The 144,179-nt window shown below is 43.6% G+C and overlaps 2 protein-coding genes across 10 annotated transcripts; one reads left to right on the top strand and one right to left on the bottom strand.

Annotated features, from left to right (window-relative positions):
* Positions 1 to 11,424: 11,424 nt before the first annotated feature.
* On the bottom strand, positions 11,425 to 66,411 carry KLHL24 (kelch like family member 24). Of its 7 annotated transcripts, XM_030575201.1 has the most exons (9): positions 66,249 to 66,411; positions 65,336 to 65,454; positions 64,644 to 64,801; positions 50,858 to 51,844; positions 43,606 to 43,790; positions 35,811 to 35,929; positions 14,643 to 14,831; positions 13,936 to 14,124; positions 11,425 to 12,143 (listed from the first exon to the last, which is right to left on the bottom strand). In XM_030575201.1, exons 4-9 carry the CDS (start codon positions 51,775 to 51,777, stop codon positions 11,943 to 11,945), a joined length of 1,803 nt encoding a protein of 600 aa, XP_030431061.1. In that variant the 5' UTR covers positions 51,778 to 51,844; positions 64,644 to 64,801; positions 65,336 to 65,454; positions 66,249 to 66,411; the 3' UTR covers positions 11,425 to 11,942. The 7 variants fall into 7 exon arrangements, with proteins under 7 accessions (XP_030431061.1, XP_030431059.1, XP_030431060.1 ...); XM_030575199.1 differs by lacking the exon at positions 65,336 to 65,454; XM_030575200.1 differs by lacking the exon at positions 65,336 to 65,454 and having other exon boundaries at positions 64,644 to 64,808.
* A 30,238-nt stretch (positions 66,412 to 96,649) lies between these two features.
* KLHL6 (kelch like family member 6) lies at positions 96,650 to 126,035 on the top strand. 3 transcript variants are annotated; one of them, XM_030575789.1, is made up of 7 exons: positions 96,650 to 96,970; positions 102,526 to 102,703; positions 108,751 to 109,200; positions 112,431 to 112,668; positions 117,996 to 118,198; positions 122,265 to 122,478; positions 124,961 to 126,035. In XM_030575789.1, the coding sequence occupies exons 1-7, from the start codon at positions 96,711 to 96,713 to the stop codon at positions 125,260 to 125,262; spliced, it is 1,845 nt and encodes a 614-aa protein (XP_030431649.1). In that variant the 5' UTR covers positions 96,650 to 96,710; the 3' UTR covers positions 125,263 to 126,035. The 3 variants fall into 3 exon arrangements, with proteins under 3 accessions (XP_030431649.1, XP_030431650.1, XP_030431652.1); XM_030575790.1 differs by having other exon boundaries at positions 102,538 to 102,703; XM_030575792.1 differs by having other exon boundaries at positions 122,265 to 122,447; positions 124,961 to 125,056.
* The last annotated feature ends 18,144 nt before the right edge of the window (positions 126,036 to 144,179 follow it).

Genomic DNA, 144,179 nt, shown 5'->3' on the forward strand with positions numbered 1-144,179 from the left:
CCAGTCCCAAAACAGACCCCTGCGGAACCCCACTTGTTATACTTTTCCAGCAGGATTGGGAGCCATTAATAACTACTCTCTGAGTACGGTTATCCAGCCAGTTATGAACCCACCTTATAGTAGCCCCATCTAAATTGTACTTTCCTAGTTTATCTATAAGAATATCATGTGAGACCGTATCAAATGCCTTACTAAAGTCTAGGTATATCACATCCACCGCTTCTCCCTTATCCACAAGGCTCGTTATCATATCAAAGAATGTTATCAGATTAGTTTGACACGATTTGTTCTTTACAAATCCATGCTGGCTATTCCCTCACCTTACCACCTTCCAAGTGTTTGCAGATGATTTCTTTAATTACCTGCTCCATTATCTTCCCTGGCACAGAAGTTAAACTAACTGGTCTGTAGTTTCCTGGGTTGTTTTTATTTCCCTTTTTATATATGGGCACTATATTTGCCCCCTTCCAGTCTTCTGGAATCTCCCCCGTCTCCCATGATTTCCCAAAGATAATAGCTAGAGGCTCAGATACCTCCTCTATTAACTCCTTGAGTATTCTAGGATGCATTTCATCAGGCCCTGGTGACTTGCAGGCATCTAACTTTTCTAAGTGATTTTTTACTTGCTCTTTTTTTATTTTATCTTCTAAACCTACCCTCTTCCCGTACACATTCACTATACTAGACATTCCTTCAGACTTCTCAGTGAAGACCGAAACAAGTCATTAAGCATCTCTGCCATTTCCAAGTCTCCCGTTACTGTTTCCCCCTCCTCACTGAGCAGTGGGCCTACCCTGTCCTTGGTCTTCCTCTTGCTTCTAATGTATTGATAAAAAGTCTTCTTCTTTCCCTTTATTCCCATAGCTAGTTTGAGCTCATTTTGTGCCTTTGCCTTTCTAATCTTGCCTATGCATTCCTGTGTTATTTGCTTATATTTGTCCTCTGTGATCTGACCTAGTTTCCATTTTTTATATGACGCCTTTTTATTTTGTAGGTCACGCAAGATCTCGTGGTTAAGCCAACAGTGATAAACGGTCACTTACACAAAAATCACAAAATACTGAGGTTGCTCCCAGTCTCAAGAGACCAGACACTTTCCCAGATCAATTTGTACCTTAGATCTCACACCAAAGACAATTCTGGTAGCCAATTCTATTGTAAACGATTTATTAACTAGGAAAAAGAAATGAGAGAGTTATTTACAGGTTAACGCAAACAACATATAAGCACAGATGAGTCACAGTCTTATGTTCCAAAAAGTGACAGAGATGTAGTAGTCTGTCCACTGAATGTCTTTTAGGGCTAACGCAGGCTGATCCTCAATAACTCTTCTTTTGTTTCTTAGCTCCAGCCCTTGTGAGTCCAAACAGCAAGAGAGAACCATTTGTTCTTGTGAGCATCTTTATATGCCCTTCCCCCAGAGTTCAAACCGATGGAACAAGAGCTCCTGCCCATAACTTCATGGGCGGGTGGGGCAATCAACAAAAGTTTTTGTTCTACAATTGCCATTTAGTCTTGATAGTCCTTCTTGATGGGTGGGATGGGACGAGGAGAACCACTCTTCCTGCCTAGGTTCACAAGCGCAGAGGAGGCATTTTTACAATTATAAAGCAAAATGTTCATATTACCTTATAGCATGGGATACAGACTTTACAAGTAAGATTAATGCATGTAGCAACTTACAAGCATTTTACAGAGTCTACACACATCTTTACAAGTTTAACGCCTATACTGAACAATATTAACACAGGTGAACTGGTCTGGTTTCCAGCTATGAATTTGTCAGTGCTCAGCTAACACCTACAGCCTTGGCAAGAACTGACACTTCATTTACCAGCATCACAATATAAATATCAAATTAAGTGCATTTAAATTTCCATTTTTGTTTCGGAATTGGGTTGGGTGTTTCTTTTTTAACCAGTGTTTGGAAAATAGAAAAAATACATACATAAAAAGATTCCTTTATAATTACAAAGGGTATTCAGGACCTATTATCGCAACTTAAAAGATACTAATTTTGCATAGTGTTCAGACTTAATTGTTTTAAGTCCTTCTTAGCATACATATTGTCCACCATTACTTGGGAAGGGAAGGTAAAGACTAGTAGTTCTGTAGCACAATAAATATCCTTCAAGACTAGAAAAAGAAAGGAAAAATAATAAAGGTATTTTACATATCAGTGTAATTTCAAAGCAACATTTTATTTTTTTTTAAACAGTAAATAGCGAAAGTGCATGATTATTAAAAAAACACGATTATTACAAAAAAGTACATAACAGGAAATAAAATATAAACAGATCAAGATGCAAGACAAAAAACAACTCAGGAAATGAAAGTAAAAACTTATTTCACACACGATAATTTGCACAAAAAATAGCACTCTTAGCTTGTCTGCAAAGCCTTATTAGCAGTGAGTTGCAGCAAACGCATATTACAAAGATTTCTTTTCCTTATAAAATATACTACACTCTGTTTACTGTTTATAGTATTTCACAATATACTAAATGAGAACTTGAATTGTCAAAATATCAGCAAGATTAATTTTGTGGTGTCCTCTTTCTTTCTTTCTTTCTTTCTTTCTTTCTTTCTTTCTTTCTTTCTTTCTTTCTTTCTTTCTTTCTTTCTTTCTTTCTTTCTTTCACTTATGGCCAGATTCAGATACCAATAATCGTGTCAAACAGTACCTTGCTCCACAAATACTCCCATTGACTCTGGAGTAAACTGTTACCCAACAGCATTAAAGGTATGAGAACTGGACCCTTATTTTCTAATTTGCAATGGGGATAGCAAAGACTCTGCTGTATTATATGATATTTAGGGCCAGATCCTGCAAACCCTGTGATCTCTACTTGGCTTCAGTACCAACAGTCAGGCAAAAAATGTTTTCAGGTTCTGCCCCTCAGGCCCTGATCCCACAATCATATCTGTGATTAGTGTCAATCAAGGACAATGGAACAACTCAAATGAACAAATGTTCCCAAGACAAGTTTTTTAGTTTATACCCTTTTCCTCAATAACGTTATGAATATGTTTTAGTTTGGTTTTATCTTCTTTCTATTCTCTGCTTAAAGGAAAAGGAGGTGGAAACATGGGGAGCTGTTGAAATGATTAATACTGTGAGCCTGCTGTTTTAAAGATTTAATGTGTTCTAAGAACAATTCCCAGATACCTACAAAAGTATTTATTTTCATTGCTTTGTAAACAGCAGGCTGCTCTTTTGTTACCCGGGGTTCTTTCAACCTAAAGCTCTTGGTAACTTTACTCTGTGCAAGGAGGTGTCAGGAAATAAATCAGGGGAGACACGGCCGTCCGACCAATAGATGGCTGGCACAAACAGGACAACACAAGAGTGCTTTCACTTAAAGCTAAATTTTACTTAGTCTCAAGCACTTACACACGTCTGCAACAAGTTAGTAAAACACCCCCAACCCTTGATAATTACCAAACCTGAGTGTGGCTCTCGAGTCAGCGGTAGGCTTCCGGTGGCCAAATCTTCTGTCTGCTGGTAGGGACTGCAAGATGTATCCAGAGGGAGAGTCCAAAGTGTCCCCAAATGAGTCCAACTATCTCAAGCTTTATCCCTTTATTTATACATTAGTAATAGAATGATATATCCCTTAAAGAAACCTTGTCAAGTAAAAGCAGCAAAGAATCCTGTGGCACCTTATAGACTAACAGACGTTTTGGAGCATGAGCTTTCGTGGGTGAATCTGAGGAAGTGGGTATTCACCCACGAAAGCTCATGCTCCAAAACGTCTGTTAGTCTATAAGGTGCCACAGGATTCTTTGCTGCTTTTACAGATCCAGACTAACATGGCTACCCCCCTGATACTTGTCAAGTAAGCAGTTTCAAGCAAGAGGTTCTTTCTGACTATTGATTAACCAGGTGTGGGTTTTCCAGAGTCTGCAGTTCTGAGACCCCAATAAACATTCCTACTTTTTTTAACATGCATGTATCAACAACTTCAACAGGAGTCTTATCAGGAAGGACATGGGGTCAAGCTGCCCTCTCCATGGCACCCTAAACCCCGTCCCCTCCAGCCTTGGTCAAGCTGAGTTTGCTGAATGATCAATTTACAGCTTGCCGACTAGGTTTCTTTTTAACAATAAGCCATAGTGGTTTTAGGCACTTTACTGGTTTGCCAAAGTCTCCTCGTACACTTTCATGTGAGATTACCTTCTGTCAGTGCGGAGATCACTCATTTTCTGAGAGTTTTAATTCATTTTTTAATGTCTGGGTAAGATTAATTTGGTTCTCACAAATGATGCTGGAAACACTCTGGTCCCATTGTGAAAGACTGAGGCGGCAAGTACATTGCTGGCACGACAAACTTGATGGTTCCCATTACAAAACATTTATTTAAAAATGCTATATACCTGATGGGTAAAATACTTAGTCTCACACATAACTAGCGGGCCTGATTCAGCTCCACAGAAACAAATGGGAATACTTAAATTTTCTGATGTAAGTTTGAATCAGGCCCTTCATCTTGTCAAGGTGTCACCCCACTCTGAACTTTGGGGTACAGATGTGGGGACCTGCATGAGATAACCCCTAAGCTTATTTACTAGCTTAGATCTAGTAGCTGCCACTACCAAATAGTTTAAACAAATGTTTATGGGAGAGTCATTTGGAAACTCTGCCTTCCCCCCAAATATTTCTCCAGTCTTTATCCCACTTTTCCTGGCAGGATTGAGACTGATTCACCTCCCACAGATCTCCTCTTACTCACATAGACACAGGGAGTGAGTTGCATTTGCACCATGGACTCTGAGGGGATGGAGTCTGTGCTGCATTAAGTGTTCTGTGCTCCTGTGCTCCTTCCCTTTGTGTGTGTGTGTGTGGTCTTAGGCTGCATTAAGTGTTCTGTGCTCCTTCCCTTTTACAGAAAGTGTGTATGTGCACACGTGCACATTGCAGGGAAAGCCATCCTGCCAGAGACACAGAGAGGAGGAGGATTCAGAGGTGCGGGGAACACACCATCAAACTAAACAATCTGGGAAAAACTCTGCAAGGGGGATCTGCAGTTTCCTCTCTCCCCAACCAAGCCTCCATCTGTGGATTCTTCCATGGGCTAAGCACAACACACAAAGCAATATTCAAAAGACAAATGTTTATTAGATACACTGAACTTAATTTTTTAAAAAAAGAATTATGCAAGAAATACATTTAAATATAACAAGTACATAACGTTATTGAAATTCTGTGCTACATTACAAAAAGGCATCTTTTTCCACTGCCAACATAAAGTGAAGATCTCTAAAATTGGCTTTGTGCAAGGTAATATTCAACTGATTCTGGTACATGTTAAGTGGTTTGCACTTTTGTTCAGATCTGATTTGTGCTGTACCAATTTGTTCCTGAAAATGACATTAGCTCCTGGTGGAACAAAATGTTTTAATGTTCTGTACAAAAGGAAACTGGCCAACACCCCCAAACAAAACCCAACAACAACAATGAACTGCTTCCAAAAAGGAAAACACAAAACATAACCCCAGGTAAGGAAAGAATATCTGTTGTTTAGTGGGTGTATTCTCTTTCGCTGGAGAGGTAACGCCTATTAATATGACTCAAAGTTATTATGTGGATGTGCACTGAAAGGAGAAGACACTTGTGTCATGTGCTCACTCATATGAAATGAATACCAATACATTGTATTCAAGTCTCTTAGTCTCACTTATTGCCAGGTTGCATTATACAGTTGCTTCATATTACATACTTTGGAGTGGGAGGGGGAGGGAAGGGGGTGGAGCGGGAAATGTGTTGTCCTAAACAAGATATTTCTGACAGAAATTTCAGCCAAGTCCTGAACTAAGATACTAACAAAAAATGCACTGTACACATTAAGGACAGTTGGCTAAAAACAGCAACATTACTCTCCTTTGTCACAGTGGGAGTTGTGGAAACAGAAAATAGAGAATGGAAAACGCACACTAGTACATCCCCCCAACAATTAAATCCTCCATCACTTTAAACCCCCCCCCAAAATGTACATATTCTGCATAAATTGATTTAGTTGTGCTTTAAATTAATGAATGTAAAGATTACTGTCATTGACAAGGACATTACTGTTCTGGGCAGTAAAACTGACCTTCACAAAATATTCGGGAGGAACAATACAAGCTCATACTGAAAGTAGATGAAATATTGGTGAGTTCAAGGCACACATATTTTGGCAACTTTCAACACATTCTTTTCTTTGGAACCAGTGGTACAAAAGAAGCTGCAATTACACATCTGCCATCATCACTTAAGTACAGCTACATACATGCAGCACAGAGTGGCTTTACCTATTTATCATTTTTGTAAAAGATCATCATAAGCACTATCACAAAATGATCAGAAAATCTAATCACACACACATAATACATACACACAAATAATTAAAAATATTGACTGAAGCATTATGATATGATAAAGAGGAGAATTTCCTGTAAATAAAACTCTCAGGCAATGTTATCTATGGATACACACTACTAAGTTACCTGGACTCTTGTACATAACATCAGTTATGAAAAACTGCTGCCATGTGTTGTCAGTGCCTTGAGAACTCGTGACTGACAGATCTGGCCTGGAGGGACAGTGGAAGGCTGGCTTCTATTTTTGCAATAGTATTGTATTGATTGAATCGAGACATTCAGAAAAAGCTAAGATTGCAGTGGATTTTTACTGAGGCTACCTGAAGGCTAGACTATGTAAAAACAACAACAACAAAAAACTTGTATGCAAGATATGTGAATATAATTATTTGGCTCCATGCCAGATATCACACTTCTACCTGAAATTATACCTTGCCTAACAGATTCTCTTTCAGTACTTAGGACAGAGACTTTTTAATCAGATACACTAACAAATTTAATTTGTACCTTCTCATGTGCAAAAGAATAAGTTCAAATGAAAACATCTGCCTTGCTTCTGAGTGACAAAGGGTATGTCCACACTTACCTGCCGGATCAGTGGGTAGCAATCAATCTATCGGGGATCGATTTATCGCGTCTCATCTAGACTCGATAAATCAATCCCCGAAGGTGCTCCCCGTCAACTCCAGAACTCCATCAGGGCGAGAGGCGGAAGCAGAGTCGATGGGTGAGCCGTGGCCATAGATCCCACACTGTGAGGACGGGAGGTAAGTCGAAATAAGATACGTCAACTTCAGCTACGCTATTCTCATAGCTGAAGTTGCGTATCTTACATTAACTCCCACCCCCACAACCCAGTGTAGACCAGACCAAAGTCGAGCAAGTTTTAAAATTTGCTTGAATTGGTGATTGCCTCCTTCAACTGTAAAGAAAACGTTGTCCAAATAGAGCAAGTAAGAAAACTGAATCCTCCTGAGCTTCATCACTAGAAGGACCACAAGCATATCAACATGTGCATCTTTTTCTCTGAAGCTGAAGATAATGAGTTGCCAAACATGATGTTGTTTGTTAAATGAGTCAATATCTGAGATCATGAACTGTAAGAGTGTCTAGAAAGTCCTGGTTACAGCAACCTCAACCATCAAATGAATGCACTGGAATTTATCTGTTACCTCTCCCACCTATCTATTCAGATTCTTTCTATAAATTTTCTTCTGAACTGGAATGAGAATTAGTTTATAACTCCATCACCTCCCCTTTATGGTAGGGAACAATGAAGGTCCAGTGCACTATCAACACATTGTGGAGGAGAAGAAGAGTCTTAAATGGTAAGGAATTGATTATTTCTCATCTTGTGTCCTGGCACCTTATCAATTTAAACAGGATAACCTGACTAATCACACAAGATAAGGCAGTGAACTCAGTCTGTCTTCTAGACAATAGCTAACAATCACCAGTGCTTTAAAGCACAGATGTCCAAAGTTTCCTCTTTGAACTTCTCCTCTGTGAAGATGAACACTTCCTTTTCCTCCATCAGCCTTTTCCTGAAGCTTACAGAGTGTTGAAAATCCTATAAAAATTCTGGGTGAACTATACAGGAGGAGTCCATATCAACATCTCCTGAATTAAAGGTATCTTACCATGGAGTAAGAATATCAAAACAATTTTTAATGCTGCTGTATTAGTGCATGAGGCAAAAATCAGTAATATGTTGAACTTCCACTGTTAGGAGAGAAAACACAGTGCTTAATCCTTGGGTCATATAGGATGCACACAATGCAAGATGAACTATCCAATGGTACATATGGAAGAGGTCCCACAAGTTCAGCCTACTCTGAAGGCATACGGGGTATGAGCGAACTGACCAGAAAATGAGCAACTACTAGACTCTAGGAAACACAACGTGCTGATGACTATAAAACTGATGTCATGCATGCTGTGTTTAAAAGCAAAAGGTTGTAGACCTCTCTAGAATGAACTACTTAAATTAAATCAAGTTGCAATTAAGTACCAATGTTCTTTTCAGTCAATGCCAAGATTCCGAAAAGTGGAGTGACAAAGCTCATGAACATCAAAACTCAGAAGGAAAACTTTTAATCTAGCTTCTTTTAAAGCTATGAGATTTAAGGAAATTACTTTTCTCTGTTAGCCAAACATTAAATAAACACTTAACAGTGAGTTTTTAAATGGGTGGAACAGCTAGAAAAGATTTTGCCCTGCTTCCCAAACATAGCTATTTTGAAATGATATCCTTGAGAAGATCTCATTCCCTGGGAGCTAGCACAAGTTGTGACTTTTCATCATGAAGATCTTTTGATTAGACTGAAAGGTACTTCCGTATTTTCTCTCAAGGAATGCAAGTAGATTTTTTTTTTGTCCATCAGGGCACGTAAGATCCAATCAAATGGGTCTGAATGATGGTGAATCTTTGAATCCATCTGTCCCTAACTGAAACGTCTTGGAGAACAAGTGACCCAAGAAAGTGGCTCCATATATAATAGATCCCTCTAGACCATGTTAGATTTTCAATAACAAGTAGTTTTCTTTTACATTTTAAAAATTATTACTTTGACAGAATGGGTGATAACGTCAACTATATATGTACTGAGTCAAAAATATTAAATATTGACTGTTCACTTAAAAAGGAATTACTGCATAAATTACTTCTGCTATTTTAGCTATACTCAACACATTAACTCTTCCATTACTGGTACAGGGTCTAAAAAGCTGCATGCAAAAAAGTTTCTTCTACATCTAAATGTCTGTATTTACTGGTGTAGTAAACAGCTACTTTCAAAATTAGTATGTAACAGTAATAAGATACATGTAAACAGTTAACATAGAAAAGACAACATTCTAGACTATAAACTGAATCTTCAGACACAAGGAAAGCAATGTGTTTGTATTTACAGTCTTATGAACACAAATAAAAAGTAATCACCACACAAATAACATTATAATATATCTACTAAATAAAAAACAGTTCAGAACAGATTACTATAACAATCAACAGTCAGTATCTTAATACAAAAAGGAAGGAAGTTGGGGGAAATGGAAATCTATCTTAATATCTTATTTCTAATCAGGTGTTCCTTCCATAATTATGTTTTCACTTACAATGATGGCACAAACTATTTACCATGTTACTACAAAACAGTTACTGTGTAACTACCATTGCTGTCAATGGACCTTATTCACAGGTGCTGGAATTATATTTTCAAAGACTGGCTTGGTGAACAGGGACCCAAGAAATCCAGAAAACGATTAATTTATCTGATTCATTTTTCTTACACTACTCCATTTCTTCCAATTTAGGTCCACCTGAGTGTATACCACTCAGGGACTGATTCACTAGTTACCTCTGTATCTGCATACGTTCCTGAGGTTACAAATGAAATGGCACAATGCGCAGTTAATGCTCAGTGTTCCTTTATAATGTCACCAGTAACTCAGTACTGAAAATGATGATTCTCTAAATGAGTCATTTCCATGCCAAGAGCTAAAATACCTATTTCATGGGAAAACTTGTGGGAAGGAGATGGAGAAGAAATTCCAAGGAGAACAGATTATGCTCCGGACATGTGGTTTGTTCCTATTTCCTACAGACTGAACAAAGAGTTCAGAACCCATAAATCTCCTGGGTCTGCTAGAAATTGGGGTTGTCCTTGAAGAGGCCCTTTGCATTCATCTGCTCCAGTACTATCTGCTTTCCTGGCTGGCTGCTATCCTCAGAATTCCTCATAAAGGGAGTTCAAAGGGAATGGTGTCCCTAGTCTCCGTTTGTCAGAGGGTGGAGATGGATGGCAGGAAAGAGATCACTTGATCATTGCCTGTTAGGTTCACTCCCTCTGGGGCACCTGGCTTTGGCCAGTGTCGGCAGACAGGATGCTGGGCTGGATGGACCCTTGTTCTGACCCAGTATGGCCATTCTTATGTTCTTAAAGTAAGGAGAGGCTTCATGGGGATAGATGATATGGTGTCACTCTCTGCCTTCTGATGGGAAATTGGTGCAAGGACGAGCGTCCCTTCCACATGCAAACTCCAAAGCACTATGTCCAGTTTCATGAATTTGTGCCCCAACTATACAAACATATAGTTCTGTTATAGAGATCTAAGCAGGAATGGGAGGAATATCTTCAGCAAGATTTTCAGTTTCATTGAAAAGCAATGGGCCAAAATTTCAGAGGATACTTTGGAAGTCTCTAAGCCTTCAAAACTAAACAAGTTAAAATATACTCCTCACACAGTCACATGGTTAAATGGACGGGTCCCTGGGTAGTGTTCTGGTGATGTGGGGAAATTTTCAGGTCTACACATGCCTCCTATAGGGTTTATGGGAGCTCAATAGCACTGGGAAAGGTGATTGTCTGAAGAAATCGGTAGAAACAGAGTAGGCAGATATCCTGGAACTTCGCATAACGAGGTACCACAAAGATCAATTTACAAAACAGCAGAGTTAGGCCTGTAGTTTCTAGCTCTTTCTATCAACACAGAGTTTACACCGTGGAATTCATGAAGTTAGAATATCCCCTTGACTAGGGGTCTATTCATGCAGTAGAATGATGAAAGGTACCTTGCAGTTAGCAAAGAATGATACCAGGAACTAGCAGACTTCAGCTTTACAACTCAAGGAGGTCAGAACTGGGATACAAAACTGCTTCACAGAAGTGTGCCTATGCTGCAAGGGTCATTATTTTTCCATATGCATGTAGTCCAGTATTTGTATGACTTATAATAAATTATTAGCAACACTAAGGTCTGTTACTATGAAAACAATAGTTACTGCAACTTTTTGCAGTAGCTCAGAGAACAACCATGATGCCACTCTATTCCCTATCCATTTACAGATCTATAGTAGTGGGTGATCATGAAAAAAAAATCTATTTGGTAAGCCAAGCAATTTTCTGATAAAAGAACATCATTCTGACAAGGTGAGTGAGATAATATTTTCTATTGGACCAACTTCTTCTGGCGAGAGAGACAAGCTTTTGAACTTACACAGAACTCTTCTTCAGCTCTATATAATCTTAAAAGCTTGTCTCTCTCACCAACAGAAGTTGGCCCAATAAAAGATATTGCCCTAACCCACTCTGTCTCTCTAATATCCTGGGACTAGCATGGCTACAACAACACTGCATCATTCCTGTTGATCAGAATGATATACACTCTTTTAAACCAACACATTTTTTTGTAGGTCAATTTGGTTAAATATTTTCAATTAACAGACTCTGAAATAACTGAAAAAATAATACAGACATCAGTCCTTAAGATATAGGCACAGCTATTTGTGAAGGCACATTCCCTACACAACATCCTAAATTTTAATTACTGATCACAAAGAAGGGGAAAACTATGTAAATATTAGTTCACCGCTATCAAGCCAGAAATGTCTGAACGGGTCCTGGATATGTTTGTAGATATTTTTTTTTACCTTTTAATTAACTGAAAACATTTTGTTTTAAAAGGCACATGGATATTTAGTTTCATATGACACTGAAGGAAAAGTCAGTTTCCCATTTTATGAATCTTTGAAATTCTGTCCTGTACCAAGGCACTACATTCTTTCGTAAGATTTCCTTTCTTTACAGTTTAAAGCCTTTTTCATTGTATCTATGAATAGTCACACAGCCATGATACGATACCGGCCTGGGCATGGCTGCTACTCCCGTGATGATGCCTGTTGCAGGATCATAACAAAGAATGGTGTCTGTGGCTTCTCCATTTTCTCGTCTTCCACCAAGGATATAGATTTTGCCATTACACACAGACATGCCACAGTTTTCCTGTTTATCAAATACACAAACAAATACATGACTACTTACAAAACCAAACCCTATTCAAGGTTGGAGAGATAGTACAGCATTTTGACTACCAAAAGGAGATAGCTTGGTGCTATATTATTTATTTCCTTCTGGTGCTGCCCACTGGAGAAAGCAGGATACTGCTCCTCTGGTCAACCCGGGGAAGTAGCTGCATAAGATAATCCTGAAGACTTGGGCTATTCAGGCATCAGGCTATGAGGGGTTGAAGCAGCTAAGCATCGCTGATTCAGACTTCTGTACACGAGATATCCAGTGTCTGGGGATAGTACAATTAAGCAGCTAACATAAGAAAACGGTGGAGAATGGAGGGATTGAAAGAAGAGAGAAAAGTGGAAAGACTAAATGTAACAAATGTGGACTGGGAACAGGGAGCGCGGTTAAGGGGACAGAAGTATGTAACAATTAGTGAAAAGGAAAGGAAGACAGAGCCAGGGATAGAATAAATAAGAGACAAAGAAAGGAGATGCTGGGTTCTAGAGAAAAAAAGGAAGGCTAGGAGTTATTTTGTCTTAAAGGGGAGACAGAAAGAGGGAGTCAAAGCGAAAACATTATGTAGAAAATGGTAAAAGGAAGAGATGGAAAATGAGGAGAAGGGCAGAAGCAGATCTCTTTGAGGGCATTTTCCCCTCCATTTTACAGTGTTTCATTACCAGATTTTCAAAAAACATGGTGAAATTTATTGCTATAGGATGACATACAAATAGTATCCCAAGGGGAAAGGCACACACAGAAATTCTGTTCAGAAGGCTCATTCACACATTGCTGTGACACTGCTCTCTGCTGCTTTTAGTTCTACACAGACCAGTTTCATGCTCTGTTTAAAACATTTTCCTACAACATTTTGTAGTTCTAATCAATTTCAAGGCAACAATACTTTGACTAAACAAAAGGATCCAATTGAATTTAGTATAAATCCATGTTCGGATGTGTTAAATTGGGGCAGTGGTTTCCAATAAGTAGACTGCCCATTTTAACATATTGACCCTCATCTGAAGTGTTACTTTTAGATGTTTCATGGTTTTTTTTTAAGTGTCTAGACTATAAAGAGTAAGGATACGATTTTGTCATGGAGGTCATGAATTCTGTGACTTTAACAGAACTCCATGACTTCTTTGGCTTTAGCCCCCACCGGAGCAGCAGGGCTGAAGCAGCTATTTGGCCCTGCTGCAGGCACAGCGCCAGAGCTGGAGCAGCGGCCAGGGGGGACTTCTGGGCTGGAGCAGCCACAGGGGCTGGAGCAGTGGCTGGGTGTGAAACAGAGGCCAGGACTGGGTCCTGGGCTGGAGCAATCGCCTGGGCTGGAGTAGCAGCTAGGGCTGGGGCAGCCGCCCAGGTTAGAGCAGTGGCCAGGGCTGGTTCAGCCCCCAGGGGCTGAAGCAGTGGCAATGGCTGGGGCTGGAGTAGCTGCCGGAGGGCTGGAAAAGCCACCTGGACTAGAGCTGTGGCCAGGGCTGGGTCAGCCTCCAGAGGCCAGAGCAGTGGCCAGGGCTGGAGCTGTGGCCGGTGTTGGAAAGTCAAGGACAGGTTGTGGGCTTCCATGACTTTTTGTTTATTGCCCGCGACCTGTCCATGACTTTTACTAAAAATACCCATGACAAAATCTTAACCTTAATAAATGAAAAGCTAAAACTAGCGAATCTGAGAGATGTAATTTAACAGAGTTTCATATCAAACTCATTTCATATCAAATTATTCATATAAGGAAAATAAAATACATTTTTAGATGTTTCCAAGTATTTTTAGTGTTTATTACCTGTCTGCTGAATGTATTCTGTACATGCATCCAATAATCCTCAACTGGATCATAGCAGTAAATTGCCTTGGTGAGCCCTCCCGCGACATAGATTAGATTGTTTAGAGATACAGCTGTTATGCATCTCTTTGCAATAGGGATAGTTGCACGGAGCAACCAAGAATTAGTATCAGGATCATATGATTGAACCTGAAAACAAGTAAACACATTTTAGGTTTAACACCAGAAATGAACAAAAAGCAAACTTATTTTTTGAGGTACATACAGAAGTTTTGATTCAAAGAGATTAAAGATAACAGTATCTATTTGGAATACCCAAAGTAACTCAAGATATTGCTACATCAAAACATACACCTTGTTCCTACTCTACATCTGTAACAATAAAAACAAAAAATATTAAACAGCAGCAACTTACATAATATATTATATAGTTTATTACATTCTTTACTTAAATATGCTATTTCATTAAGAACTTGTATGGCTCTTAATACACAAAGCGAAAGATGATGTAACTATGACAAAGATTATTAATGGCACAACTGTGCTTTATTTAGTTAGCTTTTTCTACTGTGAGATATATACTTTGCATTCAGGCAGTAAGCTGGACCAGGAGAATTGTAATTCAGTTGAAATATCTCTCCGTATAATTTATATTTTTAGCAGTATTATTAAGATACATAGAAAGGAAATAAATATAGTTAACTAACCTTGTCAGAGCACGTGTTGTCATCAGGACCTCCACCAATCACAAACAATTTGCCTACACAGCTGGTTATTGCTGGAGAACTCACTGCTTCTTTAAGTGGAGCTACCTCTGTCCATCGATTGGAAAATGAATCGTAACATTCTACACTGCTGAGTCGACTTTGCCCATCATACCCTCCAACTACATACACCTATGCAAAACAAAGAGAAAATAGCATCTTTTTTATCTTTATCTCCAGTTTTAATAAAGCAAGTATAGGATTAAACTCATTCAAAGCTTCAGTACCTCAGTTCTGATTTGCTATATTTTTGAATGCATAGGTTTTCCCCCCAGAAAGCTTCTTTGCAGAAGAACAGGAATGTTGTCTTTTAAGATTCTGAGCTAAAGAATCTCAAGAGAGCAGCCATACACTGGTATGTGGGGATACTGGAATCAATGGACACCAGAACATATATTACAAATGGACAGTAGACTTCCTTCTTACTTGAACATGCTCTATAAGAAATCTCTATGATTATCTTCACTGATATTACAAATTATATTCAGAAATAAAAAGGAACTCTATTTAACTTCACTCTTTTCTCCTCAACTTTTTACTTCTCTCTTTCCTGTCTAAAATGACATTCTTTACTCTGATTTACCTTTTGGTCACGTATTTTCTTACCTGGCTGCCTATCACATAAGTTACAGTTTAAGAAAGAGACTGACAAATATATTACCATTAGCATATTGACAGATATAGCATCTCTGCTCAATTTGTTCACCTCAGGTCAATCCCAACTTGAAGCAGATGCTGTTATCGCTAAGAAGCTACATACTACAGTTCCCTGATGAGTGTATATATCGCCACTCACACTCATGAATGAAACCTGTGGGGATTGCTGATCTCATTTATTGTATTTGTATAGAATAATAAAATAGGCCTGTCATAAATAGATGGTTAAGGGTTAATGTCTCTTTTACGTGGAAAGGGTTAAGAAGCTCAGTAAACCTGGCTGACACCTGACCAGAGGACCAATAGGGGGACAAAATACTTTCAGATCTTGGTGGAGGGAAGTCTTTGTTTGTGCTTTTTGTTTGGTTCGTTGTTTGCTCTCGGGACTGAGAGAGACTGGACATCATTCCAGGCTCTCCAAATCTTTCTGAATCAGTCTTTCATGTTTCAAGATTGTAAGTAGTAGCCAGGCAAGGCGGATTAGTCTTATGTTTGTTTTCTTGTTGTCTTATATTATGTATATATGTCTTATATTATGTATGTTGTCTTATGTTAAATGTGTCTTTGGACAAAGAGGCTGACCGCTGGAAGGATTTTTACCTCTGTTTGCTGTAACTTTGAATCTAAGGCTGGGGGGGGGGTCCCTCTGGTCTATATGAATCTGAGTACCCTGTAAAGCATTTTCCATCCTGATTTTACAGAGATAACTTTTACTTTTTTCTTTCTTTAATTAAAAGTTTTCTTTTTATGAACCTGATTGATTTTTTCCTTGTTTTAAAATCCAAGGGACTGAGTCTCAACTCACCAGGGACTGGTGGGGGGAGAGGAGGAGGGATGGTTAATTCCTCCTTGTTTTAAGATCCAAGGAGTTTGGATCGGTGTGAAGCCCTCAAGGCAACCCAGGGAGGGGAAAGTCTGGGGGGAAAAGGAGGGGGATGGTTAATTTCTCCTTGTTTTAAGACCCAAGGGGTTTGGGTCTGGGTTCCCCAGGGAAGGTTTTGGGGGAACAGAAAGTGTGTCAGACACTAAATTCTGGCTGGTGGCAGCGTACCAGACCTAAGCTGGTAATTAAGCTTAGAAGTGTTCATGCAGGTCCCCATTTCTTGTACTCTAAAGTTCAAAGTGGGGGAAAAAACCTTGACATGGTGAGCAGCAGTTGGGATTTTTAGGAACCAAAAGCCAGTAGGATTTTTTTTTCTCTCTTTTCTAGCTGCTTGGAAAGCAGCCTGAGGGCAGAGGTGTTAAGTTTTAACAAGGGTCTTTGTTAAGAGGAGGCTTCAAGTTGTGAGCCAGCGGACAGCCAGCAAAAGGCATTTACAAGTTGAATTGTTTTCTTTCTTTCTACTTCTCTGGTATAGCTAGTTAGAAAATCTCTGTTAACCAAGCAGCCCTGAGTTGCAGCATCCCAGTCAGTAAGCTGCAGGGGGGTGCGGCCAGAACAAGAAAGCAGAAAAATGAGTGCCAAGAAAGCAGTTAAACAGGAAATGGCTATGCTGGAAGCAGAAGAGAAAGCCAAAGAGGCTGACCACAGGAGAAAGCTAGAGATAAAAGAAAAAGAGATGGAGATGAAAGAAAGAGAAGAAAGAGCCAAAGAGGCTGACCACAGGAGAACTATGGAGATGAAACAAAAAGAGCAAGAGATGAAAGAAAGAGAAGAAAAAGCCAAAGAGGCTGACCACCAGAGGGCTTTGGAGCTCCAGAGGGAGGCACTGGAATTAAAAAAGGTTAAGCAGGATGGAACAGCCAACCCTAACAACCCTTCTCCAGGTACCATTCCCACCCCAGGAAATTCCCCATCTACAAGGCAGGTGATGATACTGAGGCCTTCTTAGAAAATTTTGAAAGGACCTCCCATGGGTACAACATCTCTACAGACCAGTACATGATAGATCTGAGGCCACAGCTCAGTGGACCCTTAGCAGAGGTGGCGGCTGAAATACCTAAGGAACACATGAACGATTATGAACTTTTTCAAACCAAGGCCAGAATCAGAATGGGGCTAACACCTGAGCATGCCCGTCGGCAGTTCAGAGCCCTGAGGTGGAAACCAGATGTGTCATTTACCCGACATGCCTATCACATTGGAAAGAATTGGAATGCCTGGATATCAGGAGCAAATGTTAACTCTCTGGAAGAGCTGTCCCTCGTAATGCAAATGGAACAGTTCTTAGGCAGTGTTCCTGAGGAAACAGAAAGATACATCCTAGATGGGAAGCCCAAAACTGTAATCGAGGCAGGGGAGACTGGAGCCAGATGGGTGGAAGTGGCAGAAAAGAAAAAAGCTACTAGCAAGGGGAGCAAATATCACAGGGGGCAAACCGAAAATAAACCCCATACCCAAGGGCAACCCAAGACCCCACCTACAACCCAAGGAAAGCCCCAGACATCCTATTGTCCCACCTCACCAGTCTCCAGCAACCCACCTCGGCCCAGTGACCAGTCAGCTGGGAGATGTTTTAAATGTAATGAACTGGGACATATAAAGGCCAACTGCCCCAAGAACCCCAACCAAGTGCAGTTCATTACACCACCATCACACCAAAGATCCCCAGGCCCAGATGCCTCTCAAATACCCTCGGAGCGAAGGGAAACCTTGAGAGTGGGCGGAAAAAAGGGTATCGCGTGGAGAGACACAAGGGCACAAGTGTCAGCTATCCACCAATCCTTAGAGGACCCCAAATTCATCAACCTAGAGCCCCAAGTGACAATTTACCCATTCATCTCAAAATCTGTAAACTTGCCTACAGCTGAACTGCCTGTCCAGTACAAGGGCTGGTCAGGAATGTGGACTTTTGCAGTCTATGGGCTTGGCTACACTCACGCTTTACAGTGCTGCAACTAGGGTGTGAAAAAACACCCCCCTGAGCGCTGCAAGATACAGAGCTGTAAAGCGTCAGTGTAATCAGGGCAGCAGCGCTGGGAGCGCGGCTCCCAGCGCTGCACGCTACACCCGTAAGGTATGTGGTTTACATGCAGCGCTGGGAGAGCTCTCTCCCAGCGCTGCCGCTCTGACTACACTCACACTTCAAAGTGCTGCCGCGGCAGCGCTCCCGCAGCGCTGCCGCGGCAGCGCTTTGAAATTCCAAATGTAGCCATACCGTATGACAATTATACCATCCCCATGCTACTGGGGGAAGATTTGGCCAACCAAGTGAAGCGAGCCAAGAGGGTGGGAATGGTTACACGCAGTCAGGCCAGGCAAGCTTCCAGACCCATCCCTGTTCCTGAGCCGTCCACAAGGGCCCCGTCTGTGTTACCAGAGACCCAGACAGAGGTGGTGGACCCGGATCCCCTGCCAACGACTGCAACAGCCATAGTGCATCCAGTCCCAGAACGGGAACTGGAAAAGCAACCAGCACCAGAACCGTTGCCAGAACTGATGCCAGCGCTTGCAAACCCATCTCCAACCCCAACGCCAGAGGGCACCAGCGGGCCTGAACTGGCAGAAGCAGCAGACAACCCTACCCAAGAGGCTCAGCCAGAGCTCGAAATATCGCATAGTGCACCAGCGGAAAGTGGTTCACCATTAACGAAAACAACCCTATCACCTACATCACTTCCAGAGGGACCAAGCCCAAGTCCACAGTCTAAGGAGGAACTGGTGTCTCCAGCCTCAAGGGAACAGTTCCAGACTGAGCAGGAAGCAGATGACATCCTTCAGAAAGCTTGGGCAGCGACACGGAGCACCCCACCACCTCTCAGCTCTTCTAACCGATCCCGGTTTGTTGTAGAACAAGGACTTTTATACAAGGAGACTCTTTCTGGTGGACATCAGGGAGATTGGCATCCTCAAAAACAGTTGGCAGTTCCAACTAAGTACCGGGGAAAGCTTTTAAGCTTAGCCCATGATCATCCCAGTGGCCATTCTGGGGTGAACAGAACCAAAGACAAGTTGGGGAAGTCCTTCCACTGGGAGGGAATGGGCAAGGACGTTGCTAATTATGTCCGGTCTTGTGAGGTGTGCCAAAGACTGGGAAAGCCCCAAGACTAGGTCAAAGCCCCTCTCCAGCCACTCCCCATAATTGAGGTCCCATTTCAGCGAGTAGCTGTGGATATTCTGGGTCCTTTCCCAAAAAAGACCCCCAGAGGAAAGCAGTACATACTGACTTTTGTGGACTTTGCTACCCGATGGCCAGAAGCAGTAGCTCTAAGCAACACCAGGGCTAAAACTGTGTGCCAGGCCTTAACAGACATTTTTGCCAGGGCAGGTTGGCCCTCCAACATCCTTACAGATTCAGGAACTAATTTCCTGGCAGAGACCACGAAAAATCTGTGGAAAGCTCATGGGGTGAATCACTTGGTTGCCACCCCTTACTGCCATCAAACCAATGGCCTGGTGGTGAGGTTTAATGGAACTTTAGGGGCCATGATATGTAAATTCATAAATGAACACTCCAATGATTGGGACCTTGTGTTGCAGCAGTTGCTTTTTGCCTACAGGGCTGTACCACATCCCAGTTTAGGGTCTTCACCATTCGAACTTGTGTATGGCCATGAGGTTAAGGGGCCATTACAGTTGGTGAAGCAGCAATGGGAGGGGTTTTACGCCTTCTCCAGGAACTAACATTCTGGACTTTGTAAGCAACCTACAAAGCACCCTCCAACACTCTTTAGCCCTTGCTAAAGAAAACCTAAAGGATGCTCAGGAAGAGCAAAAGGCCTGGTATGATAAACATACCAGAGAGGGTTCCTTCAAAGTAGGAGACCAGGTTATGTTCTTGAAGGCGCAACAGGCCCATAAGATGAAAGCGTCATGGGAAGGGCCATTCACGGTTCAAGAATGCCTGGGAGCTGTTAACTATCTCATAGCATTCCCCACCTCAACCCTAAAGCCTAAAGTGTACCATGTTAATTCTCTCAAGCCCTTTTATTCCAGAGACTTAAAGGTTTGTCAGTTTACAGCCCAGAGAGGAGATGATGCTGAGTGGCCTGAAGGTGTCTACTACGAAGGAAAAAGTGACAGTGGCATGAAAGAGGTGAACCTCTCCACAACCTTGGAACGTCTGCAGCAGCAACAGATCAAAAAGCTGTGCACAAGCTTCGCCCCATTGTTCTCAGCCACCCCAGGTCGGACTGAACGGGCATACCACTCCATTGACAGAGGTAATGCTCACCCAATTAGAACCCTATCTTACCGGGTGTCTCCTCATGCCCAAGCTGCTATAGAACGGGAGATCCAAAACATGCTACAGATGGGTATAATCCGCCCCTCTACCAGTGCATGGGCATCTCCAGTGGTTCTGGTACCCAAACCAGATGGGGAAATACGCTTTTGCATGGACTACCATAAGCTAAATGCTGTCACTCATCCCAACAACTATCGAAAGCCATGCACTGATGAGCTATTGGAGAAATTGGGACGTGTCCAGTTCATCTCTACAATAGACTTACCTTGGACACCAGGTGGGTCAAGGAACAATAAATCCCCTACAGGCCAAGGTGGATGCTATCCAAAAGTGGCCTGTCCCAAAATCAAAGAAACAGGTCCAATCCTTCTTAGGTTTGGCTTGGTATTACAGGCGATTTGTACCACACTACAGCCAAATCGCTGCCCCACTAACTAACTTTACCAAAAAGACCCAGCCAAATGCAGTTAAGTGGACTGATGAGTGTCAGAAGGCCTTTATCCAGCTTAAGGCAACACTCATGTCTGACCCTGTGCTAAGGGCCCCAGACTTTGACAAACCATTCCTAGTAACCACAGATGCATCTGAGCGTGGTGTAGGAGCAGTTTTAATGCAGGAAGGACCGGATCAAAACTTCCATCCTGTCATGTTTCTCAGCAAAAAACTGTCTAAGAGGGAAAGCCACTGGTCAATCAGTGAAAAAGAATGCTATGCCATTGTGTATGCCCTGGAAAAGCTACGCTCATATGTTTGGGGACGGCAGTTCCAGCTACAAACCGACCATGCTGCGCTAAAATGGCTTCATACTGCCAAGGGAAACAACAAAAAATTGCTTCGATGGAGTTTAGCTCTCCAAGATTTTGATTTTGAAATTCAACACATTTCAGGAACTTCTAACAAAGTAGCTGATGCACTCTCCCGTGAAAGTTTTAACCAGTTGATTCTGGGAAAATTGTCCTTAAAATGTAAAAAGTATTGTAGTTTACATAATTAGTAGTATATGTAAAGGTGCATGTGTTTTATTAATCTGTTTACTCTAAAGTTCTAGGAAGAAATCACCGACAGTGTGGTTCCACACTGTCTGAGATTTGGGGGGCGTGTCATAAACAGATGGTTAAGGGTTAATGTCTCTTTTACGTGGAAAAGGTTAAGAAGCTCAGTAAACCTGGCTGACACCTGACCAGAGGACCAACAGGGGGACAAGATACTTTCAAATCTTGGTAGAGGGAAGTCTTTGTTTGTGCTTTCTGTTTGGTTCGTTGTTCGCTCTCGGGACTGAGAGAGACGGGACATCATTCCAGGTTCTCCAAATCTTTCCGAATCAGTCTTTCATGTTTCAAGATTGTAAGTAGTAGCCAGGCAAGGCGGATTAGTCTTATGTTTGTTTTCTCAACATGTAAATATGTCTTTTTGCTGGAAGGATTTTTATCTCTGTTTGCTGTAACTTTGAATCTAAGGCTGGGGGGGGGGATCCCTCTGGTCTATATGAATCTGAGTACCCTGTAAAGCATTTTCCATCCTGATTTTACAGAGATAACTTTTACTTTTTTCTTTCTTTAATTAAAAGTTTTCTTTTTATGAACCTGATTGATTTTTTCCTTGTTTTAAAATCCAAGGGACTGAGTCTCAACTCACCAGGGACTGGTGGGGGGAGAGGAGGAGGGATGGTTAATTCCTCCTTGTTTTAAGATCCAAGGAGTTTGGATCGGTGTGAAGCCCTCAAGGCAACCCAGGGAGGGGAAAGTCTGGGGGGAAAAGGAGGGGGATGGTTAATTTCTCCTTGTTTTAAGACCCAAGGGGTTTGGGTCTGGGTTCCCCAGGGAAGGTTTTGGGGGAACAGAAAGTGTGTCAGACACTAAATTCTGGCTGGTGGCAGCGTACCAGACCTAAGCTGGTAATTAAGCTTAGAAGTGTTCATGCAGGTCCCCATTTCTTGTACTCTAAAGTTCAAAGTGGGGGAAAAAACCTTGACATGGTGAGCAGCAGTTGGGATTTTTAGGAACCAAAAGCCAGTAGGATTTTTTTTTCTCTCTTTTCTAGCTGCTTGGAAAGCAGCCTGAGGGCAGAGGTGTTAAGTTTTAACAAGGGTCTTTGTTAAGAGGAGGCTTCAAGTTGTGAGCCAGCGGACAGCCAGCAAAAGGCATTTACAAGTTGAATTGTTTTCTTTCTTTCTACTTCTCTGGTATAGCTAGTTAGAAAATCTCTGTTAACCAAGCAGCCCTGAGTTGCAGCATCCCAGTCAGTAAGCTGCAGGGGGGTGCGGCCAGAACAAGAAAGCAGAAAAATGAGTGCCAAGAAAGCAGTTAAACAGGAAATGGCTATGCTGGAAGCAGAAGAGAAAGCCAAAGAGGCTGACCACAGGAGAAAGCTAGAGATAAAGAAAAAGAGATGGAGATGAAAGAAAGAGAAGAAAGAGCCAAAGAGGCTGACCACAGGAGAACTATGGAGATGAAACAAAAAGAGCAAGAGATGAAAGAAAGAGAAGAAAAAGCCAAAGAGGCTGACCACCAGAGGGCTTTGGAGCTCCAGAGGGAGGCACTGGAATTAAAAAAGGTTAAGCAGGATGGAACAGCCAACCCTAACAACCCTTCTCCAGGTACCATTCCCACCCCAGGAAATTCCCCATCTACAAGGCAGGTGATGATACTGAGGCCTTCTTAGAAAATTTTGAAAGGACCTCCCATGGGTACAACATCTCTACAGACCAGTACATGATAGATCTGAGGCCACAGCTCAGTGGACCCTTAGCAGAGGTGGCGGCTGAAATACCTAAGGAACACATGAACGATTATGAACTTTTTCAAACCAAGGCCAGAATCAGAATGGGGCTAACACCTGAGCATGCCCGTCGGCAGTTCAGAGCCCTGAGGTGGAAACCAGATGTGTCATTTACCCGACATGCCTATCACATTGGAAAGAATTGGAATGCCTGGATATCAGGAGCAAATGTTAACTCTCTGGAAGAGCTGTCCCTCGTAATGCAAATGGAACAGTTCTTAGGCAGTGTTCCTGAGGAAACAGAAAGATACATCCTAGATGGGAAGCCCAAAACTGTAATCGAGGCAGGGGAGACTGGAGCCAGATGGGTGGAAGTGGCAGAAAAGAAAAAAGCTACTAGCAAGGGGAGCAAATATCACAGGGGGCAAACCGAAAATAAACCCCATACCCAAGGGCAACCCAAGACCCCACCTACAACCCAAGGAAAGCCCCAGACATCCTATTGTCCCACCTCACCAGTCTCCAGCAACCCACCTCGGCCCAGTGACCAGTCAGCTGGGAGATGTTTTAAATGTAATGAACTGGGACATATAAAGGCCAACTGCCCCAAGAACCCCAACCAAGTGCAGTTCATTACACCACCATCACACCAAAGATCCCCAGGCCCAGATGCCTCTCAAATACCCTCGGAGCGAAGGGAAACCTTGAGAGTGGGCGGAAAAAAGGGTATCGCGTGGAGAGACACAAGGGCACAAGTGTCAGCTATCCACCAATCCTTAGAGGACCCCAAATTCATCAACCTAGAGCCCCAAGTGACAATTTACCCATTCATCTCAAAATCTGTAAACTTGCCTACAGCTGAACTGCCTGTCCAGTACAAGGGCTGGTCAGGAATGTGGACTTTTGCAGTCTATGGGCTTGGCTACACTCACGCTTTACAGTGCTGCAACTAGGGTGTGAAAAAACACCCCCCTGAGCGCTGCAAGATACAGAGCTGTAAAGCGTCAGTGTAATCAGGGCAGCAGCGCTGGGAGCGCGGCTCCCAGCGCTGCACGCTACACCCGTATGGTATGTGGTTTACATGCAGCGCTGGGAGAGCTCTCTCCCAGCGCTGCCGCTCTGACTACACTCACACTTCAAAGTGCTGCCGCGGCAGCGCTGCGGGAGTGCTGCCGCGGCAGCGCTTTGAAATTCCAAATGTAGCCATACCGTATGACAATTATACCATCCCCATGCTACTGGGGGAAGATTTGGCCAACCAAGTGAAGCGAGCCAAGAGGGTGGGAATGGTTACACGCAGTCAGGCCAGGCAAGCTTCCAGACCCATCCCTGTTCCTGAGCCGTCCACAAGGGCCCCGTCTGTGTTACCAGAGACCCAGACAGAGGTGGTGGACCCGGATCCCCTGCCAACGACTGCAACAGCCATAGTGCATCCAGTCCCAGAACGGGAACTGGAAAAGCAACCAGCACCAGAACCGTTGCCAGAACTGATGCCAGCGCTTGCAAACCCATCTCCAACCCCAACGCCAGAGGGCACCAGCGGGCCTGAACTGGCAGAAGCAGCAGACAACCCTACCCAAGAGGCTCAGCCAGAGCTCGAAATATCGCATAGTGCACCAGCGGAAAGTGGTTCACCATTAACGAAAACAACCCTATCACCTACATCACTTCCAGAGGGACCAAGCCCAAGTCCACAGTCTAAGGAGGAACTGGTGTCTCCAGCCTCAAGGGAACAGTTCCAGACTGAGCAGGAAGCAGATGACATCCTTCAGAAAGCTTGGGCAGCGACACGGAGCACCCCACCACCTCTCAGCTCTTCTAACCGATCCCGGTTTGTTGTAGAACAAGGACTTTTATACAAGGAGACTCTTTCTGGTGGACATCAGGGAGATTGGCATCCTCAAAAACAGTTGGCAGTTCCAACTAAGTACCGGGGAAAGCTTTTAAGCTTAGCCCATGATCATCCCAGTGGCCATTCTGGGGTGAACAGAACCAAAGACAAGTTGGGGAAGTCCTTCCACTGGGAGGGAATGGGCAAGGACGTTGCTAATTATGTCCGGTCTTGTGAGGTGTGCCAAAGACTGGGAAAGCCCCAAGACTAGGTCAAAGCCCCTCTCCAGCCACTCCCCATAATTGAGGTCCCATTTCAGCGAGTAGCTGTGGATATTCTGGGTCCTTTCCCAAAAAAGACCCCCAGAGGAAAGCAGTACATACTGACTTTTGTGGACTTTGCTACCCGATGGCCAGAAGCAGTAGCTCTAAGCAACACCAGGGCTAAAACTGTGTGCCAGGCCTTAACAGACATTTTTGCCAGGGCAGGTTGGCCCTCCAACATCCTTACAGATTCAGGAACTAATTTCCTGGCAGAGACCACGAAAAATCTGTGGAAAGCTCATGGGGTGAATCACTTGGTTGCCACCCCTTACTGCCATCAAACCAATGGCCTGGTGGTGAGGTTTAATGGAACTTTAGGGGCCATGATATGTAAATTCATAAATGAACACTCCAATGATTGGGACCTTGTGTTGCAGCAGTTGCTTTTTGCCTACAGGGCTGTACCACATCCCAGTTTAGGGTCTTCACCATTCGAACTTGTGTATGGCCATGAGGTTAAGGGGCCATTACAGTTGGTGAAGCAGCAATGGGAGGGGTTTTACGCCTTCTCCAGGAACTAACATTCTGGACTTTGTAAGCAACCTACAAAGCACCCTCCAACACTCTTTAGCCCTTGCTAAAGAAAACCTAAAGGATGCTCAGGAAGAGCAAAAGGCCTGGTATGATAAACATACCAGAGAGGGTTCCTTCAAAGTAGGAGACCAGGTTATGTTCTTGAAGGCGCAACAGGCCCATAAGATGAAAGCGTCATGGGAAGGGCCATTCACGGTTCAAGAATGCCTGGGAGCTGTTAACTATCTCATAGCATTCCCCACCTCAACCCTAAAGCCTAAAGTGTACCATGTTAATTCTCTCAAGCCCTTTTATTCCAGAGACTTAAAGGTTTGTCAGTTTACAGCCCAGAGAGGAGATGATGCTGAGTGGCCTGAAGGTGTCTACTACGAAGGAAAAAGTGACAGTGGCATGAAAGAGGTGAACCTCTCCACAACCTTGGAACGTCTGCAGCAGCAACAGATCAAAAAGCTGTGCACAAGCTTCGCCCCATTGTTCTCAGCCACCCCAGGTCGGACTGAACGGGCATACCACTCCATTGACAGAGGTAATGCTCACCCAATTAGAACCCTATCTTACCGGGTGTCTCCTCATGCCCAAGCTGCTATAGAACGGGAGATCCAAAACATGCTACAGATGGGTATAATCCGCCCCTCTACCAGTGCATGGGCATCTCCAGTGGTTCTGGTACCCAAACCAGATGGGGAAATACGCTTTTGCATGGACTACCATAAGCTAAATGCTGTCACTCATCCCAACAACTATCGAAAGCCATGCACTGATGAGCTATTGGAGAAATTGGGACGTGTCCAGTTCATCTCTACAATAGACTTACCTTGGACACCAGGTGGGTCAAGGAACAATAAATCCCCTACAGGCCAAGGTGGATGCTATCCAAAAGTGGCCTGTCCCAAAATCAAAGAAACAGGTCCAATCCTTCTTAGGTTTGGCTTGGTATTACAGGCGATTTGTACCACACTACAGCCAAATCGCTGCCCCACTAACTAACTTTACCAAAAAGACCCAGCCAAATGCAGTTAAGTGGACTGATGAGTGTCAGAAGGCCTTTATCCAGCTTAAGGCGACACTCATGTCTGACCCTGTGCTAAGGGCCCCAGACTTTGACAAACCATTCCTAGTAACCACAGATGCATCTGAGCGTGGTGTAGGAACAGTTTTAATGCAGGAAGGACCGGATCAAAACTTCCATCCTGTCATGTTTCTCAGCAAAAAACTGTCTAAGAGGGAAAGCCACTGGTCAATCAGTGAAAAAGAATGCTATGCCATTGTGTATGCCCTGGAAAAGCTACGCTCATACGTTTGGGGACGGCAGTTCCAGCTACAAACCGACCATGCTGCGCTAAAATGGCTTCATACTGCCAAGGGAAACAACAAAAAATTGCTTCGATGGAGTTTAGCTCTCCAAGATTTTGATTTTGAAATTCAACACATTTCAGGAACTTCTAACAAAGTAGCTGATGCACTCTCCCGTGAAAGTTTTAACCAGTTGATTCTGGGAAAATTGTCCTTAAAATGTAAAAAGTATTGTAGTTTACATAATTAGTAGTATATGTAAAGGTGCATGTGTTTTATTAATCTGTTTACTCTAAAGTTCTAGGAAGAAATCACCGACAGTGTGGTTCCACACTGTCTGAGATTTGGGGGGCGTGTCATAAACAGATGGTTAAGGGTTAATGTCTCTTTTACGTGGAAAAGGTTAAGAAGCTCAGTAAACCTGGCTGACACCTGACCAGAGGACCAACAGGGGGACAAGATACTTTCAAATCTTGGTAGAGGGAAGTCTTTGTTTGTGCTTTCTGTTTGGTTCGTTGTTCGCTCTCGGGACTGAGAGAGACGGGACATCATTCCAGGTTCTCCAAATCTTTCCGAATCAGTCTTTCATGTTTCAAGATTGTAAGTAGTAGCCAGGCAAGGCGGATTAGTCTTATGTTTGTTTTCTCAACATGTAAATATGTCTTTTTGCTGGAAGGATTTTTATCTCTGTTTGCTGTAACTTTGAATCTAAGGCTGGGGGGGGGGGATCCCTCTGGTCTATATGAATCTGAGTACCCTGTAAAGCATTTTCCATCCTGATTTTACAGAGATAACTTTTACTTTTTTCTTTCTTTAATTAAAAGTTTTCTTTTTATGAACCTGATTGATTTTTTCCTTGTTTTAAAATCCAAGGGACTGAGTCTCAACTCACCAGGGACTGGTGGGAGGAGAGGAGGAGGGATGGTTAATTCCTCCTTGTTTTAAGATCCAAGGAGTTTGGATCGGTGTGAAGCCCTCAAGGCAACCCAGGGAGGGGAAAGTCTGGGGGGAAAAGGAGGGGGATGGTTAATTTCTCCTTGTTTTAAGACCCAAGGGGTTTGGGTCTGGGTTCCCCAGGGAAGGTTTTGGGGGAACAGAAAGTGTGCCAGACACTAAATTCTGGCTAGTGGCAGCGTACCAGACCTAAGCTGGTAATTAAGCTTAGAAGTGTTCATGCAGGTCCCCACTTCTTGTACTCTAAAGTTCAAAGTGGGGGAAAAAACCTTGACATGAGACTGATTCAGAAAGATAGGGAAAGCCTGGAATGATGTCCCATCTCTCTCAGTCCCGAGAACGAACAATGAACCAAACAAAAAGCACAAACAAAGACTTCCCTCCACCAAGATTTGAAAGTATCTTGTCCCTCTATTGGTCCTCTGGTCAGGTGTCAGCCAGGTTTACTGAGCTTCTTAACCCTTTACAGGTAAAAGAAACATTAACCCTTAACCATCTGTTTATGACAAGGCCTTTGGAATTGCAGCAAGAATAAGAGTTTCTTTACTGATTTATATTTTGATTTAAATGTTCAATATACATGCAGATTATTAAATAAAAAGGCCCAGATATTCTGCTAAAGTCACAATCAATTTGAGTTAGTGACTGCATAAGTGAAGGATTTGCAGATAAAAGATGTCAAAGGCCCAGTTTTATTTTATGTACCAAATCATTGTTGGACACATGCTTAACCTGTGTGTTTATGAAGAGGTGTAATTGGCTGCTCAGTTGTACCCATAACAATTATCTTCTTTTAGATCTTCCACAATGTACCAGAACAGCGCTCCATTTGTTGTTCATGTCCATTCCAATCAGGTGTATGTGCGTCACATGCTCAGTTGTCAGAAAGTTTTTTCCCTTTTCCCCTGGAGTGGCACCTTCACAGCACTCAGTATATGACCCTGCTAACCCAGCCCCTGCTTGGTTCCTTCTTGCCGGCTACTCCGACAGAGGGGTAGGAGAGTGGGCATTGGAATGGACATGAACAACACATCTTGAAGAACAACAGTTACGAGAAGGTAAGTAGCCATTTTTTCTCCTTCGAGTGCCTGTTTATGTCAATTCCAATCAGGTGACTCCCAAGCTCCACCCCAGAGGTGGAGTCGGAGTTAAGGGAACACTGATTGGAGCACTGCTCTGCCGAATGCTGCATCAACTCTGGCATGCTGGATAACAGCATAATGAGTGGTGAACATATGCACCGAGGACCACATTGCTTCCCTGCAAATTTCTTGTATCTGGACCTGGGCCAGGAACACTGTTGACGAGGCCTGTGCCCTCGTCGAATATGTCGTAAGTGCCAGGGCTGGGACCTTGGCCAGCTTGTAGCATGTGCGGCTGTAAGATGTGATCCAGGAAGATATTCTTTGAGATAAGACCGGGAGTCCTTTCATCCTGTCTGCTCCCGCTATAAAGAGCTGGTTCGATTTCCTGAACGGCTTAGTGCGCTCGATGTAGAATGATAGTGCTTGCCGAACGTCCAATGAGTATAGTCTCTGCTCCTGACTACTAGCATGAGGCTTAGGATAGATGACAGGTAGAAAAATGTCTTGGCTAGTATGAAAGAGTGACACTACCTTGGGAAGAAAGGCTGGGTGAGGCCTGAGTTGCACCTTATCCTTGTGAAAGATCGTGTAGGATGGATCGGAGGTAAGAGTCTTTAGCTCTGACACTCCCCTAGCTGATGTGATGGCCACCAGGAAGTCTACCTAACACGATAGATAGAAACGGGAGAAAGTCATTATTGGCTCAAAAGGGGGCCCCATTAATTTGGAGAGAACAAGACTGAGGTTCCACACTGGGACAGGCTGTCTGCTGAGGATGCAGGCGTTCCAAACACTTGAGAAAATGGCCTACCATGGGGTTAGCACATACCAATCGGCCAGATGCTCCCAGATCGAAGGCTGAGATAGCAGTGAGATGTACTTTGATGAATGACGCTGTCATGGTATGAACCCTCACTCTGAACCTTAGCATCCAAAAAATGGGGTAGCAGCATGAATTCCTCTAAGCTTAATTACTAGCTTAGATATGATAGGGCTGCCACCAACCAGGACTAGCAGTGCCTGGTACACTCTGGTCCCCCCAAAACCTTCCCAGGGGACCCCAAGACCCAGACTCCCTGGATCTTAAAACAAGGAGGAACTGACTATTCCCACCCCCCCCTTCCCCTTCTTAGACTTTCCTTCCCTGGGTCGTCTGGAGAGGCTTCACCAACTCACTGATGAAACAAGATCCAAATTCCTTGAATCTTAACACAAGGGAAAATAAACCCTTCCCTCACTGTGTCCTCTCCCAGGCCTTCCCTCCCTGGGCTATCCTGGAGAGATAGATAGATTTAAGCTTCGTGAATCTAAAACAAAGGGAAATTCGCCTTCCCCCTCCTCCTTTCCCCTCACCACTCCCTGGTGGGTTTAGACTCAATTCCCTTGATCCTTAACAAGGGGAAAAAAATTAATCAGGTCTTTTAAAAAGAAAAGCTTTTAATAAAAGAAAGAAAAAGTAAAAATTGGCTCTGTAAAATCAAGTTGGAAAATGTTACAGGGTCTTTCAGCTTATAGACACTAGGGAGAGTCCTCCCCCCAGCATAAATACAATCCTTCCAGCAAAATACACATTTGCAAATAAAGAAAACAAACAAAAAGACTAAACCGCCTTTCTAACTGGTACTTACTAATTTGAACAGAAGAGACTTTTTTCAGAAAGATTGGAGGAAACTGCTTACATGTCTGGACCCTCTCAGAACCCAGGGAGAACACACAGAAAAAAAAACCCAAGAAGCACAAACAAAGTCTTCCCTCCACTGAGATTTGAAAGTATCTTGTCTCCTGATTGGTCTTCTGGTCAGGTGTTCCAGGTTTACTGCTAGTTAACCCTTTATAGGTAAAAGAGACATTAATCCTTAACCATCTGTTTATGACAGACGCTGCCAGTCCTTGATGTTTCAGGTACAGAAGTTTACTCCAGAATGAGTGGTATAGACGCCTGTAGTGGAGGTGTATGCTACTGGGGACACCAGCAAGTGAACCTTTTCCACTTAGCTAGATGTGGCTTTAGTAGATGGTTTCCTACTGCCAAGTAGGACCTCCCTTACTGGTTCTGAACACAGAAGCTCCATGGGGTTTAACCATGAAGCTTCAGGCTGTGAGATGGAGGGACTGGAAGTCCAAGTGGTGAAAGCGACCGTGGTCCTGAGTGATCAGATCAGGATGCAGTGGTAACTCGATTGGAGTGTCCACATACAGTTCCAGGAGTGTGGTGTACCATTGTTTTCAGGGCCACGTTAGGGCCACCAGAATTATGTCCGCTCTGTCCCTGCGGATCTTGAGAAGTACCTTGTGCATGAGAGGGATCGGGCGAAAGGCTTACAACAGGTGGCCTCTCCAGGGAAGCAGAAACGTGTCCGTGATTGAGCCAGGACAATGATGCTGGAAGGCGCAGAACATTGGACACCTCATGTTGTTCCTGGTGGTGAACAGATCAATCAAGGGAAACCCCTACCCTTGGAAGATGGAGTGTATGACATCCAGACAGATGGACTACTCGTGATTTCGGAACGATCTGCTGAGGTAATCTGCTAGTTTGTTCTCCACTCCTGGGAGATAGGATGCCTCGAGGTAAATGGAATGGACTATGCAGAACTCCCATAGTTGGAGGGCTTCTCGACATAGGGGAGAGGAACAGGATCCACCCTGCTAGTTGATGTAAAACATAGCAGTGGTGTTGTCCATCATCACTGCCATGCACTGACTTTGTAGCTAGGGCCACAAGGTTTGGCATGCTAAACATACTGCCCTGAGCTTCTTGTTGCTGATAAGAAGGGGAAGCTCCTCCTGTGACCAAAGACCCTGTGTTTGTAGGTCTCCCAAATGCGCAACCCATCTCAGAGCTGACGCATCTGTTACAGGGGCTAAGGAGGCTAGGGGCTGTAGAATGGAACTCCCTCGCAGACTGCCCTGGGGTTAAGCCACCACTGGAGGGACTCAAGTACTTGCCCAGGCACCATGACCACTACATCCAGACTGTTGTGTCCCGGCGGCAGGCCGAAGTGAGCCACGCCTGGAGTGGCCTGAGCCTCAATTTGGCATGGAGGACCATGTAAGTGCAGGCTACCATGTAGCTGAGGACTCAGGCATCTCCATGCTGTGGTGGTCGGGAATTGCCTGAGGCCTTGAATAATGTCTGTCATGACCTGGAATCAGTTCTCTGACAAAAACACTCTTGCCCGTACCGAGTCCAGCAGCGCCCCGATGAACTCTACTCTTTGGGTCAGTGACAAGGTTGACTTGTTCACATTGAGGAGGAGACCCATTCTGTTGAAAGTATATCTGACTAATTCGACTTGAGACTCCATGTTTTTCCTGGTGAGGTCCCTGAACAGCCAGTCGTCGAGGTATGGGTATACCTGCACCTGCCTCTTTCGAAGGAAGGCTGCTATGTTGGACATGCACTTGGTGAACACTTGGGGGCTGTTGACAGGCCGAAGGGGAGGACTGCAAACTGACAATGTTTTTGGTCGACTGCAAACCAGAGAAATCGTCTGTGTGCTGGTCGAATGGCTATGTGAAAATACGCATCTTTCATGTTGAGGACAGTGTACTAGTCCCTCGGGGACTATGTGGAACTTCAACTTTATCATTAATTTGTTGAGTCCTCGCAGGTCTAGGATGGGTCTGAGACATACCTTGGCTTTGGGGATCAGGAAATAATGGGAACAGAATCCCTTGCCCCTTAGCTCCTGAGGAATCTCCACTGCCCCTGTTGCAATGAGCACTTGCACCTCCTGGATAAGGAGTTGCTCATGTAAAGGGTCCCTGAAGAGAGACAGGGAAGGGAGGTGGGAGGGAGGGGAGCAGCAGAATTGGAGAGAATATCCCACTTCTAACATGCAAAGAACCTAGCAGTCTGATGTTATTTGAGACCATGCACAGTAAAAGTGGGATAGGCGATTCATAAGAAGAGGGGGAAGGATCCAATGTCATAGTGGATGTGCAGTCCTCGGGCATCCCTTCAAAAGGCCTTTTTAGAGCCAGATGAAGGTTTGCTTATAGCCATGAGTTCCTCCTCATGGCTACTCCTGAGGAAAGGATGGAGGCAGCTGAGCCTGCCAAGTCCAATGAAGCCTGGAGAGGGCTTCACACCACTGCCTTCCCTTCAGCAGTGATAGCCCAGAACTCATCTATGGAGTCTGGTGGAATCAGCTCCTTATGCTTCAATATGGAGGCCCACGAGTTGAAGTTGTGCTTGCTGGTTAACTATCCTCAGCAGCAGGCCCCCAGTTCTGCAGATTTTCTTGCCAAAAAGGTCCATCCTTTTTGACGCCTTGGATTTAGGGGCCAATTCTTGCTGCTCCTGTCTCTCTTTCTCATTCACCACCGATACTACGAGAGAGCATGGTTGCAGGTGAGAGAACAGGTATTCGTATCCCTTGGAGAGAACGGAGTACTTGTGCTCTAGCCCCTGGCGGTGGGCAGGATTGAGGCAGGGATCTGCCACAGAGTCTTAATATTGCTCTGGATAGTTTTTATTAGTGACAGAGCAACCCTGGATGGTCCCTCTGGTGCAAGGAGGTTGACCTTGGGGACTTCGGGTTTGACCATCTCCTCAGCCTGTAATCCATGTTACAGGCAGTCCTTTGTAGAAAGTCCTGGTAGGCCCTGTGGTCAAATGGGAAAGGGTCCAAGGTTGAAGCTCCCGCCATCACTTCATCTGAATATGAAGATGAGGAGATCAGAGGTGGCACAGGATCCTCCTGACCCTTTTACTCCCTGATCTCCTCCTGTTCAGCCTCTGGGGCCTTTGTGGCAACCGCAGCCTGGCCTTGCAATGGGTTGTGCCTCAGAGTTGCCTTGGTTGTGACCTGCGTTGTCTGTGGGGCTTGTGCCAAGGTCGCCTCGGAACCATGGGGCGTAGGCTGATCTTTGGCTGGGGTGGTCAGTGCTCCAAGGCCACCGAACGGGAGCCCTGGGCCTGATGGTAAGCCCAGGGGGTCCAAAAAGGCCATTGCGCCGGAGGCTGACACTGGGGTTGCCATGCCTTTGGTGCCTCCCTCCGTTGCTTGTTGGATCTATGCCCGCTGCGACTGGAATAGTATGAGTCACCATCTGAGTTTGAAGACACGGATTTCGACAGAGATGACCATGGTGGTGCCGCATGGTACTGCGCCACGGACTTGTGCCGATGATGCAGGGGACCGGTGTCGAGATGCCCGGGCCAGGGACCAAAACTGGGAATCCGGCATTGGGAACCGATGTCGAGGGTCCAGTGCCAAGGGATTGGTGCCGAGAGTCGGTGTCGGTTATCTCTTGGAGCCGGAGTTCACTGCTGCTCTCTTGTCGGTGCCGGGCAGGAGAGGGAGACAGCCGCATCATGGCCAGCTTGCCTCTACATGGCGATAGTTGCGGCGACACCGGGGGCTTATCTCTGATCACCAGGGGCTGAGGAGTCATCATTGCTGTTAAGTCTCTGGTGGATTCAAACATGTCCAGGGTGGAGGGTAATTCCAACTCCTCCACTTGGCACTGCCCATCCCGGGAGTTGATGTGCACCAGACTCAACAGTCTCCTTGTGGGAAATGAAGTTGATGGAACCCATTCTTGCTGCCTGGACGCCGAGAGCTCCTTCATGGGACGCCCTGGTATCGTGCCTGCAGATCCCATTGTTTTCTGCACAGGGAACGTGCTCTGTTGGCTTTTCTTTGCAGCCTGTATGGCACTGGTGAATGCGAGTGGTGCCGGGTTGTCTGTGCATCCTGCAGTGCCGGAGAGCGCTGGTGCCGAAGGTCTCTTAGACTAGAGTCCTTCCTGGGCACTGTGTCACGTACCGATGCCGGGGCGGTCCACAGTAGACTGGGGATGAAAGGCGGATTTCATAAGCAACTGCCTCAATCGGAAATCCTTTTTAGTTCTGGAGTGGAAAGCCCTGCAGATCTTGCACCCTTCTGTCTGGTGTGCCTCCCCTAGACACTTCAGACATGAGTTGTGGGGGTCACTCACTGGCATAGGCTTGCTGCAGGTTCCACAGGGTTTAAAGCCTTGGGCTCGTGGCATGCCTTGGAGCCCAAAGAGGGGTGGGGGGGAAGGAGAGGTTTGGGGATTATGGAAACCCTGCTCCCAAACCTCACTATATACAATATATACACTAACAACTAAGACTAACTACAATTAAACTAGGCTAAGCTACCTATATGAAAGAACGCTAAGGGAAGCACTTGCTAAGCAAGCGACTGCAGTTCCAACGACTGTCACTGGTGGTAAGAAGGAACTGAGGAGACGCCTGGTCGGCAGGGTCATATATTGAGCGCTATGAAGGTGTCACTCCAGGGGGCTCCACAGCCAACCCAACGGGAGCTTCTAAGGGAAAACTTTCCGATGACTGTGCATGCTGCGTGCACACACCTGATTGGAATTGACATGAACAAGCACCCGAAGAAGAATCAAAGGTTAGGAAACATCAGTTTAACTTCTATGGACATTGCCAACCTGACTGAGCCCATCATTAATTGGTTATTAAAAGCAATACGAGTTGATGGGGAATGCAGTCTAACTCTAAATAGTTACACCTGGTTTTACATTTAAGTTTTGCTTATAGTTGGGAAATGTATTAGCTATAATAAGTAATGAATTATTTCTCTTACTTTACCAAGAAGGACAGCCATTTTATGACGCCATCTGCCTTTGTTTAGGGAAGCAACTCTGATCCAAATGTTAAGCTGAGAGTTATAAATCCACACATCACGGCTGTTAATTCTTCCACCTTTAAAATATGAAAAAAGACAGAAAAACACCAATGTATCTTTGACTAAGGAAGTTATTAAATAAGAGATGCTGGATACTGACATATGCCTCTGCAGACGACCACGGAAAATGTCACATCCTATACATCTGATGTAGACTCATCTGTGATTATACAAATTTAAGTAGATAGAGGTTTTCAGATGTTCTTGGTCACTGTGTAGAGGACGTACATCTCTTATGAAGTGTAGTCTCCCTAAACAATAATCTCTTCCAAACGCTCCCCCAAAATACCATGTACCATAATGATCTACACCAGTCTTCTCCCAACCCTCTACAAAGTACAGTCTTCCATGATCTATCTCAGATAAGGCACCTATTACTGTGGTATCTTCATGCTATACAAAAATTGGAGAGATCTGTTTCCTAGATGACAATTTTCAAAGCCTCCTGTTTCTGATGTGCATGTTTGTTTGCTCTTGCCTTCTATTTGCTAGTTGTAGGTTGTTCCTTAGAAGATGTCACTGCTGGAGAAAAGTCTAATCAAAGAGGCAAGGCTTGCATTTTAATCTAAATAACCACTTTCCTACACTTTAAGACAACAGATCCTTTGTTAATTATAACTTAGACTGAAAGAATTCTAATAAATCTCTCCAAGATAATTAATACTAAAAAGTAAAGTTTTTCTCTAAATTGTTAAGTCAGTATTGAGAAGGATATTATCAGCTATTTTTGACACTGGATCTCATTCTGTTGTCTCATAAAACATTACATTTCAACAAGGCAGTCTGACAGGTGTTTATCTAACCTGCTCTTAAAAATCTACAGTGATGGAGATTCTACAACCTCCCTTGCTGCAACTTAAGCCCATTGCTTCTTGTCCTATCCTCAGAGGTTAAGAAGAGCAATTCTTCTCCCTCCTCCTTGTAACAACCTTTTGTGTACTTGAAAACTGTTTTCATGTCCCCTCTCAGTCTTCTCTTTTCCAGACTAAACAAACCCAATTTTTTCAATCTTCCCTCATAGATCATGTTTCTAGACCTTTAATCATTTTTGTTCCTCTTCTCTGAACTTTCTCCAATTTGTCCTCATCTTTCCTGAAATGTGTCTCCGAGAACTGGACTCTATACTCCATTTGAGGTCTAATGAGCATGGAGTAGAGTAGAAGAATTACTTCTTGTGTCTTGCTTACAGTACTCCTGCTAATACATCCGATAATGATGTTTGCTGAGTCTACCTCTCAGTCTACTTCTGAAATGGTCTAGATAATATTTAGTCCTGCCATGAGTTCAGGGGACTGGACTAGATGACCTCTTGAGGTCCTTCCAGTTCTATGATTCTAAGAATTGCTAATATTAATTAATATTTTCAAACATGAAAATACACGAGAAATACATCCCATTGTGCAAACCTTTCAGAATAATATGCTGAGCAAATGGTTTTTTAATGTTGGGAAATATTTCAATGACTTTTCCTACACTCTTTAGACTTCTTTGAGCACCACTGCATGGATGGGCCATTGGAAAGGAAATCTCTAAGATTTATATGCTATGAGGCATGTACACAACACTGGCTATTTTCCTCTACATGGTTCATGCATATGTCCCCCTCTCGGTTCCACTGTCTGATTGCTGAAATGAGAAAGATATTTTACATTTGGGAAGATAGTCATTTTGAGATAGGATGGATAAAAATCAATGATTTAAAAAAATGGATTTTTTTATTTAAATCGGATTTTTTTGATAAAATGCTTTTTGAGGAAAAAAACTATCTAAAGATAGTTTTAATTAAGATGCATTATAGCTCAAAGATATCTCATCATGGAACAGGGATTATAAATTCTAATTCTATAATATGAGACAATATAGTCATGTAATGTTTAAGAAATACTTTGTAAATGAGTTCCAATAGTTCATGGATTAGGGACCCAATCTTATGGGGTTCCATGGGCTTCTGTATAGATTATTTAGGTTAATCTTTCTATCTACCCAATGGGACTTAATGCTCAGTCTAGAAGATACCATCAGAGATGCTTAGTTTTGCAGTTCTCAAACTGTGGATTTGTGTCTCCAGAGATAACATGCTTGTTAACAGCAAAAATGTTTTTAAATAAAAATAAATAACCTATAGAGGTCAGAAATAACAGACCTCAACCCTATTGTCCCTCTGCAAATTTGTATACACAGAGTCAATCCCTTACCTCTCTCTAAAAGTGAAAAGTTTCAAAAAGTTCGATGAATAGAAGATTGTTGGGTGCAGAACAGATCTGGACAAGAAGAAGTCTGGAGATATATGTGAAAAGGGAGGGACAGGCAGTAAAAACAAAAGTGAAACTGTTTAAGCAGCATATTCCAGAAGTATTGAGTTCTTTCTGAGTGTAGCCTTCACTGATTTGAGATCTACCATACCATTCTCTCATGAGAAGGAAAAACCTATAATGGAAGCAGGCCGTAAAAGAGACCCAGTTTGGGAATTCATAGATTCATAGATTCTAGGACTGGAAGGGACCTCGAGAGGTCATCGAGTCCAGTCCCCTGCCCTCATGGCAGGACCAAATACTGTCTAGACCATCCCTGATAGACATTTATCTAACCTACTCTTAAATATCTCCAGAGATGGAGATTCCACAACTTCCCTAGGCAATTTATTCCAGTGTTTAACTACCCTGACAGTTAGGAACTTTTTCCTAATGTCCAACCTAAATCTCCCTTGCTGCAGTTTAAGCCCATTGCTTCTTGTTCTATCATTAGAGGCTAAGGTGAACAAGTTTTCTCCCTCCTCCTGATGACACCCTTTTAGATACCTGAAAACTGCTATCATGTCCCCTCTCAGTCTTCTCTTTTCCAAACTAAATAAACCCAATTCTTTCAGCCTTCCTTCATAGGTCATGTTCTCAAGACCTTTAATCATTCTTGTTGCTCTTCTCTGGACCCTCCCCAATTTCTCCACATCTTTCTTGAAATGCGGTGCCCAGAATTGGACACAATACTCCAGTTGAGGCCTAACCAGCGCAGAGTAGAGCGGAAGAATGACTTCTCGTGTCTTGTTTACAGCACACCTGTTAATGCATCCCAGAATCAAGTTTGCTTTTTTTGCAATAGTATCACACTGTTGACTCATATTAAGCTTGTGGTCCACTATGACCCCTAGATCTCTTTCTGCCATACTCCTTCCTAGACAGTCTCTTCCCATTCTGTATGTGTGAAACTGATTGTTCCTTCCTAAGTGGAGCACTTTGCATTTGTCTTTATTGAACTTCATCCGGTTTACCTCAGACCATTTCTCCAATTTGTCCAGATCATTTTGAATTTTGACCCTGTCCTCCAAAGCAGTTGCAATCCCTCCCAGTCTGGTATCGTCTGCAAACTTAATAAGCGTACTTTCTATGCCAACATCTAAGTCGTTGATGAAGATATTGAACAGAGCCAGTCCCAAAACAGACCCCTGCGGAACCCCACTTGTTATACCTTTCCAGCAGGATTGGGAGCCATTAATAACTACTCTCCGAGTACGGTTATCCAGCCAGTTATGCACCCACCTTATAGTAGCCCTATCTAAATTGTATTTGCCTAGTTTATCGAGAAGGATATCATGCGAGACTGTATCAAACGCCTTACTAAAGTCTAGGTATACCACATCCACCACTTCTCCCTTATCCACAAGACTCGTTATCCTATCAAAGAAAGCTATCAGATTGGTTTGACATGATTTGTTCTTTACAAATCCATGCTGGCTATTCCCTATCACCTTACCACCTTCCAAGTGTTTGCAGATGATTTCTTTAATTACTTGCTCCATTATCTTCCCTGGCACAGAAGTTAAACTAACTGATCTGCAGTTTCCTGGGTTGTTTTTATTTCCCTTTTTATAGATGGGCACTATATTTGCCCTTTTCCAGTCTTCTGGAATCTCTCCTGTCTCCCATGACTTTCCAAAGATAATAGCTAGAGGCTCAGATACCTCCTCTATTAACTCCTTGAGTATTCTAGAATGCATTTCATCAGGCCCTGGTGACTTGCAGGCATCTAACTTTTCTAAGTGATTTTTAACTTGCTCTTTTTTTATTTTAGCTTCTAAACCTACCCCCTTCCATAAGCATTCACTATGTTAGACATTCCTTCAGACTTCTCAGTGAAGACCGAAACAAAGAAGTCATTAAGCATCTCTGCCATTTCCAAGTTTCCTGTTACTGTTTCTCCCTCCTCACTGAGCAATGGGCCTACCCTGTCCTTGGTCTTCCTCTTGCTTCTAATGTATTAATTAAAAGTCTTTTAATGAAGTTCCTCTACCTGTGGGTAAGACAGACACGTGTGCAAAATGCAAACAGCGCAACAAAGAAATGCAACGCCTGGTTGCCCGAATGAAACAACATCATGAGAAGTGTTCCTTCTCAGGAGGAAGCTGAGTTGAAGATGATGAAAGCAACATGTCTGAACCCGCAGGATCTTCAGGTTGGTAAACTTTTTTGTTTCATACTTCTTTCTTAAGGACTGCCTGTCTTCCTTCTGGACTATTCTTGAATTCTCATGTTTGAGCAAAAAATATAGTTGTTACTCTATGGTGCTATCATTTTAGATTCAGTTGTGATAAAAAAATAAATAACTGAAATAGGCAGATCTTCCTTTTATAATTTTACCTTTAAAGTAGTACTGAGTGTCAGTGAATGCAATGAGTAATACTAAACGAGCAGCATGGTAATAATAATTAAATAACTGCATTGACTTATTTTGTTAGGAGAATCCATCCTCAAAACACAGGATTCTGAAGACTATCCATCTTCAAGATCACCATCATTTTCTATAGTTTCTGAGTTATCTGCCACTGATAATGTTTCAGTCACATCATGTATGTCACATAGCCACAGTATATCACCTGTAGCAAAAAGGAAAAAAAAACACTCCATCATGCAGAAACAACCATACATAAGTTTGTGATAAGAACCAGCAGATTACAAAAAGAGGTAATTGATGAAAAAATTGCCTGGTTTGTTTATGCAACAAACTCTCCTTTCCGTATGATTGAGAACCTGCACTTCATTAACATGGTTCAGTCATTAAGACCAAGATACAGTCCACTCAATAGAGCAGATGTTGCAAGCAAATTGCTGAATAAAGTGTATGAAAGAGAAATTGAACAGTGTGCAAAAGGTCTAGAGGGTGAAATTGTTAACCTGAGTCTTGATGGGTGGAACAATGTCCACAATGATCCTGTTGTATGTGCTTGTGTGACAACAGAAGAAGGGAATGTTTTCCTTTCAGAAACAATTGATATATCAGGAAATGCACACACAGCAGAATACTTACAAGAAGGAGCAGTAAAAGCTAAAACAAGTTGAAAAAAAAATTCAAATGTCTAGTACACAGCTTTGGTCACAGACAATGCTGCAAATGTATCCAAGATGAGAAGAAATTTAGAAGAGACTGAAGAGAGTCCCAAGATAATAACATACGGTTGCAGTGCTCATTTGATGCATCTCCTAGCCAAAGACTTCAGTGTTCCAGAAATAAGGGCTAATGTTGAAACTACAAAATACTTCCCAAACAACCACTTTGCAGCAGCTGCTCTGAAAAAGGTGGGAGGAAGCAAGCTAACTTTCCCACAAGACATGTGATGGAACTCAGTAGTGGACTGTTTTGAGCACTGTATCAAGAACTGGCCTAATCTGATCACAGTTTGTGAACAAAACAATGAAAAAATAGATGGCACCGTCACAGCCAAAGTTCTCAACATTGGGCTTAAGAAAGAAATGTTGAACACATACTGAATACCCTGAAGCCTATATCTGTAGCCTTGAACAAAATGCAGAGAATTAGCTGTTTTATTGCTGGCGCTGTTGAAATTTGGAAGGAACTGAGTGAGATCTTAAAAAGAGAAATATGCAATGACAGAGTTAAATTACAAGCATTCAAAAAAAAAATGGGACAAGCACTATCTCCAGCTCATTTTCTTGCGAATACTCTCAATACTCAGTAGCACAGTCAAACCTTAACAACTGAAGAAGAGGAGTTGGCTATGACAGACATCCAGCAATCATAATGCCATAATGCCAACTATAATAAACTTCAGAGCTAAGAGTGAATCATTCAAGAAATATGTTTGTTGATGATTTTTTAAAGAAAGTCACATCAGTGAACTGGTGGAAGTCACTAAAGCACTTGGATTCACAGACTGTTGAAGTGATAATCTCACTTTCAACAGCAGTAGCTTCTTCTGCTGGAGTACAAAGAATATTTTCTTCCTTTGGACTAATTCATTCCAAACTGATAAATCGTTTGGGACCTGAAAAAGCAGGAAAACTTGTTTTTCTTTTCCAGATAATGAACAAACAAGAAAATGAAGGTGAAGATGACTGAGTTAGCTGCAGAAGTCAATATTTTAAGTTGCTGACCTGGCTGATATATTTTTTTAAAAAAAATTGAAATAGACTATTTCATTTAACTATTTCAGTTAAACAATTTTAACAAAAACAAACCTGATCTTAAAAAACTTGAATATTTAACTGAATTCAAAAATTCATATGCTTGTTTTGTTAAACTATTATATGTTTGCTGTTGAAGAAAAAAAATCCAGAATACATAACATTGTTGTTTTAGTTAAATGAAACAATTTAAATGTCTGTCTGGGGATGTTCCCCTCCTAACAAGCATGGAAAGAAAATCCTCCAAATATTAATGATTAACCTGTTGAATTGGAGATAGTTCACCTCCCAGTGACTTCATAAATATCTGCTTCAATTACCTTTGGTAAATGAAATAACCAATCATTTTCTGATATAGCTGTAAAACTAATCTGAAAAGTTTTCAAAGTCACCTTAAAAATGTATAGTGTGTACCTTCTAAAAATGAAATCTACATCTATCTCTGAGTTGTGAAGAATATGTATTAAAGTTATAAGAACCAACAAGAATGCACTTTTATGTAGAAATCCATGATTAAATCGAGTCTTCCTGACTAGTGATTTAAATCATGATTTAAATCAAATTGATTTAAATCAAATCCACTCTGCTTTGTGGTAACAAACAAATGTAATGGGGGAGATAGATAGTTCCAGGACAGGAGTTAGTATCCAGCTGATTCTGTCACCATTGGTCCAGATGACAGACATGGACCCAAACAACTATTTTTTTTGGTCTAAACTTGAGAGGTGCTGAGCATCTACAACTGCCACTGACTTCAGTGGGAGATGAAGGTGCTCAGCACCTCCAGGTCAGGATTTAAGAAGGGTGAGGTATTTGCCTCTACTCTACATTTCTATGCTGAAAAAAGGTTTGATGTGTTTTCACTGCAGAACCTGAGCACTAATATTTAAAAGCTGCATACTTAACCAGTATGGAGGAGGACATATTGGATTGTGGGTCAGTTCATACAGTCATTTAGCTCTAAGCTCTACTCATATCGATATTATATCCCCAGACTCCTTGATGAAACTTCAGCCATGGCTGTAATTACTAATGATTAAAAACCAAACAATAAGAAAAATATTTGTGGCTATCAAATATAGGCATAGGGTTTATGCTCAACACATACTAAGGGAGATGATTTAGTAAGCAACACATAGGCTAGAGGGGGTGAAATTCGTGAAATTTTCATTCCAGCAGCTTCTGGAAGTTCAAAGAGCAACAATCTCCTAAAGAACTGTAAATTATCCAAGGATGTTCCCTCTGTCATCACGATGCTTAAGCTTCCTGGAATTATTTACCTGAAACAAGAATATCATTCCGTAAAGCACACACTGCATATTCAGACTTGGTAAATTCTGGGAGCTTAGCCAGTGACTTCCATTCTCCTGTCACAGGATCGTAGCATTCAGTGTATGGCAGATTAAACCCCCCAACTCGTTCACAGCCTCCGACAATGACTATCACCTCAGAATAACCAGTTGATCTAATAGAATGAAAACAGAAAGACAAAATAGATCTTTATTAAAGCATATGTAGCAAACAGCTTGAAAAAACAAGGTCATACAGTTTTAAAATTTGAAAATCTATTATTTAATGTTATTCTGACTTCTACAGCAATAATTATTTCCTTACAAAATGGTTAAGGGTTTCACTGTATTTCCAGCTGTCCCATCGTGTGCCAGGTAACCAGGCCAATAAGTAACCTTTTTTCAAATAAAGGGTGGAGTTATATTGCATGATTGCTCCATGAAAAAATCAAACTTTTAAAAAGCTCTTAAAGTTTAAGATTGTTTTCCTCCTCTGACTGAAAATGGAGAAATATCAGAGGTAAAGCTGAAGCCGTGTGTAAGAAATTTATATATGCAGTTTTGGAAGTTTCAGATAAAATCCATCATATTGAAAACAGTCTTCTGCAAAGTTACAAATCTCACAAAGACTCCTGTGACAGTTTGCATCTCATTAATATTTCACAAATTTAGAACCAAATCTCTTCCAAGTGTTACAGAAAATTTCTTTTTTAAAAAGTTTAAGACTTATGGATCAGACAAAAACTTTGTTAGACAGGACATATGACTGCAAATATGTATCAGTAACATGAAAGAGGGTATGGTGATAGAAGAAAACTTCAAAGAAGATTGAAATAATAAAACCAAATACCAAAGCCAGCAAATTCAAAGTTAATGTTACACTTAACCAAAAAAACAAAATAAAATCCAGTATCAAATCCAAACATTTGAAAATATGGAAACCAGAGTTAAAGAAACTTAGACATTAACTCTTCTCCATATTCCTGCTCACTTTCCACTCAAATTCAGAAGAAAACCTGATATCTTCAGATTATACTTCTATAGTTATAATATAAGCTACATACCTCACTACAGTATCTCATTCAATATATGAATGTATAGAAAGGACCAACCAGCTACTATATATGAGCCTACCAAATCATTAGTCCCTCCCTCAAATTCACTTTTGCTCATAAGCCACCTATAAAAACCTCTCTCCATTTAAGCGTCTCTAGTTTAGGGAAATTTGCACCTATGTAATTACATCAATGCACTGGTGTAACTAACCATATCAAATCAGATATCAAATGCACTCTATCTTTCAAAGAGCATGTCGATACACTGTACACCAGTGGTTCTCAAACTGGGGCCACTGCTTGTTCAGGGAAAGCCCCTGGCGGGCCGGGCCGGTTTGTTTACCTGCCCCGTCCGTAGGTTTGGCTGATCGCGGCTCCGACTGGCCGTGGTTCGCAGCTCCAGGCCAATGGGGGCTGCAGGAAGCGATGCAGGCCAAGGGATGTGCTGATAGCCCTTCTCACAGCCTCCATTGGCCTGGAGTGGCGAACTGTGGCCAGTGGGATCCATGATCAGCCGAACCTGCAGATGCGGCAGGTAAACAAACCAGCCTGGCCAGCCAGGGGCTTTCCCTGAACAAGCGGCGGCCCTAGTTTGAGAACCACTGGTATACACTATTTTAACTACAGATAATTCCATAAGAGCAGGTATCTTATTTACTACGACCCAATCCTGCAAAAAATCACATTACCTTGTGTCTATAACAACTGCCTGATTTGTCATCAACTTTGTTTATAAATGATAAAAGTGCTGTACGCCTTTATTTAAAACCATACTTTTTTCAAGAGTATGGTTTTTACTTTTTACACCACAAGTAAAAACTAGCTGATTATTACTGTTCTCTCGCTAAACAAGTAAGTCTTTTTTTCTCTAAATATTTTAGAAAAAGCAAAGTCAATGATAAATGTGAATGTGCTAGGAAATATCACAATATAAATACTTGTCTTAAGAACTATGTTCACACACTTAGGTCATTTGATAAAATGTTCTCAGTTACTCTCTCATAGAAAACTTCCCTTCAGCTGCTCCAACCTTGAAGTGATGTCAGGTCCTGCTTTTTATCTATTTAATGTTTAGCTATCTCATCTTTTTTTTTTTTTTTGAGGAACTAATCTTGGAACGATATCTCTCAAGGGAGAGAAGGAAGGAACCCTATGAGTCGAGGAAGCACTGATCAGAAAAATAAATTGCTTTCTTTCAACAGCAAGTAATTTGTCTCTCTTACTTTTTCCCTTACAGGCATCCCAAATGTATGTACCAAAGACACCTACAAAGGACAAGGTTTGGCTATTGATATTTTTAAAGACTACAATCAAGGTCTTCTGCCAAATGAGGAGCTTGTTGTGCATGATTAAGGCTACATTTTAGTCACTGATATTTTTAGTAAAAGTCATGGACAGGTCACGGGCAGTAAACAAAAATTCACAGCACATGACCTGTCCATGACTTCTACTATATACCCCTGATTAAACCTGGGGGGGGGTGGCCTTGGGGTGCCATGGATGCTTGAGGAGGGAAGGGGGCGGTCTGGGGGCACTGAAGGTGCTGTGGGGGGGTGCAGGCAGCAGTGTGCGGCCCAGGACCCTTGTGGGTGCTGGGGAGGGCGTGAGCAGCGGTGTGTGGCCCGGGACCCCACTGGTGCTGGGGGGGCACGGGCAACGGTACACAGCCCAAGACTCCCGCTGGTGCTGATGAGGGGGGTGTTGGCGAGGTCAGCAGGCTCCCTACCTGGCTCCACACCTCCCAGAGCCCGCCCGCCTCACCCTGTCCCATGCCCCGACCCCCTGCTCCCCTCCCAAACCCAAACTCCTGTTGCTGCTGGGGGATGGGGGTGTGGTGGCCTGAGACTGCCCCAGCAGCAGCCAGTGCAACTGGCGCTGGGGCACCAACCACTGCAGAAGTCACGGAAGGTCACGGAATCAGTGACTTCTGTGACAAACTCGCAGCCTTCTGCATGATTGCCAATCTTATTTAAATTAAGAAATAAATGAGCCAATATCCGTGGATCAAAAGTACTGCCTGAGAGTGATGATGCATAGTTTTGCTCTCTCTGAAAGAGAATTAATTTACTAAAATATTTTAAATCCAGTTCTGGATTTAAAAATAAATAAACCACACCTCTGGATGGTCACGTATGTGGAGATTAAGGCGTGCTGTACACTAGAAAATTAGGTCAACATAACTACGTCACTTAGGGGTATGAAAAATCCACACCCGTGGGTGGCACAGCTAAGCCAACCTAAGACCCAGGACTTTTGTGTACTTGAAACGCTACAGTGGCACAGCTGTACCACTGCAGCTTTGCTGCTGCATCATGCTGATGAAAGAACCCCTTCCGTTGGCATAGGTAATCCATCTCCCTGAGAGGCAGGACCTAGGTTGATAGAAGAATTCTTCCATCGACCTAGCACTATCTACACTGGGGGTTAGTTTGGTGTAATGGTGCTGCTCAGGAGTGTGGATTTTTCACACTCCCAAGCAACGTAGTTAAGCAGTCTTAATTATCTAGTGCAGCTTAGGCTAGATCAATGGAAGAATTCTTCCGTCGACCTAGCTACCACCTCTCAAAGAGGTGGATTACCTACATCAAAAGGACAATGCCTCCCATTGGCATATACAGTCTCAACACTGAAGTGCTGCAGCTGTGCCACTGTAGCATTTCAAGTGCAGACAAGCCCCAAGAGGCAATACCTAGGTCGATAGAAAAATCTGTTCATTGACCTAGCGCTGTCTACACTAGGTGTTAAGTCAGTTTAACCACACTACACACAGGGGTGGAATTTTTCACACCCAAATCCACTCCTGAGCTACATAGTTAAGACAACCTAATTTTCTAGTGTAGACCAGACCTTAGAGTTTTTTGCACTTGGGACAGTGTGCCGTCAATAAAGATAATAGGGATCAAGTTAAAAAATAAATAGGCAGGCACAAAATACAAGTAGGCATAGGCTGTTAACAGCAACAGTTAACCATTGAAATAAAATGCAAATTGAGGTCAGTAGAGCTGTGGTTCTCAAACTGTGGCCTATGGAGATGACATGGAAGGTGGTCCATGAGATCCCTCTGTCATTACACGGTCCCCAAAACAGAAAAAAACGGAAAATCACATTACTAAAGTAATATTAAACCCAGTACTTTCACAAAAGAAATTAAAAATCAGATTTCTGATGTACTTCACACAGGAAACTATACAGCTCTCATGACATTATTTGAGGAAGCTGAATGAAACAATATAGACCAACAAATGGCTGCCTGGGTAGAAGTCCTTTAATCAGTTCAAAGAAAATCTGTTAAAAAAAAATTAAAAATTTCCAGAGACAGAAATTCTGAGGGCTTTTGAAAAAAATCAATAATTTTGTCTGTAAAAGCATCCACCATATTTGAATGCTGCATAAATAAATAATAGCCAGCAGTGCAATAGTTAAATAAAAAGTAAATCACTTAAGAGGAAAAAATTAGTGAACACTTACATTTAAAAAAAAAGTAGTTGAGAAGAACTGGTTGAAATGGATAAACATAATAATAACCAATTAAAAGTACATCTTGATGTATTTTCATTAGACAGGTCTAGTGGGTCTGTGCACTGAAGTAAGCAACAACTGTAATCCAGTCTGAAGATATTCAAAGCTTATGGTACGCAATTCATATTTTGTTTTAAATACACAGGAGTCCATCCACTAGAACGGGGAATGGCAAACTTCTTTGGCCTGAGGGCCGCATCTGGTTATGGAAATTGTATGGCAGGCCATGAATACCTGGTGGGGGAGGGGTCCTCTATGGGGTGTAGCATGGGTGGGGGGGCTCTATAAGGGATGTTACCAAGATGAAGGAGAAGGGACTCATGGGATATGGTTTGTGGGGGAGGCTCTACAGGGGCGGTACTGGGGACTCCTAGGGGCCCTGCCAGCAGCGGCACCAAGGCGGCCATACCAGGCACCGCCATGGGCAAAAGCACTCTAGCTGGGACAGGTGGGGCTGTAGGAGACTGGGAGGGAATTTGGCATTCTGCCACCTGGGGTGGGGTTCCAATCCCGGAAACAGCACAGTGAAGTTGTGCCTGTGCAGTGTGGCTCTGCGTGCTGGAAGATGGTGCTCATCAAGGGACTTGTGAGCTCCTGGCGGGAGCCTGGGGGATGGATAAAAATGTCTGATGGGCCGGAAGCAACCCGAGGGTTGTAGTTTGCCCACCCATGCACTAGAACAACATGACCACTAGATGTCACTGTGAAGTTTAATGGAGATATGAGAGATGACCTCAAGATGTCAGTGCAACTGTATTCAGTTATCTGGCTCCCACATCCACACTTTGTTCTACAATGAAAACTTAGGGCGGGAACAGTCAATAGACAGACCACAGGCCAAATCCTGACCATGAGAGGTGTTTGAATGGAATCCAAAATCTTTATTTACTTATTATTATCATTACTGTAGTTATTTTTATTATTTTTCTTCCCTGGAGTCTGGACCTTGACTATACCTTCACAAAGAAATTTGGGCCCTGACAAAAAATAATTGACCACCCCTGGCATAGGGTCATAAGGGACAAGAAGGGAGGATCAACAACTGTCAACCCAAGTTTTAAACGTGCAGTGACATCAGACAATTTTTACTTGCTTCAAATGAACTCAGACCAGAATCCCATTGTTTTTGAACAGCTAGTCAGAAACCAGTTTAAGTACAGAAACATACTGACACATATGCACACACAATCCCAAGAAAAGTTTCAGTAGAAACATTAATTTTGGTATACAGAACTTTCAGTCGGTTCTATGCTTTTTCTTCACTAACAAAGCTTACATAAAAGCAAAGCAGGAGAAAGAAGAGGCAGCAATAAATGGCACACAGGGAGGGAATGGGTAAAGGAGCTACCAAACTCCCATTTTAGAAGAAATGAAAGGGGAAAGCATAGAGGAGGCAGGGAGGAATCTGGTAACTGTTACAAAACTTTATTAATTTTTGCAACAGAATCAAATGACAAGGAACTATCCCTTGAATTTAAAAATAGATACAGGGAAAAATCATCTCTGGGAGACCAGCCAGCTTCTCTCTTTATAAATTATTCTTGTTGCTGCATTCATGATTCAGTGTTTAGTTTCTTCTTAAGTTTACTAACAAAAACTCTAGAAAATGTCTCTGTTAAACATAAGCAGAGGGGTGGAGGTGGGTGTCTCCTTTTTCAGCTAATTCTCTAGTGCAGCATTACAGCTAGCCAACTAATCTTCACAAGTACCTATGTTATGTTTGGCAGAATTTCCAGGGTTAAACATCTTAGCTTTCCTTCTTTACCATTCTTTCAAGAATGTAATGTTTTTAGCAATTACCTGGGAAGGAAGGTATACGGCAGAATCCAAGAGAAATCTCCATAACCAACAGTTACCAAAATACCACCCTTGGCATATTTTCTCATTTCCCACTGTAGCTTACAGTAGCAATTTCCAGTTGTATTATGAGACAATAAGAAGTCATGTTTTAGGATTTTAAAAAACGGGTTACAATATTTAAACCTAAAATATTTTCTGTAGCTACTATGTAATTCTGTAAATATATACATTTGTTTTGTTATTTCATTTCTAAATCTGTTATACAATTCTAGACCTGTTTTTCTTGTCCTGTAAAGTGTTTTATTAAACCTGTAAAATGTTTTGTGGTGTAACAGTGGGATTTTCAAAAGCAGTCGCTGTTACCCTGCTGAAAAATGGCATCCAACTCCTTGATAAGTGTACAATACATTATTATTTTGCACTGTAAAAATTAAATAATTATGAAATGTAGTGGATTAATGGCTACATTGTAATGAGCTGGAATGAAAGCTGCTGCAAGTGGCTTAACTGGGCAACTAGTGGAAAGGGCTGAGGATCTCATCCTGCCAAAATCTACACCTCTGAGTAACTTACTGACACCAGTGTCCTTCCTATTGAATTCTAGGGGACTATTCATATCAGTAAAGTTATATATATGTGTGAATAAGATTACTCAAAGGCCTACTTAAAGTTAAGCATGTGAGGTGACCAGGCTTTTGTGTGTGGATAAGGCAGTAAAAATGCAGAACTCAATAACACAAAATAAAAGACACTTTCAAATTTTTCTTCACTATGATGCAATCTTGGTTACAGTTCATATCTACTAGATAAACAGGTAAAAAAAATGTTCTTCTAGGGCATATCAGAAAAACAGTAAAAAATCCTCTCACCTGCGTGGTCTAGTTCTTGGGGACATCATTTCATTTCCAAGTATGTGGTATCTTCTTGCTTCATGCAGCAGCTGATAACACTCTGGAGAATTCTGAATCAGTTGTTCCACTTCCACTGTCTGTACAAAATAGTTAGGATGTAATAAAGGGAGTCTCACATGTGTTAGAAGTTCCTGTAACACTGGCCTTCTCAGATCAACAGCACGGTAAACCCAGCGCATAACTGCTTCAAAAACCATCTCTTCTTTACTGATCACCAGCTCATCACTACAAATATAATCAATGAGCTCATCTTTCCCAAGCTCGAGAAATTCTTCGTGCTGAGAAACATCCTCAAATGTCTGCAGTGCAAAATTTCTGCATTTGGTGAAGAGTGTCTTCAGTGAGTGTGTATCAGCAAAACGCTGGATTCCCAGGCAGTTACAAGGATCCAGCTGCTCTTCCAGGAACTTGGCACAAGCATCACGCAGAACACTAATTTGAAAGAGACTTGAGGTTTCAAAGATATATTGCACATTCTCTGTAGTGATTTTCACCTTGCCAGTATACACGTACTGTAAAAAGCAATCCATAGCTTCAGCAAAAATGCCATTGATCTCCACCAACATTTCTCTGCTTTCTCTGTGATCATTGCAAAACATAGCTCTGAAGTAGCTACTGCAGGCTGAGAGAACAGCTCGATGACAGGGAAACTCTCTTCCTTCCACACAGATAATTACATCTGTGAACAAGCGGCTGTCTCTAAACTCATTGAAGATCTGGAGTATGCTTTCAGCATGGGATGATCCTGACGAGAAGTCAAAAAACTCATGACCTGATAAGGACTTTGGGTCCATTTCAAAAACTTTACGTTTGGTTGCAGGGGAATCACGGACCCCGCTATCCTCTCTATTCAGTCTGCGGCCCAGTATTAGTACCATTGTTACATCCGTTGACTATAGAATCATTGAGAAAAGATTTCTGAGTGTCTTCTTTACAGTGCTATGGCTAGAAGAATTAAAACATTTTAGTACCCAACCAATCAATTCTGACAGTTAATGCAATGAAACAATTATGAAATTTATGAAACTTACATAATACAAAACAAATAGCCTGATCAGTCTAAAATCAGTGTAACTTACACTATTCTAGTAAAGGTCAAAAGTTATTATTTGGCAAATGAAATGTGACATCATGCAATGCAATGAAATATATCCTACTGTTATGCATACACACAAAGGACTGAATTAAAGTTGCTGTGAGAACCATAATTATGAATACCATAGCCTTTGTTTAATTGAAGTATCACCTTTATATCAAGCTTAAAAATGTCAAAAGGCTAAATCCTAAAATCCTTACTCAAGCAAATCTCTCGGCTGATATCAGCAAGAGTTTGCTCTAGGAAAGACCTCAGGATTTAGCTATACAGATTTTTAAACTGCTTCTTACTATGTGTTTGCCCAGCCCCTAGCACAATGTAAGTCTGATCTCAGGGCCTCCAGGTGCTCCTGTAATACCACTAATAAAAGTAATATTAAATAAGACTGAAAATTTTACACTAGAACAATTGTAGAGGGAGGCTACAAACCACATCTCAGTCTTCATTATACATCAGTACCCTAATGCAATCTATGGAGTTTAATGATTTTGTTCATCCCAGTGACCATTCCTGATGTGCAAAAGCAAATATCTTAGCTCTTTCTCCTTATCAGCAAAACAATCAGTTAATCAATATGCTATGGTGGAATTAAAAATTAATACAGGTTACTAATATGCATTTGGAAAAAATACTTAAAATTCATGTTGAAGCATAATGTAGATACTACAGAAAAAAGGCAGCCGCATGAATAAGTATCAAATAAAAATTATGTATATTTGTGAGAAAACCATTATGCAAGCAAATGAATAAGGAGTCTTTGCATCTGGAAGTAAGAAGTGGGGGCTACCTAGTGAGTTAAAGGAGAATTTCTGTTTTCTGACAGTAGTTAACTCCTATCTAAAATTTAAAAGCAAAGACTATAGTCGAAGGCATTATATCATCATCAATATATACAGCTCTCTCACTCAGACACAAACTATGTTAAAAGAACATTTTTAAGATTGCAAAGTCAAACAGTGAAAGGAGTCAAAGGTTAGGAAATGAATTAAGGTTGCCTGTGAATATAATACAGTTAATTTCCCTAGACATAGCCTGGTGAAGGTATATATGATGATCATCCCTATAAGCATAGTTCAGTTGGTATATCTTTTGATTCCTGATTTTTAAAACCCACTGAATCAAAACCCTACAAAAAAAAACCTGGGAAGCACTCCTGCACTAACTTCCATAAATCTAAGTGCATGGATTCATTTTTAAACTTCAAGGAGGATGTGTCTCAAATTATTTTAAAACTTGTGCAAAAGATTCTTTTTTAAAAAAGATTCTAAGAGATTACGTCCATTTCCTCTCATTCCCCATGTACAGAGAGACAGTAAATGCTGTTTCTAACACTAATTTTATTTCCTGACTACCCAGCATCTTCAGAGCTGCATATCACTGGACCAAAGTCTGGCTACACCATCTCTTAACATAGAACAAAATGAACCATATTTTTTTTAAACAGGCTTTTTATAGAGCCTCTTTAGAAGGCTCTATTCTTGACTGTATTCTATAGTACGGTTTCCTCACTCTGACAATTTTAAAAAGGAACACTATAAATATACCAAACGGCATATTGTTGCTTTTTACATAGGGCTCAATTCTATCTCAGACAGAATTTAATGAAAACATTTAGAAATTATTTACAAGGTAGAAAACACTTTTTATAAAGTCATATGAAGGCTACAAAATAATTATCCTTAATTTGGATTAACACATGGATTACATGTCAATGTATTACTTAAAGAATACTGTTGCATTCGATGTAACATTTTCAATAAAGCCTGCTAAAGCACCCAGTTAATATTGTGTCACTTGATATTCTAATCTGTATCTCTATACTCTATCCAATTTATTTTGCAACAGTTTTACCCAGTAGTGACATCTCCTGGGCCAGATGAGAATATTAAACACCAGTTATACTACTTTCTAAGAAACTCAAATATCAAATTGCAGAGCTACTAACTGTGATATGTAACCTATTGCTTAAATCAGCATCTGTACCAGTTGACTGTGGACAGCTAATGTAACACTGATTTTTTTAAAAGGTTCTAGAGACAATCCTGGCAATTACAGTCCAATAAGCCTAACTTCAGTACCAGGCAAACTGGTTGAAACTATACCAAAAAACAGAATTATCAGATGCATAGATGAAAGTGATTTGTTGGGGAAGAATCAATATGACTTTTGTAAAGGGAAATCAAGGCCCACCAATTTACTAGGATTCTTTGAGGGGGGTCAACAAACATGTAGACAAGGATGATCCAGTTGATATAGTGTACCTCAACTTTCAGAAAGCCTTTGACAAGAGCCCTCTCTGAAGGCTCTTAAGCAAAGTAAGCAGTTAAGGGATAAGAGGGAGGCTTCTCATATATTAGTAATAGGTTAAAAGATAGGTAACAAAGGGTTGCAATAAATGGTCAGTTTTCACAGTGGAGAGAGGTAAAAAGTGGGGTCCCCCAATGATCTGTACTGGGACCAGTGCTTTTCAACATATTCATAAAACAGGGGGTGGCCAGCCTGAGCCTGAGAAGGTGCCAGCATTTATCAATGTACATTGCCAAAGAGCCACAGTAATATGTCAGCAGCACCCTACCAGCCCCCCGACCCTGCTCCCAGCGCCTCCCACCCACAGGTAGCCAGCCAATCAGCACCTCCACCTTCCTTCCCACACTTCCCGATAAGCTGTATCATGGTGTGCACGAGTGAAAGGCGTGGCAGGCTCAGGGGAGGGGGAAGGAAGGGGTGGAGTGGGGGCAGGGTCTGTGGCAGAGCCAGGGGTTGAGCAGTGAGCACCTCTTGGCACACTGGAAAGTTGGCGGCTGTAGCTCCAGCCCTGGAGTTGGTGCCTATACAAGGAGCCGCATATTAACTTCTGAAGAGCTGCATGTGGCTCCGAAGCCATAGGTTGGCCACTCCTGTTCACAAATGATCCGGACAATTGGGTAAACATTGCGGTGGCAAAGTTTGCAGACAATGCAAAATTATTCAAGATAGTTAAATCCAAAGCTGACTGCGAAGAGTTACAAAGGGATCTCAAAAAACTGGATGACTGGGTAACTGGACACTGGATTTATGGCTAAGGTTGCAAGTTTGTCCCGGAAGTCACGGATTCCGTGACCTCCATGACTTCTGCAGTGGCCAGTGCACCTGGCTCAGGGGCAGCTCAGGCAGCCTCTGTGCCAGTCGTACCAGCTGCTGCTGGGGCATTCTTGGGCCACTGTGCCCTCCTTCCCCCTCCACAGTAGCAGAGTTTAAGTGTGGGAGGGAGCAGAGGGTTGGAATATGGGACGGGGTGAAGTGGACTCTGGGTGGGACTTATCTGGGGGGCTCCCCAGAAGTGGCAACATCCCCCTCACTCAAGTGGTAGGCAGAGGCATGGCCAGGCAGCTCTGCACGCTGCCTCTGCCTGCAGGCACCGCCCCCACAGCTCCCATTGGCCACGGTTCCCAGCCAATGGGAGCTGCAAAGCCAGCGCTCTGGGTGGAGGCAGTGTGCAAACGCCCCCTCCCGAACCAGCGGAGGTCACAGGCCGCGTGCCGCCAACTGCCCTTCCCCAGAACACAGGCCGCCCTCCTTCAGCACTTGCCACGTCCTCAGGCAGCCCCTCTCCTCATTTTAGTCACGGGTATTTTTAGTAAAAGTCATGGACAAGTTACGGACTGCAAATTTTTGCTTACTGCCTGTGACCTGTCGTGACTTTTACTAAAAATACCCGTGACTAAAACGTAGCCTTATTTAGGGCTTATTACAACAATCTGTAACCCACTAGCCTCCTTTTGGTCCTATGACAGTGTTTTAACAGGCCACTGTACCTTGAATGGTCCCTTACAGTATGTGCTAACTACTTATGCTAAACAATCTTTTCCACCTTACATTTAGTTTGGACACTCAGAGTACCATACATGGGTAACCAAATGTCAGATGAAATTGAATGTTGATAAAGTACTGTGAATTGGAAAACATAATCCCAACTATACTTACAAAACGATGGGGTCTAAATAGCTTCTAGCACTCAAGAAAGATCTTGGAATCACTGTGGATAGTTCTCCGAAAAAATCTGCTCAAAGGGCAACAGCAGTCAAAAAAGCTAAGAGAATATTAGGAACCATTAGGAAATGTATAGATAATAAGATAGAAAATACCATAATGCCGCTATATAAATCCATGGTATGCCCACACCTGGAATACTGCATGCAGTTCTGGTTGCCCTAGCTCAAAAAAGATATATTAGAACTGTAAAAATTACAGAGAAGGGCAATAAAAATGATTAGGGATAATGGAACAGCTTTCAGATGAGGAGAAATTAAAAAGACAGTGTTCATCTGACAAAGGAGATGACTAAAGGGAGAGAACATGATACAAGTCTATAAAATCATGAACAGTGTGCAGAAAGTGAGTAAGGAAATATTATTTACTTCCTCACATAACACAAGAATCAGGGTCACCTGATGAAATTACTAGGCAGCAGGTTTATAACAAACAAAAAGGAAGGACTTCTACACACATCACACAGTCAACTTCTGGAATGCTGTGAACGTTAAAAGGATAAATAGGTTAAAAAAAATTAGGTAAGTTCATGGAAGGTCAATGGCTATTAGCCAAGATAGTCAGGGATACTACTCTGCAGTTTGAGTGTCCTTAAATCTCTGACTGCCAGAAGCTGGAACTGGATGACAGGGATGGATCACTTGCTAATCTGCCCTGTTCTGTTCATTGCCTCTGAAGCATCTGACACCAGCCACTGTCAGATGACAGGATACTGGGCTAAAAGGACCATTGGTCTGATCCAGTATGGTTATTCTTATGTTCTTATATTGAGGGCCTACCCCTGCCATGTTTACTCATATTGACTAATTGTACAGTAAATTCAAGCTACTCAGCATGAGAAAGTGTGGCAGAATTGGGATTTACATACATCAGCAGTAAAAAAAGCAAGTGCAACTGTGAGAATATATCTATAACCCTAAAGGCCTGATTTTGATCTAACTGATGTAAATCGGAAGTAAATTCAGTGAAGCTGGTGGAGTTATACCCAGGTAAAACTAGCATGTAAACAGAATCATGGCCTTAGTATATAGCATAACAGGGCAAAATTCTGTTCATCTTATTCCCATAAGCAATCTTATTCACATAAGTAAAGAAAGCAGGATTTGGTTCTTATTAAACTTACAGATTTAAATAGAATGCAACATACACTGCAATTCATAATACTTGTTAATTGCTTAATAAAGGTCATTGTGTTTTCAAGCCATAACGTAAACCAATAGTTCTCAAACTTCATTGCACGGCAACCCCCTTCTGACACGAAAAATTACTACACAACCCCAGGAATGGGGACCGAAGCAACCCACTTTGGGGTCCCAAGCCACAGTTTGAGAACCTCTGACCTAAACTGTAAGATCCTTGAGGAAGAGAATGTGTGTCTTTTATACTTTGTACAGCGATGAGGACAAAAGTCAGCAATCAATCAGTAAAATAATAATGTAATTAATAATAAAATACAGCTTCATAAAAGTGCATGATAATTTAAATAAATGCTCTCAAGAGCTACCAGTCTTCTTTCATTTCTTTAAAGTACCATGCACTTTTATGAAGCTTTAGTTTATTATTTATCACATTATTATTACTAACAAAGTATATCACACAAATGATACCAAAGGGGGAAAGAAATTAGGGAGAAAAGCAAATTACAACAAACCAACAGTAGAATTCACTGCTTTTAAACGTATTAGATTGCAATCCTTGTCCTTCTGAATTAAAAGGCTATATTTCCACTAACTGCAATGGGAACAGGAATTAGTTCCTAGAATTTATATGTACTGTCCTTTCTATTGCCTTGCGTATCAAATGTTATTCCGCTCGCCGAGGTGGAGTACCAGCGGCACTCTAGCCGCGGTGTCAGAGCGCTCGACATGCCTTGCCAGTGTGGATGCGTCGCGAGTTAGAGCGCACTGGGCTGCTTTAATGCACTCTAACCCACAAGTATAGCCATGCCCTTAGATCGCCCTAGCTACATCGCTCAGGGGTGTGAAAAATTCCCACATCTGAGTGCTGAAGTTAAGATGACCTAACTCCCAATTTTTATGCAGCCAGGTCCACTGACCTAGCTATGCTGCTCAGAGAAGTGGACTAACTGCAGTGACAGTAAAAACGCCCTTCCATCACTGTAGCACCAGTAGTGTAGACATGGCTTCTGAGTGACCACACTATGCCTGAATATCTCCATGTGTACACAAACCCTAAGAGTTCAGTTTCAGGTTTTTTGCCACAAATTTAACTAAAGCTAAAGAGAGAGAAATGAAAAATCCTGCAAAGAGTAAAGTTTCTAAGCAACTCCTACATCTCTAAAATGACATAATATATAGAAGAAAAATAATGGCAAGACATTGTGTAAATCTTTATTTACATGGAGAGTCACAGGTAACTGGACTACTTGTGAGAGTAAGGAAGACTTGCACGCGGAAGGTTTGGCGAGGCTGGTCCTTAAATCAGCACAAAGAAGGTATGTTCATTTATTGAGTCAGAAAGAACAATCCATTTTTTCCATTGACAAGCTTTGAGGTCACTTTAATATTTAGGCCCTGATCATGCAATGAGCTATGTGTAGGCAAACCCCTGAGCCAGACAGAGCTCACTAGAGAACCAAGATCATAAATTTTCACTGTTCCAGAACAGCAGTCTTTCATGTCACTTTTATAATCCTGTGTTATGAAGCGCACTATATATCAACTGTAAAACACTGCTTTGGTGTATAAGATTCGTGTAGTGAGCTAATTTTTTTTAAACCAACATTTTTACCCATAATTTGGATACACTTAAAATTATATGAAAGGAAAAGTTTGACAGATGTGACATACCTTTTGTGCTTCTGTAATTAAAATTGGCAAGAAAGTTGCTCCCTAACATAATCTTAATTTCTTGTATTGCACAAGGGGATCTAAACCCTTGAAAAACCCAGCTACCTCATAATAAAAAAAGTTTTAATTAAGCTGAGCCAAAGGTTAACTGAAAAAGGCAAAAAGCTGTTCCAACTTCTTTTTATCTGTTATTCTTTAGTATTCATATAGTACCAATCACTGCTGTAGCTGGCATTTTTCTGGTGGCCCTACCATTTTCTGTAAAAAATAAACACTGGAAATGTTTAGCCTTACAGCTGTGAAGAAAACTTTGGAAAGTAACCACTGTGCTTCTCTTTTCCTGAGTTTGCAGACAACCTGAAACAATACAGTGGAGAGATGTGAATTTCCCCATCCTTTTAAACTCTTTGGGGCAGGGACCATCTCAAATTCTCCCCCATAAGCTTCAATTTCATCACATTAGCACATGTTAAAGTCTATGCTGTCTAAGGGCTATGCAACACATGGCCTGGTTTAGGAACAACTGTTCCTGAATAACTCCATGGGGTAGGCCTGATCTATACTACAAATTTACTCCAGCATAATTATATTGGCTAGGAGTGTAAAAAATCATAACCCTTAGCCAATATAGCTATGCTGGGAAAAAAACCAGTCCAGTATAAACCCAATTATTCCGACCTAAGAGTACTTCTGTCAGCCCAGCTAATGTTGTTAGGGGAGGTGGTATTAGGGCTAGACTCATAGACTCATAGACTCATAGGTCAGAAGGGACCAATCTGATCATCTAGTCTGACCTCCTGCACAAGGCAGGCTACAGAACCCCACCCATCCAATTTTATAACAACCCCTAACCCAGGACAGAGTTATTGAAATCCTCAAAATTGGTTTGAAGACCTCAAGCTGCAGAGAAACCACCAGCAAGCGACCCGTGCCCCACGCTGCAGGGGAAGGCGAAAAACCTCCAAGGCCCCTGCCAATCCGCCCTGGAGGAAAATTCCTTCCCGACCCCAAATATGGCGATCAGCTAAACCCTGAGCATGTGGGCAAGAGTCACCAGCCAGCACCCAAGAAGGAATTCTCTGCAGTAACTCAGTTCCCATTCCATCCAACATCTCCCCGCAAACCACTGAGCAGACCTATCTGGTGGTAATCAAAGATCAATTGCCCAAATTAACAATCCTATCATAGCATCCCCTCCATATACTTATCAAGCTTTGTCTTAAAGCCAGGAAAGTCTTTTGCCCCCACTACTTCCCTGGGAAGGCTGTTCCAGAACTTCACTCCCCTAATGGTTAGAAACCTTCGTCTAATTTCAAGTCTAAACTTCCTAATATCCAGTTTATACCCATTCGTCCTCGTGCCTACATTAGTACTAAACTTAAATAATTCCTCTCCCTCCCTAACGTTAAGCCCCCTGATATATTTATCACTAGAAACAGGTTGACTAGCTACATTCATCAGGGTTATGAAAAATCCACACCCTCAGAGATGTAGTTAAGACTACCTAAACCCCACTGTAGACAGTGTAGGTCAACAGAAGAACCTGTTTGTTGCTCTAGTAAGTGTCTATAGCTATATATACCCTTCCTAAATGACATAAGCTACACCATATGAAGAATCTTTTGCAGGATAAACTGCATCTACACAGGGTTTTTTTTGCCAGCATGTTGGCTAGAGGGATAATTTTTTCATATTCTAACTGACATAAGTTGTGTAGGCAAAACTTTGTAGTGTAGACTTGGCCCAAGTGTAGACAAGCCCTAAGGCCAGGTCTACTTTATAAAAGGTTTGCCAGATTGACCACTGAAGCCCGAACTGACCTTGGAAACCCTTGTTTAGGAGTTTCTGTATTATTAATTCATATTTTAAAATAAACTAAGCTGCTTAAGAACAGCTGTTATAAAAGTAGGGGAAACACACTATAAAGAATTCTTTCAAATAGGCTTTGCTATGAGCAGTAGACCTAGTGGGGCCTAGCAGTTTGCATAAACAGTTGACATAAGTTAGCTTGAGTGTTTGGTTTAGGGTATAAGGACTTTTGCAATATAGATATTGAAATAAATAAGTAAACCGCAAAAGAAAAAAAACCAGGGGGACTTTTAGTATGTGTAATCATGAAGTTAACTGCATTGATACATTAGAAATATTAGGAAATGTATTGAGGCGCGTGGCTTGTGTCAACATTCAGAACTCCCGTTATGGTTTTCTGGATAGCCCTACATGAACCTTAGGCTGGAAAACAATCTAAATATGGTGCCTCGGTGTGTGGGTGCTCAAGGAAAAGGAGTATAAAAGAAGATGTATGCCCAACCTCTGGTGTGTGCATCGGGGTGATCAGATGGTGGAAGCTGGGAGCATTACATCCCACTTATGATGTTCTGCACTGACTCTTTCTTCTACGTTCACTAGTGTCTATTATATTGTGAGTATGTCAGCAGAGACTGCTTTATTCTTTATGCGTTTTCCGTGTATTAATGCTTATTAGGGCTGTCGACTGATCGCAGTTAACTCGAGCAATTAACTCAAAATTTTGTATTAATCATAATTAATAGCAGTTTTAATCACACTGTTAAACAACATAATATCAACTGAAAATAAAGTATTTTGGATGTTTTTCTACATTTTCAAATATTTGATTTCAATTTGCAACACAGAATACAAAGTATACCATGCTCCCTTTATATTTTTTACATCACCTGAAAATGAGAATGGATGTTCGCATGGCGCTGTGGTAGTCGGCATTGCTAGGTATTTACGTGCCAGATATGCTAAACATTAGTAAACGCCTTCATGCTTTGGCCACCATCCAGAGGACATGCTTCCATGTCGATGACCTTTGTTAAAAAAATACTTTAAGTTTGTGACTGAACTCCTTGGGGGTAGAACTGTATGTCTCCTGCTCTGTTTTACCTGCATTCTATCATATATTTCATGTTATGGCAGTCTCGCATGATGACCCAGCACATGTTGTTCGATTTAAGAACACTTTCACTGCAGATTTGACAAAATGCAAAGAAGGTACCAACGTGAGAGTTGTAAAGATAGCTACAGCACTTGACATAAGGTTTAAGACTCTGAAGTGCCTTCCAAAATCTGAGAGGAATGAGGTGTGCAGCTTGCTTTCAGAAGTCTTAAAAGAGCAACACTCTGATGAGGAAACTACAGAACCTGAACTACCAAAAAAGAAAATCAACCTTTTGTGGTTGGCATCTGACTCAGATGATGAAAATGAACATGCGTCAGTCCACACTGCTTTGGATTGTTATTGAGCAGAACCCTTCATCAGCATGGAAGCATGTATTCTGGAACGGTGGCTTTAGTATGAAGGGACATATACATCTTTTCCACATCTGACCGATAAATATCTTTTGACACCGGCTACAACAGTGCCATGCGAATGACTGTTCTCACTTTCAGGTGACACTGTAAACAAGAAGCGGGCAGCATTATCTCTTGCAAATGTGTTTGTCTGTAGCGATCGGCTGAACAAGAAGTAGGACTGAGTGGACTTGTAGGATGTAAGTTTTACATTGTTTCATTTTTGAGTGCAGGTTTTTTTTGTACATAATTCTACATTTGTAAGTTCAACTTTCCTGATAAAGAGATTTCAATCTCATAATAATTTCAAGTAGTCACCTGATTAAAGAACGTGTCATTAGTGACTTGTGTAATCCGCACCCCAAATTAATGAAAGACTATGGTCAGTATACCTCTACTGGCAAACCCATCTAGTGTACATGCAGCTTGCCCTGGCAAAAATTGCTTTTGTCAGAATAGCTTGTACTGGTTCCCTGAGCAAAATAAGACACATGGGCAAAAGCACTTTTATGCCAGTATAACTGCATCTACACTAGGGCTTTTGCCAGCATAGAAATGTCATAAGAAAAACATCACACCCTTACCAACATTAATACGATAGCAAAAGTTGCTAATATAAACCTGACCCGGAGCATTGGCTTTACCAGGAAAACAGGTGTTTTTTTAATCACATTACTAACACATGGTAAAAACAAACAAAATCCAAATCCATAGCTGGCTTCACCCTAGGAGTTTTGGAATATGTGTAGTACTAGGTGTTATTTAACCTCTTCTAACAACACACCTTTAATCATAGTCAAGACAAAGCTATGCATTTGTACAGCACTGTCCTAGTGCAACAAACTTGGGTGGGGTTCTACTGTAATACAAATAAATAAATACCCATGTTTATGCTGAAGCCTAATAACTGCATTTTAATTCTCATTCTAATTATTTTAATGATTATTTTAACAAACATATTCAATGAATGTGCTTTATTCCACATTGTTGGACATCATAAATCAAATACAGAAAAGACTGTTCATCTAGTCCATCCTTCTGACCAAAACAGGATAGTTCCCTAGAGTATATTCTCTAACTTTTGTTCAGTCTACTTTTAAAAAGTGATGTATAAAGGGGGGGAAATGTTTCTTTTTTTGTTTGTTTCTGTGTGACATAAGAAAGATCTAAAAAGTTTCAGGGATTTTTAAGATTTTTTTTCTGCTTGGTATTTTACACTAGAAATTCAGGTCTTGCATGTTCTTGAAATCTGTGACTGAAGAACTGATGTGCAGTACACTAAAACAACTCCTAATGCCTTAATTCAAGGGGATTTCCTTATGTCACATTTAATTTAAATCAGTGGGAGTTTTGAGCGTGTAACAATGGCAAGATTAGTTTTATACTTACGTTTATACACCTGCATATTTCTTTGTTAAAAAAAATCCCATAGAAACAAAGAAATAGAAAAAAGATGCATTGCACCATCAGGGCGGTAAAAATAATGGACAAAAGCCAGGAAATTGAAGGCTGATATTGTCCTCAATTTACACTGTTGACTTTTTCCTGTTTACAGCCACTTCAATAAATGGCATAGCGTGGGTTACTGGCTTTTGTCTGATTGCATCACAGCCCTAACATTATTCAAATAGAGATTTTGCATACGTTATAAATGTATGTCCTGAAACTTGTGTGCTATTTCACCAGGAAGGATTCTATTTATACTTTGTGCCGTGAGGGCTAACTGCATATTAGCACAGTTATAATCGAAGAGTGTTTCAAAGTTGTTGTTCCCCACCCCCTCTCCCCATACACACATAAGAGTGAAATAGTAAAAAATGCTACAAAAGGTTGCAACATAAAGGCTTACTGAGGTCAATGGGAGTTTTGCCTAAGCGAGTTGTGAGGCCCATATGGCAATATTCTCAGGCTGAGGCAACGTACTCATAATGTGTTTACTCTATGTACTGTCATTCTGAATAGTACTAGAAAAATAGAAGCCTGGTACCACTAGGGTGACCAGATGTCCTGATTTTATAGGGACAGTCCTGATTTTGGGATCTTTTTCTTATATAGGCTCCTATTTTCCCCCATCCCAATTTTTCACACTTGCTGTCTGGTCACCCTAGGTACCACTCTTCCCAGTGCATGATTTACCAGACTCTAGATTATTTGCAAGAAACAATGTATGCTAAAGAGACACAATTGTGTTGTGGTGTCACTGTCAACTAAGTGACCCCTCTGTTTCTAATCTCTGTGATTTGGAATTATTTAGGATAATCAGTGTGGGACAGAAAACACTTAACTGCTTTGAGAAGCACTGCCAAATATCTCACTTTAATACTCATTTTATCCCACTTTGGACTTGTCTAGACTCAAAATTTAAAAAACAACCCTTTTTAAATAGGCACAGTTGCTTAAGTTTTTAAAGAAGTTTAAATGGCAGTTCAGACCTAACAAATGCATTTCAAAACTAGTTCAGACTAACATGCAATTCAGGGTCTGTCTATACCGTGGAGAGAGGGTCAAGGCTTTACTATGGGCACGTCTTCATTGGCAGCCTCTAACGTGGCTTGTGTAGTCGCGGCACAGCGCTGGTAGCTATTCCCCTCCTGGAGGTGGTTTTTTATAGCGCGGGGAGAACTTTAACGTTGCTAGTGAAGACGGAGCCTAGATCCTCGACAAACAGTTGTTCCAGGTACAAAAAAAAGAAGAAAAAAGGCCATGTTTGCAGAGTTTCTAGCATGTACAAGGAAATCGTTAACTTGCGGCCTGCTACCTGGAATCACAACACAGGGGCGCTTGCAGGGCCACGGGGGAGACACAGCAGGGACAGCAGCCCCGGCCCCTATACTTGAGACGGTCTCCACACCTGGCACTTCCCAGCATGGCCCGCACCGCGCTGAGCCGGGTCGGTCCCTCCCGGGGCCCGGGTTACACAACTACTCTAGGCGGGGTGCGGAAGCTGGACGACATCCCCCTACAGCTTCGCCCGCCCGCCCGTCCCCTTCCGCCGGCGAGCCAAGGGGATGCGGGGGGGGGGGGAGCGTGAACGCCTCAGACTGGCGCCACAGAAGATAACCATCCCGACCTCCACCGGCCACCCCAAGGTGTGCGCATGCGTGTTACTACAACGGGCTCCCTCAAGACACCACCAGCATCCTAGGCTGCATTGTGTGCGCACGCGCGCGCCCTCCAGCTCACCTTCACCCGAGGCAGCCTTAGAGACAAGCCATCTCCCCGTCCGAATATTTCTGCCCAATCAGACCGAGGCAGCACCAAAATCACGCCTCCTGCTCCCTTTTTATCCAATCGTCAGTACCCTTAATCCCCCCGCCCCCCCCCACAATCCGTTGTTATTAAGAGGAGGCGGAGGAGGAGGAGGAGGAGAACAAGGAAGGAAAGATCCAAATTACTAAATACCGAGGGGGGAAGCACCACCCCTTCCCTGCGTTGTGGTTTGCCCCAGTCCACATACACCAAGGGGAGGGGAAGAAAGAACGTTACTGCAGTCGCCGGGCCCGGAGGGGTTAATGTGATAGGGGGACAGCGCCCCCCCGCCCCGGGATCGGCTCAACCACAACGAACTCGCCCACCGTTACCGGCCACTGTCCCGCTGCCACCGACACATCCAGCACAGGGGGGCCACCGGCACGGAGCCCGGTTCTCTGAGGCCCCGCGCCTGGGGCCAGGCCTGGCTGAGCCCCGCGCCCCCTCAGCAAGCCCAGCCTGCGCCCCGTCCCCGCCAGGCTGGGGACCGCTCCGCAGGCGGAGATCGGATGCTCCGGGAGGGGAACTTGACACTCACCTGTGGAGAAGCGGGGCGGGCGGGGAACGTTACTAGGCGCCCAGGGAACGGCAGGCTCAGCCTCCGGCTCCCTTGGCCATGAGCCCTGGGGCTAGGGGGCTGTTACAGCCGCGGGCGGGTGAGGCTCTGTGGCCTGCCATGGGCAGCAGGTCAGACAAGATGAGCACGATGGTCCCTGCCCCGGGCTGCTTTACACCCGTCCCCGCTGGCAGCAGGCAGCCTGGTGTGCTGAGACACCGCTCCTAGCCCCATCCCCTGGAGCCTCCCTGCCGCTGTGATTCCTGACAACTACACACAGACACCCGTTACCTCTGAGTCCTGCCTCCCGCAGATTCGCTGCTGCTGCGAACTGGGGTTGCTGCTTGTGCTCTTGCTCTGCCTTTTTTGTTTTAGGTCTGTCTGTCTAGCTCCAGCTCAACTCAAAACAAAGGAGACCCTGAGAAACATGTGACCTGCCAAAGCCAAAACACATGATGTCAGTGACACGCCAGCCAGTGGGAGCACAGCGGCAGAAGTACTTGGGAGATGTAGTTTAGTTCAAAGAGACCACAGCGATGCAAACATCCGTGTCACGTAGTTTGCCTGCCCGTTTTAATCCATGGTCAGAGTTGAAGTTGGTATTTTAAACCATTAGCAACTATCAAGAGCCAACTTCCCCAAAATAATTGCACCACCCATCTAAAATATAGATACACCCAGGCATTTGTTGGCGTGTATAATTTACACATGGATTTCCTGAATGGAACCAGAACTGAATAGTCTTAACTGCAGTGAAAATTAAGTCCTTAGCTATAACTTGAGGTAATATGTTCAGAAGACCACTTCCAAAAATGAGCCCATAATCTCTGTGAGTGCAACCATCAGTGCTCACAGAAGTTCTGATTTATGTCCTTGGGCCCTTTTTCATTTATTTCAATTTTTAACATCTAGAGGAAACAAGAGCTTCAGTAATTTGGCTTTTTCTGTCCGTTAAAAGGCAACTGACTGTTTAGGACATTATATATTGGGAAATGATACATATGTGAAATTTTTAAACTAGATATCTTGTTTGATAGTCAATGTTTCAATACTGATTTTGTTGAAAGAAATAAAAACTAGTGAAGAGGAAATTGGAAGCAGAACAGGCAAAAAGAAAATGAGAGGCTCAGTGAAAAATATTCTTCAACACCCACTGATATACAGTATAGCAGCCTTACAAATTATCATGTAATTTTAGCGGCCTAAATCCAAAATCTACTCAACTCCCTTTATCAAGAAGAGTATAATGAAAAAAACCAACTTATATTTTACTCCTCTTACCAAAAAAATGAACCTTCACCCTGAGTGAGTATAATTTTGCAATCTGACAGTACCATATCTTTCAAATTAAAGCACTGTTTTCTCTTCAGCTGTTGCATTTTGTATCTGGTGCTTCTGTGTCCCCCCAAAATCTACTAATGTATTTTTGCGGCCCACCCAATATATATTAGGAAAGTACACAACAGACTAATGAATATGACAATGTCTGTGCAACACTCCTTTCATAAATAGGCCCCAAACTGGAAATAGTTAGAAAGGAAAAAAGAGAGGATCCTTACTTCATCTACTCCAGCTACAATCTCCCCCAATTAATTTCTGTTCTCCAATATACATAGTGTTGTCAGTAGGTGCTATTTAATTGTGTTTAACACAAATGTCAGGATTTTTCCTACTTGCTCACTTCAGGAAAAGCTGTAATTTTGGCAAGATTGGCTCCAAGGACTGTATGAGAACAACACTGCTCTGATACCACTGGATTTCTAAGGCCCCTGAGTGCACAGCTAGTTCACTGCATAAGGAAAACAGGGGCCAAGATGTCACTCAGACTCTCTCTCCTACTCTGTAGAGATGGAGAGAAGAGGAAATAGTCTAATTCCTGGTCATATTTAGGTAGTAGTTTCTCTGCATGCCTAGCTCTTCACAATCTGCCATGTCCTCACCTGCTACCAGTGCTAGTGAACCAGTAACAGAGAAGGAGGCAGCAGTACAAGGAAATTTAGACCTATGAACAGCTCTCTTCTCTGCAGGTTGAAGAAAGCAGTAATGACTTAGGGTGTTATAATAATTGGGCCTACAAATTTGCTTTAATTATGAGCTCAACTGTAAAAGTATTTAAAAGTTCATGAAATGTCACAATAACTTACGATCATAAATGTTGATGGGAAAAGGTGCAAAAAGGAGACAGAAAAACTGAGTAAGTCTAAACTGAAAGGCCTGCTGATCGGTTCAAAGACTTAAAATCATGCTTGATGCAAACAGAAGATGTGGAACCAGAAATCAGTGAACCAAAACTGGTGGGTCAGAAACAAGGCTTAATTGATGGACAAAATATTGAGGGAATGGGCTATCCACCAATCATTCCCTTTTTGTGTTCTTAAACAAAAAGACTTGGGTGTGTGTGTGTGGGAAGTATAAGAAGAACAGACAGATTACTGGAGTGAGCTTCCCCATCATGGTTTCCATCCTCACTGTCTCCTGGGACCCTGGACCTTCATCATAATCCTGAGGGATGTTCTGACCAGGCCAAGCCAGAGAGAGGTATCCAGAGGACAACAGCAGCCCTGGCAGCTCCAGCTGAATCCCAACCATCACCTGAGATGAAATGGTATTAGACTTTAAAAACAGCAGTAACAAACAGATCCATCTTATCTCAATTAACTTCTCTCTTCCTGAAAGGACAGTTATTACCATATTTGACACCATCTAAGATACTGTCAAACAAGGATGTTTTTTCTTCTAAAAACTCTCTCTAGCTAAAGGAAAAGGGAATAAGAAATTTTGTGAAAATTAAAGCCTTACTTAATGCTTTATATTTCAACAGCTTTAATTCCTTTTACTTCTCCATATCTTTAATAATAGGTTAAAAGGATTTTGAATGGTGTTTGAGCCATGGTACAAAGCAGACTGAAGTCTCTGTATACCAAACCTTGTTTAACACTGTTTAATGTTGGACAGTGAATAGATTATCTTAACATCTTTGGCCCATTTATTCCATCTAAATGAATACAACAGGGGAAAGCTTTTTTATTCAGCATGTGGGAATAGTGTGTGACAAGAAAGTAGTGTTAACCCTGCAACATTAACTATGTTGGTGAGGATGGTATAGGCTAGCTATACCTTGCAGCTAATTAGCAAGATCTTGGACCCTTATCTAGTATTTTATCACCATGGGATTAGAAGGTTAAGATAGTGTGCCTCCCTATCCTGAGATGCAAATGGATAAAGAAGCAAGAAGAATAAAGTAAACAGATAACAGCTTTATTTCAAACAAATAACTTAATAAGAGACTACAGTGAGATGTTTGACAGTTTGGGTCTAAAACCCAGGCCCAACCAAATAGGTACCTTGGCAATAAACAAATAAACCTAAAACAAAATACCCCAGATACTGCACTGTTTCTAGGTGTCGATAAGCAGTAGATGGTATGACACTGTTGTCACAGGTGACTGATGGACCCTGGGTCTCAACCACTTCTTAGTGGGAGATCAAAAGGATCTGCTGATGCTGAAGAGAGACCTGGTTCTGCGATCACCCGAGCATGAGCGATCAACAGGACCTCTGTACCTTTCTCTGAAACTGATGTAGAGTTCAGAGATTGGTAAAAACAGTCACAGTTCTTAATGCTGATGTCTTCAGATGCTGATCTTCTGGTCCACGTTGCTGCGTAAATACAACGGTACCATGGCTGCCTCTAGGCAGTGGATGCTGAGAGTTTATATAGGCACAAACACACCAAAGTTTTGAGGTAAAACTGGTAGCTCTCCTGCTGGAACCTGTTTGAACCAGTTCTATGCTGACCATTGGCTGCCTTTCCCTCCAAAGTTGCAAAAGGGTACAAAACTTCAACAAGAAGCTAAACAAAGATGGAGTCAAGCTGTTGTTTGGCAGGCACGCCATTTTTAATTTTAGGCTCCATATCTAATACATTAACCAAATGTAAAGGCATAAAGTATAACTTATTCTAAAGCACAAACAACTTATTATCTCTATTTCACATACAAAAACGTTACAGTAGGGAGGGTATCTGGACTGTGGCAAGAGGGCAGGCTGACATCTTTCTCTTGCCCTGTTCTCCTGGGGAGAGTGAGAAGCAAAGTGGATTCTCCTTCTCAACAGGAATAAAAGGGGATTGAATTCAACCTGAATCACACACATGGCAGCAGGGCCGGCCCTACCCATATGCAAACTATGCAGCTGCGTAGGCCAGTAGTGTAGCTAGGGAGGGAGCAGGGGGAGCAGCCGCTCCCCTGAGCACTCACTCGGCGTTTCCCAGCACGTCTGGGTCTTCGGCAGCACTCACTTCAGGCTCCACTGTGTGCCTCTTGCAGCGGCGGCTCCTGCTCCCCCCACCCTCACCTTGTGGCAGCCGGGTGACGCTCCTCCCTGTGCCCGCTGGGGGGTGCCTGCTATCTTGTGGCTCCAGCCTAGGTTTCCCACAGGCAGCTCTAGGTCTTCAGCGGCAATTCGGCGGTGGGTGGTTCAGTCGCTCCGGGTCTTCGGCGGCAATTTGGCGGTGGGTAATTCAGCGCAGCGGGTTCTTTGGCAAGACTTGGGTTTTTCTTTTTTTTTTCTTTTTTTTTCTTTGCTGCTTTGCAGAGGGTGGCACCTTTTTTTCTGTGTTTGTTCCCTCTGCTTTTAGAACCTGGCTACACCATTGCACAGGGCACCAGGAAATTTGGGACACCCTACGCAGCTGCATGCTGCATCCAGCTCCAGTGGCCAGCCCGATCCCCGACTGGCTGAGCTGGCCCCTCGTGGGCTGTGCACAACAGGGCCCAGGAAAGCTGCCTCTGCCCCTGCCCCACCCCTTCCCCTCAGCCCCTGTCCCTGCTCTGCCCCTACCTCACCTCTTCCCGCCCCTGCTCTGCCTCAGCCCTGCCACCCCTCTGCCCCAACCCCCCAAAACCCCATCCCCTAAGCTATGCATCCTGGGGGACTACAGCAGGGGTTGGGCCCACCTCCACACTTACCTGGCAGCAGGTAGTGGAGCGACCTAGCCCCAACCTGCTCTGCTATGCCAGCTCTCAGCTGAGCTGCCGGTGAGTGCTGGGGGGTAGTGGTTCCCCCCTCTTCCTCTAATCTGGGGAGAAGAGTGGAGCAGGCAGGGGCCAGGTCGCTCCACTTCCTGCCTGACCCCTACTGCCTTTCTGCACTGCTTCTGCCTCCCAAAGCCCTTGGGCGCAGCCCCGCTCCCCACACAGAGGCCTGGGACAGCCCCTACCCTCTGCAGAGGCCTGGGACGCCACCTGCAGGGGGGCTGTGTAAGGCACCACAATGTCTAGGGACAGCCCTGCATGGCAGATCAAGTGATGCTTCTCCCTAATTTCAGAAATCACAGGTCCCACAAGCAATGGGTTTGATGTGTGCCTGCTGTCTCCTGCACAGTGATGGAAGTGTTGCTGAGTGTAGGTAAGGCTATTGGCTGTCCTAATATAAAATCTGCCTCTTGAATGAGTAAATCTATAGTGATTTTCCTGGTCCAAGAGCAGTGTGTGAATAATTTAGAACAGAAGGGATTCTGGATCAAGGAGTCTTTTTGTTCCAGTTTTCCTCTTGTTTCCTCCTGCTACTAAAGTAGCCTTTCCAGTGTCCACCCTTCCTCCCTTCCTTCACAGTGACTCTAGTGTCTGATCTTTCCCATTATAGGAATGTAGTTTCTGCTGTCAGGATGGTTCCGCTGGGCTGCAAGAACCCAAATGGCAGGCATGGTATGTCACTCCAGTGCCAGGATTATGTGGTTCTAAGTAACCGTGAACAGCCCTTGAACCTGGACCACATAGATGGGACAGATTATACTGTGTTTGCTACCTCTGCAAATATGACTTTTTTCCTGCATGGAGACCCTGGTCATTTGAGAGGTTTCTGCCCATGCACTGCTGCTTGGGCGCCCCTAGTAAGAATATGGGATCCCAGGATAGTGGGGAGGGGGTTGGGACATCAAGGAACCAGCAGGAGACAGAGCCTGCATCTGTACCGCCAGATTCTATCCTCCCACTCGCCATGTGTTGTCTGCTGTTGTCTAGGGAGCAGCCTCCTCAGAAGAAGCTTCTGTTGTGATCCCATCACTTGTGCTTGGAAAGAAGCAAGTCCTGGAGGTTGAGGAGCACCTCCCTGCAAGGAAGCAAAGAGAGGTTCTAGAGATGGGAGTGAAGAATATTCTGATGATATGGATTTATATGGGACTGTTTCTAAAGGGGCTAAGACTTTGGAGGCACATGAGATTCTGGAAGTGGTTGAGGATGGAGCTGTGTGTCCTGAGAAGGAGGACAGCATTGTGCTGGGGGGTAGCTCCATGCCTAGAGTTCTCAGTGGTGTGCTGTCTTCCCCTTGGATGGTAAATCCTCAAGTCCACGATCCTGCATACTGCAATGATGACACTATGTCCCAGCCTGGGACTATATACTGTCTTCCACTCTTGGGAAAATAGATATGACAGCTGCTCCTACTGAATCTCTCTCCTTCGCAAATTAGAATGTTACAATAGTAGCTCAATGTTCTTCAGAGCTGGCAGAGTCTGAGGGAGCTAGAAGAGATTGTTGATGATGTCACTGACTCTTCACTGGTTCCTGATGCTCCAGCCAGTCATCTATCTAGGAAGAGTAGGTACAGTATGCAAGAGATTAGTGACTTTTTGGATAGCACTAAAGGAAAGTGGGGATTTGAGGTTGAGGCCTATTTCCCTGATGTCCCTAGCCTCTGTTTGCCAGAAGCTAGGAATGGGCAACAGGGGATGTATCACTTAATGATTACCTGTTCTGTTCATTTCCTCTGGGGAACCTGGCACTGGCCACTGTCAGAAGACAGAATACTGGGCTAGATGGACCTCTGGTCTGACCCAGTATGGCCATTCTTATATTCTTATGATTTACAGTGCTTTGTTCACTTAGCTGCGCTTCTCTTGAAAGATACCTTGGTTGATCGTAGGAAATGTTTCCTTCTCAAAAAGTTGTTGATCAAGGTGAGGAAGTATGTGGGGATTGTTCAAGATATACTGACCTCCAAATGGCTCTTTTTTTCCCCAGATACTTCCACTTTCCATTGTTTCTCTCTGCTCTTTGACTCTCTCCTTCTAGTCTCCATGGTGCTGCTCAGCTTTGCTTCTTTAAATATTAATGGTTGCTGGGGCCATAAAAGGGCACAACTCTTTGAACTTCTCGGACAAAAATGGGCTGATCTGGTCCTTTTGCAAGAGACCTTCTCAGATCCTGATAGTCAGGGAAACTGGTTGAAGGAATGGAAAGGGGACATTTTCCTGAGCCATGACTCTAATGTCACTGCTGTGGTAGCTGTTCTTTTTTCCTGGGGTGCAGGGGCGTAGATCCTGTTTGTAAAGAAGTTTGTGCAGGGCCAGTTCCTCTAGCTGGGGAGACATACTGGAATTGTTGTTTTTAATCTTTTTACTGTGTATTTCTCTCCTGTGGGGTGAGATTGTCTCTCCTTTCTGCAGACACTTGCCCATTCCATGCTTGGCTGTGAACCAGTACTATTATTGTCCTGGGAGGTGATTTCAGTTGCACCGTAGATTATGTTTTAGATAGGAACCATGAGAAGCCATAGCCTCAGGCAGCCAGGGAAGTGTATTGTCTCCTGCAGACCTTTGGGTTAGATGATGTTTGGAGGTTCTCTCACATCACTGCTAGGCAGTACTCTGGGCTGAAGGCTACTCCCAAACACATCTCAGATGCTAGATCGGATCACTTTTATACCACGAAGGACAGTGTGAATATGTTTGTTTGGTCCTCGGTGTCTCCCACTCACTTGTCTGATCAGTGTGTTTCTCCCTCTTCCTGCCTGTGCGTCTCAATGGTGCTTTAACAGTAAATTATTAAAGGACTTGAATTTCACCCAGATATTCACTATGGTATGGGAGCTTGGTGGCAGCAAAAGCCCCTATATGAATCCTTAAGATAGCAGTGGGGTGTTGAGATGGTCCAGATCCAATTGTTCTGACAGCAGCATATCCAGGCCTCCACATGGTCCTTGCATCAGGCCACAAGTGCCCTGGAATGAGATATCTTGGACCTTCATGGCAACCTTGCAGATGGCAACCATGGCGACCTTGGTACAGATTCACCAAACTCTAAATGAGATGTACTTATTCCTGAGATAATTGTTGGAAGAGAAGATGCAGGGGGCCCTGAGATGGGCCCTTTTTATCCAGCTATAGGGATCTCATGTTCCCAGACGGTTTATTTTTCAGGAGAAAAAAGACAACGGACCATCAGCAGATCTCTTGTCTTTGGCTGCTGAATGGTCATTTGATGACTGACCCTGCTGAGGTCCAGAAAGCAACTGTTTCTTTTTACAGTACTCTGTAATCGCCTGAAACCTATGACATGCTGGCACCAGCAGAGCTGCATCGGGGTTACCAATCTAACTGGTGAGATGCAGTGGTGCCTTGATTCCCACTGTCACTACAGGAGCTCTCTGTTGCAGTCCAACAGTTCTCTACAGGCAAGGCCCCAGGTATTGATGGGCTGCTATCTGAATTATACAAACATTTCTGACATCTTATTGGTCCTGACTTTTTTCCACTGGTGCTGGAGTGTATCCAGGAGAAAGAGCTCCCTTTCAGTTGCCCCAGAGCAGTGATTTCCCTGTTGCACAGAAAAGAGAACCTCTGTGATTTACAGAATTGGAGACCTATTTTCCCTTCTCCTCTCTGACAATAAGATTATATCCAGGGCTGTAGCCAATTGGCTGAAGGACTACCTGGACTCTTTGGTACCCTGATCAAATATATCGTATTGCTAATAGCTGTATTTTTGATAATTTGTTCTTAATTAATGATGTTTTTATTGTTAGCAAACTTTCTAATCTGGATGTAGGGTTTGTTTCAGAGGACCAGGAGAAGGACTTTTATAGAGTTAACCATAGTTATTTTTAAAAAAATGTTAGAAGTTAATGTTCATGTCAAATTTTTTTATTTTACCATAACTTTTTTAGTGTCTTAAGGATTAATGGGGGTCTTAGTTGCTGCTCCCCAGTCTGCAGGGGCATACATAAAGGGTGCCCTCTGTCTGGGAAGTTATATGCCCGGTGTCTGGAGCCATTCCTGCACCTTCTTAGAAGCTGTTGTACTGGCTTGATCTATGCCAGGGATGCCGATGATTTCCTGGTTTATCTGTTGCCCTTTGTAGACGACGTCTCAGTTTTCATCATGTCCGAAGGTGACATGCAGGCGCTTTGTGCTTGTTCACAAATATACGAACAAGTATCCTCTGCTCGAATTACCTGGAGTAAGAATAATTTGGTTTTATGGGGTTCTTGGCAATGCAGCAGTCCCCAACTGCTGCCCCAGCAATTACAATGGAGCACCTCTGGGATTAAGGTGTTGGGGATTTTGTTTTGATCTGAACAATACATGGGAAGGGGCTAAGGAGAAGATGCAGGGCTACCTGGAGAAATAGCTCCTTCCTGGACTCTCTTTTCGGGGATGTGTTTTGGTTGCTAACAGCCATGAGACCTCCCCCAAGTTTCCTGGACCAGATTCAGAAGCACATGAATCACTTTTTTTGGAATGGTTACCACTGCTTTCACCCTGCTTTGCTGTTCCTGCCACTAGATGAGGGTAGCCAGGGGCTCATTGCCCTAGTCAGCAGGGTGGTGGCTTTTCACCTGTGGTATGTTCAACGGCTTCTGTACTCTGATTTCCTTGCCCTCTCTCTCCTCCACTGTGCTAGGGGGATGGGTTTTGACCTTTATTTGCCTTTGTTGGCACTTGGTCAAGTACAGAGTCTAGATTTGCCTCCATTCTTTTTTTAGCTTGTGGATCTTGGAAGAGACACTGTTTTTAATCCACTTTTCCCCCTCTGAAGCTCTTTCCTCCAGAAGCCTGCTTTTTCTGCCTTTACTCCAGGTGGCTTGACAAAGCTGTCCCACCTGATTGTTCCATGTGGGTCATGCTGGAAATTGGCAGCAGCTTTTGCTTCTCAGACCAGAATCCAGTCTGTGTGTTTTTTGGATAAGGTTCACTGAATTCCAGGCGGTGCTCCCTCAATGGGCTGCTCTGGTATTTGCACGGAGTTTTTGCAAGGACTGTCCTTTTGTGGGGAATCCTCTGTTCCCCTCACTGATTGTTTCCCCTTCCATAGAGGAGATCCTCGTGCAGCCAGGCAGATTGTTGTCCTGGAAGTATCTGGTAAATGTTCCTTTTGTAGCCATGACCAAGCAGCAGCTCTATTGTGTGCGTGCAAGGTGCAGCATTATGCCATCATCTGTGATCTCCCTGATACAACCTGGAGGATGGCTCTGTCCCTGTGTGATTCTATGGCCCTGGCTTGAAGGATGCTGTAATAAACCTCCTTTATCTAAGCACTCCGGTGAGTTGCAGTGGAGGGTCCTGCACAGCACTGTAGCAACCAATCGTTTTGTGAACCATGTCACCCTCAGTGTCTGCACAGCACCCTTTCTGTTCAGTTTCAGACACAGTGTTTCATTTTTTCCTTCATTGCCCACATTTAATTCCTCTTGTTGATTTTTTGCAGCAGCTTTTCAGCAGTCTCTTTGTTCTGGGAGCAAGATACAGTGCTCACATTTGGCCGGTTTCCTGCCTGGCTAATTTCCTGATGGATCAGGCAAAACTAGTTGTTCTGAAATCTCACCAGAACAGAGTGACTGAGGTAGAGGGGTGCGACGTGCTAAGGCTGTTCCACAACACTGATGATGGCCCGGCTATGAATTCATTACACCTTTTATAAATTGACCTATAACCTGGACACTTTTCAGTTGATTTGACATCTTAACAATATTTTGAGTAAGCTGAGTGATGATAGTGCTTTAATGACCCATGTTCAATGTTTGCTTAGGATGTGTTTTGTTTTATTTCATTCATATCTTTCTTTACACACACACACCTCTCTCCCTGTCAGAAATTACTGCTTGTCCTGCAGTAAATATCTTGTTGGGTTGCTATTAGCTGCTGCTGGCCTTTATTATTGCATTAACAAGCTTGTTTGGCATTTCTCAAGCTGTCCAATAGCATTTCTCTCAAAGTAAGTATTCGTATGTTGCCTAAGAAGTTGAAGTCAATGATTAATAATTACTCATTCTATAATGCTTTAATAATTATTATTTTTCAAAGATCTAAGTAGGTGCTAAGCATGTAGGCCAACATTTTCAGAAGGGACCACTGATTTTGTGGCTGGCCAACTTGAGACATCTGGACATGACAACAACAAAAATCAAAGCACATTAATGATACTTTAGCAATTTTTTTGGTTAATTATTGAAACCAATACTTACTTGCTTTTGCACAACTGTATAATTGGTTGACTTATACAATCATAATAAATAGGTAATTCCAAATCAAACAAAATTCCCAACCTGACCCAGTTTGAGGGTATAGTTAGGGTATAGAAATGCATTGAAGTAATGGGATTTAAGCACCTGCTTTGCTGAATTGGGGCCTTGATCTGAATGATTTCTGGGTCCAAAATATTTCCAAATAAAATAATGCTCTGCTACCCTCAGCTCCCTTCAAAATACAGGGCCAGATCCTAGTCACTTCTGGACTTTACTCTTGAATAAAGCTTTGTAATATGAAGAAAGGAAAGAAAATAGCAGCTACACTGATCCTAGAAAAACACATTTAACAAAAATGGGAATTTTGCAGGCTCAAATGCTGTAGTTAAGTCAATGCACCTTGCTGCTTTTAATATACAGAATTTGTGTTTTACTGTCTAATTCTACTCCTTCCTCAGATCTATCCAATACAAAAACAGCCTCATTAGGCAGAAAAGTGTAAAAATAGGATTAGTGAGACAGTATGGATTTCTGACAGAAACCACTACTTTGTGCTAGCACATTGTTCACTGCATGACTTTTCTACTATAAATCTGATCACTATGATGCTGAATCTTTAGAAGGAAATGGAAAATAAAATATTATCACTAGGTTTCATAGAACTCCTTGACTGTTTAAGCTATAGAATATTAACTTTTGTGTACAGGTGAGAGAGGAGTTTTTAGTAGTTTTAGAAGGATAGCGGAAGTGAAATCAGGAGCCGGTCGTTACTGTAGACAGGAAGCAATAAAAAGGCAAATAAATGGCTGTGTTATGTCTTCTTTCTTTAGATGGCTGTAGTTATATTTTTGTTATTTCTACAAACTTTTTTTGAACAAACAAAATATAAAAAAATCTAATAGTGTCCACCTCTTCTTCAATGAGGAAGGGTTAAACAGGGTGGGAATCTGTCAGCTTAGATAAAATTCTCAGGCTTTTCAATCTCTCATTGTAGACAGCTATCATGGAAACAGAACATCCCGTAGAAGACTTATTATTTTTTAAAAAAAGCTCACTCTTACTTTTCAATGGGAAAAAAAGGGTGATATTACTTTTTTAAAAATCACTTTAAGTTAGGAGGAGCATTTGTACAGCATTTTTTAAGTATGGGGGACACAGATTAGAAGTGATGAGCCCTCAGAAATTACAAGCCTTTTCAAGCCTATCATGATTTTTCTGTCACCATTCTTTCTGGAATGAAACTCCTCCAAATCACTCCTAGTCAGAAACACCTCTAATTGCTTCAGAGCATCAGCAACACTCAACATAGCCAGCTGGCCCTGGTGACTCCTGTACTCCTGGAGAGATCTTAAATTTAAAAGTTCATAGTACTTGCAGACCTCCTAAACTCCATAGTCTTTCCTCGACTTCTGCAGCCATCCTAGTGTTCCTGTTTACCTCCCTACGGGCTTCTTAAATCCACAAGATCTGGTATAGTCTTTAGTGGAGTCCCCATCAGAACCATAGCTCCTACTGACCTACTAAGGTTCTGCTGAGAACGTGTGGACTTCTGAAGGGAAGCCAAGGTGGGAGGGAGGCAGAACAGGAATTAAGTTGTGCACTTATGGGAAGGCATTCTTATATATTGTATGAAATCCTATAGCTTGTGTTATGCAGGAGGTCAGACTAGATGATCTTGGTCTCTCCTGACCTTGGAATCTATGAATCTATAATATCCATAGAATAAAAGCCTACATTTATGCTCAATTTAGGTTACTCTAATTAAATTAAAACATATAAATAATGCCTTGCAATCTGAGAAATATAAAGTTAAGGAATTCTCAAATAATTTTCTTTCTATGTCCAGAAATATTTCAACCTTTTTCAGGAATTCTACCTTTATTTTTTGTATCAGTACATGTCCTTTAATGATATTAACTACTGAATTACAATATATTTCCAACCATGATCAACAATAAGTCAGAATTAGTATATCATCAAGATAGAAATATTTCTATTATTTTGATAATTGGTAAGATTTACATTTCCACAGTGTATCCCCCACATATATTCATATAAAAATGAGTGTGTGTACATATATTAGAGCTGTCAATTAATCACAGTTAACTCATACGATTAACTAAAAAAAATTAACTGTGATTAATCACACTGTTAAACAATAGAATACCAACTGAAATTTATTAAATGTTTTTGGATGTTTTCTACATTTTCAAATATAGTAATTTCAATTACAATACAGAATACAAAGTGTACAGTGTTTGCTTTATATTAATTTTTCGTACAAATATTTGCACTGAAAAAACAAAAAAGAAATACTATTTTTAATTCAACTAATACAAGTACTGTAGTGCAATCTCTTTATCATAAAAGTTGAACTTACAAATGTAGAATTATGTACAAAAAATAACTGCATTCAAAAATAAAACAACATAAAACGTTAGTGCCTACAAGTCCACTCAGTCCTACTTCAGCCAGTTGCTCAGATAAACAAGTTTGGTTACAATTTGCAGGATATAATGCTGCCTGCTTCTTGTTTACATTGTCACCTGAAAGTGAGAACAGGCATTCGCATGGCACTTTTGTAGCCTGCATTGCAAGGTATTTATATGTCAGATATGCTAAACATTCATATGCCCCTTCATTCTTTGGCCACCATTCCAGAGGACATGCTTCCATGCTGATGATGCTAGTTAAAAAAATAACATGTTAATTACATTTGTGACTGAACTCCTTGGGGGAGAACTGTATGTTTCCTGTTCTGTTTTACCTGCCTTCTGTCATATATTTCATGTCATAGCAGTCTCAGATGATGACCCAGTCAGCACATGTTCGTTTTAAGAACACTTTCACAGCAGATTTGACAAAATGCAAAGATGGTACCAATGTGAGATTTCTAAAAATAGCTACAGTACTCAACTCATGATTTAAGAATCTTAAGTCCCATTCAAAAATCTGAGAGGGATGAGATGTGGAGCTTGCTTTCAGAAGACTTAAAAGAGCAACACTCCAATGTGGAAATTACAGAACCCGAACCACCAAAAAAGAAAATCAACCTTCTGCTGATGGCATCTGACTCAGATGAGGAAAATGAACATGCGTTGGTTTGCTCTGCTTTGGATCGTTCACAAGCAGAACCCATCATCAGCATTGATGATTGTCCTGTGGAATGGTGGTTGAAGCATGAAGGGACATATGAATCTTTAGCGCATCTGGCATGTAAATATCTTGCAACGCCGACTACAAAGGTGCCATGCGAAAGCCTGTTCTCACTTTCAGGTGACACTGTAAACAAGAAGTGGGCAGCATTATCTCCTGCAAATTGTAGACAAACTTGTTTGTCTGTAGTGATCAGCTGAACAAGGAGGAGGACTGAGTGGACTTGTAAGCTGTAAGTTTTACATTGTTTTATTTTTGAGTGCAGGGGTTTTTTTGTACATAATGCTACATTTGTAAGTTCAGCTTTCCTGATAAAGAGATTGCATTACAGTACTTGTATGAGGTGAATTGAAAAATACTATTCTTTTATCATTTTTACAGTGCAAATATTTGTACTAAAAAATAAAGTGAGCACTGTCCACTTTGTATTCTGCATTTGAATTGAAATTAATATATTTGAAAATGTAGAAAACATCCAAAAATATCCAAATAAATGGTATTCTATTATTGTTTTAACAGTGCGATTAGTTGCAATTAATTTTTTTAATCACTTGACAGCCCTAATATATATATACATATACATATGCGTATACTGTAGTTTAATTATGGTACTTAAAAACTTTAGGTATATGGAAGTTGTGAAATACTGCATTTACTCCATCCTTTGTCACACTGTTTTCTTAGTGTAGAGTCAGAGTTAGGGTTATAGGCTCAAACCCACACAGGTGTTTCAGGATTTAATGGAAATTAGGAGCCATAGATACTATGGATGCATGATGATATTCCAGTAATGAGCTCATGAGGAGCAACAATGTAACCCAAGGTCAAGTCCCAAAGTGTGATAGATTCCTTGCAAAGGGGGGACAAAAACAAAGGAGACACTCTTCAGCAAAAACACTTGTTTTGCAACAGGTTATTATAAAGTTTCTAGAACTTGTTTCTTTTTGGCAGTTGTATAACCAAAACACCCCAAATCCACAATTATCCAAGAATGATAATCTGTTTTCATTGTATTAAGTTATGATTATTTGTATTTTCATAGTGCCTAGGAGACCCTGTCACTGGACCATTCTGTTCACTGTCAAGTTGAAGGTCTTTAATGCATAATGTAATGCTTAATAAAATAGCTCTACAGGTAAAAATAAAATGAAATAAGCCATCAGTAGAGAATCAGACACACACTAATTAAAAACAGCAGTTCTACCAAGAATTATCTGCTTATTGTTTTAAATATCTTAGGCTTCATGGCTGGACACGCACCCCTTCCCCTCTTTGATCCTGTACTTTCCCCCAGTAATGATGCTGCTGCAGCTTTCAACAGCCAGTCACCACAGTTACACAGCTTGCAGTTTTCACTCTTTATTAAATCAAAAAGGGAATCCAGAAGCATTAAACAGCCAAAGATTTGATTGTCCAAATAAAAAAAAAAGCTGGCCAAGCGTGTTAATATCTGGAGAGCTGGTCTTCTTGTTTCTCAGAGAATGAGGCTGGAACGATGTATGTGTTAACTAGCACCTCAAGTTAACTTCACTCCTACTGGGGACAGCAATTAAATATAATTAATTATGATAAAATTGTAAGTTATCATTACAAGGGGCTCATGGGCCTGTTGCTATTCTTGTTGAATAGGAAAACTTCCATCTGGCTTCAGTCGTGTAGGATTGGGTTCCATGTGACCTTTCTCTTTGGTTTTGGTCCATGTGTGTTTGCACCAAGGCAGATTCAAGCATACAAAACAGAGAAGCCTGAGGTGAGTCAGTCAGTCACTGGTGTGCAGGCCTGGATATTGGTAAGTGTGATGTTCTGATAGCAAATGGAGCATCGCATTGGCCTCCCCTCTTCTTGCCTCCTCAGCAAATCAAGGTAATTGTAAATGTGTCTTAATAGCCTGTCTGAGTTGGAAACTTTTATGATAAACTAATGAAATTCTATCAGCAGGCAACGACAGATCCAGCATTTCTGTGACACCATTTGAGCCTGTGGTCACATCTCTGGGCCAAATGAACCCCCCAAATCAAAGCAACATACAGGCAAAGCTTCTGAGTTTCACTTTTGATGTGAACTCATCTGTCAGGTAGGTTTGCTCAGAACTACCTGAGGTTTACAAACAGTAATGAAACTTAAAACTCAGCACAGGATTGATCTACAGGTCTGCCATGAAATCTGAAACTGGGTGTGTTTCCTGTGGTTTGGGGTTCCATTACCAACACTTCACACAGCTGTTTATCACACAGTAGAAAAGATTCACAGATTCAAGTTTCAGTTTTATTAGTGTAACCCTTCTGCCAGGCCGAATTGATAGTAGCAAGTGCCAGGTTCAGTACATAGGGGTCCCTTCCCTACAGTGTAATGCAAAACCAGCTCGAGCCCCCACCCAGTGACCTGGGAAAATATTACACACACCCCTGGGCGCCTCGAAGAGGCAATACTTCCCCTCTCACAAGCACAGAGTCTCGGTGTAGCAGAAAATGTTTAATAATATGAGATAAATGACATCAGCATTAAATTGGGAAAACACCCCAACTAGAGTTCATAGACCAAACCATGAGCAAAGACCCACCCCACGAAATTGGGCCGTGTCCTTTCCCTTGAGTTCTTGAGTCTAGCAATCCAAAAATCACCCAAAGACCCCAAAGTCCAACACCCCAAATGTCTCTTGAGTCCAGCATCCCAAGAATCACCCACAGTCCCAAAAGTCGAACAACCCAAAAGTCTCAATCCTGGGTCAGTGCAGCCCCAGAGTTCAAGAGTCTATCTGCAGGGTTTTAACCCCCCAGCCTGGGTGGAAAGGGGGGCCCAGGGTATTAAGGGGCACCTTACGTGGTCCAGGGCCGACTGCCCTGCCTCTCCGTGGGGTTCTGCTTCCACCTTCACCACGAACTGCTCCGCTCTACCAACCACTCCACTCTGCTCCTCCAGCTGTCCCCACAAACTGCTCAGCTCCGCTCTGGCAGCTGCTCTGCTCCACCAGCCATCCCATGAGCTGCCCCAGCCATCCCCGCAAACTGCTCAGCTCCGCTCACTCCGTGGGCCGCTCCAACCGTCCCACAAACTGCTCTGCTCTGCCTGCTGCTCTGCTCCACCAGCTGTCCCATGATCTGCTCCAGCTGTCCCCACAAACTGCTCCGCTCTGCAATATAGTTTCAGGCTGCCCCACTAGTTAGCACAGCACTCAGTGATCTCAGCCCTTAGTAACTTTAGCTCTTTAGTGATTTCAGCTCACAGTAGGGGAGCCCCAGTGCTGGTGCACCATTAGCCCAAAGTGAATTCAGCACAGTAGCCTATAACTAGATTCTTAATAGAATCAAAATTAGCTCTGACATTCAACAGTGGAGAGAGGAGAAAGTGCAATTGGTGTTTCAGATTCACACAAGAGGCCCACACCTACAGATACCTGTCTCCAGCCTCTCCCAATTCACTGGGTTTTGGAATCCATGTTCCTTTCTAGCGAGTGCTGCTTAGTTGATGATGAGACCCTCTGCCATAAAACAGTTTCATAGTCCCTCATTCACATAATCAGGATAACACCACTTTATTCCTCCTGCCCCAATAACAGAGAAATTGGGGATCCCACAGCTGTCAAAGTGGCCATTTTGGGCTGCTGTGGGCTCATGCTAGGTGGAGTGGGTGTGCCTATGCAAACAAGATCAGCTCCTGAAATTCTTTTTCACACTTGCCATAATTCACCACCAGATGTCAGGGTACAGCTCATCCTGACACTACTTACATTAGTATCCCTTCCCCTCATTTACATCATACTCCCTCTTGAAATGTCAAACCTTCAGTCTGGAACTATGGTACTGCTGTGCCCTTTTAACTCTCCAGCCTGGGCTCTCTCTCACAATGCTTTGCTAGTGACAAACAGCAAACCCCTCCAGGTGCTGTTATCACTCAGCACAACTGCATGTGAAGCCCCACACCTGGCTAGATTGTACAAATGCTCCCTGAGCCACTAACATATACAGAGAAAGGCACTAGCAAATCTCCCAAGCCACAAGCCTTGCACGCCTGGAATATTCCATTTTGCTCTGCTCAGAAACCTGACCAGTGTAAATTTATTACTCCGTCCGCCCATCCCTCAATGTAGAAAGGAGGCACACTAGCCTTTGTAAACTTAGCTGAGATTTCCCTGCACTTCAGGCAAAACACATGGTTTTAGATAAAATATAAAACATTTACTAACTACAGAAAGATAGATTTTAAGTGATTTTAAGTCGTAGGCACAAAAGGTTAGAGGTAGTTACCAAAGAAAATAAAAGGTAAGTGCACAATCTAAATCTTAAACCTTATTACTTTAGGAAGTATTTAGATCAAGCAGTTTTTCTCACCCCACTGGATGTTGCAGGTAGGTTATAGTTCTTAATACACAGGCTTCCCCTTTAAGCCTGGGACCAGCCTCCTCAGTTTGTCTTTGTCTTCCCACTGTTCTTGGTGCTTCCAGGATACGTATGGCAGGAGGGGGAGAAAGGCCAAAGCATGATGTGACTGTCCCCTATTTTAGATCCTCAGCCTATGTGCCTGGAAAACACTAGCCCAGACATGTCTTGGTTGGCTTTGCTTAGGGTGACCATCCATCCCATTTTTAATGGGACAGTCCCATATTTAAGCCCTATTGCAGGTGCCCTGCCTTTTTTTATAAAACAGGCGAACTCTCCTGTATTTCTGCTCCTCCTGCTGGTCAGCCAGTGGTCAGTCAGTGCAGCCCCAGCTATGACTTATTTGTGGCTGGCACCCACCATGGGGCTGAAGCTGGAGATGTGGGACTGTAGCCCCAATCCCTGTCACCCGCCAGGGGGCTGTATTCAGAGCTGCAGGGAGGCTGTCCACAGCTGAAGCCTTGATTCTCGACACCCACTCCAGAGCTGAAGCCCCGATTCCTAGTGCCTGCCGCAGAACTGAAGCCGGAAGCACAGGGGGGCGGGGAGGGGCTGAAGCCCCGATTCCCAGGACCTGCTACAGGGTTGAAGCTAGAGCCAGGGCAGGGACGGGGACTAAAGCCCTGATTCCTAGTGCCCACCACAGGCTGAATGCCTGAGCCCTGGAAACCTCCATGAGGCTGAAGGCAGAAGCCGTAGGGCTGAATCTTGGATTTCCAGTGCTCTTCATAGGGCAGAAGCACCCTGAGCCTATTGCAGAGTTGTGGGGCACCGGGCATATTGCCACCCCAAACTGCAGTGCACATGAAGGCGTATCCCGGGGGCAGCTCCATACTTCTCACACCTCTTTCTCTCTTCCCTCTAGCCAGTTCGGAGGCAGGAAGCTGGAGCTGGGCAGTGTGGGGCAACTGCTCCTCTGGCTTGTGCCATGGAGCAGGCAGCCATGGTGTTCCCTCCTCTCCTCCTCAGCTCCCAGCCCCCTTTTCTCACGCAGCCGGTAAGAGCTGTAGGGGTGGGGCTGGCACAGCCCTCACGGAACAGGGACTGCTCCCTGCACCCTGAGCTACCCTCTGCTCACACACAGCCCCTAGCTATCCCCTGACTTCACCCTGAGCTACCCCCTGCCCATACACAGCCCTAGCTACCCCGCTCCCAGCACCCTGAGGTACCCCCATGCCTGCACACAGCCCCCAGCTACCCCCTCCCTGCACCCAGAGCTACCTCCTGCCCCCACACAGCTCCCAGCTTACCCCTCTCCATGCACCCTGACCTGTTTTCAAACTTTTTGAGCTGAACCCCCCACTACCTTTGAGTTTTAATTTTTGGTTGTGCCTCCCTCCTTCCACAACCAAGACAGGCTGGGTGGCCTCCTGAGGTGAGTCAGGGGGTGAAGGTGGCACTGCCTCAGCGGATCTGCCATGTGGAGCTGGCTTGAGCCCTGCTGGCCCCTCGCCCCCTAAAATAGAAGTCATACTACATCTATGCCTGAGGCCACCCCCCTAGACCCCTGAGACCCCTTCCCTTTCCCTGCTGGGCTCTGGAGTTTTAATAGCCTGTTGGGGGGCGGGTACTACATAGTTCTGATTAATTGCTGTTGAATACGAGCAATTTTACAAGGTGTCCCGTATTCAGCATAGGGAAATATGGTCACCCAGCTTTGCTGAGTCACAGGGTTGAGCAATCCTCCATTGTGTTATGCTTGGGCAGCCCTATTACAGTATTTTAAATCTCTTGTTTACAACTCCCCTGTTGATTAATGGTCACTTAGCATCCTCCTGGGAGTGGATCACCACCTAGCAGTGGAGACTCTCAAACTTACAACATATTTTAGTAACAACCATACAGCAAAATCTCATAACCTCATACACACTAACGATATAGATATTTGGACAGAACAATGGGTGTCAACAGATCATGACCTTCCATATGATATCTTACATAGCATGCTTTGTATGAAATATTATTATATGACGGGGTGAATATGGAGGTTCCAGGGTGCTGCTACGAGGTACAGAGTGGCACACAGGTAAGTTTGCTCAGAACTGGCTGAGGTTTACAAACAGTAATTAAACTTAAAACTCAGCACAGGATTGATCTGCAGCTCTGCCATAAAATCTGAAACTGGGTGCATTTCCTGTGGTTTGGGGTTCAATTGTATCAGCATCCCTTCCCCTCATTTACATCACACTCCCTCTTGAAATGTCAAATCTTCATATACTTCATTACAAACTTCAAGCATCTCCATTTACAACTTTTTACACATACCGTCTTTTATTCATCTGAATAGGGTGACCAAACATCCCGTTTTTAAAGGGACAGTCCTGTATTTAAGCTCTCCTGCAGGTGTTCTGACTTCTTCTTAAAAAGAGGCCAATTGTCCCGTACTTTCTGTCTCCCCTGCCATCAGGACTGGTGGGTACTGCTTCTGGCTGGATTCCTGCTTGCCAGCCGCCCTACCACTAGCAGTGAGTGAGGGTGTCCAGGGGCCTATGATGGGGGTAGGTGTAGAAGGCTGATGATGGGGCGGAGATAGGTGACCAGACATCCTGATAAAATCAGGACCATCCCTGTGGGCTGGGGCGCTGGCCAAGAGAAGCCAAGCCCTGCATGTACCAAAGCCCTGCACAGTAGAGGCACAGGACAGGGCAACCTCTCTGCCCCTCAGCTAAGCTCTGGAGTGGCGGTGGGGGGAGGTATCTTGGGGGTGGGGGGACAGGAGAAGCTGAGCCACATCCCTGGCCAAGTTTTCTGAAGCCCCTGCAGTCAGGTTCCCTGGGCCCTGGTGCACATTGCATCCATAGGGTTTCATCCCTTCCTGCCCGTGATGTAGCCAGGGGACAGGAGGTGGCTGGGTTATGTCGGTGGTCAGCAGCAGCCTGGAGGTGTTAGCTGCCTTTCGACATGTTTGGGCAGGAAGGGACAAGCTACTTTCAGCCACAGGGGACAGGGGGGAAGTGGGGGAAGAGATGAGCTCTGCAAAGACATGGGCCAGGTCATCCCTTCCCCCTCCTACTCCCCTGCTGCTGGAAGCAGCTCCCATCCTTCCTCTCCTGCACACTGATGAAAGGCTGCTGCTGGCCACATTCTGGTGTGAACCCTGGAAGAAATCTGGAGAGGGGAGTATGTGACCCTGCATGCTCCCCTCAACATGTTGTCTCAGGAAGACGTGGCGCCAGATACCAGGAGAGGCGGGTCTGTCCCAGGGGCCCAGCCAGACATGGAGGATGGAGAGCGCCGGGTTGGGGTGGGGGTTGTGTGTGTTACCCCTCCCTGTGTAAAACCTAAAACCTTAAAGATAAGAAGGAAAATAAAAAAAATCCAACTAAGTCGTATTTATTTTTAACAGGCGCTCAGCCAGCTTGATGTTAATTTGAACATTTGCACTACATAGAATCAGAAGATTGATTGCAATTGAACTCACATGAATATGAGTAATTTTACCAGGTGTCCTGTATTCAGCATAGGGAAATATGGTCATCCTACATCCGAAGAGCTGCAATCCTTGTTCTGGGGAGCATGGTCAACTCAGTCACTAAACAGGTGGCAAAGCTGTCCTTACTTTCCTTATTGGAGCTGTCTTTCTGACATTTCACTCTTGGGGCCAGAACTAGACTTCAATGAAAGTTTGAGGTGCACAAGGAATACAAAATCAAATCATTCTTGAGGACAACAGTCTTCTTTTTTCCCCAGTGTGGCCTCAAGGTTTTTAAGGTCAGGCTTGACAAAGCCCTGGCTGGGATGATTTAGTTGGGGATTGGTCCTGCTCTGAGCAGAGGGTTGGACTAGATGACCTCCTGAGGTCCCTTCCAACCTTGATATTCTATGATCCTATGAACTCTTCCTGTCCACTTACAGAGATCAGAGATGTCATTTATTTGGAGGAAGAACTATTCACCTATAAGTGGCTATGCTCCAGCAACTGGGAAAGAAACAGCTGCTTTCACATCCAAATAGATGCCATGGCAGCTGGCACTAGACCAGCACCTAGGGTTGCCAGTTTTGGTTGGATGGATTCCTGGAGGTTTCATCACATAACATAATCTTTAATTAAAGATTAATCTTTAATTCCTGGACCCTTCAAGACAATCCTGGAGAGCTGACAACCTTACAAGTGTCCGGGACAGCTTGTTATTTATGTATTTAAATAAATTAAAGCAGGAGGGAGCCTGATGTTAAAAAGAGAGCCTGTTTGTGACTCACATAATGCAGAAATTGTTTGAAGAGCCACCTTTATGTTGAGGACTAGTTTAAAACAAAAGATGGCTGCACTCTTTTTAAAAAAGTAGCCCTCACTTTAAGGGTCTCATTTCTCTTCCTGTTTGCAAGTAGAAGGCCCACACAATTAGCCTCTCATATCACAGGGGATGGGGACTGCACAGCTGCTCCTTCTCTTTTAAAGACCCACTGCCCTGAAAGACCCAGGGAAGGGGAGAATCTATGTCTCCTCCTCAAGAATCTGTAGCAAGTCAAAGGAATAGAGAAAAGAACCTCCTCCTCTCAGGAGAAGGGACAGACCACTCTGTGGTGAAGGCTGGTAGGTAGGGACATCTGCTATCATATATTTGGCCTACATTTCTTATTACTGTTTCCCTGATCTACTGCTGCATACCCATGTTCTTTCCACCCACTTGTTGCATCTTCTCATAGATGGTAAACTCTTCAAACACTGAGTAAAAGACTTTGACTGTACAGAACTCAACACAATGGTCCTGATTCTGAATGTGGCTTCTGGGAGCTATGTGCTACAAGTAAAGCAATTAATAATGCTCTTCTGCTTCTTTAAATGTGAAAACAATATATTTTATTTCTATAGCAGCATTTCTCCCCACCCAAATTGCTCTGATTGCCATACAACTGAATAAAACATTGTGCAATAAGAACCTCTTAAAATACAAGCATAAACAAACAGATGGGAAAGAGAGGGACTATAGGTAGGGCTGGCAATGCTAATTTATACGTTTAAAAAAATATTGTGTCCTTTTGAAAAGTGAGGAGGAGAGGCCAAAATGAAGTGCAATTTGAGGCAGAGCGAGTTAGGGCCCACACCAACAAAAGCACAATTGCCTAACAACTTCAGACAATGACCAGAGGAATGGTGCAGATAGTATCTCAATATAAGGCTCAAAGATTGGGTCATAAAATGGACAGTGACTCCAGGCTAGAAAGAGTAAACTCTGAAAGGACACCAAGATGACTCAGACAAGCCAATTTACTAGTAGTTTGTATAAAACTAGGTCCACAAGTTTCAGGTGTAATTTTAAAAAACAATTCCTCTACAAAAATCGCATCAGTTTCCCCCTGGTTAAAATGGAGACTTCCTATTTTCAGTTAGTGAATGTTGGGTCAAACCTACGAAAACACAGGCAAGGAACTCAGCAGTTCTCCAGTACTGATCTCAGTTTCCACCAAATTAACAGGTTCATTTAAATGGCAATTAGTTAATTCACGAGAAAAGGAGGACTGCAGCCAGAGCAAGTTATGAAGGCAAAAAAGGATAGCTCTTTTTGGAAGCCATTACTAAAAAGTTAGCACAGAAAGAATGGGCAGGATTAAGGAATACATCACTGTAGTAGTCTAGGATCACATAACAGGGTTTCATTCATTGAAATTACTGGTGGTCTGTTAAACGATTAATAACCAGCCTGCTTTAAAGAGATCAAAGCAAAACCAAGTATCTTGATGGCTTCAGATATCTTAAAAATGGTTCTTTGATTATTTTGTTCCGTTAATCTACAGTCATCTGAAAACACAGCATTTGCCTCTCAGCTCTGTATTACTGGCTGATGATACTAGTGCCCATGCAAGTAATGACAAAGCATGAACAACCAATCACTTAATTTGGTGTGAGTCTTTCCTTGTGGACCAAGGGATTCTGGCACTATTAAGCACTTCTATAAAGGCAGACTCCTACTGTGATGAGGAAATAGAGGAGAGCTGCTTGGTAGAAAAGATAAGATTTGTAACTGTTAAGAAACAGCACACATGTTGGCAATGGCACAGACAGAGATAAGAATGGTATGGAGATACCAATCAATGTTAGTGCAATTCAACATGGCCGAAGCTGCTAGGGCTTTCCCTGTGTCACCCATAATGGCTGGTGAGCTAGTAACATCACTGTTCTCCACTGACATAGCTATGGCATGGTTTTATTTTGTAGTGTTAATGGGACCCTAATCCAAAGGTTGTATTCACTATTGCTCATCCTGGCAATTTAATGACAAGTCTTGCAATGTTTGTTTTTATTCTTAAAGCTCCAGCTCCTGGGCTCAGGTGCTTACATGAGAATCTCAGCTTTCATTTTAAAAGAAAATAAAGTTTCTAGCCCTCATGGTATAGTGAAAAGCATGACAATGGGAATCCTAAAGAGAAATAAAAAGAATCTAACATTTATTATGGTTAAAATATCATGATTTTTAAACATGATTTTTATGGGACTGACTCATGATTTTTGAACACGTGGAGCTGGCAATACTGCATATTAGTGACATGGATGGGGCCTAAGAGGAGAGGAATTCACAGCCACAAGAAGTAGCAACAGCAACAGCTGCATTTCTGCTCTGAGATCATGAAGTAGCAATTAAAGAATGAGTAGAATTATGCAGAAATGACAGATAATGAATGCAGCAGATAGGGGAGAAGAGGACGGAGATTTCTTGCATTCTTTCTCTCCACCCTTGCAGCCTGCACAAGGGCCACCCAGAGTCTAGCCCTGTCTCAGCACTATTGTTCATTTCTCTCCATTTGTAAAGTCAGGCTCCTTTAATACCATGGGTCCAATTCTACAGACCTTGTTGGCAGGAGAGAAAAAAACAACCAATGCGTTTTGGAAACCTAAAAATGCTCTAAAATGCCATTTCTGTAAATAACATTGTCACAGATTCAAGGTGCGCTTATCAAGGTTAGAAACAAGTGTCATATACCATTGAAATGGAGGATTTCCCAGTTCCCCATGGCTATAAAGTTCCTATTTAAGATTTTTCAAAGCCAATGACAGGATTTAGCCACCCAGCTCCCATTAGTTTCAATAAGGTTTTGTGGCTAAATCCTCCAGCTAGCTTTCAAAATCTTTCACTCTGTTCCTAGTCCTTGGATCTTAAACCCGTGAAAGTCTAAGGCCTAATATTGCCTGTCCTGCATCTCAGAGCAGTAATTTTGGGGGGCATCTATTCCACATTGGAGAGGAAAGAACGAAACATCTCTTTGGAGTTTGCTTAAAGAGACTCAGAGGTTTGGAACTTTAGTGGTAACTCTGGCAGAGATGGATTGGTGGACAGAGTGCAGGTCAGGCAATCAAAGCAATGCAGTTCAGTTTCAATTAAAAGCACAGAATGTTTCAAAAGCAGATTTTTAATAGCAGAAGTCTTACAAACAAAATAGGTTTCTCAATGTATCACCCTTACCAGTCTTCATTTCCTTGTTCATGAAGGCCTCCAAAGAGAAATGGCATTCTGAAAGTTCTTCCCATTAGGGATTCTAATGTCTAAGCATCTTCAGGCCTTCTCTTTAGAACTGAACAAAAAAGTGGGGGGAAAAATCCAAACATTTTTGAAATAGTTTCCATTTTGCAGGGTTCAAAACTACATATTTTTTCCCCCAAAAATTTTCAAAAAACTTTCCCATTTTAATTCTCCCCCTTTCTAGCACCAATACAATGAATTATGCAAAAGGTTGGGTTTTTCATTTTCTGAGTTTGCTACTGTTTGTGACACTTCCTCAACTTTGGAAAAGCTTAAGTAGCAGAAGGAAAAATGGAAGAAAGAAAAAACAACCAAAAAACCCTGGACATCACTCACTTTATTGTATTCAGTGGCAAAAAGGGAAAGTTTTCCCTTTCCCAACCAACTATATCTTTGACCTTAGCACAAACTTTGGATAGAAGGACAAGTGAAGAACTCAGAGGGGATCTATGTAGCAGTGAGTCTTCTGACTCTTTTCTTCCTCAGCTTGCTCCTATACTGCCTCAAAACCCTTGTGCCCTGTGGGGCACAGAGTTACACACAGTTCAGCTCCTGGTGTGCACCCCATAATCCTCTCCTCTCCTGAGGGGAAGCCACACCCATGTTGCTGTCAGGTACTACAGAGGCAGGAAGATAATTTGTCTCTTGGTAAATTAAAATAAAAATAAAATAAATGAAGAATAAAATTAAAATTAAAATAAAATAAAATAATTCTCAGTGAGACTCTCCTATTGCTAGAGGAAATTAGTGAACTTCTGGTGTATTTACTGAATCAGAGAATGTATTAAATGATGATGACGCTTCAAAAGAGCATCTGGAAAAAGGAAACTAACTCTGGTACGGGGTAACTTTTCAAACCTTCCTCCACTTTGGAAAAGCTACCGTGGCAAAAGAGAAAAGGAAGTAGAAAAAACCCTAGACATCATTCATCCTATTGCATTCAGTGACAGAAAGGAATAAAGGAAAAAAAGGAAACAAGGAGGAGGAAGGTGAAGAAACAAAACACTACAATTTCAAAATTTAGAAATTTCAAAATTCAAAATTTAAAATTCTAAAATATTTTGGTTTTGCCAAAAGAATTAAAAAAGTAAAAACAAAACAAAACTCCCAACAACAAAGCTTTTCAGAAAAGTTTTCAGTTTTGGAAAAAAGTCTTTTTTCATCAAAAAATACTGTAAATGAAACAATTCAGCCAACTTTACTTATTTGGTTCTTGTTCCCTCTTGGCTGGACTTCTGGGCTCCTCTGGTGTCCCTGATATGCTAAAGCAAGAAGACACACTGAATGTATTAATCTGCTCCATCAGTTGCCTGACAGCTTGACTAAGATTGGGACTCTAGGATGTAGTGATTTAATCCTCAACTAGTTCCATGCTCAAAATGCATCCAAGTATCTATCATTCCTGCATTATCCTAGGAGCGGATTTAGCCTCTCAGTTCAGTGGGCGCACATCTCCACTTTCTTGCCTTGCCGAGGGGCAATCAATCACCTGCAGCAGTAGCCTATGCCGTGACGCAGCATCCCTAATCCCAGCCCAGTCAGGAGGGGAGGCCCTGGGGAAGGAAAGATGCTGGAGACTGAACTTGCCCTGCACTCACTCCACAGCTATGCCTCTTGTCCTGTGGGGCTGGACCCAGCTCCTCACTCCAGGTGTTGTGTCTGGTGCACAGGGCCAAAACACCACTCACTCAAATTTGGTCCAGCCAGCCGTCTGTCATAGTGGAGGGGCAGCTGGGCCAAGCCTGGGATGGGAACCTCATGAAAGTGCACCCTCTGCACATTGGTTAAACAGGGCCTGATTTCTGTGGGTGCAATTGTACCTATGGACCCCCAGTAAAGTTGCCACTGTATTATCTCCTGTGTGAATCTGAAAAAATACTTTGGGTGTCTATGTACCTAGAAGATAGTGTAGTGTGAATACTTCCTTTTGGAGGGATTGAGGGGCAGTTCTTTTGGCAGTCCTTTAATGAATGATGATTTGAAACCAATAGCTCTATTTATAGTGAAATAACAACACTCTGTGTGTGTATTTATACATACAGTTATTGGTATTACCGTAGCACCTGTGAGCCCCAGTCATGGACCAAGACCCCCTTGCGCTAGCTGCTGTACTAACACAGAACCAAAAGACGGTCTCTGCCCCAAGGAGCTTGCAATCTGGGTATAAGCCAGGAGATAATAGGTGCGTATAGGCAGATGAGGGAACACAATGAAACAACAATGTGTTGGTGTGTGAGCTCTCCAAGTACTTTACAAAATATTAAGCCTCAATAGCTAGATATTATACCCATGTTACAGATGGACAAATGGAGGCACAGACAGGTTAACTAACTTGCTCAAGATCTAATGGCATGTTAGTGGTAGGGTTGGGAACAGAATCTACAAGTCTCAAGTTTCAATTCTTTTCTTTACTTCCTTTTGTAGATTTATCATCATTATTCAGAGATTTGACTTAAGTGTCTCTTATTCAAGGGTATGAGTCTACAGTGAAGGAGGACAGCTGAATAACAATTTAAAGGTTAAAAGGATAAATGGACACAAATCAGACATTAGGAATGGCAATATAGAAAAACCTGTAGGAGAGCACTTCAACCTCCCTGGCCACACTATAACAGACCTTAAGGTGGCCATCCTGCAGCAAAAAAACTTCAGGACCAGACTTCAAAGAGAAACTGCTGAGCTTCAGTTCATCTGCAAATTTGACACCATCAGCTCAGGATTGAACAAAGACTGTGAATGGCTTGCCAACTACAGAACCAGTTTCTCCTCTCTTGGTTTTCACACCTCAACAGAGGCTAGAACAGGGCCTCATCCTCCCTGATTGAACTGACCTCGTTATCTCTAGCTTGCTTGCTAGCATATATATACCTGCCCCTGGAAATTTCCACTACATGCATCTGAGGAAGTGGGTATTCACCCACGAAAGCTCATGCTCCAAAACGTCTGTTAATCTATAAGGTGCCACAGGATTCTTTGCTGCTTTTACAGATCCAGACTAACACGGCTACCCCTCTGATACTAATTTAAAGGTTGTATCACAAAGAAACTAATCAGCTATTCCATGGCCCAGCCCCACAGCTTCATAACAGCAAAATATAAAATGAGGAATTTACAAAGTGAAAAAACATTGGGTAACCCTTTATTGAGATTTTCTTGTGTTTTATGGCCAGCTCTTCAGTCAGCTCAGTTCCATTGATTTATTTACATTGATAAAAATGCTAAAAAAAGCAGGGATTGGGGAGGGAGCACCACACAGTTCCACTCCGCTCCCAGCTCTGCTCCGGCTCTGCCCCCAGCTGCGGCCCTAGCTCCCAACCGTGTGCCCGGCCCACCCCCAGCCACGGCCCCCGACTGGTCAGGCCATGGCCCTGCACCCGGCCCCGCACCTAGCCCTGGCCTCAGCCTGGGGCGCGGCTCTGTTCCCAGGCTCAGACCCACTCCCAGCTGAGGCCCCAACCTCAGCCGCCTAACCCCTGTCCATGCTCCTCCCCCCCGAAGCAGCAGCCCCACTTCCAGTCCTGGTTCGGGGAGGGTGGGTGCGTGGACAAGGGTAAGAGGGGGTGCGACCCTGCAAAGTGTGGGGACCACTACTTTAGACACTCTAGATATAGTTTAAAAATCCATCCTGAGTGCAACCATTTAAGATAATCTACCATAGCGCTATCTCAGAGAGTTCCTTACCCCTGCAACTACAGTTCTCCCCTTCAGCCCCCATTTTGAGATAGCTGAAGGGGAAAAAAAGAGATAAGACACAATTTACCTTAAAGATCATCAGATATGGGCTATTTGACACTGTCCATTGACTTTGAGAGACCTATGCCAATGTATGGGCTATTTGACACTGTCCATTGACTTTGAGAGAGTTATGCCAATTTACACCGACTGAGGATCTAGCCCCATATATCTCTTGTTTATTCAAATACTTCTTCACATAGAAACTAAAAATGAAATATTGCTGATGTACAGCATCTATTACCTAACGAGGGGCAGCAGTACCCATCAGTTGATATTTTTGAATATGTGAGTATAAACACGTTATAGATGGCAGCTCAGGTATTAGTATTTAAAATGATAAACTGTATAATTGTAAAAGTGAGAATTTATGTCTGACAACAGAAGTTTCACACTGGCAGCACTCACTGCCAGTGGATGGGACCTGGTATCCATAAATTGCACCTTTCATTTTGGATAAGTAGATCTGGATAATAATAATAAAGGGCCAATTTCAGGATGGGAGAGAGGTCTTCCCAATCACCTGTAATCTTCTCACATTCAGAAGCATCTTAAGTCTTTTCTAAGTATGTTGATACTGCCTGAAATTCACAGACACCCCCCCAGCCTTTGTTTGTGTTAACAGGATGAGAAAGTACAAGGCTTCCTGTTATGTGTGTGTGACAGCTGTAGATAAGCGGAGAGCCCTGGACAGGAAATCCGCTTAACTTCGGCAGTGTAACTCATCTGAAGCTTAGGAACTCTTTTAGAGAGAAGCCCCAACGGAATGACACGGTGCTGGTTTAAACATGGAGGACATGGTAGAGAAAAGTTCTGAAGAACCTCTGGTCTCTTTGGACAATGAGTGCTCCAGGAAGATGGGGGAACTTGTGGAAGTCTCAAGCGGTGACAAGGTTAAGTTTGATGACACTGGGCTCTCTATGGTGCTTCAGAATGGCCTGGAGAACCTCAGGCTGGAAAACTCTCTCACGGACGTCATCCTGTGTGTGGACAGCATGGAATTCTCTTGCCATCGTGTGGTCCTTGCTGCAGCAAGCAATTATTTCAGGTAAGACAGTTTTAAAAACAAAAGCCTTTTTCACTCAGTACATTTAGTCTGGGAATTTCTAAGGAGCCTAACGTTGGGTGCCTAGCTCCTACTGACTTTCACTGGGTTTTGGACCCCTAACTCCTTTACCTCCTTTGATAGTTTAAATTAGGAAAGCAACAGTGTCAAACACTGGATTTTTATGTATCAACATTTGTCACGTCTACTTGAGACAGACAAACGGAAGGAAAACAGTTGGCGGGTGAAGCAATGGAAGAATAAAATCTTAGCCAAATATTCTGAGCATTGTTGTAGCTTACCCCTCATTGAATGCATCTGTGTATTAGGCAAAGAGGAAGATTCATTGCAATCATGGGATAGTTTTATTTTAGTGTGACTTCATTTCTGGAAGTTGTCTTTTTTTCCCCCACTGCTACTATGAGGTGGAGCACACATTCTATAAACCCGTTGAGAAGGAAAGAAGATGTGTGTCCTATTTCCTGTCTTTCCTAGGATTACTGTAAAATCAGTTGAGAGATAGGAACCCCCTGTGTGGAAGAATTTTTAAAAGACCCAAAGACTCCACCTTCAGTTCTTTTAAAACCACAGAGAACTGCCCACTTTATGCTACTCACTGGAAGGAACAAAATTGAGACTTGTGGAGAAACACAGTATTGGTTATCACACATTTTCCATCATCATTTAGATCTTTACATTTGCATGGCTGGGAACTTTTTCTTTTTTTTTAACTGTTGAGATGGCCTCTTGACTGACTGCAATGGAAACTGGAGGGAAACAAATCTGCGATCATTTGTGATATGAGTAGGAAGTGTCAGTTTCATGGATGCTTAGTAAATTTTACTCACAGAGATCACAAGAGAAGTGCTATTTTAGGCATCTGATTCTAAAGATAATACAAAATAATATTTACATGTGAAACTCATGCAGCTAAAAGCAGTGCCCCAGTGTTTCTCAAAGTAGTGCCATGTGGAAAAGGGAAAAGAAACAAACAATTAAAATATGAATTAAAATAACGTAACTGAAGAAATGGTTAACTGTTAAAAAAGTATTATGTATTATCAGGGGATTACAGGTCCCTCCAGCCAGAGTGAGCCCCAATGCAACACGAGTGGCTGTCAGCATAGCACACAGCTGATTGCTGTCAGCCAGTCACCTGCTGTTGAAAGAGGACTTTGGGAGGATGAAACGCCCCTTGGGCCTGTGATGCCCCATCAGCCCTTTGGGACATGTCACAAAGATGACTCAGTAAAAAGAGGGTGGATACTGGCTGGGTGCTGTCATGTTAACAGCAATGACAAATACCCCAAGAAACTAAAAGCCTATGAGGCCTTTGTTGATGTATCTCACAAGGGTTCATTGGATGCTGCATGTATGTAGGGAGCAAATAGATTCAAGAATTATTCCTGTGCTGGGATTTCACTGATTTGTCATACTGAATTGGGGTCTTTAGGTCTGTACAGGGCCTAGCACATTTTGAGTGCTAACATAATATAAATAATTAATAGTAAATTCACACTTTAAACAGGGGTTGAGCAGAGGCCAGGCAGATGTATCAACTTTTAGTCCTTCCTCAGTTATTATTGAAGAACATACAAAACATAATGCTTCTGATGGAGTCCTGTATCCTGAAACATGCCTTAATTCTTCACTTCTGCTAAGCAAAGTTAATGATGCAAAGAGGGCACCAAATCAGCAGAGCAGCATTTTACACCTGATTTGCACATGGCAGTGAAGAAACAGGTCCACAGAGGTTAAGGTCAACATTTTCAGAAGCACCCTGTAGTTGGGGGATTCCAAAATTTGCCAAGGTTTTCAAACATGCATGCTTAATCTTACACTTGCAAGTCCAAATTTAGGCACCTAAGTGGCTTGATATTCAAAATTGCTAGGCACATTGCAGCTCCCATTTCCTAGATATCTAAATTTGGACTTGGAAGCCTTACTTTAGACACCTATTTTTAAAAATCTGAGTCCGAAGCAGTGGCGTGCCATCCGTGTCTGCCAAGTATGCCCTGCTTTCCCAACCAGGAGTGCATTGTCTCACGGGTGGTCTGCAGGATGCTTCTGTCTGGCCCCCATAGAGGACACCATTTTGTAGAACAAAATGGCATCCTCTGCATCACATGACATAGCATGCACCGTATTCATGTGAGGTCACGCCACATGGAGGATGCCATTTTGGACAGCCTCAGGCATGCGAGTTGCTACACGCCTGACTGTTGCTGTCACGGCATGTCCCTAATCCTATGGCTCCATTTATTTCTGAACAGGGCTCAGCACTTCTGAAAGTCAGGCCTCTGGTGGCTCACTGGGTTGGGCACCAGAAAAGAGAAGCATCCCTCCTTAGTGGCCACTTCTGAAAATTTTGGGCTAAGTGACTTGGCCAAGGACACAGAAAATCAGGGCCATGGTGGGGATTAGAATCAGGGCATTCAGACTTTAAACCAAAGTCAGGCTAACATGCTCAACCAATGAAAGCGCTGCTTCTCCTGCATGTGTACATCTGCAATATCTATGCATGCGCACACATGTATAAATACCTACAATCATCCCCCCATGTAATGATTAGGCAAATCCTGAGGTATAGTTAGCCCTTCAATCCCACAAAGGGGAGTTCTGCACCAGCCTGACCCATCCCGAAGAGCCTGAAGACAATGGAATGGAAGGGGGTGAGGAGCAGGAGCTCTGCAGCTGGAACCTCCAAAGCAGACAGGAAGCTCAAATTATCTACAGATCCTGAACTACTTCTCCTCATCCCTACCCAAGCCCAGTGGAAGTTACTGCCCTGGGGTACAATGGACCCTGCAAGTGTTGGGGGGGATCCAATCCCCAGAGTTGCCTGGGGATATATCTCCCCATCTGTTAGGCAAGTGGGAAGAGACTGGCCAGAGTAGGGGTGCTGTAGAAAAGGCCAGCACTCCTTTTTGTTACATCCCTTCCTCCCCCACTCTCCCCATAACTTTCAGGGAGGAGTGATGTGGTGTTGCCCAGTGTCTTTCAGCTCAGGCTCTCAGCACACATCACACAAGTGAACAAGTCTCCTGCCCCCACCTCCCTCATGAGGCAGATGAGGGAAGTATTACCACCCCCATTTTAAAGATTAGAGGACAGGTACAGAAAGGTTCAGCAACTTGTCTAAGATCAGTGAGTCAGTGTCACAGCTGGGGCAAGAATGCAAAAGTAAGGTCCTGAACTCACCTATGGGAGTGGAAAGCCCCTGTAACTTCACTGAGTTACTCCAGTTTCACAATGATGATGTACATGAGATCAAAGCTGCGCCTCCCCTGACTGTCAGTGCCCACTTACCACAAGACCGCAGTCACAGATCTATGAGATAAAGGAGTGAGGGCACAGAACAGCTGCATCTTAGGACAACAGACAGTTTCTTACTCACATGAGAAGCATTTCCACCACCCACACTTGCAGTATGTGCCCTTTAATTCTTTACCTTTTTGTTCAGAACTCCTCTCTCTGTTGTGTATGCTGGCCGCTTTTGTTCTCAAATGCCTGCCTGCCTGCAACACCCCAGATTTAGTCTCATCAGAGTGCAGCACCCACTGTGGCAAGACAGAGTGAAAAATATAGATATAATGAGGGCCTAATTCCTGCTCCTGTTGACGTTAATGGCTGTTTTGCCATTGACTTTAATGGGAGAAAGATAGGCATAGGAGAAATCAGTGAACAGAAAAATGCTAAATAGCTGTGTTGTCAGTGCAGTGAAAATGAGAATGTGGCCATTTCTTAAAATATCATATCTGCCCAAGCCTTCTGCTCAAAGTCTGTGTCTTCCCTACCATACACAGCAGGATAACTAACGTGGGTTGGCTACCTTGCTGTAAAATCCCAGTGGAGACAAGGTGCAGGTCGCTTTTACTGCAGTGTAGTTAGGAGGGGTCAACAGCATAGACCCTACCTGCGGCTCACTTCACCTAGGTATTTTGAGGTAAAAACTACAGTGCCTTGTGTCCACTAGGGTTTTCCAGAGCGACAGCTAATCTATGTTCATTATGCCCCCAGAAACACACACCTTTTCAGGCCATGAAGACTTTGGCCTTCAAGACAATTATTCACTTCTCATGACTCACTGTCCTCCTAACATTGCACCATATGTGGTCCTCACTAATCTAGAAAGATTTGGCATTCAGGGTTAACAGCAGATAGAATTACATTTGAGACTCACACATGTTTTCCTCTGGCTCTAGTCAAAAGCAGGGTCAGGTACTTTTAATCTTACTGTTGTGATTGCATCTTCTTTGGAATCTGGCACATGGCCTCTGAGTGATATCTGAACTCAGTGACCAAGATCAGGATAAATCAGCAGGTATTTAAAGTCCATAAACCAGAATTACATGGGAGTGAAAAACTATTCACCAGTAGAAAATTCATCTTACAGAAGAAAACTGCTGGAAGAGAGGATCAAAAATAAAAGATGGATTAAAAAATTAAAGAAAGATAAATGTGCATGATCATCAAACAGAGATGAGGAAGCAAAGTGCATCAGGATGGCTCTTAAGTAATTCTGTGGTTTATATCCCACAAAATACTCTGTTGGGATTAAGATTGTGCTAGTGTCTTTCCCTTCAAACACAACATCAGTGACCTAAGGAAATTGCCATTTAAGGCAATAACAACAGCCAAGCCAACCACAATTCAGATTCATTACCACCTACATACCCTTATATCCCGACACACAGACTTTTCAACTCCACAACAAACTCCATGATTGGAATTTGCCTCCTGAGGGGTAACAGTATGTGTGTTTGGAACCATATGATGGGAAGTTACAGTGAGGTAAAGGTTGTGAGTGAGACTGGGGTTTAGCGCTGGAGAGTGAGGATGATTATAGCAGCTATCAATGGGGCTCCCACCTGACACCTGCTGTCCACTGAGTCCTCACCTCTAGTGCAGAGGCCAGTTCACTGGCCCAATGATAAACCTGTCTCCTTAGTTCCATGGGCCCACCTCCATCTCCCAGCCCTTTAATTTGGTGCCTGTCCCTCTCCCAGGGATGGAAGATGATGAAGTTCCTTGTGTCCTCTCCTCCTGGACCAGGCACAATTTAGCCCTTGATGTTTGTGAAGTGTTTTGGTAAACATAGATAAAGTATTATCATCATTATCATTATGATTTAACAGATCTATTCTGTCTATTTCATTTCACCCTCTGATGCACTGCAGGCCATTATTTTAAGAAGTTTACTCCTGAATCAAGTGTCTATTTAAAAAAGCTTCGGTCTATTTCCGCAGACTATGTTTTACATTTTACAGAATAGACAGTGTGACCCTTTAACAGCTCTATGCTTTTATCATCAGATATTCTCTGAACTGGGCTTCATTGTATAATAACCATGCAAATATATATTTTAAAATCTAGCACTGCAATGGTATGGAAGTAATTGACAAAGAATTTTCTTTGTAGTTTTGCTACAATATTTTGTAAATACAAAGCAATCAGAAGGGTCCTGCACTGATAGAGCATATTGATGCTGGCAGGTTCAAACCTGGTAGCTATATTTTTTCAGAATGCTTAGTCCTTCTTGGGTAACCAATGTACAGCTTTTGTTTCAGGGCCATGTTCTGCAATGATTTAAAAGAGAAGTATGAACAAAAAATAATAATTCAAGGAGTTGATGCAAAAACCATGCAGATGCTGTTGGACTACACTTATACAAGCCAAGTGCTGATCACAAAGCAAAACGTGCAGAAAGTCTTAGAAGCCGCCAGCCTTTTTCAGGTTAGTGAAAAAGCACCTTCAGCACATGGACTAATCGAAACACATTGTTTCAGTCATTGTTGCCAGGAGGATACAATTCCGCATACATGATCAAAGTGCTACATGCTTCCTTAATTTGTCATACCCATTAGAGATCTTCAGCTTCATAGTCGCATCTCAGAGCCCCAGCTATGGACCAGGACCCCATTGTGCTGGGTGCTGTACGAATACAGAACAAAAAGACAGACCCTGTCCCAAAGAGCTTCAAACATGTGCTGCCTGAAAGCTCATGGTATTATACCCTTAGTGGGATTACATTCTAATCATAATGCAGACGGATCTATAAATGCGTTACATTATTCGCAGGTCAGTCTAGATGATCATAATGGTCCCTTCACAGATTCTAAGGACAGAATCTCACAAATATAAAGCTCTGTGCACTGAGATTAACCAATTACTTTAGAATAACAGGAGCTGATATTTACAGTACTCTGGAGAGGTATGCTTGTTAGGAAAGTATCTCCACACAGCAAAAACTAATTTAATTTTAATAAAAGGCAATTTTACTTCTCGTCCCTCTTTCTCTTCCCTCCAACCCCATGGCCTGAGTGGAATGGCCCCTGAATGTTTTCAGCATTCCAGTATTGCAAACCCCCAGCATTACAAACTCAGAACATTTTTTAAAAAAAAATGCTGGGCTATTTTTCATCTTCGTCTATTTTTTGATCTGTCAGGATCAGTTTTCAGGCTTTACTCTGAAACCTCGAGGGCAAGACACTTTTTTTTTAATGGAAGTTGAAAATCGAGGTTTGGATGTAGTCACCTGACTACATCCGCTGGGGCTTTAAGTAAAACACCAAATATCCTGAGACTCATGGTAAAATCCTGAGAACTGATAACACTGTAGTACCTTCAGTTCCGAACTAGAATGTTTAACTGATAGTATCGGTCCTGGCACTGGCCTTTATAAGAAATTTTACTACATCCTGCAAACCTGCTGCAGCACTACTGCACACTGATGGGTTCTGGACCGTTACTGGAGAATACTCCAGTTCTTTATGAGAGTTAACACAATGTGTTGCACAACATTCCACTTTTTTGTCTCTCTTTTGGTGTTGTCCAAGCCCCTCAACAACCTCTTCGCCCTCCAAGTCTATCTCAGGCTCTACCCCTTATCTCATCGCAACGTATAGGACTATGAGCAGCTGGTGGTTTTATCTGCATGTTGCTGTCAGAGAATCAGCTGCCCCTCTGTGATGTGATAGAAAGCTCCTTGTCACCCAATCTCATTGAGCACCGATCTTAGGGCCCCTGCCAGCCTCTTCCCACTCCGCACTGTACCCAGCATGCATCACACCTCTCTGTTAGAAGGGCTGAGAGCAGATGTCCTTTCTGCTCCCAACAGAACAGCTAAGAGGTGGTCAGGGATCTGCCAGAGAAGCTGCTGCTGTGCAGAAGCAAAGAAAACAACCTTATTGCCGAAGGCAGAGGTGGCTGAGGGTGGTCCTCATTCTCACTATCCTAGGTGTCCACTCAACCTTGGGGAACTACAGTGTTCCCAAGAAGATGGAAATCAATGTTTCGTGAGATTTTTTTTTTAAATTAAGGCTTAAGTGAAGGTGCAAAATCCAGGTGGCAGGGTATGGAGCAATGGGGAGAGGGCAATCCTGGTTCAAATAATTTTGACCTGTTAAAGATTTATAGTTTTCTCCATTCCTTGTGTGTGATTTGCTTTCCCCATATGCACCACACACTTCTGCAACCTTCCGTTAATGGATGCAACCACATAGTATACTTAACAGTGCTCTCCACCCACTCATGAGCCTTTTAGGACCAAAATATAGACCATCCTATTGACATCACTTCTGTGAACTTGTGTGCATATGTACGTTACACTTAATAGACTATGTATAAATAGATTGAGCATAGTTCAGTAGTTAGCCCACAGGCTGGGGAGCCAGAAATTCTAGGTTCTTTCCCAGCTGTATGGGTGACTTGATGAGTAATCTTGGGCAAGTCACTCATCCTCTTTGTACCTCATTTTCTCCCATCTATAAAATTGGGATAATACTTATCTGCCTTATGGGAGGCAGAAAGCAGGGGAGGCTGTGAGGATTAATCAGTATTTGCAAAGTGCTTTGAGATCTTTGGAGGAAAGCACTACTATAAGCGGAATGTATTAGTATTAATAGACAGTGATAGCCCAATGGAGAAATTCAATGGCACTGGGACAGACAAGGTAACATTGAAACTACAGAGCTCTAGAGTGGCGGCACAGCAGACTGCTGACATTTATAGAACACAGGCTATAGCAACAACCACAGTATTTTGATTTTTAATGTAGCCCTGTTCATTAGTCAGTTGCGTTTCTCTAATCTCTTGACCACATGTAAATGCAAAACAGGAACCAGATATCTGACCAATGCCTTGTCATTTTTCAACTTTAGTAAACAGTCTACATATGTCAACAGGATACAGGTCTGCCCAGAAATTCTACCCTGATTACTTAAACAAATCTAAATATGATTGCATTTAATTGTGGGTTTACTGTGTTTCACTTCTCTTTCTCCTTCAATTACAGTTATACAACGCTCCCTACAATTGAGAACAATAAAGTTAAAATGGCCAGTTGTTGTCATTAAATAGAAAAAAAAAATGAGGACACTATTTTTAATTATTCATAACATCTCCTTTTATTTGTCTTTTCTGCACTTCATTCTTTACCAGAATTATGTTAAATATCAGGGTGCTACTCCCCTTTTAAATCAGCGAGGCAAGAAAAAGCGAAGCATGAGGGGTTACTTGCAATCACTTGTGCTCAGAAAGGGTTGTCCATTTATTGAGCGAATCACCTGGAGACTAATCTTGCTCACATCATAGTCAGTGGATATGGGGATTACAGGATTGGGGCCCTAATGTAATGGTAATTAGCAAATGTCAAAATCCATCCATCATAGCAGTTCTGATGCTTTATTTCTGGAATCATTCTTTTGATTTAAAGGGACAATGTCAACAAGAACATTGTATTTCTGTCTGATGTTTTTTAAATCTGTTGCAATGACAACACTTAGAGGTTAGTGTTTTCCTCAGGGCATCTGACAGCCATTTGTGCATTTGAGAGCCCATTTTGTAAATCAAGGTCACTGTTTTGCTGATGTTTAGTCTTGCTTCCTGTCTAATCCACCAGCAAGATAACATCATGCTCACTCTGGGCTGAGAAGGGAGCTCCCTTGCACAGTGCTGGGGGAGCTCAGAAGCTTGCTCTTCCATGGACCTAGCAAGACCTCCCCGCGACTAGGAGTATTGGACAAACATTTCCCGGCAAATGCAGCAATGGTGGGAGTACTAACGTAGGCAGGGTGTTGGTGGCCACCTGCAGTTTCACCCCCACACCATTGAAATGCCTGCAGCCCTGGGAGACTCGACTGCACTAACTCTCCAACTGGCAGAGAGGAATTGGTGGCAGCAATGGTGGGGAATTTCTCACAGAAGTCTAGTGGAAACACAGCCCAAGTGGAGGTTTTACCAGTAACAAAGCAGCAGAGTTGCTACCATTTCTGAGCTTAGGATCCTTTTCTTGGGACCCCTGTGAGGAGCAACAGCAGTCAGGGAAGGAGGTGACTGGGAGAACCCCCTTCTTTACTGCCCAGACCTCTGCTTGTGGCTGGACAGCAATGGAGACAGGGTGGAGCAGGGAGCCCTCTTTATTCCTGGATGGGGCCAGGATGTAATTACAATTTTTTGAGGGAGGCGCTGAGGAAACATGCTCTTCTTTCCCAAGCCTCCTGCAAAGGAAGCAACAGGAATTTGGGGGTGGGGCAGCACAAGACAAATGTTTCCACACCCTAAGACTGTGAAGATCCTAGAAAGAACTCAGAGCTGGTCTACACTGAAAATGTACACTGAAAAATCCACACCCCTGAGAGATGCAGACTAACCCCCGGTGTAGACAGTGCTAGGTTGACGGAAGAATTCTTCTGTCGACCTAGTTACCACCTCTCAGGGAGGCAGATTCACTACAGCATTGGGAGAACCCCTCCCGTCACTGTGGTGTCTACACTGAAATGCTGCAGTTGTGCCGCTGTAGCGTTTTAGGTATAGACATGTCCTCAGTGATGGTGGTGCTGCTGTTGATCAGGGAGGCACAAGTGTGCTGGGGAAGGTGGGGACCTGAGGAACATCTGCTAGTGTTCTCTTTGGCCCCATCTATTTTTTCCTCTCTGAAAAGACCCTTCAGAACAAAAGCAAGGAAGCAGAGAAACCCCGACACATTTTTTTAAATTAAAAAAAAAAATCAGGGCATATTATTTAAAGGCGCTCTCTCGGAAACTGGAATTTATTTTTAATTAATCAATTTAAAACTCTTCAATTTGACAGTGTCTCTTTAAATTACAACGATTCTTGCATGGTTAAAACAGAGCTGAAGCCAGGTAGGAGACGAAGTCCATATGAAAGAACTGCTGTAAAACAAACAGCAGTTTCTGAATAAAAGGTCAGATGATGGTAAATAAGGAAGTGTTATTTACTCTTCATAACAGAAGAACTAGGGGTCACCAAATGAAATTAATAGGCAGCAGTTTTAAAGCAAATAAAAGGAAGTATTTCTTCACACAATGCACAGTCAACCTATCGAACTCTTTGCCAGAGGATATTGTAAAGGCCAAGACTATAATAGGGCTTCAAAAAAGAACTAGATACATTCATGGAGGATAGGTCCATCAATGGGTATTAGCCAGGATGGGCAGGGATGGTGTCCCTTGCCTCTGTTTGCCAGAAGCTGGGAATGGGTGACAGGACATGGATCACTTGATGATTACCTTTTCTGTTCGTTCTTCTGGGGCACCTGGCATTGGCCACTGTCAGAAGACAGGATACTGGGCTAGATGGACCTTTGGTCTGACCCAGTATGGCCGTTCTTATGTTTTTATGTACTCCATGGGCGTAACTGAGATCAGAATCTGTCCCACTGCAGACTTGTTTAATGCCTCGTGAAACACTGTCAAATAAAGTTCAAAGACTGTATGGCTTCCTCCACCCAGATCCTGGCTGTATTCCCAAGAGATGTTTAATTTGATGGCCTCATCACCAAACCACCACAAAAGTGACAGAACTGGATCAGCACGGGATGTGTTACTCTCACAGGGGTTCCATCTCTCCCCCTCACCCCATGGCTCAGAGGCCCTATTTATATCCTTCTCCTATGCCACTACCAATGCCTGGAATTCTCTCCCTCTCACTATAAATCAATTGGCCACCTTCTGTCCATTCAAATTTCCCTCCAAACTCACTTGGGCCTGGATTTTCAGAGGTGGTGAGCACCAGCAGTCCCCACCAGCTTTTACTGGAGTTGTCCGCACTCAGCACTTCAGAACACTAGTCCCTAAAGCATGAATTTTTGTATCTCAGAGGTCCAAGCTGTGTTGGCTACACCTGATTTAAATCATTAGCTGCTCACCAAGCATACTCACCAAGTAAATAAACAATGATAAGGGCAGGAAGGATGATCTAATGGATAGGGCCCTGGACTGGCACTCATGAGACTCAGGTTTAATTCCTGGGTGAGCCACAGACTCCCTGTGTGACCTTGGGCAAGTCACAATGTACTCTGTGCCTCAGTTCCCCATCTACAATATGGATAAATACTTTCCTACATCACAAAAGTGTTGTGGGAATAAACTCCGCTCATGACTATTAGGTGCTCAAATTCTGTGGTACTAAGGGCCATATATTCTACCTTTGATTATCCCCCTTAAAAGTGTCTTTTGTTATGATGCCTACAAAAAAACTGGACATTGGTTAGGCTACTGGTGCATTGCCTGAGATCACTGCTTGTCATACTGTGTTGTCTCATTCTCTTCTTGTGCTCATCAGTCTGTCTGTAACTATATATTATCTAGTGTTTTATACTCAGGTTGCAAGCTCCTGAGGGCAAGAATCTCTCTTTATTTTGTGTTTGTCCAATGTCTAGCACAAGTAGGGCCTGGCCCTTAACTGGGGCTCCCCCCACGCTACCACAAGACAAATATATAATAACTGCACAGTACCTTACATGCTCCTTGTGTCTGTAGTTTCTGCGGATGGTGGATGCTTGTGCCAGTTTCCTCACTGAAGCCCTCCATCCGGAAAACTGTGTTGGGATTCTGAGGCTGGCCGACACTCATTCTCTGGAGAAGTTGAAGCAGCAAGTCCAGAGCTACATTATCCAGAACTTCGCTCAAGTGCTGCACTGTGAGGAATTTCTGGAGATCCCTGCTGACGTTCTCTACAACACGCTGAAGAGCGATGACCTCTATGTCACCGAAGAGGCACAGGTTTTTGAGACTGTTATGAACTGGGTTAGATACAAAGAGTCTGAACGGTTTCCTCTCCTACCCTACGTTCTTGAGAACGTCCGACTACCCCTTCTGGACCCTTGGTATTTTGTAGAGACAGTTGAAGCCGATCAACTCATTAGACAGTGTCCTGAGGTCTTCCCTCTGCTTCAAGAAGCAAGAATGTACCATCTGTCAGGCAATGAGGTAAGTAACAAATGAAAATACTTAGTAAACAGGGGGTCGGAGGAGCTGAACCAATTCTAATTAAGGAATATTTCAGATTGACAGACACAGAACTCAGCATGAATTTTGGAGGTGAAAAAAGATATTTACAAGATAGGTTCACAAATTAGTACTTCTGAAAAATAAGATAATCACGATCAGTTACCCTGGAGATTTAACTGTGAAATCTGAGAGGTTTCCAGACAGCTTATATTAACACAAAAGCATTTAAGAAAATGTTCATGAATCTCTGAAAGGAGAGAGAGAACCCCTCGCATGCAATTCTGTCTAATATCAAACTAAGGTTAATCAATATTCCTTGATGTGTTCCCTAGTAAAAAGGCAAATCAAAGGTATTACTTTGGACATTAATTTCTTATTTAAAATCATCTATAACATCAAATACTGCTAAGCATTCCAGTGAGTCACTTAGGGTAAGCAGTACCATACCTGCATAAACAGTTATCTATGTCTACTTTCCCTACTAAAATACACTCACTTTGCAATTGTACTGTTGAGCCCAAAGGTTCAATTGTCAATAACATTGTTATGGGTTTGATGCAGCAATTCCTGGGTGAAATTATCTGGTCTGGGTTATGCAGCAGGTCATACTGGATGATAATAATGGTCCCCTCTGGCCTTAGAATGTAGGAGCTATTAAAATATAAGAGAGGAGGGACAGCCTGACTGGAGATACATATGAACTGGGTTTGTTAAAGCATCCCGTGTTCTTGAGATGTGCATGACCATCTGCCCAGGCCTTTGCTCATATCCTCCATCCAGACAGCACCTCTTGAGTATGTTATTCTTCACATCCCCTCCTAAATAACGGTTGTGTGATGTTATGGGTGTAGGCTGACTCGTGTGCGCCACCTCAAAGATGGCTTTGTTTAGTGTTGGGTGACGTGATTCCCATTCACAGTGTGCTGTACTCTGCCTGTATACTTGGGATGGGGGCTATATGAATCAAATAATGATTCTGGTAACTTTTTAAAAACCTGCTGCTGTACGTATGTGTGCTGCATACCCTTCTGCTGATCAGAGCGTGCAGCACATCTGCTCAAGCAGTGCTAGCTGTCTTTATAGTATAAAAAAGGCTCAAGTGCAGGGCCACTATTCAAATTTGCTCTGAACTGATCCTTGTTCCATGCATAGGGCCAGCTAGACAGAGGCATTCAAGAATTTCAGTGTGGGTGTGAGAAGGTGCAGTGCCTGCCTTTATAGTTACCAGGGAACCTTTTAGGAAAGGAAAAACCTGCTGTGAAAAACACAGGTTTGATCTCATAGACAGAATCCTAAACAGACGTCTGTATAGCCTATTCATTAGTACAGGACCCTGTGACACATGCATGTGCCTAACCTGCAATCCACAGTCCCATACCCTGTTCCAGCCCATCTCAGCCCAGGTGTAACAGGCAAAGGTGGAAGTGGAATTCCCTAATTGATCCCTCCCCCACATGGAAAGTTATGCTTCAGTCCTAGTTCCTGGCCTACAAAAGAGGGTCATCAGATGTCAAAATTTCACAGCTGAGAATGAGAGACCATGTGCTTGTGCTTCCCCACAGCCTGAGGAGTGCCAGGAGAGGGCAGCAGGTTATCTGAGGTCTGTCACGGGTGCATAGATAGTAATGGAACCCTGCCTTTGGAGGGGAAGGGGCTAGATAGGCTCCCTGGCTAAGAGCCTGCATAGGGCATCACAAAACACAGGCAAGCCCTGTCTCCAAATGTGCTTAGCAATTCAGGCCAGCCAGCAGGTGATCCAGTGGCTGTGCCTTGTACTGCCTTGCTAGAGATCTGGGTTCAGTCTTCAGTCCCAGTGCCTGGCTGTCCGAGCCAGTGGTTGATGACAGTGCAGTTGGGCCAGTGGGGTTGTGCAAAGAGAGTGCCACACATCACACAACAGGTATTTCCCTGGATGTTGAAGGGGCAGAATGTGTGTCATGCTTATGGCTGAGACAAAGGACTGTGAGGCTGGCAGAGGGGTTAAAATAGGGATTATGAAGCATCTGCAGAGCTTTGAGACTTGCTGACAGTTTAGTAAGTTATACTGAGCAAACACAGAAAGGAATTTTACATCTGCATGACCCTGCTTTTTAATTTAGATCATTTATGCCAGTTTATAGAAACACACCATAAATTAGTTTTAAAAGTCCAAGAAAAACACCTAATGCTCCTTGACAGGGCAGAAATTTCAAATAAATGGTAAATTCCTTATGCTATAAAAAGCTTTCCTTGAAATTTCCAGTGCATTCATTCCAATATGACTAATGGTGTATCTACTAGGAGCAAAGGATGTCATGCCACCTTTACTTCAGTGAGACGCAGCTTATCAGTAACACCTCTGAACTTAGAATCGTGACTAACTCCCCTTCTGAATATTCTCCTAGGAACAGCACAGCGCTTTGACACTTTTATCCTCGACACAGAAACAGTTTGCTAGAACCAGACTCACTCTGCAACTGCAACACAGCATTTTAGATTCGTGCACTGTTTGTAGAGAAGCAGAGTGGTTGAGTCATCAGAGCTCTAGCCTAGGACTTGGGAGCATACTTCCTGTGTGACCTTGGGCAAGTCATTTGGTCTTTCTGTGCCTCAGTTCTCCACCTGTAAATTAAGGATAATAATACACTCCTACCTCACAGAAGTGTTGAGAGAATAGATACATTAAAGACTGGGAGGTGCTCAAATACCACAGTGATAGGGGCCATATAACATCCTCAGACAGGCACTGACTTTCATTTTTTCAGGTGGGTGCTCCACCCCTGCACTGCCCTGATGCCCTGCCCCCACTCCAGGCCCCACCTTCTCTCCACCACTTCCTGCCCCCACTCTGCCCACTCCCTTAAGGTCCCACCCTCACTCCGCCTCTTCCTGCCCTCTCCTCGCAAATCCTGCCAGTCCCTGAACAGCTGATAGGCAGGCTGCCAAAGAGCTGTGGCTGGTGGGTGCTGAGCACCCACTATTTTTTTCCATGGTTGCTCCAGCTCCAGAGCACCCTCGGAATCAGCACCTATGGGTAGACAGCTGTTCTCCTGGGGCTGGTTAATATAATATGAGAGGAGATTCTTTCCAATGTACTATAGGCAAAACTTGGCCAAAGAACCGAACCAATGGGAGGTAAATTAGTGAGCTACTCACACCATAGAGTATAATGTTGTTTTTAACCACACAAGCAACATCCTGAGTATTCATTCTATATTTCTTGTGTCTAGATTATTTCAGAAAGAACCAAGCCCCGGATGCATGAGTTCCAGTCTGAGGTATTTATGATCATAGGTGGTTGCACAAAAGATGAAAAATTTGTTGCCGAAGTAACTTGCCTGGATCCTTTGAGGCGGAGCCGTTTGGAGGTGGCAAAATTACCAATCACAGAACAGGAAACGGAAAGCGAGAATAAAAAATGGGTGGAGTTTGCATGTATTACGCTAAAAAATGAAGTCTACATATCAGGTAAGGAGCAAAAGAAGAGAACACAGGAGTCTCATAAACAAGGCAGGGGAAATAGGTACAGCTTTTACGAAGAGCAGCAGCTCTCAACATGTCCAGATGACTGTACCCCTTTCAAGAGGCTGATTTGTCTTGTGTACCCCAGATTTCACTTCACTTAAAAACTACTTGCTTACAAAATCAGATATACAAATACAAAAGTGTCACAGCCACACTGTTACTGAAAAATTGCTGACTTTCTCATTTTTACCATATTGGTATAAAATAAATCAATTGGAATATAAACATTGTACTTACATTTCAGTGTATAGTATATAGAGCAGTATTAACAAGTCATTGTCTGTATGAAATTTTAGTTTGTACTGACTTTGCTAGTGCTTTTTATGTAGCCTGTTGTAAAATTAGGCAAATATCTAGATGAGTTGATGTAGCCCCTGGAAGACCTCGGCGTACCCCCGGGGGTACATGTGCCCCTGGTTGAGAACCACTGATGTAGAATATATACTATGCTTTGTAAATTGACATAAACAGCTAGTGTTAGAGCGTTTCAGCCATTGCCTTTGCCATGGTTGAGGGACAGACTCCTGAGAAGCACTGGGTTGAGTAGCAGCAGTGGTGAGCCGCTTAGAATATTAACCTGGGTTCAGTTTTCAAACAAATGCACAACTATATTTGCATGGATTGATATGCATGCCCAGTTTTGGCATACCAAAGTGTCAGGAATGATAGTTACAGAAAAGCCTCTTACACAGGACCGGCGCTAGTATTTTTAGTGCCCTAGGCGCACGGCCATTTCGCCGCCCCTTCGCGCTGGTCCCGCGGCTCCAGCGGACCTGCCGCAGTTGTGCCTGCGGAGCGTCCCCTGGTCCGTGGCTCCGGTGGAGCTGCTGCAGTCGGGAGCAGCGGACCGTCTGCAGAAATGCCTGCGGCAGCTCCACTGGAGCCGCGGGACCAGGAGACCTTCCGCAGGCACGACTGCGGCAGGTAAACTGGAGCCGCCTGCCGCCCCCCCCGGCAAAATGCCGCCCCCCAATAATCCTGGCACCCTAGGCAATTGCCTAGGCTGCCTAAATGGAAGTGCCGGCCCTGCTCTTACAGCTGCATATGCAGCATACAATCAACAGTAGCTACCACAAAGTTTTTCTGGAAGACCCCAATAGGAGTTCTGCACGAATAAGCAACAGTCGATAATTTGCAAACAGTAATGGTAATTGTGTTATTTGGGATTGAAAATCCTATTTTCAGGAGCACTTCAATAGTGCAGAAGGTGGGACTCTAAAAAACAACTATTTACTGAAAGCAAAGTTAATCTCCATTACCACCGTGAAGCCCAAGAATCCTTGGACAAGGCAGTAGTGTGAATGTGCGATTGTGGATCATAGTTTGAATGGATTCAGAAGATAAATTTAACTTCTATAAATACCAGCTCCATATAAACCCATACGAAGACAAGAAAGACGCTGGCTTGCTTAGGGGATTGGCAATGGAATACAGAACCTTTTATTTCAAACTCACAAGTCCAAAGGCAGGTCAGATTGGTAGTGACTCATTACCAGCTGACAGCTGTTTTGATGACCTATTGGAAATGAATTTGGTGATTTCATTCTGTTTCCTAGAGGAAAGGTGTCCACTGGTTCAAAGCCACCCTCGCAACTGCCACGTCCTCGTTGCCAGTCCAAGCAGAAAGGTTGCAGAGTGAATGGAGGCTACAGGTTTCCCCAGTGTGGGATGAAGGGTGGGGCTATTCAGGGAAGTTTGCCCAGCCAATGTCCTGGTGCTGTGGGTAGGAGACACCATTCTGCAGAGTTCTCAATCAGGCACCTTTCCCAAACACAACCTTTACTTCAAAAATGAGTGAAGTAGAACAGGGGGAGGGGAAATGGGGGAGTCAAATTGGAACATTCTGCCTAGAAGATGAAGCTGGTCTAAAATATCTCCCATTGCAGCATGTGTTTAGGACTACATGGATTTTAACAAGCTCGCTCCAACTTAGTCTTTATTAAATCTCCTTGTTCTGGGGCCAGGATTCATTCTCCTTCACTCCCCATTCATTTAAGGAAAGGAAGTTCAATTTTCATCCTACATTACATTCTGCTCTTTATTTCTTCAGAGCTTCTCCCTTTGTTCAGTAGTCCTTAGCGGGGGCATCAAAGCCAACATTCCAACTGGGAATGTTTAACAAACCAATCCCCCCAATCCTTTGCACCTGTCGCACTCCGAGAGCTCATTACTGCCTGCCTTTAATCTTGCAGTCTGTCTCCTTAGCCCCAGGCCTTCTGCATCCTGTTGTCTGTGGCTGGTTCTCCCATTCTTCAGCTGCTCTGCCTCCAGACATGCCTATACATGCCCTGCTTTGCAAGAACTGCTTACTTTGATCAGCCTGGCACTCTAACTAGCATCCCTCCTCCCCTTCATCTACTCACTTCCTTGATCTCTTCACCTCCTTGATCCCCTCCAATCTGCTTTTCACTCTTTCCTCTCCAACAAAGCTGCACTGGCCAAGGTTATTAATTGTTTTCTCCTAGCTAAATCAAAGGGGGGCACTTATTCTTCCTGATTAGCCTGCTGTCTGTGACACTGTTTATCACTTTCTATTTCTCTATTTTCTTCCTTCTCTTGGGCTTCATGACGTGGTTCTTTTCTACCCTGCTATCCATTCCTTCAGTATCTCTGTGTCCTCATCCCTCTACCTGCTGGTTTCCCTCAGGGTGCTGTTGGAAGTCTCAGTCTCCTCATTTACTGCAGTTACTGCTCTTAATGAAGAGAGAATATCAATGCACAACTTCCCACAAAGCTTAGGACAAGGCATTTAAATACCTCCAGTTCTCTCAAAAATCTCACCCTCCCCCATGATGTAGACAGAATTCAAAAGCATAGTTTAGTTCAGATTCCTGTCAGGGCTATTTTCTAATGCAGGCGAGAACAAACTGTAACGTAAATGGGAAGGTTGCTACAATATGTGGTTGGAACACCTGCTGTCTCTAAATGTTACTGCAGACAAGAATGCTGACATTCTGCATTCATACACTTCACCTGTTTGAGTGCAAATAAAACAACATACATATGTGAAAAATTCATAGACCCAAAGGCATTACCAATGAATCTTTCCAGCATGCTAATTATCTGCTATTCAATCTGTTATTTGGCCCAGAGATGAGCTCCATCAGTTTGCAGTGATCTGGCTGTGGCACAGCATACAAATGAGTGCAGACAATTCTATAATGGAATATGAATCCTCCTTGCAATATAGTAACTGGTGAAGTGATTTGCGTAGCTGGACTGTAGGTTATGCAGTGAAGCTTCTCAGACTGTGCAGTGGGTTTCACACTCAACTAGTTCTGTTCATATTCCGGTTATGAATAAAAATGACACAGAAACTAACGTACTGGCAAAAATGCTGCAAAGTTTTTGAATGAGTGAGACTCATTTGCAAACCTATTCTGGGGATTAAACTATTGGGCCTGATTCTGATCTCCTGATGTAAATAAGAAGCAATTTCACTGAAATCAATCTATGCCTAATACTGCTGAAGCCTGGACTCTGAGACCCTCCCCTCTTGCCAGGTTTCAGAGCCTGGGCTATGTCTACACTCCTATTTGTAGTCCTGAAGTGCAAGTCCAAGTTACTTGGCCTGAGCTCTGAGGCTCGCTGCTGCAGGTTATTTATTTTTTTTGCAGCATAGCCAGCCCCAAAGTCAGATGAAGAGAAATGAGATCACAGCCAGGCCCCTTTCACGTTCAAGAAACAATGGACCCAATACTGAATTTTTCACTCTGAAAAACTTCCGGGCAGACTTTAGTGGGAGAGTTTCATGAGACAGGAGTACAGGATCAGGTGCCGTGTTTGTACTTTGGAAGTCAGTGGACCAGCTAGCTAGATCGTCCCTGTGTAATAGCAGCTCCACCAGTGCAAACCTGGTTTACCTTTCCCCAGCGGGACCTTCCTGGCCCAGGGGGATTCTCAAGTAGCTGAGGACTATGTGATACAGAGTCTTAATTTTTTAATTGATATCATGTTTGTTTGTTCACCAATTCTCAACAAAAACAAGGGGATATGATTGTTCTCTATAAATACGTTAAGGGTGTAAATAGCAGGGAAAGTGAAGAGTTATTTAAGCCAAAGGAAAGTGTTGGCATAAGAGCAAATGGATGTAAACTTGACATCAACAAATTCAGGGTAAAAATTAGAGGAAGTTTTCTAACTGTCACGGGGTGAGGTTCTGGAACAGCCTCCAAGTGGGAGTTGTAGGGGTAAACAACTTAATTAGTTTTAAGAGAGCTGGAGACAGTTATGAATGCAATTGTATGACAGAATTGCTTGGGATGGTGGGGCAGGGGCTTGCTTCTGGTTTATATCTTATGTTCCTAAAGCTCATGCTTCAGGGTTTCAGCTGGCCCCTTGAAAGTGGTCAGGAAGGCCCCCACCATCTTCCCATTTATTATGCTTCCCTCTCCCACCCCCATGATCTCCTTCCTCTGAAGCATCAGTGATGGCCAGCGCTGGAGATGGGACATAGGACAGTGAGGGCCACGTTTCTGAGCTGGTACTGACTATTCTCTCTCTCAGGTGCTTGGCTGGCTGGTTCTTGCTCACATGTTCAGGGTCTAATTGATTGCCATATTTAGGGTGGAGAAGGGAATTTCCTCCAGGTCAGATAGGCACAACGTCACTGCCATTCTCTGCAAGGTGTTGGTGTGGGCCACTTCCAGGATTATCTGGCTATGGCTCACTTACTAAATTTCCTGCCACTGAGGATGCACATTGGTCCCTGTTCTGTGCCTGTGGCACATAATAGTCTAGTCTCCTGTGGGTCTCACTTGAGCTGAATTTAGTATGTGGGTGCTGGGGGGTGTTGGTGGCCTGCAATATACAAGAGGTCAGACTAGGTCATCTGGTGGTCCCTTCTGGCTTTAAACTCTATGTCTAACATTCTACAATCAACAATAGGTCTCATTCTTGAGATTTGTCTGCACATCGTTACAAGCTATAGGCCACTGATTGTACAGTAGAGTTACAAATGCAAAAAGTGGTAGGACAGCTGAAGCATGAATAGAGATTCATGTCTGGGAAAGAGTTGGCTTGTAAAATAACCCTCAGGAATTTCCCTGCCCTCTCCAAAGTATAGCAATGCAATTTTAACTAGATGAGCTTCAAGCATGCAAGTTGTCTTCCTCTAAAGCAAATACTATTCTGCTGGAGATGTGATTCCAGAGGAAATACCATGAACAAATGGCTTTTGTGTCTTGTATGACAAATAGAACATACTAGAGGTTCTGAGCAAATTCAGGTCCTGCCAATTATGTCATTTACATGTACTGTGTACCTTGCAGGTGGGAAAGAAACACAACATGATGTCTGGAAATACAATTCCTCCATCAACAAATGGATCCAAATTGAATATTTAAACATCGGGCGATGGAGGCACAAAATGGCTGTGCTAGGTGGCAAAGTGTTCGTGGTTGGAGGTTTTGATGGCGTACAGAGAATCAACAGCGTAGAAACATACGATCCTTTCCATAACTGCTGGTCAGAGGTAAAATACAGCCAAACTCTTCTGTTTCATGCAACTCTAATGAAACAAACTGAAATAAGGGAATTTTATTAGGTATTTATTGTACCTCAAAATAAATAAGCTCAATTCTAGTATATACACACACACAACACACACCAATCTATTAGTTGTGCATTCAGGTTGAAAATGCAGATTTCAAGGCAAGGAGGATCAAAGGAAGAATCAGTTCTGCCATCCTGACTCCTGCTGAACAGTTTCTTATTCTACAACTGTTTCCTTGAAGTCAATGGGATTACTCCCAGAATAAAATAATGCTCAGCAGGCATCAAGATGGCAGAATTAGCTCTAAGTCTGTGGAAGACACCAAGCCGGTATAAAGGAAACTACTAATCGGTTAGCTCTAGCCAGGTACATGCAGACCAGCATCTCATGCATTTCAACACAAGTGTAAAACAGGCTCGGGGATTAGAAATAATCTCAGAGGATAAACATTATATGGATCAACTAAGGAGACATTGGAACAAAGAGGAGTTGCTGGCAGTGGTGAAATGCAGACCCAGGAAACCAATAGCAGGAAGGTGCATTACCGCTGCACTATGCAGTGTAAGTTTGATAGAGAGACCAGAAGCTGCAAGGTATTTGGTTGTTTTTATGTATGACTTGCTGGGGACCTCAGTATTTGACTATGTGGAAAATTACTACTGCTTTGCATTATTATGCTGCTTTCATCTGAGAATCTCAGAGCACTTTACAAATGTGAAGCAGCTGACTGTGTTAAAGCCAGGGCTTGTGCTGGAGAGGGGAAAGGAGCGTACTGCATTGTAGCAGGAACCACCCGGAGAATTCTTGCCGACTCATTTAGAAATCCTTTTGGGCTTCCCAGGGAGCACACATTGTAGCCGCAGCTCTGCCACCCTTTCAACGGATGCTGGATGTGCATCCCCTACAGCAGCCCACATCTGCTGAGTGGGCACCAAGCCCTCTTTTGAGTCAGGGTCAGAGCCTTTGCTCATCTATGGGCTTGTGCCTGACCCTTGCAGAGAGATGCAAAGGTGGCAGAAGGCTCCTTGCATGCTCCTCTACTCCCTGCCCCCCATTTTTGCACCCACACAGGATGGACAGCATAGAGGTTTGGTTAAACACTGAGATGGTGGTAAGAGTCCAAAGAGACAAAGAAGGGCCAGCGGGTTCAGCTGACTAGAAAGGGAGTCAGATCTGTGGCTACTTAGGAAAGCAAAGATGGATAACGGGACAGAACTAAAATTTCCAGGATGATAAGGATGAGGGTAGACATAACCCAGGGTAAAGCCAAAGCACTCAGAAGACAAAAGGAAAATCAAATTTGTGCTGGGACTTTCAACACAGAACATGTTGTGCAGCCCAAGCGGCTCTGACCAAGCCCACGCTGAAGTAGAGGATCTGTGGGATGATAGCTTTCAAGAGGTCCCCTTAGATAGAGTGACCACTTCACTTATGTAAATGTACACTGCCCTAAAAGTAGTGGATGCACCTGATTGTTGGTAGTTGGTAGGGTGGGGTTGTATTTTAGGCCTGTATCTCAAAGAGTTAGACTTTGTTAAACTTCCTTGAAAAAGAAACTGCTGTAAATGTCAATTCCATTTATCCTCAGAAATGGTCACTTGTTCTACTTTTCTTCTTTCGTGCTACTCCTTAAGGGATGAAAGAAAAATATTGTCTATTTAAGAAAAGCTGTGCATGCTCAGGTTTTGCTGTTCATATCATTACTATATTTGAGGAGATGACTTGACAGGCCCAGTAAATCACACCCAACCACTTCCCACACAAATTGGGAACTGGCCAGTTGTGTAACCTGGCTCTTTTGCACAACGAAAACACAGGCAATCAGGTTATTTCATGTGGTGGCTGGCCTCCTGAAACCTGCTGATGCTCCACTGTATGTCAAAGAGAGCTGAGGGTAAGGCTGGGCTAATGGCTTGAAGCCCACAGGCTAAACTGAACTCAGCGTGACAAATTCAAGCTTGATGAAATCAAAGCAGTTACTTTGCACCACAGTAGCCTGCATCCATGGGCGGTGGGTACCATAGGCTGGGGGAGGCTGTGCCTCCCCAAACAGCCAGGCATGGCACCACCCACACTTGCCCCCAGACCCTCCTCTGTGGCTCTCCCTATCTGGTGGCCCCAGCTCAGGCTGGGGCTGTGCAGCCAGGAGGGCCGGGGCTGCGCCACCTGCTCTCCTGGAGCTCCAGGGCTGGGAGGGTGCTAGCCTGGGGCAGGGGCTGGCAGCTGTGGTGGGGAGTTCTGGGTTCTTGCCATGCTGGGGATGGAAGGGGTGGGGCTGGGGACTAGCCTTCCCTAGCTGGCAGTTCATGTGTTGCCCATGCCTGCATTGAATCATCATCACAGTCTGACATGAGGAGCTCTGCTCTCCTGAAGTATGTTCCCCTGCTGCTTTGCCATGCAGCTAAGCTCTTCTCCAGCCACTCACTTTCCATTCTCAGCACATAGGGCTAGTATGACACTGCACTGAGGAGGAGGATGGAGGATGCAACAGTTTCAACCTCTAAAAACAATTACCTTACCCATACTGCACCAACTTAATAGTTCCTCTAGCAAGGGTACCTGTGGAGTTCACTCATTTTCTAACAGGTTTAAAAGGAAAGTGTTTAGTGATGTCAGTTTAAAACAAGAGCACAATAATCCACTCAGACAGCTACAGTATTTCTATTCAAGCAAGCAGAGGAAATTCTCCTGCCATTGCACATGGTACATTATGTAACTGGAGATGCACTTATAGGGCTCCTTTTACAAATTGCACCTCTCTGAGTCAGTATGGGCCACAACTCCCCGGGGTGGGGGACAGGTAATGTGCCCACTATTGCCCGGTCTCAGGGGTTCCCCTTTCAGAAACTGTATCTACAGCAGGAACTGGATGCTGATACATCCCAGGAAATAAATTGGACTGAGGATGGGCCCAGCCGCTACAGTAGGGATATGCCAGATCAGTGCATCTCCAGCCGCTTAGCCATGCTCCTCTGCTCCCTCCCCACCAAAATGGGACAGCATGTCCACGCACCACTGCAATGCAATCCCAAATGCTGAAGCTGCACGTTATTACTTTGGCACCCTGACTTTTCATATCTGAACAAAGTGTACTGTTTGCAAAAGGGACACCATCAAGGCTGACGGGCCTAAAATCAGACCTCTCTCTTTTAAGTTAGATTTTAGGCAAAGCACGTGCTCATCAGGACACCCCTCCCATTCTGTTTGCTCCCGCTCCATCCTGCTAACAGGCAAGGTCTTGGCCAGGGTCGGCTCTAGCGTTTTTGCCATCCCAAGCAGCCAAAAAAAAAAAAAGCCGCAATCAGCAGCAGCTCTACTGCCCTTTCTTTTACAGCGGCAATGCAGTGGCAGATCCTTTGCTCCGACAGGGAGTGACGGCCCTGCCACCCAATTGCTGCCGAACGGCCACATGTGCCGCCCTTCTCTTCATTGGCTGCCCCAGGCACCCGCTTGCTACGCTGGTGCTTGGAGCCGGCCCTGGTCTTGACACTGCAATTCCACTCCCCATGGTGATATTGTTTTAAAGTTGGTAGCTTCCTGATACACTGGGAAGGAATGGAATGTTTCAGACCTAATCAGGACCTCAGCCAGATCTAGTGGCCCAAACAAAGGTCAGGCTTCCAGGGAATGCCCTAGCTGGAGCCAGTAGCGTAGCTAGGAGGGGAGTGGGGAAGCAGCTGCTCTCCCACTGAGCACAAGCGGCGCCTTTTCAATTTCTTGGTGTCTTTTTAATTTTTACTCTCCTGGCGGCACTTTTGCTGACAGGGCGGCGCTCCGTGTCTTCGGCGGCACTTCAAGCTCCCTGTTGCCCGTCTTCTCTCTAACAGCAGTACAGACATGCTGCTCAGTGGTGTGAGTTCCTCTCAGGGGGAATGCATGGCAGCTTCTAGGAACACCAATGAATGGCAGGCTCTTCCAAGAGAATACAGAGCAATGCATGGACTATTTACATTCAGAAGAAAAGAAATCACCTGTCTATATGACATGAAATCCAAATGACTATTCAGTGGGTTGTTAATGATTTGTTTTTTTAATGGTGACACAGGCAGCTCCCCTCATGGTCAACGTGAGCTCCTTTGCCGCAGCCAGCTACAAGAAGAAGCTCTATGTGGTTGGGGGAGGACCCAATGGAAAACTGGCTACGGACAAAACACAGTGTTATGACCCAGCTACGAACAACTGGAGCTTGAAATCACCCATGCCAGTTGAAGCAAAATGCATCAATGCTGTGAGTTTCCGTGACCACATCTATGTTGTGGGTAGGTAAAGCAGTGATGTTCTTTCTTCTCTAGACTGAGTGCAGTTTATTTTTGACTAATTCCTGGAACCCTACAGAGAAGCATAATCAAATGATCATTACCCAGTGCTCTTCTTTAAAGATTCTTGGTGAGGGATGGGAACCCCAGAACACTCAGACACTGTCATGCCTACTCTAGTCTACAGTTCAATATAGATGCAGACAGCTGGTTATGGGAAATGTATTGCACAGGAGGTGCATGTTGGGTGTGAATTTTGCTATGGACTTCAATGGGATCAGAGCCAGGAGGACCCAGTGCTCCAGCTCCCATCACAAGATTACATTCAGGGCTGATTACATTAATTAGCAGATTTGCAATGTAAGTTGAAAGAGGATCAGCTAAACTGTATATGGTCCTTAAATGTCAGTGGGAACACTCCTAACTCATATTGCAACTTCACTAGCAGCCAAAGACTTCAGTATGCAGGCATCTAGGCATATCTATAGGAAGATGGGTTACTGCAGAGCACTGACCAGTCTCCTGTGCCAGCAGTGCCCCTGTAGGTGATGAGGAAGTGCTGCTGCATCTAGTTCATTGCAGAGATGCCCCCTTCTGAGCAAAGCGGTAGAGGATGGGGGAGCCATCAGTGGAACACAGAGAAGCAGGAGGGTAGGAAAGGGAGATACTTAAAAAAAAAATAATGTGATTGCTTTTCTGCGCAGACTCCAGCTACCTCTCCTAGCATGGGTATGCAGGGCAGAGTGCTACTGATTCAGGGTGAAATTCACCCCATGCAGAGGCTTAGCACAAGGCCTGCGGCATCACTGCAGCCTTATTTTGCTGCCTTAAGTAGGATTTCAGAGGTTAATATAGAGGCTTTGGCTGCCCCTATGGACTAGTATGCAATTCACCCTCTCTGAAGAGGATGGGTGAGAGAGACACAGCAGGTCTCCTTGTGCCTCTGAGTTAAAATTCAACACCAAGTAGTGTAGGATCTTGCCCACAAACCAACAGTTTCAACCTGTTATGACATGCTAATTACATCACAGAAAGTACCCAAAGTACCACAGGCTTTGAAGTAAAAAACCATGTGACAGATCAACACCTCTGCCCTCCCTAGCTTTTGTGGAAGATTGGCTAAATAAGAAAAGCAGCAAGTCAGAATATTTCCACTTACAACACTCCCCCACTAACCTTCCACAGCACCAATTAAATCAGAAACCCAGTATAGTTTTCATTTGGGACAGAAATCAGCCCAACATGGAGGGTTCGGGAGGCACATTGTCTGTTAGGCTTATTTTGTCACAACTGAAATCATGTTGTCCTATAATAGAACGGTTTATAAATATCTCTCCCACCCCTTTCCCTACATGAAGGGTTCAGGACATTGCAGGACAATAAAACCAAGCCTGTCAGGTCTGCCTACCATTTCTAAATACAGCAGTTCTGGAGAAAGTGCACCGTTACTGAAAACAGCAAGGCAGGAACCCCAGTGCCTTTTAAATATAATGGTACCATTGTCTTGAGAGGAAATAGGGCTCATGGGCCTCCCTTGGATACCTGGAGATTAGATGTCAGAATTCTTTCAAAAAGAGGTTGAAAAATGAGAAAGGGTTCAGAAAAGAGCTACAGGGATGATTAGAGGTCTGGAAAACCTGCCTTACATTGACAGTCTAGTGCACCTTAATCTGTTAAGTTTCTTCCAGAGAAGGTTAAGAGGTGACTTGATCATGGTCTATCAAATACCTACAAGAAGGAAGAGATTTCTGATAGTACACAGCTTGTTAATTTAGCAGAAAAAGGTGTAACAAGATCCAGGTGGTTGGAAGCTGAAGTTAGAGTAATTCTGACTAGAAATAAGACAATTTTATTTTATTTATTTATTTTAAATAGTGAGGGTAATTAATCATTGGCACAACTTTCCTAGGGACATGATAGATTCTCTCACTGGCCTGTGTTATGCAGAAGGTCAGACTGGATGATCACAATGGTCCCTTAAAATTGATAGAGATATGAAAAATAGGTGGCCCTTTGTAAGTCTTTCAGAGCAGTCTTGTTTTGACTTTATCTTGGGGGAAAAGTGTTCTGATAAGTGTCAGTGATGAAACCCTGTTGAAATGTCTTATTTGGCTAGGAACTAGAGCAGGGATTGGCAGCTTTTCAGAAGTGGTGTGCCGAGTCTTCATTTATTCACTCTAACTTAAGGTTTTGCGTGCCAGTCATACATTGCAATGTTTTTAGAAAGTCTCTTTCTGTAAGTCTATAAGATATAACTAAACAATTGTTGTATATAAAGCAAATAAGGTTTCAAAATGTTTAAGAAGCTTCATTTAAAATTAAATTAAAATGCAGAGCCCCCCGGACCAGTGGCCAGGACCCGGGCAATGTGAGTGCTACTGAAAATAAGCTCGCGTGCCGCCTTTGGCACCTGTGCCATAGGTTGCCTACCCCTGAACTAGAGGAATGAACAGCAGGAGCAAACCAATTTCTGTTTCTGTTGCAGGCGGAGCAATGAAAGCGCTGTACTCATACAGCCCACTTCAAGACACGTGGTGCCTAGTGACTCAGTTCACTCACGAGAGAGCAAGTTGTGGGATTTCCCCTTGCAACAACAAGTTGTTCATCACAGGGGGCCGGGATGAGAAGAACGAAGTCATTGCCACGGTGCTGTGCTGGGACCCCGAGATCCAGAGGTTAACAGAGGAGTGTGTGCTACCTCGTGGGGTGTCCCATCATGGCAGCGTCACCCTCAGGAAGTCCTACACACACATCCGCAGGATAGTTCCTGGAGCGGTTTCCGTGTGACTTTGGGAGAGAAAAAGAGAACCATGGATGATATCCAAATACCTCAGTTCCCCTAAGGAGACAATGGCCAAGTAGACTGCATTGAAAAGATAATTTTAAATGTAAGAGTGTTGGGTGGAACCACTGCTACTAGGGTCCATTCAGGAAATAGTTGTACATGTGCTTGGCCTCCTTGAAATCAGGAGGAATTCTCATTTCTTCTGTACAGGACATGCCTTAAATTATCTTAATTCCTTCCCTACCCAAAAAATAATGGGATAACCTGGAGTTTACTCTTGATGTACAGAACCTATAGTCATACAAGGAAACATGATCGGTAGGTGTGTGTCTGCCTCTTATCCTACTGCAGGTAGGATAGTCATGCCAAATTTCAGCCCACCCCTGGCCTGATGTTGCTATATTATTTATTACTATTATTTTCAGACTACTGGACTTGCAGCATCACCCAAAGAAAAGGAGAAGTTGTGTATGGAATGGAAGAGTTACATCACTAGCAAAACTCATGTGGCTTCCTCTTAAGTTACACTTCTTTTCGACAGATAGCACGTTACATGTAGCCAAAGGATGTCATTTTAAAAAAGGTATCAGCCTTTCATTTCACATCACCCAAAAAATCCAACCCAGCTGACATCCCTGGCTGACAATCCCAGCTGAGATACCAAAGACAGAATGAACACAGCCTAATTCTCTCACCTCTACATATGGACAAATTCTAATTTGATTCCATTGTAAGTTTATTTTAACTATTTTCCAATAAAAGCCACAACAATGTATTTTGCCTCTGGATTTGTTTACTCTTCTAGCTAAAAAAACCCAAAACCCTACAAAATTAGAAAGTACATAAAAAATTGGTCACAAACAACCCAGAATGACAACTAATAAACAAACTTCAGGTAGAAGGACACAGGACGGGACAGGTGTTCCTACCTGGTGGTATGGACTGTGTTTAAAGAGTGAAAGATACCATTTGATCCTCCCCTGCCAGTGTTTAAAGACAGACTTGATCAGAGACAATCTAAATTCTTGTTTCTGTTCAGTGATTGCTAGAGCTGAAGTCACTAATAAGCTGGTCTAGGGGGTTGAACCTTAGACTTGGTGCAGTGAGAGTTGTGATAAAAGACAATGCAGACGATGTAGCAGATGAAGCAGCAGTGAGTTTCTCCACTCTTCACTAAGAGTTGAAATCACTAAGAACCGGGCTCAGCGACAGAACTCCAGAGTATAGCGTTGCGACTAAGGCAGAAGCTGCAGAGACGACAGTGACAGTGGTGGGCATTGCTCACCTCCTGCTTTCAGGGGTGGATGGTGAACCCCCATGATGGCACTCCTGAATTCTGGGACTTCGCTGACCTTGGAAAACCCACTGGGATTGTGGTGCAGTGAAGGGAAAGAGGAGCGGCATGTTACGGGGATGTTCGTCCATCAGACTTTCACACCGCAAAGTGGGAAACTGAGACAAGAGACCACTGCCCAAGCTACAGTGGGGCAGGTGTTTACTTATTTACATGTACATACTTTTGAATCATTGTCAGGATGTTTTCCCAAATTGATGCTGTGTTCCCTCTCCTTTTAATAAATTTTTTTAATACTGTCATAACTGTCCTACTCAGATCTGAACCTTAGAGTTCAGAACATGAGAAGCTAGCATGAAACCTCCAAACTTAATTACCAGCTTGGATCTGATATCGCTGCCACCACCCAGAAAAATTCCAGTGTCTGGCTCACTCTGGTCTCCCCAAAACCTTCCCTGGGGAACCCCAAGACTCAGATGCCCTGAGTCTCACCACAAAGGGAAATAACCCACTTCCCTTCCCCCTCTTTACCTCCTCCCAGATTTCCCCGCCCTGGGTACTCTCGGAGATTCCCTACTTCAAGTCCTTGAAACACAAGTACCGAGAGATCAATCTCTCTCTCCCCTCACCCAGAGGGTATGCAAAGTCAGGCTTAGTAAATCTAACACAAAGAGATTTTCCCCCTTCCTTCGTTTCTTAGCCTTAACCAGTGAAAAACACTTAAACAGGTCTTAAAAAGAAAGCTTTATATAAAAAGAAAGAAAAAGACATAAAATTGGTCCTTGTATCAAGGTGACAATATACAGGGTCAATTGCTTAAAAGAAAAAATGAATAAACAGCCTTTTCCAAAAAGAATACAATTTAAAACATTCCAGCAACTACACACATGTAAATACAAAAAAAAACAACAATATAAACCTATTGTCTTACTATCCTTGTACTTACAACTTGGAAACAGAAGATTAAAAAGCCTGGAGATTCCTGTGGTCACTCTCAGAGCCCAGAAAGAGAACAGACCAAGAATAAAGGACTCACACCCAAAACTTCCCTCCACCCAGATTTGAAAAAGTCTTGTTTCCTGATTGGTCCTCTGGTCAGGTGTTTCAGGTCACTGTTTGTTAACCCTTTTATAGGTGAAAGAGACATTAACCCTTAGCTATCTGTTTATGACACACCCCCCCAAATCGCAGACAGTGGGGAATCTCACTGGCTGCGATTTCTTCCTAGAACTCTAAAATAAACAGAGTAATACAACACATGCACCTTTACATATACAACTAAGTATATAACTAACAGACTTTTACATTTTAAGAACAATTTTTAACTACTGGATTCTGGGAAACTTTTACGAGAGAGTGCATCAGCTACTTTGTTAGAAGCTCCTGAAATGTGCTGAATTTCAAAATCAAAATTTTGGAGAGCTAAACTCCAATGAAGAAGTTTTTTGTTGTTCCCTTTGGCAGTATGAAGCAACTTTAGCGCAGCATGGTCAGTTTGTAGCTGGAACTGCCATCCCCAAACATATGGGCGTAGCTTTTCCAGGGCGTACACAATGGCATAGCATTCCTTTTCACTGACTGACCAATGACTTTCCCTCTCAGACAGTTTTTTGCTGAGAAACACGACAGGATGGAAGTTGTGATCCGTTGCTTCCTGCATGAGAACTGCTCCTATATCATGCTCAGATGCATCTGTGGTGACTAGGAATGGCTTGTCAAAGTCCGGGGCCTGGAGCACAGGGTCAGACATGAGCGTCGCCTTAAGTTGGGTAAAGGCCTTTTGACACTCATCAGTTCACTTAACTGCATTTGGCTGTGTCTTTTTGGTCAGGTGTTTCAGGTCACTGTTTGTTAATCTTTTTATAGGTGAAAGAGACATTAACCCTTAGCTATCTGTTTATGACAAATACACAGACTCATTGCTGGTGAGTAGGGAAATATTGCCTGTTCGAGGTGCCCAGGGATGGTGCTTAGTTTTCCCAGATTTCTGGCTGGGGGCTCAAGACAGTACTATCCTGTAAGGTTAAGAGAAACCTCTAGATATTGAACCTGGTCCTTGCTGCTCCACCACCCCACCTGGCAGAAGGATTATATCGGTAATTCACTCACCCCCTCAACAGAGTTTAGATTAACTTCGAGGCTTACCTTTCTAGGCCCATCATTTCTCCAAGGGCACTGAACGCTGACGGCATTCAACAGGAGGTTGGTTGCTTTTCGTGGGCTATTGTTTTTGATCTAGAGGTTACTGGCCAGGCAGGCTGGCTGTGTTTAATTCTGTTTGGGGGCATTATCCCTGTTTTTCTATTCAAGTTTACTGCACAGCATCAAGAGTTGTAGGCCCCAAAGGGCAGTCTGTTTTAAGGATGGAGCACTGCATGGGAAGGAAGCAAGATTATATACCCAGATAAAAAGTTATGTTAATATCCTTGAATGCAAAACAATTCCCCCTTGTCTTTGTTTACCTTCCACTCTGTTGTCCTCTCTTGCAAAAACTCCCCCAACTTTGTCCTGAGCACTCTATTTCTTCCCCTTGCCCAAATGTCCTTGTCTTCCCACACCCTGCCTCCCAAATTCCACTGTGCTGTTTGCTCACAGCATCACCTAAGCAGGAAAAGAAAGAAATGCACCAGCTGGGCTGAGTGCAATGCTTCCTTTCTCCCTGCAGGTGGCAGAGCAGGGGGAGTAGAAGGGGTAGGTAGGCACTGGGACTTAGCTGGAGAGACATTCAGAGGGGGCAGGACCCTGCTGGCAGGGATAGTGGCATTGTTCCCCTTCCCAACTGGCTGGAAGCTAGGGGACAGGAACCATCTCCTCAACTCCTGGCTTCCCCTACGATTGCGCTCATAGGTATGACTTTAACTTCTAAACGAATGGGCAAATATTTGCAACATGTTAACATTGGGATCCTGGCTGCTCCAAAGTGGATCGTTCCCTCCACTGTAGTCCCACCCCTGTACATTTGGATTATGGCCATGTCTACATCTAAAATTTTGCAGCGCTGGTTGTTACAGCTGTATTAGTACAGCTGTATAGGGCCAGCGCTGCAGAGTGGCCACACTTACAGCAACCAGCGCTGCAAGTGGTGTTAGATGTGGCCACACTGCAGCGCTGTTGGGCGGCTTCAAGGGGGGTTCCGGGACCGAGAGAGCAAACCGGGAAAGGAAACCAGCTTCGCCGCGGTTTGCTCTCTCGGTCCCGGAGCCAGCCAGCAAACCGCAGGGAAGGAGACCTGCTTGCTCGGGGTTCCGGGACCGAGAGAGCAAACCGGGAACGCCGCGGTTTGCTCTCTCGGTCCCGGAGCCAGCCAGCAAACCGCGGGGAAGGAGACCTGCTTGCTCGGGGTTCCGGGACCGAGAGAGCAAACCGCGGCGAAGCTGGTTTCCTTTCCCGGTTTGCTCTCTCGGTCCCGGAACCCCGAGCAAGCAGGTCTCCTTCCCTGCGGTTTGCTGGCTGGCTCCGGGACCGAGAGGGCAAACCGGGAAAGGAAACCAGCTTGATTACCAGAGGCTTCCTCCTTCCACGGAGGTCAAGAAAAGCGCTGGTGAGTGTCTACATTGCATTACCAGCGCTGGATCACCAGCGCTGGATCCTCTACACCCGAGACAAAACGGGAGTACGGCCAGCGCTGCAAAGAGGGAGTTGCAGCGCTGGTGATGCCCTGCAGATGTGGACACTCTCAAAGTTGCAGCGCTGTAACTCCCTCACCAGCGCTGCAACTTTCTGATGTAGACAAGCCCCGTCTCTGAGCTGTTTCCATCTCCATTTTCCCCAGTAGGTGGCAGCATTACACCAGGCTTTTGCTTCCTTCTGGGTTTTTATTTCCTGGAATGCAAAGGAACAGAACAATCTGTTGAGAAGGAAAACAATTCTAGGGATCTGGATGCGATTTCCAGGAGATTGAGAGATCATGTACACAAAAGGCAACAGGCAGCACGGAAGGTGGACCAGAATCTCTGGGTCACAGCGTACAGCGTTCAGAAACAAAAACGGCTATAGAAGAGGTCAGGGCTGGGTTGGCTCCTGGCCAAATGCTGGGACCATTTTCAGATTGTTTTTCCCCTGCTGGAAACAGCCAAATCACAATTAAATCAAAAGACACAAAACACGGAACAAAGCAAACGTTTTGTGAAATACTATATTAGCAACTACACCTGTAGCCACCATCCTCCGGATTTAAACATCTTTTCTCCCTGTCTACTCCCCCTTTCACCCCTACACACTCTGGTGCCCTTTGGTTTATTTCTGCCTGTTTGTCTGGCAAACCTGTAGCTGCCTAGGATGCAGAGATGTCACTGTGCTGAATGCTTGCTTGGAACCTCGCAGTCACAAGAGGGGATCCTCTTGCTCCAAAGACACAGGCCTCACCCCTGGAGCTAAAGGAGACACCGTCTCTTCTGGTGTGAGCAGCACAACGAGGCCCCAGCTGAGCAGTTAGCTCTGTCCCAGGGAAGGCAGCAGCACGCACAAACACACACAGGCCAGTTCACTACAGTATTTCCCCTCAAAGTCTGTTAGCAATGTAACCCTTCTGCCCCTCTGAGTTGGCAATAACAAGGGCCGGGTTTAGTATCCAGGGGTTCTGTATCAATAACACAATGCATAACCGGCTCGAGCCCCCACCCAGTGACCCGGGCACCTCTAGGAGGCAATACTTCCCCTCTCGCAAGCACGGAGTCTGAGTGTAGCAAAATCTTTTTAATAAAGGAAGGAATCAATGCGGCATCCCACTGGAGAAACACCACAAATAGGGTTATAACACAAACCATAAACAAAAACCCACCTCCAAGTACGTTTGCCAATGTCCTTTTCCCCTTAGGGTCTTAAGTCCAATTACCCCAAAGTCCAACAACCCAAAAGTCTTTGGTTAGTGCCACCCCAGAATTCAAAAAGTTTATCTGTAGAATGTTACCCCCCTAGCCTGGGTGGAAATGGGGGGGGGGGAAGTCCACACAGGGTGTTAAGGGGCACCTTAGGTGGGCCAGGGCCAACTGCTCCGCCTCTCCGTGAAGTTCTTCTGCAGCCTTCACCATGACCAGCTCCACCACACCAGCTGTGCTGCTCCTCCAGCTGCCCTTGCAAACCGCTTCACTCTGCTCACTGTTCCATGGGCTGCTCCAACATGCTGCAACTGCTCCGCTCTGCCAGCCGCTTAATGATAGGTCTTCAGGCTCCCCCACTAGTTAACACAGCACTCCGTGATCTCAGTTCAGCTCTTTCAGTGATTTCAGCTCTTAGTAGGGGAGCCCTGGTGCTGGTGCACCATTGGTCCAACATGAATTCAGCTCAGCAGTCTCTAGACAGACTCCTAATGGAATCAAAATTAGCTCTACTCTTTAACAGTGGAGAGAGGAGGACATGCAATTGGTGTTCCAGGCCCTCAAAAGGGGCCCATACCATCAGGTACACACACCAGTCCCCAACCTCTCTCCCCTCCCTGGGAGTTGGAAACCATGTCCCTTGTCTAGCAAGTGTCATTTAATTTATATTAAGACATTTCTGTTATAAAGCAGTCTCGTAGTTCCTCATTCACATAATCAGCTGGCAACACTTTATTTATCCTGCCCCAATAATAAAGAAATTGGGGATCCCACAACTGTCAAAATAACTATCCCAAGCTCCTTGCTGGGTGTCCCTATGCAAATATTTAAGACTTCACATTCCTGACATTCTTTCCACACTTTCCATAATTCACTACCAGATGTCAGGGTACAGCTCATCCTAACTCTGCTTACAGCAATATTTATTTTCTTCCTAAAATCCCCCTCCTCCCCTAAAGACTCCACTTCTGCAATCCCAACTCTCCCCTAGTATTTTCACCCTTAATGCTTTCTTCCTCCTTTTCTATTCCAATCTCTCCCCCCTCATCCGTACTTCCTCTGGTCCCCTTCTCTCTCCAGCTCTCTTCCCTCTTCCCTCCCACTGTTCTTATCTCCTCTGCCAGATACAGTGCTCTCTGCAGAGAAGAGGCATCAGCACCAAGCTGCGTATGGTAAACCATCTCAACCCCCTCACCCATATGGCTCAGGATCTCCTCGGCAGGGGGGCTGCCTCTCCTTCAGGCAGCTTGGCGACACCACAGTCAAGCGCACAGACCTGGCCTTACCTTAGTGTAGGCTGTGGCTAAGACGGGGGTCGCCCCTATTAGAGCTGGGCTCCATTCCCAGCTATGCCAGAAGTGACTTTGCAGGACTTCTGTAGTCCTCACTTATCCCTGCAACAAGAGGCTGAGAACGTTACTTCCCTAACTCTGAAGGCAGGTGCATGAGGCCTTGCTCGATAACACAGGCTGTGAAGTACAGAGGATTCTTAATGCTGCTTGTTGAACAAGGTGTGATTAGGATTCCTGGCTCCCAGCCTATCGCTCCTTCCCCTAGGCAAAGGGTATTTTTATAGGAGTAAGTGGTTCAATGTGTGAGAAGTCCCCCTCTAAGGGTGACTTTTCCATTACTGCCCCCGGTCCTCTGCTAAGTGCAGAGAGAGCTTCCCATCAATACTGCCTGGGCTAGGAGTAGCTCAACTTCTCCAAACATCTTAGCTGGTTAAGGGAAGGCTCACTAGGTTGGGGGACCTGATGTGGGAAGAGGCAGGATAAGCTGGAGTCTTCCTGTACGTGGAGTAGCATGAGCATCTGACAAGTGACATGAACCCCAGCTGGGAGCTCCACAGCTGCCCCTTGGCTCATCCTCCCCTCCAAGGGAGAGACCAAAAATTAAAACTGTTCATACAGTAAAGCTCATAAAATCTGCTACAGTGCAGGAAACCGCACTAGACATTACACTTTCCCAGGTAGCCCCCACCCTATCCAGATCCCATTTTCATTTCTTTTGACTTCAATACAGATCCTCCCATCCTGATCAAGGCTAAATGCTGGAGTTTATAGAACCAGGCTAGGAATGATGTACAGCCACACCCAGCCACCCACTCGCACTCATGTTGGTTGACTGGCAGCTGATCTGCTGCTTAGGAATGTGAATTCCTTTCAGATACACTCTCTGGCCCATTTATACTCTGCACTGATCGTCCTGCTATAAAAGATAGATTAGATGTTCCCATTCTCTTCAGTGTGTTGCATCCCTTCACCACAAGATGATGATACTACATGTCATCGCATGAGGCTGAGACCTGCAGCAACAGACACCAGTCTGTGCTCCTTTATGGGTCTCCTTTCACGTTCAGTTCAGAAGCTGTGACATGTCTCTATAGCTCACACTATGCCATTCTGCTAGCAACAGCAACATTTGATTGTTGAATAAATCAGTTGTATAGAAAGAAGCTTCCAGACAAATCCCAAGACACTAAATTCATTTCTCACTCTGTTTAGCAGACAAAAACAAAACAAACCCCACAAAACACTATTTTTAGCAAGTTGCAGTCTGTTTAGTTAATGATTCTTTAATTCTTCACTGGTACAATGACAGACAGGTTGCCATGGGGAAACATCCCTGTATTAATGTAGCCCCGGCCACAATTTGGTTTATGAGTTTGCTATTAGCTTAGCTCTGTGTGTCAACAGAACATTATGAATGCACATATGCAAGGCTTACTGAAATGGATCCACCAAAAATGATTTACCCTCCATGTGCTGCAGTTTGATTCTTAATGTTGCTGGGGAAACTAACCTATTTTACAAAGGATTAGAGGATGAGCTGGCTATTTACTTTTCTCCTTCCCACTAATGGACCATATTTTTGTTACTGCCTTGAAAGGATGTTTTGAAGTGATGCAGTAAGTAACCCTTTCATTCAGATGCACATTTTCTTTCAGCAGTGGTGCAATTTTAGGGCTCAGTTCTGCTCCCACTGAAGTCATTGAGATTTTTGTTTTGATTTTATTAGTAGTAGTAGTAGTATCACAGCACCTAGAAACGCTAGTCCTGGAGCAGGACTCTGTTGTGCCAGGAGCTGTATGAATGCCCCAAGGAGCTTGCAATCTCAGTAGAAGCAGCAAAGAATCCTGTGGCACCTTATAGACTAACAGACATTTTGGAGCATGAGCTTTCGTGGGTGAATACTTACTGCATCAGATGCATGCATCTGACGAAGTGGTATTCACCCATAAAAGCTCATGCTCCAAAACGTCCGTTAGTCTATAAGGTGCATCATGGTATAACCCCCACTCTGAACCTTAGCATCCAAAAGATGGGGTACCAGCATGAATCCCCCTAAGCTTAATTACCAGCTTAGAACTTGTAGTGCTGCCACCAACCAGGACTTGCTGTGCCTGGTAAACTCTGGTCCCCCGAAAACCTTCTCAGAGGACCCCAAGACCCAGACCGCCTGGATCTTACACAAGGAAAGTAAACCCTTTCCCCCACCGTTGCCTCTCCCAGGCTTTCCCTCCCTGGGTTACCCTGGAAGATCACTGTGATTCAAACTCCTTGAATCTTAAAATGGAAGAGTGCACCTTTCTTTCCCCCTCCTCTTTTCCCCTCCCCAAGAGGTAATACAGATTCAAGCTCCGTGAATCTAAAAGAGAGGGATTCCACCTTCCCCCCCTCCCTTCTCTCTCCCTGTCTCCCACCAATTCCCTGGTCAGTACAGACTCAATTCCCTTGAGCCTTAACAAGGGGAAAAAATCAATCAGGTCTTAAAAAGAAAACTTTTAATAAAAGAAAGAAAAAAAGTAAAAGTTGTCACTGTAATTTAGATAGTAAATGTTACAGGGTCTTTCAGCTTATAGACACTAGAGAGGAGCTTTCCCCCCAGCACAAATACACATTAAAATCATTCCAGCAAAATACACATCTGCAAATAAAAAAAACAATCAAAAAGACTAAACCACCTTTGTACTTATACTCACTATTTGAACAGAAAATTAGAGAGCCTGTAGGTATGTCTGATTACTCTCAGAATTCAGAGAGAACAACAAACAAACAACACAAAACAAAGACTTCCCTCCACCGAGATTTGAAAGTATTTTGTCTTTTGATTGGTCCTCCAGTCAGGTGGTCCAAGTTCACTGCTTGTAACCCTTTACAGGTAAGAGAGACATTAACCCTTAACTATCTGTTTATGACACGCTCCCCAAATCGCAGACAGTGGGGAACCTCACTGGCAGTGATTTCTTCCTAGAACTTTAGAATAAACAGATTAATACAACACATGCACCTTTATATATACTACTAAGTATGTAAACTACAAGACTTTTTACATTTTAAGGACAATTTTTAACCAGTGGATTGTGGGAAACTTTTACGAGAGAGTGCATCAGCTACTTTGTTTGAAGCTCCTGAAATGTGTTGAATTTCAAAATCAAAATTTTGGAGAGCTAAACTTCATCGAAGCAGTTTTTTGTTGTTTCCCTTGGCAGTATGAAGCCACTTTAGCGCAGCATGGTCGGTTTGTAGCTGGAACCGCCGTCCCCAAACGTATGGGCATAGCTTTTCCAGGGCATACACAATGGCATAGCATTCCTTTTTACTGATTGACCAGTGGCTTTCCCTCTCAGACAGTTTCTTGCTGAGAAACACAACAAGATGGAAGTTGTGATCCGGTCCTTTTTGCATGAGAACTGCTCCTACACCACGCTCAGATGCATCTGTGGTTACTAGGAATGGTTTGTTAAAGTCTGGGGCCCTTAGCACAGGCTCAGACATGAGCGTCGCCTTAAGCTGGGTAAAGGCCTTCTGACACTTATCAGCCCACTTAACTGCATTTGGCTGGGTCTTTTTGGTCAGTGGGGAAGCAATTTGGCTGTGGTGTGGTACAAATTGTCTGTAATACCCAGTCAAGCCTAAGAAGGATTGGACCTGTTTCTTTGACTTTGGGACCGGCCACTTTTGGATAGCATCCACCTTGGCCTGTAGGGGGTTTATGGTTCCTCGACCCACCTGGTGTCCCAGGTAAGTCACTCTGTTTTGGCCTATTTGACACTTTTTGGCCTTAACAGTTAGTCCGGCCTGCCTGATGCGCTCAAAGACTTTTTCCAGGTGTTCTAGGGGTTCGGGCCATGAATCTGAAAAAATGGCCACATCATCGAGGTAGGCAACTGCATATTCTCCCAATCCTGCTAGTAGACCATCTACCAGCCTTTGGAAGGTGGCGGGTGCATTTCGCAGCCCGAAAGGAAGCACATTAAATTCATACACCCCCGCATGGGTGATGAATGCTGACCTCTCTTTGGCAGGTTCATCTAGCAGTATTTGCCAGTACCCCTTGGTTAAGTCTATTGTAGAGATGAATTGGGCACGTCTCAACTTCTCCAATAGCTCATCGGTGCGTGGCATTGGATAGTTGTCTGGATGAGTTACCGCATTTAGCTTACGGTAGTCCATGCAAAAGCGTATTTCCCCATCTGGTTTGGGTACCAGAACCACTGGAGATGCTCATGCACTGGTAGTTGAGCGGATTATACCCATCTGTAGCATGTTTTGGATCTTCCGTTCTAGAGCAGCTTGGGCATGAGGAGACACCCGGTAGGGTGGGGTTCTAACTGGGTGAGCATTACCTGTGTCAATGGAGTGGTATGCCCGTTCAGTCCGTCCTGGGGTGGCTGAGAACAATGGGGCGAAGCTAGTGCACAGCTCCTTGATCTGTTGTCGCTGCCGACGTTCTAGGGCTGTTGAGAGGTTCACCTCTTCCATGCCCCCGTCACTTCTTTCTTCGTAGTAGACACCTTCAGGCCACTCAGCGTCATCTCCTCCCTGGGCTGTAAACTGACAAACCTGTAAGTCTCTGGAATAAAAGGACTTGAGAGAATTAACATGGTACACTTTGGGCTTTAGGGAGGAATTGGGAAATGCTATGAGGTAGTTAACAGCTCCCAGGCGCTCCTGGACCGTGAATGGCCCTTCCCATGATGCTTCCATCTTATGGGCCTGTTGCGCCTTCAAGACCAAGGTCTCCTACCTTGAAGGAACGCTCCCTGGTATGTTTATCATACCAGGCCTTTTGCTCTACCTGAGCATTCTTTAGGTTTTCTTTAGCAATGGCTAAAGAGTGTTGGAGGGTGTTTTGTAGGTTGCTTATAAAGTCCAGAATGTTAGTTCCTGGGGAAGGTGTAAACCCCTCCCATTGCTGCTTTACCAACTGTAATGGCCCCTTAACCTCGTGGCCATACACAGGTTCAAACGGTGAAAACCCTAAACTGGGATGTGGTACAGCCCTGTAGGCAAAAAGCAACTGCTGCAACACTAGGTCCCAGTCATTGGAGTGTTTATTCACGAATTTATGTATCATGGCCCCCAAAGTTCCATTAAACCTCTCCACCAGGCCATTGGTTTGATGGTGGTAAAGGGTGGCAACCAAGTGATTCACCCCATGAGTTTCCCACAGTTCTTTCATGGTCCCTGCCAGGAAATTTGTCCCTGAATCTGTAAGGATATCGGAGGGCCAACCTACCCTGGCAAAAATGTCTGTTAGGGTCTGGCACACAGCTTTAGCCCTGGTGTTGCCTAGAGCTACTGCTTCCGGCCATCGGGTAGCAAAGTCCACGAAAGTCAGTATGTACTGCTTTCCTCTGGGGGTCTTTTTTGGGAAAGGACCCAGAATATTCACAGCTACTCGCTGAAATGGGACCTCAATTATGGGAAGTGGCTGGAGAGGGGCCTTGACCTGGTCTTGGGGCTTTCCCACTCTTTGGCACACCTCACAAGACCGGACATACTTGGCAACATCCTTGGCCATTCCCTCCCAGTGAAAGGACTTCCCCAACCGGTCTTTGGTTCTGTTCACCCCAGCATGGCCACTGGGATGATCATGGGCTAAGCTTAAGAACTTTTCCCGGTAGTTAGTTGGAACCACCAACTGTTTTTGTGGATGCCAGTCTTCCTGGTGTCCACCAGAAAGAATTTCCTTGTATAAAAGTCCTTGTTCTATAACAAACCTGGATTGGTTAGAAGAGCTGAGAGGCAGTGGGGTGCTCCGTGTCGCTGCCCAAGCTTTCTGAAGACTGTCATCTGCTTCCTGCTCAGTCTGGAACTGTTCCCTTGAGGCTGGAGACACCAGTTCTCCCTTAGACTGTGGACTTGGGCTTAATCCCTCTGGAAGCGATGTAGGTGATGGGGTTGTTTTCATTGCTGGTGAACCGCTGTCCGCTGGTGCACCAGGGGGTATTTCAGGCTCTGGCTGAGCCTCTTGGGAATGGTTGTGTGCTGCTTCTGCCAGTTCAGGCTCGCTGGCGCCCTCTGGCGTTGGGGTCAAAGATGGGTTTACAAGCGCTGGCGTCAGTGCTGGCAATAGTTCTGGTGCTGGTTGCTTTTCCAGTTCCTGGTTTGGGACTGGAGGCACTGTGACTGTTTCAGTCGTTGGCAGGGGATCCGGGTCCACTACCTCTGTCTGGGTCTCTGGTAACACAGATGGGGCCCCTGTGGACGGCTCAGGAACAGGAATGGGTCTGGAAGCTTGCCTGGTTTGGCTGCGTGTAACCATTCCCACTCTCTTGGCCTGCTTCACCTGGTTGGGCAAGTCTTCCCCCAGTAGCATGGGGATGGAATAATTGTCATAGACTGCAAAAGTCCACATTCCTGACCAGCCTTTGTACTGGACAGGCCGTTCAGCTGTAGGCAAGTTTACAGCTTTTGACATGAAGGGGTAAATTGTTACTTAGGCCTTTGGGTTGATAAATTTGGGGTCCACCAAGGATTGGTGGATAGCTGACACTTGTGCCCCCATGTCTCTCCACACGGTAACCTTCTTTCTGCTCACTCTCAAATTTTCCCTTTGCTGCGAGGGTATTTGAGAGGCATCTGGGCCTGGGGATCATTGGTGTGATGGTGGTGTAATGAACTGCACTCAGTTGGGGTTCTTGGGGCAGTTTGGCTCCTTTTGTTAGTGGCACAAACCTGCCATTAATTCAGCTAACCTCATCACTGGCCAGCATGGGGAAAGGAGGAGAACAATCCCCTGCTGTCTTTGCTGACCCACCTAGCAGGTCTGGGGACAGGCCAGAGATCTTCCCTTCTGGTGAGACCCGCAGTTCAATCAACTCCTCTTATATCATATAGGGAGTTGGGGGGAGCCCAGGTCCACCCTCTACTCCAGGTTTCAGCCCAGGTCCTCTGGATTGCAGCTGTCTTCAGTGTCTCCTGTAACAGCTGCGTGACAGCTACAACTCCCTGGGCCACTTCCCCATGGCTCCTTTCCAACACCTTCTTTGTCCTCACCACCAGTCCTCCTGATAATGCTTGTACTTCTCAGTCCTCCAGCAGTACACCTACTCACTCTCAGCTTCTTGCACACCTCTTGCCCCCAGCTCCTCGCACACTCCTCTCTGCCATGAGGTCCTTTTGGTTAGCCTGTCTTAATGGATTCTAGCAGCTTCTTAATTGGCTCCAGGTGTCCTAATTAACCTGCCTGCCTTAATTGATTCTAGCAAGTTCCTGATTGTTCTGGAACCTCCCCTGTTACCTTACCCAGAGAAAAGGGACCTGCTTAATCTGAGGCTAATATATTTGCCTTTGATCACTCTCCAGTAGACTCTGGCCTGACCCTGTCACAATAGACAATAGTCAACTGCATTATAAATTTAGGAAGAAAAATCTCTTGATTAAAAATATTCAGATGTATTGTTTTAGGCATCCTGGAAACTTTGGCTTTATTACTGAAAAGCACAGTAACGTTATGTGACTTGCATCCAGATATAACAAATTATTTGAATTAATTGACTAGCATGAAACAGGCAGATGACTGGCTTCCTTTTATAATCCTATGGCAGTAGGAACACTGAGTGGTAGAGCCATCTCCATGGTAGAAAATAAAATCACATAAAGCATTCTTCAGCTAACATAAATTGGGCCCAGTCCTAGCTCCTGTGACTTCAATTGGATCAGAAGTGACCCCATCTTAAAGTCACCTCCACCAACACTTGCACAGTAAAACAAATGAGCTAACACACAGAGTTCAATACTTAGTGTGAAGGGTCTTCATCTGCTCTTAACTTGGACCCATCTCCACTGGCATCTTCTGACAGCTGCTCCTCCAGGAATCTAGCCCCCTGGCACACTCATCCTCACCAGCCTGGTGTGGCTTGTTTACCAGGGGAGAGCCTAGCTCCTCAGAGAAGGGGTAAATTGTTTGGGAATCTCAGAAGGCAAAGCTTTTATTTTCAATCTGAAGAGCTCAAAGCTCTTTACAATCATGGCATGAATTAGGTCTCTTAGCATTTGTATGGGAGTTCCTCATTTCCCAGACAGGAGACTGATCAGAGAAATGCAGTTATTGCCCAAAATTACATGCCTAGGAAGGACCTGATTCCTTTCTCTCACCTCATGTAGTCATTTACACCAGCTCACAGTGATTTGGTAGCATTTTACATCCATTTTGCACTGGTGCAAATGATTGCACATGGTGCAGAGCAGTGCAGAATCACGTTAAATCTCTGGCAAAGCCAAGAATAAACCCCAGTAAAACTGATCCTGCCCATACCAGTCTGGAACATGGACCAACCGTGCAAAACCTATTTCCAAGTGTTTTGGGGCGCAGTTGGTTGGTGAGGTTTTTATTTAAAAGGCCTGTTCTTTATTTATCATTAGGCATGGAAGGATTAGATTTTTACTGGTAGATGTCTGTGAACATTGATTTTACTGTACACACACACGAAGAGGTGAAAGAATATTTCCATTGATAATCACAATTTACAGATAGTCAAAGAAAGAAAAATGCTGCCTGAGAACTTAGTATATTTTGACATGGGATGTTGACAATGTGTATTTTAATTGCTATACAGCTTTAAATTTTTGAATCTCAGTGTCTACTGTCAATAAATAATTGTCTGACATCCCTTCCCCACCAATTTCCCACAACTCTGAATATTGAAACCCATTAAAAATGCTCAAAAATAAACACTGATGTTATCCGTCAGAATCACAAGAATCAAAGCCTGACAAGCATTACTATAATGTACAGCAAAACCTAAGGGAACCCAATGAAAATGTTAAATTTCTCCCATGGGATGCTAATAGACCACTATAAAAATCCCCTATAAAAAGCCAGACAACCTTGGATCAAAACAATGTCTAGCTAGAGAGAAAAACACTTTTCCATGGATACATAGTAAAACCTGTACAATACCACCCTCTTACTAGGGACTCTCCTGGATTCTGTTAATATTTAGTCTTCAGGAAATTCTGATTTAAAATATTTGTTCTACCCTTACTGTTCACATGATTGGATAACTTGGTTCTGTATTTAAATGACCATCTTTCTACAAATTTGGTCAGTACAATAAATGTCTATAGCAGGGGTCAGCAACCTTTCATAAGTGGTGTGTCGAGTTTTCATTTATTCACTCTAATTTAAGGTTTTGCGTGCCGGTAATACATTTTAATGTTTTTAGAAGGTCTCTTTCTACAAGTCTATAGTATACTTGTACTATACTATTGTTGTATGTAAAGTAAATAAGGTTTTTAAAATATTTAAGAAGCTTCATTTAAAATTAAATTAAAATGCAGAGCCCCTTGGAATGGTGACCAGGACCTGGGCAGTGTGAGTGCCACTGAAAATCAGTTTGCGTGCCGCCTTTGGCACGTGTGCCATAGGTTGCCTACCTCTGGCTTATGGGATCTATAACTAAGGAAAAATAAAAGCATACAGCAGAGAGCATATGATAGGCACTTTTTTATTGAAGAACTTATGAAAACAGATATATGCAGCAGAACAGTGCTTGTGATTTTAAAGTTCAGTTTTGGACAAGATACCCAGAGAAGCATGCAGCCACCAGTAAAAGCAGCTTTGCTATATCATATAGTTTATTCACTTCAAAATACTTTGGACTGGATTTTGCACTGCCTCACTCTTGGTGTAGTCCTTTACAGCCACGTCAAGTGAGTGCAAAGTACATATTATTTTTATTAGTTATGTTTATTCCAATGGTTAGCCCTTAGTACCTAAGAATAGGACTGCATGGTGCTAGGCACCCTACAAACACAGTAGTAGATGACTCCTGTCCGAAGACTTTACAATCAAACAGACACCAGACACAAAGTGAGGGAAGGGCTAAAACACACAAGTAGAGCAAACAATGTGGTGGCAAACATTGTTTGTTTGTTTGGTATGCGTTTAGTTAGAAGAGACTCAACTAAATGGAGAGAAGAGGGAATGGGAGGAGAGGGTAGGAGGGACAGGTCTCAAGCCAAGAGACTGTCAAGAAGGGGGCTGGAAAAGGTAGAAGGTTGGAGCAAACAGGCAATCTGCGCAGGGCAGAGGGAGTCCAGTCAAAACTATAGAAAGTTCTCTGAAGGTCCAGAGGTCCCTGCTTGGGCTGCTGCTGCTCCTAGCAGCTGGAGTCTCTGACTGTAAAATGCTGCCACTCTGCACTCTTTGCATTAGGGCAGAGGTTCTCAAATTGGGGGTCGGGACCCCTCCAGGAGTCACAACGTTATTACAGGGGGGTCATGAGCTGTCAGCCTCCACCCCAACCCCGCTTTGCCTCCAGCATTTATAATGGCGATAAATATATAAGCAAATGTTTTTAATTTATAAGGGGGGGGCTGCACTCAGAGGTTTGCTATGTGAAAAGGGTCACCAGTACAATAGTTTGAGAACCACTGCATTAGGGCTATAGAACTACAGAATGTGGAGAATCTGTGTATTGATAGAGACACAAGTAACATACAGAGTGTAATCAAGGAACAGTGTTTTAAAAGCCAATTAAAAAATTGTGGTGTGCATACAGTTTTAAAAGCGCAACCAATATAATCTTTTGAAATACTGGAAGCTTTTAACAGAGTTCAATAAACAGAGCTTCCCCACGCTGCCCTCCAATGCTCGTCTGCTTAAGAGGAACTGGCTTCCCTTGAGAGCTGAAATAGCATCCATTTATTTTATCCAGTAGTTAGCCACCTGTGCACTTTTCTGATGAGAAAAGAATGAAAAGACAGACTGGCTATTGTAGAACATCACTGCACATTGATTACTGTCTGCTAGATGCTGATCCTGGACTATTCCACTTCTAACTGACATTTCATGAAAAAACATTGTTTTTTTTACATTGTCAGACTTAATCCATTTGACTGATAATGCATTGACATACGAGAAGTAGCACAGGATGTCACTGAATAGAGCATTTATCATACTCAAAGTGTTTTAATGTGCTTTAAAAACCAGTCAAATGGATACCAGTCTTGCAGTAACTCCTCTGGGGGTGAATGCAATTGTCATTATGCACACAGCAACAGCACAGGGTATGTCTACACTGCAATGGAAACCCATGTTTAGTGGGACTTGAGTCAGCTGACCCATGTTAGGGAACCCTACGCTTGAGCGTCTACATCATATTTAAATCTTATGTTAAGACTTTCCTAACCCATGCTTGAACCTAGGGCTCTGGTGTCCATGCTGCAGTGTGCAGACCCGAGTCAAAGTAACCATATTCCAGAGACCTTAGCGCCTGCACCCCACTGCCCAAAATGTGGCTGCTCTAGTTCTAGGACCATGGTGCACTGTGGGAAAACTTTATGCCTTCCCTGCATGTTGCAGGAAGTTTGAACAGCCCACCAAACCCACTGCAAACACAGGAGGCTCCCTATGATAGTGTGTTTGCAGATCGGTGATCAGAAGAGAATGGGTTAACATTGACCTGAGCTGCTGGCGTTTGCCCAGTAAGGGTGACTTCCATTTTCAATAGAGTGGAGTGCAGATTTCTGGTATAGAGAGGACTAAGGAAGTTGTCCTATGGATATGTGGGATA

The sequence above is a fragment of the Gopherus evgoodei genome, chromosome 9 (genome assembly GCF_007399415.2).
Source record: "Gopherus evgoodei ecotype Sinaloan lineage chromosome 9, rGopEvg1_v1.p, whole genome shotgun sequence".
In the NCBI taxonomy this organism is placed as follows: Eukaryota; Metazoa; Chordata; order Testudines; family Testudinidae; genus Gopherus; species Gopherus evgoodei.

What these genes read in the sequence shown, in the direction of transcription:
- KLHL24 (XM_030575197.1), bottom strand. Translation starts at nt 51,777, where the DNA reads ATGGTACTAATACTGGGCCGCAGACTGAATAGAGAGGATAGCGGGGTC. An exon ending in TGGCTGTCCTTCTTGGTAAA is followed by an intron (nt 14,832 to 35,810) that starts GTAAGAGAAATA and finishes TGTTTTGCATAG; the next exon opens with GTGTATGTAGTTGGAGGGTA. An exon ending in AGAATACATTCAGCAGACAG is followed by an intron (nt 12,144 to 13,935) that starts GTAATAAACACT and finishes TTTGATAAACAG; the next exon opens with GAAAACTGTGGCATGTCTGT.
- KLHL6 (XM_030575789.1), top strand. Translation starts at nt 96,711, where the DNA reads ATGGAGGACATGGTAGAGAAAAGTTCTGAAGAACCTCTGGTCTCTTTG. An exon ending in GCAGCAAGCAATTATTTCAG is followed by an intron (nt 96,971 to 102,525) that starts GTAAGACAGTTT and finishes ACCAATGTACAG; the next exon opens with CTTTTGTTTCAGGGCCATGT. An exon ending in ACCATCTGTCAGGCAATGAG is followed by an intron (nt 109,201 to 112,430) that starts GTAAGTAACAAA and finishes TCTTGTGTCTAG; the next exon opens with ATTATTTCAGAAAGAACCAA.